General features: G+C 34.6%; 6 protein-coding genes and 1 pseudogene across 8 annotated transcripts; 6 read left to right on the top strand and 1 right to left on the bottom strand.

The window, feature by feature from the left end:
• Positions 1-330: 330 nt before the first annotated feature.
• Positions 331-1,919, top strand: LOC117912187 (D-galacturonate reductase-like). The gene is made up of 4 exons (XM_034826690.1): positions 331-686; positions 803-1,046; positions 1,143-1,322; positions 1,529-1,919. The coding sequence occupies exons 1-4, from the start codon at positions 373-375 to the stop codon at positions 1,739-1,741; spliced, it is 951 nt and encodes a 316-aa protein (XP_034682581.1). The 5' UTR covers positions 331-372; the 3' UTR covers positions 1,742-1,919.
• Positions 1,920-9,671: 7,752 nt separating this feature from the next.
• LOC117912197 lies at positions 9,672-11,365 on the top strand (annotated as a pseudogene).
• Positions 11,366-15,008: 3,643 nt separating this feature from the next.
• On the top strand, positions 15,009-16,226 carry LOC117914996 (D-galacturonate reductase-like; the record flags this gene model as incomplete). The annotated part of the gene is made up of 3 exons (XM_034830539.1): positions 15,009-15,304; positions 15,453-15,696; positions 16,056-16,226. Coding segments are annotated over exons 1-3 (711 nt in total), but the record flags the coding sequence as incomplete, so codon positions are not given.
• Positions 16,227-20,904: 4,678 nt separating this feature from the next.
• Positions 20,905-27,101, top strand: LOC117913277 (transmembrane 9 superfamily member 2). The gene is made up of 7 exons (XM_034828230.1): positions 20,905-21,109; positions 21,524-21,564; positions 22,085-22,670; positions 22,763-22,900; positions 23,002-23,158; positions 23,269-23,753; positions 26,545-27,101. Exons 1-7 carry the CDS (start codon positions 20,961-20,963, stop codon positions 26,762-26,764), a joined length of 1,776 nt encoding a protein of 591 aa, XP_034684121.1. The 5' UTR covers positions 20,905-20,960; the 3' UTR covers positions 26,765-27,101.
• Positions 27,102-29,001: 1,900 nt separating this feature from the next.
• On the top strand, positions 29,002-99,938 carry LOC117916165 (sodium/hydrogen exchanger 8). Of its 2 annotated transcripts, XM_034832063.1 has the most exons (23): positions 29,002-29,583; positions 33,579-33,629; positions 33,775-33,866; positions 36,477-36,554; positions 36,624-36,781; positions 36,952-37,053; positions 37,130-37,247; positions 38,266-38,318; positions 38,394-38,459; positions 39,180-39,224; positions 47,314-47,369; positions 57,535-57,719; positions 59,416-59,463; positions 59,580-59,687; positions 60,155-60,386; positions 79,831-80,133; positions 93,742-93,839; positions 94,068-94,199; positions 94,303-94,521; positions 94,642-94,848; positions 95,159-95,411; positions 98,762-99,069; positions 99,358-99,938. In XM_034832063.1, the coding sequence occupies exons 1-23, from the start codon at positions 29,382-29,384 to the stop codon at positions 99,667-99,669; spliced, it is 3,426 nt and encodes a 1,141-aa protein (XP_034687954.1). In that variant the 5' UTR covers positions 29,002-29,381; the 3' UTR covers positions 99,670-99,938. The 2 variants fall into 2 exon arrangements, with proteins under 2 accessions (XP_034687954.1, XP_034687961.1); XM_034832070.1 differs by lacking the exons at positions 29,002-29,583; positions 33,579-33,629; positions 33,775-33,866; positions 36,477-36,554 and having other exon boundaries at positions 36,701-36,781; positions 36,957-37,053.
• Positions 99,939-100,153: 215 nt separating this feature from the next.
• Positions 100,154-105,928, bottom strand: LOC117916178 (probable potassium transporter 17). 2 transcript variants are annotated; one of them, XM_034832078.1, is made up of 8 exons: positions 105,788-105,928; positions 105,248-105,470; positions 103,721-103,963; positions 103,585-103,635; positions 102,563-102,823; positions 102,006-102,058; positions 101,563-101,932; positions 100,154-101,243 (listed from the first exon to the last, which is right to left on the bottom strand). In XM_034832078.1, exons 1-8 carry the CDS (start codon positions 105,908-105,910, stop codon positions 100,408-100,410), a joined length of 2,160 nt encoding a protein of 719 aa, XP_034687969.1. In that variant the 5' UTR covers positions 105,911-105,928; the 3' UTR covers positions 100,154-100,407. The 2 variants fall into 2 exon arrangements, with proteins under 2 accessions (XP_034687969.1, XP_034687978.1); XM_034832087.1 differs by lacking the exon at positions 105,788-105,928 and adding an exon at positions 105,689-105,781.
• Positions 105,929-117,479: 11,551 nt separating this feature from the next.
• LOC117923471 (fasciclin-like arabinogalactan protein 21) lies at positions 117,480-119,142 on the top strand. The gene has a single exon (XM_034841773.1). It carries the CDS (start codon positions 117,592-117,594, stop codon positions 118,858-118,860), a length of 1,269 nt encoding a protein of 422 aa, XP_034697664.1. The 5' UTR covers positions 117,480-117,591; the 3' UTR covers positions 118,861-119,142.
• The last annotated feature ends 372 nt before the right edge of the window (positions 119,143-119,514 follow it).

Genomic DNA, 119,514 nt, shown 5'->3' on the forward strand with positions numbered 1-119,514 from the left:
AAAAGATCTTGACCGATCATATAACCCTGTTCAATAAGGAAAACCCTAGAATAAAAAATGGGCACAGATTTAAGTTAGTTGAGCAATGCGTTTAAACGGTTACCCTTAAAAAATATTTTGATCCCATCTAGAAGATCGAAGTATTTAAACGGTTGCGTTTAACCGTTACCCTTAAATCAATTCAAAATAATTTTCCACCTTTGGGTGTCCAAAAAAGTCAAACCCTGAGTGGGCCACAAAATTTGACCTTTGGTGTTAACGCCAACATCCTCCCAAAATGGGATTATTGTGTATGAAGTACAAGGAGGTGTTGGGGGAGGGAGAGAATTCTCAAGCGTAGAGACGAAATACCAACGGGTAGGAGTTAGGAAAATGGCAAAGGCACCTCAAGTGAGTCTTGGAGCTTGTGGACTCACCATGCCGGTACTTGGCATGGGAACTTCTTCCTGGCCTCCGGCCGACCCAGAAACGGCCAAGTTGGCAATTATCGAAGCCATCAAAGCAGGGTACCGCCACTTTGATACGGCATTCACCTATGGATCCGAGCAGCCTCTGGGCCAAGCCATAGCTGAAGCTCTGCGCCTCGGTCTCATCAAGTCCAGGGATGATCTGTTTATCACCTCTAAACTATGGAGCAGCTATACTGACCGTGATCAAGTTGTGCCTGCAATCAAGATGAGTCTTCGGTAATACATCCCCCCAGTAGTGCTTATAAAAACCCAAAATATACAAACGGGATTCCCTTCTAAATCTTTCATAAAAAATTTTTACTATCGTTGATTTTTATTGGTTGCATAATTAGGAACCTTCAATTGGACTACCTCGACATGTATCTGATACATTTGCCATTGAAACTGAGCCAAGAGATCCGTAAAACCCCAGTTCCAAAAGAGATATTAATGCCCTTGGACATCAAGTCAGTATGGGAAGGCATGGAAGAGTGTCAGAGACTGGGCCTCACTAAAGCCATTGGTGTCAGTAATTTCTCTCCTAGGATGCTCGAGGAGACACTGGCAATTGCCGAAATTCCTCCAGCAGTCAATCAAGTAAGTTTGATTCTCACAAACATAGTCTGATGCAATATATTTATTATAGATATAATATGATTCACATCCAATTTGATTATTATATGTAATGAAAAGGTGGAGATGAATCCGCTTTGGCAGCAGAAGAAGCTACGAGAGTACTGCAACGCAAAGGGCATCCATATTACTGCTTACTCTCCTTTGGGTGCGAATGGGACCAAATGGGGAGACAACAGAATTGTGGAGTGTGATGTCCTGGAAGATATCGCCAAGGCTAGGGGAAAAACAACTGCTCAGGTTCCCTTTCTTGCTTATAATTAAAACATTCTTAGGAAGATATTTTATAATTTAAAATTTGTATCTCGACGACCAACCCGTTAATTCTCCGAGCCACTAGGATCTGGCTCCACATGACAAATGCAACATATTTTTAAATCATTTATTTGTGACTTTTTTAAATTTATTGATTATAAAGGTCCAACTTGTGATGTATGAAACGGCAGGTGTCCATGAGATGGGTGTATGAACAAGGCGTGAGTATAGTAGCCAAGAGCTTCAACAAGGAGAGAATGAAACAGAACCTTGAGATATTCGATTGGTCATTGACGGAGGAAGAGTTGGAGAGGATCAGTCAGCTGCCTCAGCGCAAAGGATTTCTAATTTCTTCGATCCTTGGGGCCCATGATTTCACACTGCAGCTTGACGATGAGATTTGACTATAAAACGATATATCATATAACTAAGTTGAGTGCTTTATTTGAATAAAGCAATGCGCTACCCTTTCATCCACGTCTATGTATGTGTAATGGTCAGTCTTGGTGGCCCAACATGTTGTTTTCCCTATTAAATGTCATATTGTTTGAGTGGTCATTGGTTGCAATTGTCGTAGTGGGTCCCCCCCATCCCGCGGTGGGATTTTTGATAAAAGTACGGCGGTTTTTAAAAACAATGGCCATTGGTTGCAATTGTCGTAGTGGGTGGTTGGAAGTGGTAATTGCTTTCAAGTCGGTCAATGCGCACAATACAAATTCACATAATTCAGGGAAAAGAATTTTAAAATTACAAAAAAAAAAAAAAAAAAGACGATTTCCACACAAAAGTCACCACCCCACAAAAAGCAAAAATGAGAAACTCTCACTTAAAAGAAAAAAAAACAAAAACAAAACCTTTAAAAAAAATAAATTTCATTCTTTATTTTATTTATATAATAATACAATTATTATAAATATATATTATAAAATTAATTAATTTTATTTATTAAATTTAATTTATAAATAATATACTAAATTTAATATAAGATAAATAATATTTATATATTGTTTTTTTCTTTCACTCTAGAATTAAAAAAAAAAAAACTATTATCAATTTTATGTGAAAATTAAGTTTAAAAAAAATTCTTATTAATTTATTAAATAAAAAATAAAAATAAAAAACAAAAACGTGAGAAGCGATTTTAAAAAAACTTTAAAAATCCATTTTTCTATTCCATATTATACTTATACAATAATACAATTATTAAAAATATATATTATAAAATTATTCCATATTATACTTATATATTGTTTTTTATTTTTTATTTAATAAATTAATAACAATTTTTTTAAACTCAATTTTCACATAAAATTGATAATAGTTTTTTTTAAATTCCAAAGTGAAAGAATAAAACAATATATAAATATTATTTATCTTATATTAAATTTAGTATATTATTTATAAATTAAATTTAGTAAATAATTTTATAATATATATTTATAATAATTGTATTATTGTATAAATAGAATAAAGAATGAAAAAAATAATAAATGTTGTGTTTTTTGGTTTTTTTTTTTTTTAAAGTAAGAATTTCTCACTTTTGACTTTTTGTGGGGGGTGGTGACTTTTGTGTGGAAATCGTCTCTTTAAGAGACAATTTCCCACATGGTTTTTTTTTTTTTAATTTTAAAGTGAGAATTAAAAAACTTTTGTATGGAAATCATTTTTTTTTTTTAAAGTGAGAATTTAATTTTTTATTTTTATTTTTTTTGTAAAGAGACGATTTCTCACTTAATTCTCACTTTGTATTTTTTGAAATCTTCTCTTGAAGAGACGATTTCTTACTTCTTTCTCACTTCATTTTTTTTTTTTTTTGTGAAAATCGTCTCTTCAAGAAACGATTTCTCACTTACAATTTCTTTTCTCCCTTCTAGTTACACAAAACTACGATATATTTAAAATTATTTTTCCTACTACGGTAATTTAGGAATTATTTTTAAAAACTGTTATACTCTTATCAAAAATCCCATGGTGGTATTGAAGTCCAAGTGTACATAATAATTGGAAAAAGATATGCTCGATGTATTTTATGTTATATATCTTTGATCTCCATTATCACCAAAACATATGCAGGATATATTTATCAATTCATTTAGAACATGCATTTATTCACATGGAACATACCTGAATCCATTTCTGAATTTTGGTTGAAGATGTATAGATCTTTTAAGGCTGAGGAGGGAAACCACCGTCACTGAATTCTCTTTGGCAATGGGAAACGAGAGAGATTAGGGTTCTGTTATATTTAAAGATGTGATATTACAAAATAAATAGACCCTTGACCTTTTATACCCTCCTGCCTTAGGAACCATACCCATTGGGCTATTGGGCCTCACGAGTCTTAGGTCCATCATCTAAGGCTCGTGATGGTGTTTGGGCTCTACACATAGGTGGTTCATACTCTTGAACGAACAGAAAATAAATAGAAAGAGGTGAATAGCTTAGTCATGAATTATTATTAGATATGTGAGTCCATATCTTAATATTTTATAGATCATAGTATTTAAAAATCATATATTAATTTGAAAGAAAATAACTTCTTGTGGTTGAGATATTTCAATCTCTAAGGATCTTCGTTCTTAATGATATTTTTATATAAAATTGTAATTAATTAATTATATATTTAATTAAATAGCTAGAGTGAGGACTACTAAAACCCATAAAATAACTTACTCTCATATAATAATTTTATAAATATTCTATAATTAATCTTCACTAAATTAACAAATTAATTATACAATGAAGTAATTAGTCAATTGTATGTTTGTGTTATACTATATCACCAGATGATATTTCCTATAAACTGATATCCATAATTCAAATTATAATTTACTATCCATCCATTCAATTATATCTTTATTCATTGAGTTACACATCTACTTTATTTTTATCATCAATTGATATATCTCTGAGGACAAACATCAAATTTTAACTTAATGGAATTGTCAAAATCATGAATTAAACTTAATTATTAATCTTAAGATTTCTCAAGAAGATATAACTTTCTCAACTATCGAGATATCATAGTACTTCCATTAAAAAATTATTTTATTACATGTTCAATTAAATAATTACTCAAATTGATAAGGATATATGATCACTTCATAATCTTACTCATATATAAACTCTAGCAATTATTAATTCAACATTAATTCAATGATCTCTTAAGATTGAAAAGGCATGTAACATACTAGCTCCGAGGAAAAAGCATGTCCAATTGATATCATTTATTACATGATCTCTATAAATTTAATTCAATGTATAATATATATACATTAATACATTCACCTTAGAATCCAATTCTAATTAATGACTAAGACAACTCATTCCACTGTATGAAAGGTGATGTACTATGGTATTTATTGAATTGTCCAACTTGATGACGTGCACAACTTTTCAAAATTACAAGAATCCTTGTTTCTTTTATATCCTTGTATGCTTAAACCATGTTAAATGTATTTGATTATACATAATGTTTAATAGTAATTATTTATTCTAGAAATCTTGGTTTTTAGGATTAATTCCAACAAGTGGGTAACTATTCTCTTTTCCAAATTGCTTTTATGTCAGGGCCTAACATATGGTTTAAAGTCATTTTCCAAAATATTTTTATTTTTCATATTTTTATCGGTTTGTTAAATGTAAGGAATTTAAACAATGATGAAAGAAATAAAAAAAGTATATGGACGGTTATTCCTACATTAAATTTCATGATAAGTCAAAAGTTCAAAATCAACAAAGTATCTCAAACTCAAAGAAGATTTCTCAAAATCATGTCTATTGGCATTCAACCTATAGTATTAAATATCCAATATGACACTTATTTAGTCAACCCTCTCTATAAACAAATTCTATCAGATTGAAAACATAGTAACAAAGTCAATTATGAGTATTTAGAAAAATAATAATTTAATTAGTACCAAATAAAAAAAGGCATCTATTAATTCAATCTCCTAAACATCTAAACTCTAGGATCTAATCCTAAACCTAACTCCCTCTAATTTTGAGATCCTAGGTTTATAATAAAATCACCTAATCTAAAGGATAGATATCTAAATATTTTCTAAGGGTTTTAAACCTAAGAAATCTAATGGTTTTATGAACAAATCAATCAATTGATTTTCTATAGGGATTTATTCTAATGAATAATGAGATGATTTTATTTTCAACAAAATCCCTAATGAAATGATTGTATATGTCAGATCTCTAATGAAATGATTGCATATATCAATGTGCTTAGTTTGAGAATATAGGAAAGGATCTTTTGAGATGCCCATAGCACATGAATTATCATATAGGATGGTCATGGTGGCCTTCTCAAATCTATAATACAATAACATCTTCTTGAACCAAAACAACTACATGCAATAACAAACAATGGCAATATATTCATTCTTTGCTATAGAAGGAGATATAGAGTTTTATTTTTTTTCTCATCCTACAAAAAAACATGCACTAGAAGTAATCTTTCTATAATTTATATTTTTGGCCTAGTCAATGTTGGAATAGCCTATAATGGTAAGAGAGGTCTCAAAAGAATACCATAGAACATAATCCACAATATCAATGACATGTAGAATGATTCTCAATCTTTATTGTAGTAAGATGAAACTCTTTAAGATAGCTTGATATCAACCATACACCCTTACATTGAAAGAAATGTCAAGACAATTACCAATAAGGTATAACAAGCTTCCTATCATGCTCATGTGAAACATGTACTCAACATCTTTACGAGATGTATCCTTGCAAAGCTTTGTACTCATACTCATAGTTGCTTTGGAGTGCATAGTTGAGTCCAACCTAAATTTCTTAACCAGCTCCCTAGCATGCTTAGATTGGGATAGAAAATTTCCACTATCTAGTTGAGTAATCTAAAGTCCTAAGAAAAAGGTTAACTCTCCTACCATACTCATAGTTTTCTTCTTTTTCTTTTTTTTTTTTTCTTTTTTTAACTATTACATGTGCTTAGGAATCTTCAACAAGGATATTTTGATCTTTGCTCACGATCAACCACTAAGGCTAAGCCTAGAAATGCGTAAAGTTCCAATTCCAAGTGAGTCTGTGCTTCCAATTGATATCAAGTCAAAATGTGAAAGTGACCTTTAATCTTTGTTGTCCAAAACACTAAACATTTTCTACATAACAACTCTAGCTAAGAAAAATTAGAGAAAGTAGTACTTCAGGTGTCATCCTTAATGATTGACCTATGGAAATTGTTAAACTAGATCTAAACTTTTACTCCTTATCTAATTCTTTAAATTGAGATTGTGTGAAATTAGTTTAAATGAATTTGAATTAACTAAAATAAACATAATTAAATTATAAGAGAATTAGTGATTTCTCATTCAAATGATTTAAAATTACAAGTTCTACAATCTAATTTGGGTATAAGGCTTCAAATGGAATAAATGTATCAATTTTTGTTAGTCTTAGGATACTCACAATGTAAGGTCAAACGAGAGCAACCTGAGTTCCATTACTCAAGGTTGCATCCATATTTTTTTTAATGTTTTATTATGTTACTAAAATACCAAATAGATGAAGGAATTTGAATTTTAGGCTTAGGTCTAAGATTTAGGTCTTACCACTTTGTGTAGATTTGCCTTAGGGTAGATAATAATGACAAAACCTTATATAATTAATGATCTACCAAGAATAGTATCAAGAAATGGATAACTATATCATTCCTAATTCAAACTAATATTAGAGGAAATTTTAATTTTGATGTTAATGCCTTAAACCTTCATTTAATCCATTATTAGTTCTAATTACACTCATTGTTTCCCTTTGGCTCACCCTAAGTTTTCATGCTTCATACCCTAGGATGACTTTTTAACCTCTCATAGATGTGTTTTCATTCACATGAACTATAAAGAAAAGACAAAGAACCATTATTGACTCAAAAAATTGAAAATAATTAATTAAATTAATAAATTGAAGAAAACAAACCAAGAATCTATAATAACTTCTTATCTCCCAAAAACATTTAATAATATAAAAAACATAAAAATTGAGTTTTTATAAGTAAGTATGTTCCTATTGGCTACTTATTCCCAAAAACTAACTAAAAATTAATAAATTTGTAACTCCCAAACATCTAGAATCATGTCAAAATTCTCAAATATGGAAGAGTTTCAAATGATGTATGATTGGATAAAGCTCTTTTCCAAATTTTTTGACATGGAAAGTTGTAACATCTCATCAAAAGCATGCCAAGTTCAAAAAAATTTTAATACAAAATTTTTCAAATTCCCTATGATCGAAAATTTCATCAATATGCAGTCAAAATATTTTGACTTGGCCTCCTACTTTTGTACTACTTGTTACAACTTGCCACAACTTCTTCATTTCAACTCCGATCTATACATCATTTGAAGCTTTGAATTCCTACTTCTTTTTTATATTCGAATGGATATGTGGATTGCTCTAAAATGACCTTAGAAAGTGCTTCAAAATTCAGTTCAAAGCTAGAGTTGGCTTCATTGAATCTTCAACCATCTTGCAGCTTCTCTTTATTTTTGTTTAGTCTTGTTTATGTTTTATGCTTAGCTAGCATCTTATTGCTTAAGCAAGACCAGACTTCTAAGTACTGCAATAAAAAGAAACAAAATGGATGTTATGCAATTCTAATTATAGGCAACAATAATTTCTTGATTCAAAAGACATTTTGAATTGACTTCTTAGAAGATCTTATTTTTACTTTGTCTAGGTGACTTATACTTTAGAAGGGGGAGACAAACGTAAAGATTGGAGTAAAAAAAAATAAAAAATTAGCTTGCCTAGGGAGATCTTTTTTGCTTGATTTTAAATGCTTATAACTTGTTCTTTTGTCTCGGCTTGACTCTTATCAAATTTCTCAAGTCCTAAAGCATCTTATATGAATATTTTAGTCACTTTTTCACCTACGAGTGACATAATAGGACAGATTCACCAATCTAATACTTCTTCAAGCATGCAAGACTAATCTCATCATAAATCATTACAAATATTTAATTAAAAAAATTTACTACAACATCATTACATCATTATATATGAGTTGAATAAAGTTTTACAAACAATAAAAACTGTTTGATCCTTATAAGAGAGATAAATCCATATTTTGTTTTACTTTTACTTTATGGGCTTTTTCAGCAAGAGGCTGACCCATCCCCTCGTTCATGGTTTTTAAAAAATAATACAAAGGCGGAGGTTGAAATTGCGTGATCTCTAAAGAGGCAAATGCCACCAAGCCCAGTCACTCTTTTGTAATTTAAAATGTTTATAATAAATATATTAAATACTTAGATAAACATCAAAATAATAAAATATAAATCTAACAAAATTTTATTAAAATAAAATAATGATTATTTAATTATTTTTAAAAAAAAGATTGATATAGTTTTAATTTTTTATAAAATATGTTATGCTATCATCCAATATTTTCATAATCGAACCAATCATTGAATCAGAAAAGTATCGATTTATGATTCACTGATTCGACTAGTGGTCCAACCGGTGATATCATAAATATATAATATTAAAAATTTTAATAACATTTCATTTTTTTTATTTGATATGTTAATTAAATGATAAACATAAATATAAACGTGTTAATATATTAAATTTTAATTAAAAATAATATATATAATATTTAAATATAAAAAAATTATAACATTTAATTTTATCGATGTATTTGTGCATTTTATTATTTTAAAATTTTAAAAATTATTATATTAATTAATTCATATTATTTTTATATTTATTGTTAATAATTATTATAAAAATAAACTTGAATATAAATATTTATATTTGTTTCAATGTTTTATATTATAAAAAATTGGAAAGAACATTAACATAATATGTAACTACATATTAATTAAAAGGATTGTGTAGTATAATGGTTGATTCAAATCCTCATCATGCGAAAGTCACATAAATTACCTGCACTTACAGGTACAGGCAATAGGCTGGTTGGGTTGGGCAGTGGGCCTGTTAGCAGGGGAGTTTAGGCCCGAATGAGGAGAAAAGCCCATGGTGGTTTTGGTCAAAACCGCATGTGGTTGGTTCCCAGAGAACCGGACGGGTTCGTCCGGTTCGATGGTCTGATCGTAGCGGTTCAACCCCAGAACAGTTTGCTCCACCGAACCGGAGGCTGGTTGGACCAACCGGTTCGGTTTTCAAAACCATGCTACCATCAGGTTCATCATGATTCAAAAAAAATATTAAAATAAAATATTAACATAAATATAAAATTAGCTATTGACCATCATGTGGAAAGAAAGAAATGGCAACTGCCTCTACATATAGGCTTACAGACAAACATGGAACACAGAAGAGGAGAGCTGATAAGAAATGGGAGTCGTTCCAGAGTTGCCAGTGGGTTCCTGCAGTCGAGCCATGCCAGTAATTGGCGTGGGCACATCGGTTGATCCCCCAATTTCTGTGGAAGCCAAAAAATCAGCATTTCTCGAAGGAATCAGGAATGGTTACCGTCATTTTGATACAGCCTTCATCTATGCATCGGAGCAGCCTCTTGGCGAAGCAATTGCAGAAGCTTTACAGTTGGGTCTCATCAAATCCCGAGATGAGCTCTTCATCACTTCCAAGCTAGGTTTTGACTTCGCTGAAAGACACCTTGTTGTCCCTGCCATCAAGATGAGCCTCCAGCAATATATATCCTACTACACAGACAGATGTTATATTATTTGGTTCATGATAAATGCTTAATTTACTCATGGTTTTTTTCTTCTTTTTTCTTTTTTCTTTTTCATTCAATGATCGTAACCATGTGCATAGGAATCTTCAACTGGAATATCTTGACCTGTTTCTGATACATTGGCCATTGAGGCTGAGCCCAGGAGTATGGGAATTCCCAACTCCAAAGGAACACATACTTCCAATTGACATGAAGTCGGTGTGGGAAGGCATGGAAGAGTGTCAGAATCTGGGTCTCACCAAGGCCATTGGAGTCAGTAATTTCTCTCCTAAGAAACTTGAAGAGATCCTTTCCTTTGCCAAGATTCCGCCGGCGGTCAATCAGGTGACTCCGTTTGTGCCACCAATTAAATATTACATATATCTCCAACTTCTCATTGGTTTTTAATTTTTTTCTTCGTTGACTTCTTATGGGCTTACGCCTGGGTTGGTTTTGATATTTTCAACTTCCTTTCGAATCTTTTACATTACTATTATTAACGAATTGGTAAACTAATAAGATCAAGAGAACGACAGATCACTTCAGGTGAGCCGTGCCAGGCGGCCTCTAAAGTAATGAAATGTTTACAATATATATAGTTGCAAATTACAACTCCTTGCGTTTGGTTAACAAATTTGAATTTGGAAAGTTCAGGGCTTGACTTTTAGATTTTCTGAACTTGTTTAAAAGGTGGAGATGAATCCATTTTGGCAGCAGAAGGATCTGAGGGACTTTTGCAAAGCAAAAGCATTCAAATCACCGCTTACTCCCCTTTGGGTGGAGTAGGGACTCAATAGGGAGATGATCGGGTTATGGGGTGTGATGTGCTGAAAGACATTGCCAAGGCTAAAGGCAAAACCACTGCTCAGGTTGTGCTTTAATTCATGTTTGTTTTACAACTTTTTTGTAGAAATACAGAAAAGGTTTACTAGCAGCACGACATTAATTAAACTGCAGGTTTCGCTTAGATGGCTGTATGAGCAGGGTGTGAGTATGGTAGCAAAGAGCTTCAACAAGGACAGAATGAAGGAGAACCTCGAAATCTTCGATTGGTCATTGACTAACGAAGAGTTGAACAAGATTGATCAGCTTCCTCAGCGCAAAAGGGTCCTGCTTGCCCCTCTTCTGGGGCCTCACGATTTAGTTCTAGAGATTGATGCAGAGATATGATCATCAGCCTGTTCAGACAATAGCGTCCTGATCACCCTTCATTCATGATTGAGTGGGCCTATGAATAAATAAAGTTTGTACTTCATATCCTGAACTTGATACAATCACGTTTCCTTGTACTGTTGCTTAATTAACTTGGACTTCCATCAGAAAATGGAAGAAGGCTGTTTGGTTTACAAAACCTTTTCTATTTTCTATTATTTATTTTTTGGAAAAAACCTTTTATTAAGAAAAATTAAAACCGTCTTTAAGAAATAAAACATGTAAACTGTGTTTGATTTTGAATTTTTATTAAAAAAATTGAGAAAAAATATAATTAAAATTTTATTCAATGTACATGTCATATTATGAGATATATCGATGATATTATTTTTTTAATGATGTATATATTTTAATATTGCTATGTGTTATTATATACAATATATATTACATTACATATGCTTTATATGTAATTATTATTATCATGCTACATTTGTTTGTTATTCTTTTTAATTTTTTTATTATATATATTTTTTTAAATGGTGTAGTAAAATATTCTAATATATCTATATTTAAAATTAACAAAAAAAAATGTATTGTTTTTTAATATTGAAATTTATACATTAATAATAATTTATAATTTAATAAATAAACAAAATAACTTTACATGTTTGATAATCATGTTTTATTCAAACATGGTTTCACAATCCTGCCCTTCATGCGTTAGATTTCATGTATCTATTTAATTTTTTTTTTTTTAACATCAAGTTGAGAAAAGGAAAAGAATAAAGTTTGATAATTTGGCAATAGAAGTTATATTTTCTATTACTTTCTTTAGAACTTTATATAAAATATAGATGAAGTGTATATGGAAAAAAATAAACAATATTCCCATAAAATATCCTAAAATAAATAAAAGCAAAAAATTTTAATATTTGATTTCCAAATATTATGAAAATCAAATATTTTGCAGCGTGACCCAAGGTTGTGGGTAACATATGGGTTTAATTTTGGATGGCAGATGTAACCAAATATGCATAGTTTTTCTAAATTTGGTGGTGTGGACCTATAATTTTCACAGAAAATAAGATAAGAAATAAAACCTTAAAAAATTACTCTTTATTTGAAAAAATGTCAAAAAAAACCAAGTCTATAAATTCGAGGTCAAGTTACCTATTTGAAAAGTATTATGAGATTGTATCCTTCTAAACCCTAAATAACTGTCTCAATTAATTAAGTTGAGGTAATCATGACAATTGATTTGTAAACCAAGAACAAAAATAATGCAAATGTAATAATAACAAAAGTCTAGCAAAATAGTATTTACACAAGATATGCATATCAAGTGAAATGAAGTATATAAGAAAATGGAAGGAAGGTACCTTCATCGTAATCCAAAGCACTTCCATAAAACAATAGGATTAGTCAACAAGTATACGTATAACATAACAAATGTCTTATAATATACATAACATGTATTCCACTCAAATCAAAAATCAAGGAAGTGATGAAGACATAATAAGATGTAATCAGAAATAAGAATATATAAAAATAAGGTATACATGTTCATGGAATTAAGTAAATAAAGAATAGAGGAAACGTATCTTGATAGCATATAAAATGCTTACATAAAACCAAAAGAATTAGAATGAATAGTATAATGAATGCAATAATATGGGCAAAGTCTCATTTTACATACATTCAAATCCAATATAAAAAGTAAAGGAATGAAATAAGATAAAATAATCAAATTAAAATTTTGAGCATATATTCATTTAAATATTAATAACATGTCAAAAGAGGGATGGAGATGTAAAAGAGAATTCATCTAGCATGTATAATATATCAACGATGTACAACAAAAGTCAAAGCAGCCTAAAAGCATGTTTAAGAAAGCTATATTATCAACAACAAACAAAACTTTCAATAACATGACAAAATAGAGGTAGCCCAAATTATTTAATTAGGTGTCTATCAATACCAAATTAATTCACAATAAGGACATTATATAGAATAAGAGGCATACAATCATAATAGAGAGACTTGCAAAATAAATCTTAAAAAAAATTAGAGAAAATGAATTTCATCATAAAAAAAAAATAAAATTAGACAACATCTCCTATTCATCTAGATTATAGCCCAAAAGACCAAATTATTTAATTAGGTCTCAATCAATACTAGATTAGCTTACAATAAAGTTATTGTACAAAATAATCAACATACAACGAGAATAGAGAGACTTGTAAAATAAATTCTAAAAAAATATCTAAAAATGACTACTATTTATATGGAGATTGAAAACAAAAGGACTCTTATTTACATGAATTGTGACATCCTATAATTATACAAATTCAAATTTTCAACAATTTCATGATTTTGTAGGATTTTGCTCAATAATTTCAGTCCCTGGTTTGCAAACTATTTATCTTTATTATTAGTCAAATTTGGATGACTAACTAACTTGAACAGGATTGAGGGAAAATTTAGGATTAGCGTTAGTGAAATTAATTTTCTAGTTTGAGGTAGAAAGCATGTTTAACTTAATAATATAAATTAAAAATTTTTTAAAAAAATTATACCTCAATTTTTTTTTTAAAAAAATTGATTTTTAACATCATTACCTTTTTAATGTAATTTTCTATATAAAAAAAAAAAATTATTAGTGTCATTACTATTTTCACATTTTAAAAAAAAAAACATTAAGGCTATGTTTGATTCTAGGAAATTTTGAAGGAAAATGTGAGGGAAAGAAAATAGAGAGGAAAAATGGAAGGGAATAAAAAATAAATTCAAAATTAATAAATTATTTTTATATGTTTTTTCAAACTTATTTCACTTAATTTCCTCCATTATATAAAGATTAAATAATTTTAAATGTATAAATTTCTAATTAATTTTAATTATATTTAATTTTCTTTAAAAAAAAATTATAGTGAAACCAAATATGAGAAAATAATTTTCCTTTGTATTTTTTTTCTTTCCTTGGTATTTTTCGATAACCAAACATAACTTAAGTAATCCAAATGCATTATTAATGATGAATTTTAATTTAGAATTAGAAACAATTAACCTCTCAAGGAAAACATAGAATCAAAATAAGGAAAATAGACAATTATGAGAAGAAAATTTAAAAACTCTAATATATGTTTAGGTTCATCCATAATATGGAAAATAAATGGAATACCTAACAAGACATCTTCCCGAATCAAGAAATACAATATCACGCCTTTCATTTTAAGGTGACATGTGAATTGTGTCATTGTAGATTCTTTTCATGCTTTTCCCCAAAATCCTCATAAACCTTCATAAGGAAAATGGAGAACATATTAGCCGAAAAATTAAATAATTGTTATAAAATATGATATTTTATTGGATTATGAAATCTTGTAGATAATCATTCATTGACGTATATCTTTTTATGATCAACTCCTTGTAAAAAGGAGATATCTCTAATGAAAATTTATTTTGTTTTTTTTCTACATTTCATTCTACTTTTCTTTTAGGATTTCTATTTATCTCTCTTCTTTTCTTTTATCATTCTTTTATTTTACAACAATAATCAAATAATTAGAGTAAGGGTTTTTTAATTAGATAAATACAGACAAATTAATCTACAAAAATAAGTTAATGAATTGAACAATGACAATTATAGTAGAAAGGAGAATTTGAAAAGTTAATTCTTTGAGTTTAAATGATAAACTTATATGGAAAAAGTTTAAGTTTTTTTACCCAACTGGTCCAAAACAAATTCTCCTTGAAAGGAAAATTCGTAGGCCCTTTCGTGTATAAGAGAACTTGATGGTGGGATCTTTAATAGATTTTATAATTTTTAGTTGTAGCTTCAGATGGCTTTAATGGTGCCCAAGGTGTCCATCGGCGCCAATGGCCGAGCCATGCCCGTTATTGGGATGGGCACTGCATCATTGTCGCCAGAGGCCATGCTCGAAGCTATTAGAATTGGCTACCGCCATTTCGACACTGCTTTCGTGTACGGGTCGGAGCAGCCTCTTGGCGAAGCAATTGCCCAAGCCCTGCACCTAGGGCTCATCAAATCCAGGGACGAGCTATTCATCACTTCGAAGCTCTGGTGCACCTCTGCCGAGAAAGACCTTGTCGTGCCCGCCATCAAGAAAAGCCTCGGGTAAAATTTCTCCCAAAACACACACAAATACAGAAACCTCCAACTTTTGATGCCATATATGCCACTGGAATAGAGTGGAAATCAAGGAATGTTCTAACGGTTTCCTGATCATCATAAAACCTTTTTATCTGTGGGTGGTGTAATGTAGGAATCTTCAACTGGAATACCTTGATCTGTTTCTGATACACTGGCCGCTGAGGCTGAGCAAAGAAATGCGCCAAATACCAGTTCCAAAAGAAGATCTTCTTCCGATTGACATAAAGTCGTTGTGGGAAGGCATGGAAGAGTGCCAGAATATGGGGCTCACCAGAGCCATAGGCGTTAGTAATTTCTCCCGTAAGAAGCTTGAGGAGCTCATTTCCACTGCCAAGATCCTGCCGGCGGTCAATCAGGTGAGTCAGTTTGCCGTTTCAGACGTTACTACGCATTGTTTTTGTCATCAATCTTCAACACGTACACGTCCCCATGATGCCACCGCTTCTTGACTTCGCCAGTCATAGACACGTCATTACACATGCGCGTGATCTCATCCCCATCATCTCTCTCACTTTTTACAGAGGTCATAATAGAAAAAAGACAATTGATTTAGTGACATAGCAAAACTATTTGGCATGTTATTGACCATCACGTACGCCGGCAATGGAAATCTATTCTTTCTCCCGCCGTAAATTGTTAACAGAGATGTTAAAATGATTAGAGGATTACATGCGAAAAAGGATTTAATGACTAATTAATTTATGTTGGTTAAAAGGTGGAAATGCACCCAATGTGGCAGCAAAAGGAATTGGTTGATTTCTGCAAGACGAAGGGTATTCATGTCACTGCCTACTCTCCTTTAGGTGCAATAAGCACTTCAAAGAGAAACAACCAAACGGTGACATCTAGCCTCGTGGAAGAGATAGCCAAGGCCCATGGCAAAACTTTGAGAATTATTTTCAATTATATGAAAGTGATTCCAAATTTGTTATTTAGAAAAAGATAGTTTCAAAAACATTAAAACAGATTTTTATTCATATTTTTAAAGGAGAGATTTTCATCATTCTTTTTTAAGAACTTTATTTGTTTAAAAAAAAAATGAAATTTGCATTTTTACAATTTTATCTAAAAAGAAATAATTGTGATTTACTTTATTATTAAAGAAGAAGATTCTTACAAATTGTTTAGAAAAGAAATTTACCTAAAAAATGATTTTTCACAATTTAATGAAAGAAATAATTTTTCCTAACTTTTATTAAAAAAAAAAAAAAATCTTACAATTGTACTTGGAAAAAACATTACCTTTTGAAAACAAAAATATTTTTATAATTTTATTTTCAAAAAGATTTTGTCTTTTAAAAAAGATCTTTACAAGGAGATTTTGTTTATCTTTTATTAAAGCTATGTTTGGTTCCCATTTTTATTTACAAAAATCTCCAGGTATTAAAGGAGATTTATTTTATTTACAAAGGATTAATAAAAAAATTCTTATAATCTTGTGAGAAAAAAATACTTCAATAAAAAAAAACTTTGACTTTTGTATCGTTATAACAAGGTTTGAATTTTATTGTTAAAGAATAATTCCAATTTATGCATAATTCAAATTATCGAAAGAAATTAAATTTTGATTTCTAAAAATTTTAATTCTTGAATATAAAAAGAAGAAAATGATTTCTTATTTTTAAAAAAATTGATTTCACATTTATTAAAAAAAACCACTTTTTATGGAAGAAGTTTTTGAATTTGTAAAAATAAAAAGACCTTAGTTTATTTGATAAAAAATACTTGAATTTCATTAAAAAAAAATGGTTTCAATTTATTTATTAAAAAAATATTTTAGTTTTATAAAACTTGATTTCAATTTATTTATTTAAAAAAATACATATTTTAAGAAGATAACTATCGATTTATTTCAAAGAAAAAAAAAAGTTTTCTTTAGGAAAAGGAAAGAAGCTTCATATTTATTAAAAAGAGATTTTAGTTTATTTAAAAAAATTAAATCTTTATTTAAAGAACTGAATTTTAGATTTAATTTCAATAAAAAGATATTAAAGTTTATTAAAAAAAAGTTTTATAAAAAGAAGTATTTATAGTTTTTACTTTTTTTTGGAATGGTTTTTATTCTTTTTAAAGGAATGTTTCATTGATTTTTTTTTTTTCAAAAAAAAAAAGGCTTTTGGATTTATTTAAAAAAAAACACATTATTAAGGCATTAAAAGAAAGAAATTTCAAAATCTCAAGCTATGTAGGATATATGCAAGCAAATATAAAAAAACAATAAATAAATCATAAAATAAAATCAAAGAGAAAGAACAATTCAATAACTTAACAAATACAATATCTCAAAACCAATGAAACATAAATAATGAAATAATATTCACAAACCTATATTTACAAATTATATTTATAAAATGGAAACGATTATAAAATAATAAATAAAGTACGAAGTCCCAAATGGCTTCAAGGTGAAGCTCATATACCAGCAAATTGTCTCCATTTTTGCCATATTTTCAAGAAATTTCCTGGTCTTTTAAGCAATCCATTTTTGCCCTATCATCGTTGCGCAATGGGTTATTCGAAACTAGGCCAAAAGGCTTGGGTTGAACCATGGCTTCCAAGAGCTTAGATCTCATTTGTAAATATATGTTGAATTTAAATATCTTAAAGTTCATTATGAAAAAATAATAATTCTAATTATTTCATTTTAAATTTTATTTAATTGATTAATAAAAGTATAAAAACCAACATTATAATTTTCTTAACAAGTTTTTTTATATCATTTATATGATAATTAAATATAATAAATATAAATATTAAAAAAATCATATATACATCATCATATATTTTACATTATTGAATGCATACGAATTAAATAAATTATAATTTTAATATTAAATGTATTTTCATTTATCACATTAATCATATTTAAAAAAATTATTATCACTTCACTTTTAAATTTTTTATATTTATATTTTTAATTTTGAATGTCTTTATTTTAAAATATTAAAAATATAAATTTATTCAAAAAATACTAAAATATAAAAAATAATAATAATAAAGTTCTAATATTTAATAAATTAAAATTAATTTGATAAGATAAATAATAAATTATATATTAAAATTGATATATCTTTGCTTACTAATATTTTTCTCCTTTAACCATATATATATATATATATATATATGTTAATTACACTTATAAAATAACTTTAACATATATATATTTTTACTTATTTTATTATTTTTTTTAAGTTTTTCTAAATATGTCTATGAATTTTGAGTAATTTTTACTTTAACAATATTTTTGTCAAAATATCCACCAATATTTTCGATATATCCATGAAATTCAAGCACCAAACTATTGTGGGGCAACGTGGGTGAGATGAAAAGAAGAATGAGAAGGGTGGTGCCATCGCCGACAATCGACAATTGTGCAATGGCTAGCGGAAAGAAAGAAATGTTGTCAAAGAGGTCATATGGTTAGGATGCAACTTCAGGAAACATAAAAGTGCGATACTAAGAAAATAAGGAAAGATCGGATAGTTAGGGCATGACACTAAATGAAAGCATAAAAAGATTGGACACTTCGGGTGTAGGTTTAGGAAACACAAAGGACGTCAGACAATCAGGACACAATGTGAAAGAAACATAAAAATGTCAGATAATCGGAACATAACACAATACTAAGGAAACATAAAGAGATTAGACAATCAAGACATTTTAGATCCAAATATAGTTTATTAGGAATTAACAAATCATAAAAAGATCAGACAAAATTCCAGTAAGTCTCAATAAGTGAAGAAACAACCAAAATAACTATTTTTAGTTTATTAACCTATACTAATTTGAGTTATATGAATTATAGTAATATAATTAGTATTTTATTATTTTGTAAAAAAAAAAATTGAGAATATTTGTTATAGAAATTACCATAGAAATTTGAATAATTACCTTGGGTGGTCACATGATTAATAAATTTATTATACTCGATTAGGTGATGATGTGATTGAAAAAAAAAACTATTCACTAGTCTAATAAATATATTTGAACTTAGATGTCATTTTATTGAAGAAAGTTATCAGGTTGACTCCCAATTTATATAGGAGTAACCCTTAGGGCTTCTTATATACGAGTAACCCAAGGGCCTTTGATCGAAGTCATGTATCGGGTTCTGAATCACTTGGAATTGGGGGTGTGACAGAAGCCAAGGTGGAAAATGACTTAAATTGACCGGGGCCAACTTTTGTCCGTAACATCATGATTACGTTACCAAAGGAATATAAAGGAATATGGAGATTGTTTCACTTGGTGGTATGCAGCAACCACCTAGAAATTTGGTTGAACACCCTCTGCTAATAAAGGAAGGATCTAAACTTTACCGGCAACCACCTAGAAAATTGACATTTACAATAATATTCAAAATATGAGAGGATGTTGAAAGATCGTTAACGGCAGGCTTCATCAGAATGGCTCCATATATGGAATAACTCTCAAACATTATTCTCAATGGCTCTATAAAAATATAAATATTTATTTTGCTTCAATTTTCACACATTCATTTCAATTTTTTTTTTAAATAAATAAATAAAAATATTGGCGGGTGAAAATGAAAAGGGAGGGTCGAAAAACAGAACTCCTCCATGTTTTTAAACCTTTTTCATTTCCACGCCACGCCGGTTGACTTGATTGCTTCTCGTTAACTCTACCCTGCCTGTTTTTTAAAGTAAGATTTGATTGAGGTAATCGCAAGCGGCATGGACTCATTACTATATCCTATGCTGTTGTGAGCTTCCTTATATCTCACTTCATACCAAACGGTGAAGCATGTGGAGTGAATATTGGTTGCCGTTTTTTATTGCGATTTTTTTGGACCATACAATTTGAAAGATTTCAACACACATAGGATAGGACCTCGTCTTATATCCCGCATTATGGAGTCGTTAGTAACAATATCCACTATTTAAAAAAAAAAAATGATTTTTAAAAAAATAAAAAAATCACTTCAAATATTTGTTATATTTCAATCCCGGAATTTCAATATAAATTATTTGTAAACAATAATTTAAAAACATGTCAAAATCTAAGTTTTGTTTGGACTCAAAATTCCAAAAATGAATGAGGGGCTTCCATCCTTTGGATTTAAATTAGCATGCCAAGCACACAAAAGGCCAAACTATGTAATCATTTATAGGAATGAAAATTTTCAGAACATCTGTTCTCCCAGTGCATTGCATTGAATAGGGAGAGATAAATGCATGATTATGGAGCATTTAAAATTTGTCAATACGAAAAAATTGACAAGAATAATAAAGGAAAATAGAGAAACGTTGTGATGATTTCCAGCATTCCCATTTTTTATTTCCTTCACTTGTGTGCAGTCGTCTGTATGACAGGTGGCGCGTATCAACGACCGCCAGTAAGCGTTTGGGGCGAGGGCGGTACCAGCCGCATGATTAAAATTCATCCATTTGTCCAAGAATGATGAAATGACATTTGGGTCCTTCTCATGGAACGACCTCGTTTCGTCCAAAACGATGCGTTTTTTGAGATCTGAAAATAGATCTGGTTTCTCCTCTCCCAAACGCACCCCAAGGCATATAAAATAGAAAGAAATTAGCCTTCTGCGGTCGTTTCCCTATCATCTCTGTTCGGTTCAGTTGAAATCTGAAATCTCAAAGAAATGGAGAGGGCTATGGCGATTCTGGTGGTCGCCGTTCTGATCTTACTTTGTGGAAGCCAAGTGAGATCCGATGCTTCCAGTCATCGCTACAAAGCTGGAGAGGCCGTTCCGCTCTACGCCAACAAGGTCGGCCCCTTCCACAACCCCAGGTGATTCTGTCAAACAAACCTACCGATCTACTCTTAGGTTTTCTGTTTCTGATTTATAGGGTTTTGGATGTTCATTTGATTGCTGGATCTGGGATTTGGATCTGGAATATTTGTGGGGATCCAAATCTATGTATCGTTTTTAGCCTTTTGTGCTTTGTGGTTGCTGAGAAAATGTGGGATCAAATTTAGGGCTTGCAAAATTGTCGTCCTGATTGAGCCCAATGCAACTATTAGGCATAGTTGAGGTGATTGCGAGATAACATAGAAGTGCGTGGGTTTAGAACTTTTTATTCACTTTATTTTCATACATTTTCTCAGCAACCAAATGGAGCTTTTTTGTAACATTGGGATGAGGGTATTTGTGTATTATTTATCCTGGATATGCTGATTATTGTATGTGTTGTTTGATGCCAGCGAAACCTACCGGTATTTCGATCTTCCATTCTGCGTGCCAGGTTTTGATCTCCACTTGTTTTCTTATGTTTCATGGTTATTTTTTTTCTGTCTTAACTTGTGTTCGTCTTTATTTTTAGTTTCTCTAGGGTCCATTTGTTGTCAATTGAGCTACTTTGCAAAGTTTGTACAAGAAGAAGAGACGCGGCAAAAGTCTCTAAAGCTTCAAGATTTTTATCCTTGAACTGAAATATATGGGCTTTTATTAAAGTTTGTTTTTCCTGGAAAATTCTCCAGCAACTCTTTTCCAACATTCGGGAAATATTTTCAGGAGAACTTTTTGCCAGAAAATAAAATTAATAATAAATTTCTTCTGAGAATATCATCCCCCTCTCCCCCTCGGGAGGAGTTGAGGATGCATGGTAAATTTCTCTCAAGTTTCATGGTAAAATGTCCATTTAAACGGAGCAAAGACATTTTTTTTTACTAGGAGAAGTCTGGGTACCAATTTTATGCTGAAACAAACAGAATAGTAAGGATCCACAATTTTTTGTTTGATTTGTCGAATAAATCCAATGGCAGCTCATCTTAAAGAGAAGAAAGAAGCTCTTGGTGAGGTGTTGAATGGAGATCGTCTTGTCAGTGCTCCATACAAACTTGACTTCCTAAGAGAGAAAGACTCTGAAGTTGTTTGCAAAAAGAAGCTTAAAAAAGAAGAAGTTGCTCAGTTCCGAGCTGCAGTTGCTAAGGACTATTACTTCCAAATGTACTATGATGACTTGCCAATATGGGGTTTTATTGGAAAGGTTGACAAGGAGGGCAAAGCTGACCCAAGCGAGTACAAATATTTCTTGTACAAGCACATTCAATTTGATATTCGTTATAACAAGGATCGTGTGATTGAGATCAACGCCCGAACCGACCCTCATTCTATGGTTGACGTGACAGATGATAAGGATGTTGATGTGGAGTTCATGTACACTGTCAAATGGACAGAAACTGATGCTCCTTTTGAGAAGAGGATGGAGAAGTACTCTCAAACTTCTTCAATGCCACATCACTTGGAGATTCATTGGTTCTCAATTATAAACTCTTGCGTGACAGTACTCCTCTTAACTGGGTTTCTCGCGACGATTCTCATGCGAGTCCTTAAGAATGATTTTATTAAGTACGGAATTTTTTTAATTTTATTTCTGGAATGAATAAATATCTATGAATTTTCTTTTTTATTTTCATATGATGCTTATTTAATTTTTTTAAGTATGCTCATGATGAAGAATCAGCTGATGACCAAGAAGAAACTGGATGGAAGTACATTCATGGTGATGTATTCCGGTACCCAAAGTACAAATCCTTGTTTGCTGCTGCTCTTGGATCTGGCACCCAGTTGTTTACACTGTAAGTATCTCATCAAGCCATCTTGTATGGAGCTCGGTTCTACAAATTTCTTCAAATCTGCTGCTAATTAATGTAACCTTCTTTCTTCAATGCAATTCCAGTACGGTGTTCATTTTTATACTTGCATTAGTGGGTGTATTTTATCCATACAACCGAGGAGCACTTTTCACTGCACTGGTGGTCATCTATGCTCTTACATCTGGCATAGCAGGATACACAGCAACCTCTTTCTATTGTCAGCTAGAAGGAACCAACTGGGTACATGCCAATGGATTTTTATCTGCAATGATTTCTGGATTTTGAACTTATTCTGCTTAAAATATGCAATGGAGATAACTAATTAAGTTTTCTGGCTAATGGATTGATAGGTTAGGAATCTGCTGCTGACAGGATGCCTTTTCTGTGCTCCTCTGTTCCTTACATTCTGCTTCCTTAACACTGTTGCAATTATTTACAGTGCAACTGCAGCACTCCCCTTTGGCACAATTGTGGTAATTGTCCTTATATGGACATTAGTGACATCACCATTGCTTGTGTTGGGTGGGATTGCTGGGAAAAATAGCAAGGCTGAATTCCAAGCTCCTTGCCGCACTACAAAGTATCCGCGAGAGATTCCGGCACTGCCTTGGTACAGGAGCACTATTCCTCAGATGGCAATGGCAGGGTTTTTGCCTTTTAGTGCCATCTACATTGAGCTTTACTACATATTTGCTAGTGTATGGGGTCACAGGATCTACACCATATACAGCATCCTGTTTATCGTCTTCATTATTCTTCTGATAGTCACAGCTTTTATTACTGTGGCCCTGACGTACTTTCAACTTGCTGCTGAAGATCATGAATGGTGGTGGAGGTATGCATGCTTATAACTTATGTACTTAGCTTTCTGTTAATGAATTTTTGCCTCACACACAAATGAAGCTATAAATAATTAGCTTGTAAATAATGCAAGACTTAAAATAAGTAATTTTCCAAAAATAAAAAATCATGGGCTTTTTTTTCTGGGCCAAAAATGTTTCTTAGTGGGTGGGTACCCACAAATCCTTGCTTTAGGTCTCCAAATAGGGTCTTTCTTCTCTAACTAGGGTACCATTTCTTGAATTGCCTAACAACTAACGTTTTAAGGGAAGAGGAAATTGGTAATTGAAAGCACAGAATGCATCTTACCAGGTCCTAGAGAATTTCCTCTTGTTGTTCATCACTCTGTTTGGATCAATTATCGATACTTGCATAACCCATAAGGGAGACAGTGTTCCCTTATTATTGGCAATCATTGAAATCAGAAGTAAGGGTGCAATGCTTGATCAATTTTTCTGAACATTTGGTCCTCAGATGCATTCTTGGGTGGCTTTTACTTGTTTTTTAGATGCATGGTTTCTACTCAACTTTTGTTTTCCTCAAAAAGTGGTTGACTGGTTGTGTTCTCATGGGATGATTTGCTAAAATGCTAGACTATATTTGCTGAACATTTGGCCCTGTGATGCATTCTTGGGTGGCTTCTACTTCTTTTTTAGATCTTATGGATTCTGTTCAACTTGTGACATCCCTAAAAGTGGTTGACTGGTTGTATCACTCATGGGGTGATTTGTTGAACCATAATCAATCCTTTTTTCTTTCTTTTTGGATAAGCAAACAGAACATCTATTAATAAATGGCTGCCAAGAAAAGCGGGTGCAACCCATGTTTACAGGCAGTGTACACAAAGAAACAAAACAAAAAAATATTGACTGGTATCTACAGAAAAACAGACTTAGGAAACCAGTCTATCCACAGTTAAGGCTATCTAAGAATTCTATTATTGAAAATTTCCCATTTCCAATAAAACATAGGACGATTCCAAAGGGGGTTTAATGAAGTTCTCCTTTAATTTTTAATCTAGAAGCTCTTCTCCATTAAAAATTCTGTTGTTTTGCTCTTTCCATCTACACCATAATAGGCATAGAGGAGTCATTTGCCAAACAAGTCCCCTCTTCTATCCAATCCCTCAAACTTCCAATTGAGGAGGAGATTTTTCACTGGAGCTTGAAAAGTCTATTTTAGGCCAAAGACTGCTAAAAGAAATGTCCAAAACTCCCTTGTCCTAACACAATGATTTAAAATGTGATTAGCTTACTCTTCACTCTTTTTGCACAAGCTACATCCATTGACCATTGTCTACCCCCCCTATTCACTAACATGTTTACCATAAAGATTTTTGCCCATATTGATTCCCAAGTGAAAAAATGTGTTCGCAAGCAAGGTTGAAAATGTCACGAAATATTGGCGATATTTCGTTGAAATTTTGCACAAGCTACAACTCCCTTGTCCTAACACAATGATTTAAAATGTGATTAGCTTACTCTTCACTCTTTTTGCACAAGCTACATTTCCATTGACCATTGTCTACCCCCCTCCCCCTATTCACTAACATGTTTACCATAAAGATTTTCGCCCATATTGATTCCCAAGTGAAAAAATGTGTTCGCAAGCAAGGTTGAAAATGTCACGAAATATTGGCGATATTTCGTCGAAATTTTGCATGTTAGAAGGTGCTGACATAATAAGCGGTGGGGATATCTTGTTGCCCCTAGACTTCAGATTTTTTTTTGTTGATTTTTTGCTGGTTTTCTAATACTTCGCCACTCTTGCTGAAAAATTGCTGATTTTCTTGGCACCACTTTAATTCCGAGCCCTACTTTTCCTTTAAAATATTTCACTCATGCGCACTAATGGGCTTGAGATCCTAGGTAACTAAGCTTGAGACAGCCTTGGCTAGAAATCATGTGACAATGACTTCTTCCTTTGAGATTTTCGAAGTGGGATTACTTCTTAAAAAGATGAAAAAACATTAAGGCTATGTTTGGTTCTCAGAAAATTTGAGGGAAAATGCAAGGGAAAGAAAATACAAAGGAAAAATAGAAAGAAAACAAAAATGAAGGAAAATAAAAAATAGATTAAAAGTTGATAAGTTATTTTTATTTTTTACTTCAAACTCATTTTATTTATTTTAACTCATTAATATGAAGATTAAATAATTTTAAAATACATAAGTTTTTAATTAGTTTTAATTATATTTGATTTTCTTTTATATTTTTCATAGAACAACCAAACATTAAAAAATCATTTTTCTTTGCATTTTTTTTCTTTCCTTAGTATTTTCCAGGAACCAAACATAACCTAAAGTACAATAGCACAACCGGGAGGATTGAACCTAGTCCTTTGGTGTGAAATGAGATATTTTACCATTGGACCAAATCTACTACATTGATGCATAACAACCCATGAAATTTCTTACTTCATCTCAATAATTTCCAGTTTGATGTCCAGCTGGTGTCACATTGAAGGTGGCATAATTGTATTATTCTAATGTGATTTTTCATTTTTCATTATGTTTGTTTCCAAAATTGAACTTTTGATTCTTTTCATATCATGTGTCTCTGAGTAATATGGTTGATGAGGTTAATTTCCTGTAGGCAGTCCTTTGCATCTTTGTTTTCGAGTTGCCTTTATTATCATCTACTTTTCTTAGCATTGCCTACTAATCTTTTGCTTAAATAAACATGCTCCATCTGCATTTACATCAGGGGGTATCTCTTCTCATTCAAGTTAGGTAAACAGATTATGTCCCAGTTTTTAAAGCTAACCTTGTGCTTGATTTGCGACAGGTCTTTTCTTTGTGGTGGATCCACAGGCTTGTTTATCTATGGCTACTGCTTGTATTATTACTATGCACGGTCAGATATGTCAGGTTTCATGCAAACTTCGTTCTTCTTTGGGTATATGGCTTGCATCTGCTATGGCTTCTTCCTCATGCTTGGAACTGTAGGTTTTCGTGCATCATTGCTCTTTGTTCGTCATATATACAGGTCTATCAAGTGTGAGTAGTGGTAGGTGGTATTCCAGGCAAATTCTTCTGTCTTTATATTCTATATAAATTGTCGTAGAGAAAGGTCTATGATTTTTGTTATTAGAAGGTAGTTTGGAGAGTGCCTCAGATTTCAGAAGAAGCTAATGTGATAATGAAGAATACTTTCGCAAATGGGCCTCCTAAATCCATGTCCAAGTGTTTGCTTGGCTTCCTGAAAGCTGTTGCACAATAAAGGATCACTTGATGTTAGTGTGGTATCTGTAATCTGAGACAATTTTATTTGGGGTAGATGTTTGTATCATCATCACTTACACCTTCAAACTGCAAAATGAATTCTCCTTTTTTTTTTCTTTTTCTTTTTTCTTTTTCTCTGTTCTTGTTATATAAATTAAGTCTTACTGACGAAACTTGAATAGCTTGAATTCCTTCTCACTAAGACATATGATTGGTCAAATGGCTGGGTTTCATACACGCATGGATGTAACAATTGATTTGGCAGCTATAAAATATATGCACTGACACACACAGGTTGGCTTCTGGTGTATTAGTGGTAGCATGCAGTGAGGTTCTTTTTTGTCGCCATGATCTCCTATCAGTGGTAGGGATCATAATTGAAAGAAAGTTCCTTTAAAGCTATCAAAGAAAAAGACATAGGAGATTGGTGTGGCCTTAATCAACGGAGGGGCTGGAATGTGTCATGGCAATTGTGCTCATGGCGGGTAGCTTTGCCATGAACTGTTGTTTTTCAACGAGCAGTGTAGAACTTTTGTGAATGAAAGCAAACGTTGGTCGGGCATTATTTTTACCAGTGTTTGTCCTAGATTTACCACGACCTATCGGAAAGCAAGCAAATCTGTCATTTTCATCTCATTTCTCTTTTAAGAATAAGAAAGGGGCGGGTGTATGGATGCCCGAGCTTTTGGCCATTAAGGTCTTGAAGCCCGAGGAACAGAGGCCCGAACGCGTAGTAGAGCTATTGATTTGGTTAAAAGTGATTCTTTCTGTTTTCCAGTTTTCTCTAGCGTACATATTCAAATTATTCCATTATTCTCTCTATTGTTCTTTTTCTGGTGGGTTGATAGCTAAAGAGAATGTGCTTTCTTTTAATACCGATAGGTTTGAGACTGAGGCGTGAATATTAAATGTAGAGGAATAGAAAATTTCTGTTCTATGTGGATTTCCATTCGATTGACAAACAATAGTGATGGGGGATGAATATTTTATTATTATTATTATTATTTTAATTTTTGTTTATATTTTATTAGCCGTCGGTACGCAGTCTTTTTACACTCCTGAAAAGCTAGAGCTGCCAAAAAGAAAACTTCCAGAATCGGAACTGATGGGATGCCATTTAATATATTCCACTTTAGCGGGCTGGGTTGATTACCCTTTGCTTTTGTTCTCCGTTGAATAATTTGGATGGCAGAAAAACCCTTGAACCAAGGATTGAGAAAAGAAGAGATGTAGAATGTCCACTGCAGTGCTTATAAGAGGTCATCTTAAAGTATTTTAAAATTTTTGAACAATTATTTATAATAATGAAAAATCATTTACAGTTTTTTTAATAAACAATCCAAACAATTTTATTTGCATTTGCGTTTCATAGTATTTTTATTTGAAGTGTTTTTATTGAAAATATTTATTTTAAAAATATTTTTAGGAAAATCATTTATAAAGTATTTTTAATAAAAGTGTATTTAATAATAAATTTTAGAAGTGTTTTTAATATTTTTAATACTTAAAAATAAAAAATTTTAAATATTAAAAATATTTTTCAGAATAATTGTTAAATATATTTTAAAGTATGTTATTTTAAAATCTGTTTGATATTGATTATAAAAGCGTTTTAACCATTTTAACGTTTAAAATATAAAATAGTTTAAGTATTAAAAATGTTATAAATATTTTTTATAATCATTACTAAACACACACTTAGTACTTCATAAAATCATTATTAAATACGTATTTTTAGAGTGCGTTTGACAGTAATTTTAAAAAGTGTTTTTATCATTTTTTTTTATATTTGAAAATTTTTATTTTTCAAGTATTAAAAAACTTCTTAAAATCACTATAAAATCATTCTTAATCTTTTTAATATTGGAAAAACATATAAAAGAATTTTAATGCTAAGTGATTTTTTAGATTTTGAAAAATATTTTTTAAAATTTATTAAATACCTAATTTCCAGCATATAATTAGGCGTTTGGTATTTGACGGCTCTGGCTCGGAGGCAGTCAATGGCGGTTTAGTATTTCATTTTTATAAAGATTTTTATCGCCGCCCACAGCATCATCCATGATGACAGTATGATCTACTCACTTCCATCTTTTTTTTCCTTCACTTCAGCATCAACTGTGTATTCAGAAGCATTCAGTTCACAGAAGCGACAAATAGTCCAAAGAACTAGAGCCGAGATACTGAAACGGAATCAATGCAGTTCCGAAAGACGCCGCCTTGTAACTGCCAATTCCCACCTCACCAAGTCAAGACTCAAGATCACTGCTGCCAATTCCTCTTTTTCTCTCCCTAGACTCCTCTGCTAAAACTCGAGAATGAATTAAGCAGAAGGGCCAAATTACGGTGTGGTATTGGGGGATCCTCTCCTCGTTCAGTTCCTATAGGTGTTGTGTGGAAATGGGGTCAGTGTTGGAAGGGGTGTTTCCCTACAGAGCGTTGGGGGAGGAGAGTTCTTCTTCATCATCGAATCCAACGGACGCCGTCATTTTTGTTGCGATTTGTTTGGTTTTGGGCATAGCTTGTAGGCAATTACTTCGGGGGACCAGGGTCCCTTACACCGTCGCTTTGCTCATCCTTGGCATTGCTCTTGGATCTTTAGGTTCGTGCTTGATCTTGCTCTTTTTCTTAATTCCTTTCGTCCTGGGTCTGAATACGTGATTCCTTTTTATTTTTTCTATTTTAATTTGATACGCATTAATCATGGTTTTTAATTACTTTTTCTTTGATACAAACTGCTGTCTAGGGAGAGAGTTTGCTGCAGCTTTACATTTTTCACGACTTCTGTCTCGTGACAGTTAATTGAGTTGATTATTTCATGTTTCTTGGTGATCCTAAAAGCATATGCAGCTACAACGCAAGCACAAGACTAGAAGAAAAACTGGTTAAAAAGGGGCAAAAGATTAGAGAATGGGGTTCACCTTCTAGATCATCTGGCTTGGTGGATCTTTCTCCAAAATATTTGATTTGTTCTAATTCATTGATAGATTACTGGTTGGTGGTTTATATATACTATAATTGTCTGTGGCTTATCTAAACTTTTCACCCTATGCTACGAAAACAGTTAAATAGATGAAACCAATGTTTCAATTTTCTTTCCATACGGAGAACTTATTAGATAAAAATAAGTAAGCCAACCAAAGCATAAAAATAGAATACTAACAAAGAGAGAGATGTTTGACTCTTTCCTACTCGAAAAAGTCAGTTGATTGAACAACCTAGCTCAATTGAACAAAGCCTGTTAAACTACTCACAAGTTTTTAAGTATCATGGCCTTGAAAAGTTTGACATCATGTCCTATATTTATGAAGAGTTGGGGGCGGAACAATGTTGCATGGTGTGAAACTATGCCAAATGGCTACTTGGTTGAACAAGCCAATTCAGCTCAACAAAATCTTCTTAACTACTTTGGGTGGGCTTCACAAATCTTTTAAATTCCATGCCCTTTGGATGCTTGATATGGCATGCGTTATAATTTTTGTTTTTGGATAGTTAGGGTGGAGTTACAGTAAATTTCTACATCAGGCCTCTCACATAAAACAGAGTATATTTTGACATAAGATGCCAAAGATTTGTTATGATATTGTCATTGATGATCATGTGGTTGTTTTGGGAACTTTAAAAAGGGTAAGAAAGTTCTAAGAAAAAGGGTGGGGGGGATTCACTCTCCTTTTTCTAAATTTGTTAAATTATCAAACTAGACTAAAATGAGGCCCAATCATATCTGTGGGTTACTTTTAAGGTATATGCATTGAGAGATTTTTAAGAAGATGAAGGAAAACAATGAGACCTACAGAGAGGTATAGGACATATGAGTAGATATTTGGTCAAGTTAAAGGGGGTGATATGCCAGTGGTCTGCCTGTGACAGAAGAGGTCTCATCCACTACATAACAAAGCTTCAGTATTATATGGTGTGCTTCTTTGGACTCAGTGGATCGATTTTGATGATGGGCAAGATGTAAAATACATAAAACAAAATTCCAAAGTTTTTATCAGCCCTAGAACTTCCTGTGCAATAATTTACTTCAGTACTGATGAGATTGGTATTTAAGACAATGAACTTTAATGTGGAAAGTTTGTCTGCATATTTCCACAACGATAATGAAGGTGGTGAAAAGATCAATTGCTTCCCTTTTTGCCAAGAGATGAAGTATGCTTTGAAGACCAGGACGTGTCTGGTTTTGTGATGGATCATGGATTTATACTGGGTGTTCCTTACATCGATTGACATGGATTACATCCATGAACTTCTACAAAGAAACTTGGTGTTTTTCATTTTTGGTCTTCGATTTTCTATGTGTTCCACTACATGTTGTATAGATTCTGTGCCCTCAGGCTGCCTCTTTTGGTGTTCCTTAATTTTTTTCTTGTCTATCAAAGAAACAGATTAAAAATGTGAACTTTTACTAATTGTATCAAGCATGTAACTCAAAAAGGCTGAGTTCATTTGAATTTAAAGGAACCTATAGGGTTTAGCCTATTAAATTATTCTCAAAATATGAGAAAAGGAGAAAACCCATTGGCTATGCTACTAGACTGGCATGTTCTCTTATAAGTGCTAATGGATGGATTTACTTGATTGTAGCCTCTTGGATTTTCAGAAATATGAAAATTTCATTTTCAAGGGTTACTTTGTGATTTAACAACTTGAGTTATTTGGTGCATTGGTTTTCATATGTTTTAGGTGTTTGTTTGAGTCTTCTTAATTTTTATTTTTGTTGAGAGACCTGAGACTGTTTAGTTTATTTTAAGTTTAGAAAATTGTAGTGTGGACACTTCAAAGAGGAGTCAGGTCTGTGTTGGACACCATGTCAGACATGACACTATTGAATTTATTTTAGAATATGACTATTTTGATTTAAAAAATAATAATTTAGTTTACAAGAAGGTAAACATTAATGACATGCTACAGTTGAGAAAACCCTAAAAAGCCCTTAATCCTGATAATATGTAAGTTCTGTATGGAGCTGGAGCATGGAGAATCGGTAGATCTATTTATGCCTATCCTCACACCTAAGAAATTCTTTCTGGAGTGTGAGCTTGTATTTCACACAAACCTATTCATTTGATCAAAGTCTAATAGAGATTCATAATCACCAAAGTGGAGCTATGGCATGGGCTTGCATGTAAGGGTGCTGTTCGAGGATTTGATTGTGAGGCACTATCGATAAATCGACTGTTCCTGAGATCTAGGGAGGCTGAACCAGAGAAAGGTGAGCCTTCCCACCTAAAAATTCCGAATGGGTTTTCTGCGCTTCCTGAGAAAGTAAAGAAGTTGTGTTGGTATTGGATCCAATCAGTTTTTATCACATGTCTTGGAACAAAGAAATAAATAAAATCGAATTAACCTTTTGTTTAGATTGGCCAAGATGGACCGGGCTCCCCTGAGGAGTATTTATGACATGATGGCCATTTCATATAGGGAATTGGGACGTTCTAGGAGAGGCCTAGTATTGTGACAAATCGCTTGTATTGCTTTAATTTGGGTTATGTGATGCGAAAGAAATGTTAGGATTTTTTAGAACAAGACAAAGACTTCAAAGGTTCTTTGGGATATCATTCATTTCATTGCTTCTTTTTGGGCCTCTTGCACCACAAATTTTGAGGGCATTCTCCCTAATTTGGTTCAACTCGATTGGTTAGTGGTGTGTAGCTCCAAGGGTGTGGATTAGTAAGGAGAGGTTGCTTTTTGTATTTACAATATGGTTTATGGTATTCCTTTTGTTTAGCTTATGTTTGTGGTGGAATTCCTCATCCTTCTATTGTACTGCTTAATTCTTGATTCAATATATTACATTGTTGTTTCTCATAATTTTTTTTTTCTCTTCCCCCATGTTATTCAAGTTAATATATAAGCTTTGATAAATTGGTAGAACTTATAGATTTGTATATATGATATAATACTAAATAAAAACATGTATTAATATATTGTCATTCTCATCATGGTAGTGTCCTACTTAAGAATTTTTTTCAGGTCTTCATATATGTCGAGTCATATTTGTTTCCTAATGTCATTTTCTATGCTATATAGGGAAATCTTCTTATGTAGTAGAGGTTTCTTCATTTCTTCATTTCTATTTTTAAGATTTAGTAACTATGCTTGTAGAGGTTCTAGCCCTTCATATTTTCTTCTCTTTTTTTATTTCACTTCCCTTTCGCTCCTTGGTGTTCCTTTTATAATTTTTGTGTACTTTAGTTGCGCCCCTTTTAAGGTGTTTTTTGTTGAAAATTTTTGTCTATCAAAATAAAAAACAAAAGACAAACAAGTGCAAAGGCAATTTAACAAATTGATTAATGAAGACAATTCAACTTTGCTTCTAAATAGATTTTTGTGTCCCAATGTCAACATTGTTACTTGGCTATTTTAGTGGCCGACAAAGTGAGAGGCATCATAGACTTTCCTGTCTTCTCTCAATGGTCGAACTTTGTGCTCATTTTTGATATGCCACTCAATTTTTTTTTTTTTCACTTAAATTTGTTCTTTGGAGTTTGAATGTTGTTCCCTTAATTTCTCTACTTATATTAAAATTTAGTGCTTATTAGTGATTAATTCCAATATAATTGATTTTAATTCTTAATGTTGCCCTACTTGCAGAACATGGTACAAGTAATAAATTGGGAAAGATTGGTGATGGCATACGCCTTTGTAAGTGCAGTCTGTAATTTTGCACAGTAGTCCTGCAACAACTAACAGTCTTGAGTATAATTATGAAGATAGTTTCTGATGAAAAGTTATTTAACTTTACTTTTCAATTATCAGTTATTGAGTGAGGTTTGATGTTCATGTACAGGGGCAAATATTGATCCTAATCTTCTATTGGCTGTTTTTCTGCCTGCGCTTCTTTTTGAGAGTTCATTCTCAATGGAGGTGCACCAAATAAAGGTGTCTTTTCTCTACTTCCATGTACAACTTTAGTGCTTGAAAATCCTAGTCAGCTTAGACCTCACACACTTCGTCATGTATATTGATTGCAAATGATAAATCACTGTTCTAACTAATGTCAATTAGAAAAGTTCGTTTCAAATCTCTATTTTTTTTTTTTGTAGGAATTATTATTTTTTTTTTTACAAAATTTTCAATATCGGTGTCTTTTTTTTTCTTAATCTTTCATCAGAAACAAACATCTTCATTCATCAATCAATTGATAAATATGAGAAAGATGAGCAAATGAGCAATCCTTCAAAGATGTACAAAGGTTGGTTAAAAAGTAACCTACTAACCGGATCCATAAAAACTAGCCCAACCTCATGAGAACAAAACCAACAAACATAAAGGAGAGAAACATCAAACACACAAGGGGGAAGGAAATCTCCAACAAAGGAAGCCAAATGCTTTGCTACTTGTTTGGTTAATTAATTTGTGACTTGGTTAGTTGAATGAGGAATCCAAGAGAAGAAGCAACCTAATTCATTAGCAATATCTATGATTTTGCACATCCAATTGTCAAACTTTCACAAACCTCTTTTTCTTTTAGTCACCTAAGATATTATAGCAGTAGAATCTGTTTCTACAGTTAGATTAGATAGGCATAAAGCTTTGAACTGCAACAAACTCTCTAATAAGGCCAATATCTTGATTTTGATAGCTAATCCCTCTTTTGCATGCTAAGATTAAGCTCTTAATACTATTCTAGAGTGATCTTTAATCACTCCTTGAATATCTATCTGGCCATGGTTACCCAAAGAACATATGTCAAAGTTTTAACTTTTCCGAACCTACTGAAGAGGGTAACCAATCAATCATAACTTTCTTCTTTGACCTAATTGGGTAGCAAACACTCTTCCAATCTAGCATTAAAAGATACAAAGTAATATCTATAAAAGGCTTGGCGATTGAGGCCTATAGAGAGAAAAGTAAGTTGATTCTAACTTGGGGTGGAGGGTTGCTAATATAGGGGTCCTAGTTAGGGTTTTGGGTTGTAGAGTGTAGAGTGGGTACCCTTCACACAAACTATTTGAGTCTTCCACTAGGAGATCCTCTTAAGATATTCTCAATTTTGGGATGTAGTGGAGGAAAAATTTTAGAAACGACTTGCTATGTAGAAGAATCAGTAACTATCTAAAGGTGGAATATTAACTTTGATAAAAAATAAAATAAAAAAAACACCCATCTAGCTTATTGATTTACTAAATGTCATTATTTGTCATACCAATAAAGATAAGTCAAGGCTGAAAAAGATTGAAAAAGATATCTTTTGGAGTGGAGGAGCAGTTGAGAGAAAGCCACATCTGGTGTATTGGCCAACAATTTGCATGGAAAAGATGCATGTGGGCTTGAGCATTAGAAGTTTGTACCTTCTAAACAAGGTTCTTCTAGGTAAATAATTATAGAGATTTGTAATTGAGAATGAATCCCTTTGGAAGCAGGTGATTATGGGGAGGAAGAGGGGGGATGGCGCTTAAGAGGAGTGAGAGTATGGGGTGGGTTGTGAAAGGAAATCAGATGTGGATGGAAGGTGTATAATAGTAAGATAAATAGTCGAAGAGTGAAATTTTGGAAAGATAGGTGGTGCAGTGATAAACTATTGGGAAAAGCTTTTCTTGCATTGTTCTCAATAGATATTGCTAAAGATGCATCAATGGTCGAGGTGTAGGCGCATAATGGAGAAGGAGGTTATTGAAACCCTAATGTCAATAGATAGATTCATGATTGGGAGTTGGGAGAAAGGGAATTTTTTTTTTTTGAGATTTCAAACCTAGATAATTAATAGGGATATGGATAACATATTTTGGTGGATTTTGAGGAGTGACAAATTTATAGTTAAATCCCTATATTCCTTCTTTTCAAATTGAAGAATGGAGACATTCTCCTTATGCATTATTTGGAATCCATGTTTTTCTGCGAGGGTTGGTGTTTTTGTTGGGGAAATTACATGGGGAAGAATATTAATGCTAAATCAACTCAAAAGGAGGGGTTGGAGGATGTCAAATAGATGCTACCTATTATAAAGAAGAAGAAATGGCTAATCACATCCTCTTTCATTGTTCTAAAGCAATCATGTTATGAGTCTTATGACAATTAGTTTATGCTCTTTTGGAGTCTAGTGGGTGATGCTCTCCTTAGTCTGAGAGATTCTTCTTAGCTAGCATGAATCTTTTGTTAGGAAGATGAGAAAGAAAGCTTGGAGAGCAATTCCTTTATTCTTATTTTGGACCATATGAAAGAAGAGAAATAGGAGATCATTTGCAAATACTGAAAAAGTGGATCAAACATTCAAACAATCATTTCTGTACAATTTTTTGGAGTGGGTTAGAGTGGAAGGCAGGGATGTTGTTTTTTGTGAAGCTCTTAGTTGTGTTTGGCCTTTTGGAGTCATATATACACCATGTATGCTTTTGTGTGCCCCTTTGTTAGACGTCGTCAATATAATTGATCTTTGCCTATCAAAAAAAAAAAAAAATCTCCTGGAGTGTTGCTTTCTGCAATTCTCTAGGTGATGTTTTACATGTTATCAGATTTTGAATGAAAAAGTTGATCTTCTTTTCAATGCAGAGATGTATGGTACAAATGCTTATACTGGCTGGGCCAGGTGTTCTGGTTTCGACCTTCTGTCTTGGATCTGCTTTAAAGGTATTCTCAATTTTGTCGTTTAACTATAGCATTTGTGTTCATGATAATATCTGCAATAACATTCTGCAGTTCACTTTCCCTTATGACTGGAGCTGGAAAACTTCATTGTTGCTCGGGGGACTTCTTAGTGCCACGGATCCTGTGGCTGTTGTGGCTCTACTGAAAGAGCTTGGTGCAGGCAAAAAACTGAGCACAATAATTGAAGGGGAATCCTTGATGAATGATGGGTATCAAGATTCTATGTTCTGTTTTTCTTTTCTCGCAAACTGTCTATATAATTTGCTATTCTGAGTGGGTCACATGAAATATATAGATTTTGGATATAATGATTATTTGTCTTTATCACATTGTTTGATATTTTGGTTTTCTTTAAAGATGCATAATTTTTTGTTTCCAGGACAGCTATTGTGGTCTATCAGCTATTCTATCAAATGGTCCTTGGCAAGAGCTTTAACTTTGGTGCTGTAGTTAAATTTCTAACACAAGTGTCACTTGGAGCGTACGTAACACTTATTTTTGGGAAGCAATGGTGAGGGATTTGATTCTGGTTATAAGACCCTTTTTCCTTGGTCCAGTGTAGGCATTGGTCTTGCTTTTGGGCTAGCATCTGTCTTGTGGCTCGGGTTTATCTTTAATGATACAGTGATAGAGATTACATTGACTCTTGCTGTGAGCTACACTGCTTACTTCACTGTATGTTCCTTTCTGAACTTGGGAGCTTATTTTTGTGACTTTTTTATTCATCATTTCTGATTGTTTTAGTTCACATGTTATTACAATATATATATATCCCCATTGGGACTTGAACCTAGAACCTCCCACAAACCCACCTCATTTCTTTATTACTTGGGCCATGCCTTAAGGGCTTATATGCAACCAGTCAAGTAAGCTTAGTTAAAACTTTAAATGACAGAGAAAGTGGGTTGGAATTCTGGAGTGCTGGATCTAGATGGTTTGACTGAAGTTCACTGTATTCATTTTTTGCTCTGCTTGGTTTATAAGTTGCCTTTCCTTCCATCTATGTTTTTGTTACTTGGTCTTAAGACACGGTTAGGTTGCATTACCATTAAGAATGCCAATTTATCAATCTTTAGATGATCTCTTGAATCAGTTGCTATCTTGGTTCCAATGTATATACATTTGGAATTGGGTGTCAGCTAGCAACTAAAGATTGCTGAACAGTTCTTTTCTGGTTCTTCTAAGGAATCATGCTAGTTCTATTGTTTATGTAAATGTAACCTAACTATTTACCATGATAATTGCTTTACTTGTTGGATGAATGTGTATTTAACAAAATGTGCAGGTTGTTTTTTATTTTTAAATTTCTGGTGTTGCTCCTTAGAACTTATATATCATCCTAATCGAGCACATGCTTCTCAATGTCATCATCAGCATTGTTAAAAATATATGAATTCATTAGTCTGTGAGATTTCAGGTCCTTTCCTTCTATTTCTATCCATGTTTGTTTTGATTGTTCATTTCCCTTCCTAGCATTATATAATACGTTAGGAAAAAATTAGATTTGATCTTTTTATTTGAAACATAACGTATTCGTAATAGCATTCATTTTTTCAGTACAATTTGTTCTCAATCAAGATAAAAGCGAACTGGGAACAGCTAACCAGGATAGCACTGATCATGTGACTCTTTTGAGTGGTTCATTTTTATTTTCAATGCATGGATAATCTAAGAGGTATTTCTCATATGCTAGGCTCAAGAAGGGGCTGATGTTTCTGGTGTTTTGGCAGTAATGACTTTGGGGATGTAAGTTGAATTGGGTCTCAATGTTTTTGTGCAATATTCCAGAAGATTTTCTTCTGATATTATGATATTGGGTAGGTTTTATGCTGCAGTTGCTAAGACAGCTTTTAAGGGTGATGGTCAACAAAGCTTGCATCATTTTTGGTATATCTCACACCACCTTAATTTAAATTGAAGTAGCTGGTCTGATTAATGATTTCAATGGTCCAAGTGATGGACTTCTGCATGATACATTTGATTCGTTTGTTTGAACAACATTTAAAAAGATAAAGATATATTTGATTTGTTTTTTAATAAGTTCAAAAAAGAAAAAAGAAAAAAGAAATTGAAGCCATAATTGATTGCTAGCAGAGGACAATAAATTGATTCTATATGGCATCATTGCTCTTATATATTTATTTATTTGTCTTGAATATATGAACTGTTCATGGTTTATGAGATGACCTGAATTTGATTATCATGTAAATTACATGGACAAGAGTGAATCTTGGATTGTCCTTGAGGCTTCTGAAGTACCATATTCTTAATGGAATAAAGATTTCAATAACAAAACAGGAAAGAAGAAAGGAAGAGGCTCTTCTTCATTCACCTCTCCCACCATGTCGTCTTCTTTCAAATTGCTCCAATGACTCTGTATTTGATACCCTGGTTGCATTAGGTTTATCCAGGAATAGCTCAGTCAAGACTGGCCTTAGTTATTGGCTCCTAATTGAAAATCTTCTAGCTCTGCTTATATTCATTTTATTGCAAACAATGGATGCATCTTTAGTTAATGGATGCATAAGTGATACATGAATGCTAAAATATGCTTATTTTCATTTTATTACCTTCTTTTTATGAATTTTGCTATGGATCTTATTTCAGGGAGATGGTTGCTTATATTGCTAATACATTAATTTTCATCTTGAGGTAAGAGTTTAATTAGCATTCCTTTTAACCCTTTTCAGCATGGTGTACTTGAAATAAGCAAGCATGTACTTCTTTTAGTATTTTTTCTATAAATTTTACAATTTTTGTTTATCATTAACGAAAATGAAGTTTCAGAATAATTCGTTCACTCTAAATTAGAGGGATTACAAGGTAATATATAAACAAGCTGTACAAGAAACAAAATAGGAAACTAAATCAGGTCTGATCCTAGACATGTACAGTTCCTAGAATTACTCCAAGATCTAAGATTAGCTTAAAATGCAGAACACAATCAGATAAGAGAAAATAACGGAGAAATATAATTGGATCTGCAAAGTCAACCACATATTTTAACATTCCCCCTCAAGATGAGACATAGATATAATGCATTCCTAGCTTGCCAGCAACATAATTAAACATGATACTTGGGATTCCTTTTGTAAAAATATCTCCTAACTATTGTTTGGTAGTCACAAAAGGTGTAGAAATCATTCCACTTTCAATTTTCTCCTTTATGAAATGCCTATACACCTCAACATGTTCAGTTCAATCATGTTGAACTAGATTTTGTGCAATGCTGATGATTGCTTTATCATCACAATAAATCTTCACTGAGTCTTTAGGCTCCATATTCAATTCTTTAAGTAGGATCTTAATCCACATTACTTCACACTTCAATGCTTGATCTATCTAAAATAGACTGTTTTTTCACTCCTCCATGTCATAAGATTTTCTCCCATAAAAGTGCCATAACTTGATGTTGATCTTCGATCTTTGTTGGAACTTAACTAATCTACATTTGTGTATGCTTCAACAAGAAGACAATCATTTTTAGGGACTTTGTGAATATCTCAAACCATGCTCTAGGTGATTGCTTGAGCCCATACAAGGACTTCTTTAACTTACACGCCTTCTTATTGTTGGATAAGTCCTCAAACCTTGGTGGAAGGTCCATGTGTACTTCTTCCAAATTCCCATGCAAAAATGATTTTTTCACATTAAATTGTTGAAGATATTAGTCTAGATTAACAATTAGAGATAAAAGGATTCTAATGGAATTTGTTTTTGGCACATGACTGAATGTCTCTTGATAATCAATTCAAAGAGTTTGCATATACCCCTTTGCTACCAATTTAGTTCTATGTCTCTCTATTGAACCATGCCTATCAAAAAAAATAAAATGTCTCTCTATTGAACCATAGCTCTATGTCTCTCTATAATTTTCTCTCCTTTTTTTCTTGTCTCTTGTTTTTTTCTCTTCAGCTTTTAGGCATATAGAGTCAGACCTTAAGGCTGACTTGAGCTGTTGCTGCTGGGTCGGTCAGATTTGAGAAGAATCAGGTCATTTATGACTGGATATATAATGGAAGAGGGTTGACATAAGGAATAGGATAGGTCTTCAACTCCAGTTTTCTCCCCTTGAAGATTTGTCTTAGGATAGTATGAGATATCTTCAAAAAATTTAACATCCATAATCACAAAAATTTTCTTTGTTGGAGGATGGAAACATTTGCACTGTTTTTGTGTATAGGAGAGTAGCCTAAGAATATACATCTAAGAGCTTTATGATTAAGTTTAGACCTTTCTTGACTTTGAATATGGACAAATGCAACACATCCAAATATTTTAAGAGGAAGAGAATCAAAGAGATTTACATTAGGAAAATGACACTATAAGAACATCAACTGGAATTTCATCTCAATGGCTTTGGATGACATATGATTAATAAGATAGGCGGCAATTAACATAACATCAATGAACTAGATTTTGGGGATATTTTTTGTAAACATTAAAGCTGTAACTAACTCAAGTAAATGCCTATTTTTCCTCCCATCTGCTCCATTTTGCTGAGGTGTATCATTGCAAGATGAGTGATGTATGATCCCATTTTCAAGTAGATATCAATCTAGAATGGTATTGAAAATACTCTTGCCCATTATTAGTCCTTAACACTTTGATTTTGGTATGGAATTAGGTTTGGATCATCTTATGAAATGTTTTAGAGGAAGGTACAGCTTCTGATTTTTTCCTTAGAAGTTAGATCCATGTTATTCTAGTGTAATCATCAATAAAACTAACGGGACATTTATAACTTGAATAAGAAGTAACCTGAGATGGTCCCTATACGTCACTATGAATCACAGAGAAATGAATTTCAAATTTTCTATTGCTTAAAGGAAAATGAACATGATGACTCATAGACAACTTGTAAACTTGACATTGAAATTTGGAAAGTTCAAAATCAACAAATAATTCAAGAACTAGTAATTTAAGAGACAAAGTTTGGTTGACCAAATATATAATGTTGCAGCCAAATCTCCTTTTCTTCATTATCAACAATCTTTGAAAGATGAGCCTGTGTAGTTTTCTTCGCTTCGAGAGTTAGATTGTTGGGAATACCAGATTGCTTTGTTTCCTAGCCCTGGATCTAGTAGGGTGCATGATATCTACCCTAGGTTTCTCTAAATCCAAAAAAATGGAAGATATGACATCAAAAAACCATTATAGTAATTAGAAATAGAGAATAAAAGCAATATACCTTTGATCTGGATGTTCTCAGAACGTTTCCAAGCTGATAGAGTAGTCGAAGAAGAATCTAAAACTGTAAAAAGCACTGTGTGCTTTGTCTACCCGGTGTTCTTCCACTCGATCTCTTCTCACATAAAACTAGACATGAGGAAAGTGTGAGCTTTTCTCTCTATAGGGTGGCTAGGGCTTCTCTCTAGAGGATCTCTTTGGAAGAAGATAGACAAAAGTCTAGAACCTTAACCCCTAAGGGGGTATTTATAAGGCTTCCAATGGGCTTAGGGCACCTAATCCAACCCACTTGGGTCTTAATTAATTAATTAGCCTTATTTGACTCAATTAATTAATTAGCTCGGTCTATAAAGACAATTCATGAGATCTAGTGCAACCTTGCGCTTTTATCAAAATATCCTTATGCACACTTATGAACCTGAAATCCCTTAAAACAAGTGTGCCACCATGAATTGTGAGCTCGAGCAAGGACTACTAGTATCGGGACTCATAGAAAATACTAGCTCCCTTTAAAGAGAATCAACTACACTCCAGTATCCTATGTAATTACAACAAGGTGAAGCTTAGGTCTATGCCCTATTATCCATTGCATGCTGTCAAGGTAGTGTTATCACCTATCAAGATTACCTCTTCAATCCTTGAGTTACAAATCTACCTATTATGTGATCAATTGACATACTCTAGCCCCAAAGAGCATATGTCAAATTTTTGCTAAAGGAAATGTTATGGCCATTATGGAGAAAAATTGTATTTCTCATTCATATTTTAAAAGTATACAACCCTAGGAAAAGAAAGAATAAGGAAAGAATTAGAAAGTACTCTATTAAATATCCTTACAAATCAGATTATATACAGAAATATACACACAAAGCTATACACACACTCAATTATATGTTACAACTGTAATATACAGTTGTAGAGGATATATAGCTGTGCATATAGTTGTAATAATCTTTAACATGAGGATATACAACTGTGTGTACAATTATAATAATTTTCAACACTCCTCTTCAAGTTGGTCAATAAATATTATTCATTCTAACTTGATCATGATTTCTTGAAATTAGGCATTATTTAATCCTTTTGTTATGACATCAGCTAATTGACCTCCAAGGGACCCATATGGTGTACAAATTAAGTCACTATCCAACTTCTCCTTAATAAAATGTCTGTCTACTTCCACATGCTTGGTTTTGTCATGTTGTACCAAGTTATATGCAATGTTAATGACTGACTTATTGTCGCAATAAAGTCTCATTGGTGTTTCCCACTTAATCTTAAAGTCCTTCAAGATAATCTTGAGCCAAATCAACTCACAGCTTCCTTGAGTCATTGCACGAAACTCTACTTTAATACTAGATCTTGCAACAACATTCTATTTCTTACTCCTCCAAGTTACTAAGTTCCCTCCAAGAAAAGTGTAATAAGTTGTAGTAAACCTTCGATCAACAACTAATCTTGCATAATTTGTATCAGTATAGGCCTCTAATGATAGCTCAATGCTTTTCATAAACAAAATTCCTTTTCTTGGAGTTGCTCTTAGCTAGTGGAGGATTGTGTATCTAGTCTGTGGAAGAACTTCTTTCAAGTTATGCATAAATTGACTCACTAGACTGATTTCATAGGCTATGTCTGGTTGTGTATTGAGAGGTAGATCAGCCTACCGACCAATTTTTGGTACATACCCTTGTCTACAGCTGCATCCTCACTTGCTTCTCCAAGCTTATGATTCGGATCAATTGGTGTATCAGTCGGTGTACATCCTATTTTTCCTATCTCCTGCAATAAGTTAAGAACATACTTCTGTTGGGAGACAAAAATTCTCCTTTTTGAGTGAGCCACTTCAATTCCTAATAAATACTTTAGTTTTCTAAGCTCCTTTATTTCAAACACTTTTGCTAAACCTCTTCAATGCTTCTTTTTCTGTAAGATCATTTCCAATCATTATTATATCATCCACATAAACCAATAAGGCAGTTACTCCCCCTGAGGTCGAGTGTTTAACATGTAAGGTGTGGTCGCCGTGGTTTTGTTTATAGCCAACAATTATCATGACTTTAGCAAATCTTCCAAACCAAGTCCATGGAGATTGTTTTAGCCCATACAATGCTTTCTTCAATTTACATACATTTTTTTCCTTTCAAGTGCATGTTAAAACCAAGTGGCAGATCCATATAAATTTCTTCTTTGAGCTTTCCATGTAAGAATGCATTTTTCACATCAAACTATTGTAATTCCTAGTCAAATTGGGCAGCCAAAGAGAGTAAAACTCTCACAATGTTCATCTTAGCTACTGGTGCAAAAGTCTCTTGGTAATCTACTCCATACGTCTGAGTATAGCCTTTGGTAATGAGTCTGACCTTTTATCTCTCAAGAGAACCATCCACCTTGTACTCTATTGTGAACACCCACTTGCACTCTGCTGCAACTTACTAGACACAAAATACAACTTACTAAACATAATAAATAAAGTTTGGTCTTTGTTCTTCCATTGCACATGACTGCCACTTTGGTAGTGCATTGTACTCCAGGGCAAAAAGAACTTGCCCATGAGTTTGTATCTAATTCTCTATAACAGTCTGAAAAATCTTAAATATTAAAAGTAGGATGAGCTTGAATATTTGTAATTCAATTTTGGTTCTAAAGCATTTGAACTGGCGAATCTGACTCCTTGCACCTTGCCTTCTAAAGCACAGATGAGTGATGAGACTGGATATGCAGCATCCCATTTTAGACCTGTTATCTTTAGTAAAAGACAATTGATTAGATACACTGCTAGTCAAGGACCACTCTGCTACTTCAGACAAGGTTGATTTTGAGCAAAGTTTTATGATTAGGCCTAGCTTTAGCAGAACCTTTGATGGGTTTCCTCCTGCTGATAGTAAATTGAACTTTGCTGCAGTCATGTATGGATCAGCCATCAGAATCAATGCAATCCATCTCATAAAGCAACTGCAACCTTCTGGAAGGAAAAATCTTCAGACTTCCAAGCAAAACAATACGTATATTTCACTTGGAAAAATCCCCCTGATTGACTGCGCATAAGATCTCCTTTCACCACACAACTAGCTAGATTGATTATTACTAACTATTATTGTACAATCATTTCTTAATTCTCAGAGGGTTTTTCTTTCTTTCTTTCTTTCTTTTTTTTTTTTTAAAAAAAAAAAAAATCCATGGGGCCTTGCAATGCAGGCAAAAATTAGAGATGGGTACTCCTATTTTCAACTGACCATAATGGTACAGTTCCACAGCCATATGAGTCATGCTTATAGAATTCCATGAATACGCTATGTGCTAACTCCAGAAACACTGATGAAAGTAACTGAATTGTGAATGGCTGAACTGCTGTATATTTTGTTCCCAAAATCCTTGTCAAGATTCCAGTTAAAAAGACTACAGATAATAAACACTGTCTAGCTGAAAATGCCAAGGACTTGATAAACATCCTAAGCAAGCTCCAAGATTGTGAAAGCAATGTCCCATTTGCTTTCTTGAACTATGCAATTTGGTGAGGCTCATGGTAGGGCTCTTGGAACTTGATCTTGTTCATCATTTTTTGAGAAACAATTTTTTCACTAGGTCTGCTATCAGTAACAACTATGTACACTTTTCAGGGGGTTTGTAATGAGTTTTGAAGATATTGGAGTAAAACCAATCTTCATTATAATAAATTTCAAGAGTGGCAAGTGCCTTATGGGTCACCAAAATCTTTCCTTCTTTGACTTCAATCTCCTCTCATTTGAAATCATCTCCTCTCTCCAAATCTTTATTGTCCTCTTCATCATCAAAGGCCACATATGTGTCTAGTTGACTTTCTGGACACTCATTTTGACAATGACTCATTTTTCCACACTTGAAGTAATAGGGTCATTTGTATGGCTAGGTTGATTTCCAACACTATTTTGTAAGGACTAATTTTGCATAATTTTTGCTCACATTTCAAATCCACTACTGCCTCCACCATATGAAGATTCCCCTTTGGAAGATAGACCCTGAACATCCACTAATCTCCAAGTTAGCCTCCAGTTTCAAGGCTAGATGGTAGGCATCATTCACCCTCTATATCCTGTTCATTTCCACTTATTGAAGAATTGGTGCTTTCAATTACCATATCTTGTAGCAAGTTTTTCTTCAGTTTCTTGGATACCATTGTGTCATGACTTTATAAACATTATGGTCCAACCGAACACACTTTTAAATTCCTGGTGGAGGTTGGGAAATTTGGAAAAAAAATAGTTTGAGCAAAATCCAATGGAAGAAATTTCTTCTTAAGCCTAGACTTCACTTTTGCCCAAGAGGATATCTTAGGCCTTCTTTAGAGAACCTTATCTCTTGGACCTTGTTGAACCATGCCAAAGCATATCATTGAAGCCTTGTTTTTACCAGCTTCACTTTTTGATTTTTCAAGAGTTTTCTTATTATAGAAAAACTTCTTAATGAAACTAGGTGAACTCAAGAGGCTCTTTGGGGTGAGGATGACCACAGAACTCCAGTAAATCAGTCTTGATATACCATGATTAATTCCCCAACTGAATTTCCTCATGCTGGTTGAATGGGTTCCTATTGAATTCTTTACTACTATACCCACTGCTTGGGCATCATGCCTATTATGAGCTTATTGGAGTCTAAGTCACATGATAAGTTACTAGACTTGTGTTCCAAGTGCTTCAAGTTCATCTTCTCTTTTGTTTGTCAAATCTCTCATCATATGATTACAATGTCTTCCACTATTTCTTCTTGTCAACATGAAAAGAAGCAAGGCCAAGAGTTTGGCACTAGCTCTCATACCAACTAATATTGGGAAGGTGATGGTATGAGGAAGAAATTACACAAGGACACACAACTAAGAACAAAGAAGAAGAAAATGGAGCCTATACTGCCATAATCATAACATAATTGAAAACAACAAAGTTCAAAGTTTCCAGGTTACAACTTCTCTACACCATACTTTTCTTTTTCCTACACCTAATATTAGGTATATTTCAACTTCCAACTACACCACAAAATACCAGGTAGGTGATGTAAATTCCAACATGTGTTTTACTAGACAAAACACAACTTTCTAAACATATAAATCATGTCAATTCAGTTCTCTTCTATACAAACAATCTTCAATATATCTCTTTCTAACTAGGCCATCTGGTTTCCATATGGTGATGACATAATTGCCACTTTGTCACTGCATCAAAAGGTCCCAACAATGGAGTAAAGAAACCCTTCTAAATTCATTCAGTAGAGGAATAGTCCCACTAAAGCCATGGACAAGAGTATCCATTAACTTAGTAGCAGAAAGTTCATTGTTGGCATAGATTCTCCTTTCTTTTATATATAATGATTAATATGGAATTTTTAAAAATTTAATGCCTGCCAATTATATTATTTTGCAAAACTAAATACAAAGGACATAATATTTAATATTTCAGCAAAAAGCGTTTTTATTTTTATTGTTTAACTGGAGATAACCCTTTAGCAGTAACTTGCAGTATTGCATTTTTAATATTGTGATACATGTATTGAATTTCTTTGTTTTGCTCTTCTGCTTTCACAGTGGAGTTGTTATAGCAGAAGGTGTTCTGGGAAGCAATGATATTTTCAAAAACCATGGTAGTCCTCCTTGACTTCAAATATGCTGTTGTTGATCCCTGTTGGTGTGTGTGGGTGTGTTGTGTGGATAAGATGCTTTTTCTTCTATGCACCATTACTTTTGTAATGAAAACCACAAAATGAGATTAGTTGGGGTTTCAAATAAATGAAAATAATGCTTACATGAGGATAGGGTGCATAGGGTGTCAAAGTTTTATTTAACATGGAACAAATTACAGTATTGGCTGAGGTCAAAATGAGGCTGTAGAGTGACAATGGGGCCCTTTAGTGAGTAAAATGAAAATTCTGTGTTTCTTTGGCTGTCAGAATCCAACTTAGCTGTAGCATATGTTGGTTAATTGTTTCTCCTGACTAATGTATTTATGTTAAAAAAGTTCCGTGACATTTTCTCCAGAATTTCTTGATAGAGCTTTTCATTTTTTGATTGGATGTGATGTATTGAATGATTTTGTGAAGTTGTTAAACAGAGAATTAATAAGTTCTTGTTGACTTGGAAGAGGTTGCAAGGAGAATCCAATACACTTTGAATGCTGCATATCTGTGTAAATATGATGCTTGTTTATGGGACTGAAATCCTTCCTCACATATGGCCCCATAGCCACATGTGGGAGACAAATCAACTGCAACAGTGGATAGGCCCCATGGCCGCACATGATGGTATGGCAAATCAGTAGCAGCAGTTGATAAATAGATAGTATGTTCCACGTACCTGCTTGTGGGGAGACAAATCAATAGCAGCAGTAGATAGGCCCCAGACCCTGAGGTGATGGGGAGATCATATCATTGTAGTAATAGATAAATAGATAGGTAGGTGATGGTGAGACAAATCAATCGTGGTAGTAGATAAATAGATGAGGCCTATAGTTGTAGGAGAGACTCTAACTTGAGACTTGTAGTCCTGATACCATGTTAAGCTAACAACTTTCCTAGAAGTTTAAGCTGTTAGGTTATGAAACCACAGTACACATCATACTAATTGTTCCAAAAATGACAAGTACAGAATTTTATTGACCCCTTGGAAAACTCAGTCAATAAATTCCTTTCCTCTCCATTAATATTATGTGGAACCATATCAAAATATTAAAAGTTTGGATAATTATTGAATTGGATATTTTACTTGAATGGTTATATTCCCACAGCTGTTCAGTCTTTAAATAGTCAAATCTTGGATTTTTGATCTCTTCTCTAAATGATGGACATTTTTGGGGTTTCAATTTTGAATGCAATGGCAAAGAGAGTCTTTTTATTTTTTATTTTTCCTTTTTTAATTTTCTTATTTTTTAAAAAAATTCTTTTTCAAATGAGAGAATGCAAACAAACAGAGTTGGCCAATGCCTCCTTAAAAAGGCTGAAAAAATATTTATAGTTAAATTTTATTGAGTAATCCAAGGGTTTGGACTTTTTGTCGCAATGCTGTGTATTTTAGATATTCCTATTTAAGTTATATTTAGGATTTGAAAATATTTATTTCTAATGATTTCTTGTTGTGAGAAGGTTTTATTTATTTATTGTTATTTATAGGCAAAGTTTCTTTCTTCTTAATTTCTATTTTCAAAAATTTTGATCTTATGTTTTAATTTCATTGTTTAGAAGGTTCAAAAGTTCTAGAGAAAAGAAATAAGGTCTTAGGAGGCTACGAGTATGTTAGTTTTTTTCTTTTTAATGACTTTATTGAGTTTTTAAAGTTTTTATTTATTTTTATAGCCTATTAATGAAGCTAATTGATATAAAAGGAAAACAACATGAATGATGAGACCTTTTGCAAATTTTATTAGTGAAATTTCAATTATATTCTCTTTTATGTATGACACCTAGAAAGTCTTAGTGAAACTTAAGGTTTATTTCTCTTTCTTCTATTTAATTGTGAGATTCCATTATTGCTGCTTCTAGGTGATATAAATTAGAAGACATTGGTGAGATTATAAGGTTTTTCTTTCTTCTCTTTCTTCTTCTTGGATGTACTTTCTTGTGTCATAACCCTTTCACATTCTCTGCCACAAATCCTGATAGGGTAAAGGCCTAGTCCACCATAGTTTAATTGCAAGTGCTACCTTGGCATTGTCCTACATGATGTCACCTCCTTTTTTAGTCATTTCTCCTATGGATTCATTAATAGGCATGGCCAATGGCTTTGTAGAGTTATGCTTCTAATCTCTGTTCCTTTTATTTGGGAAGTAAGAAAGAGAATACTTGAAAATTATTTAGTGGAGTGAGAAATTTTTTTTAAAGAAAGGTACTTTAATGCCTCCTAGAAGAAATCACCCTTTGCATTTCATATCCATCCCTTGTATGGAGAGAAATAATTGAAGAGAAGTCGCATATGAAAGTGGAATCAGATATGTGAAGGGAAAAGTATTTTCAAGTGCTTTGATCATGGGAGACATGCCAAATTAAGGGAGACTTTATGAGATGGCTTTTATTTGATTTGTTGTTTAGGGTACAAAAGTTGAGTAGTCAAGCATCGATAAAGTTAGTGCAGCCAAATGGAATATTGAGATGCATTGTTGGAAAGATAAGAATGATTAGAAGAAGAGATTAATTTATTTACAAGAAGAGAAAGTTGTGGTGGAAAACGGCTTCCATGATCCTTAGTGCCTTTTCACAAAATGACATATTAATATATGTAATAATCGAAAGAAGTTAATAAAGTAAAAATTTTTATAATATTAACAAAATATGTATAAATGTGTAATAACAAAAAACAATACATTAAACAATGAGAACTATGTTAGTGTCAAATAATCTAATAATTTCCATTGTCAATGCTATCGTGCCTACATAATTAATTTAAATAATTTTTTAAAGTTAAAAAGATAAATAATGAAATAAGTTGAATTGAAAAATATATAAAAATAAAATATTTTTTGGAGGGTTCCCTCGCTATATGTATTATGGACATTATGAAAGGAGACGAACCAAATATATTTAAAAAATAGAGAAATGTCTGATTAATCATTAAAACTTACTTTTCTTTGTAATTTTTTGTTGTAGGTTAGGTTATATATTGATGGGGAGTCCCTAACTATCATAGATTTTTGTAGATTGATTCGGGTCCTCATGAAGGGGATTTTGTTTTTGTTGCCCTTTTTGTTTTTTGTTTTTTGTTTTTTTCATTCTAGCATCCGTTGTATACAACTTGTGTTCTTTGGTGTGCTTTTGCTCAATGTTGTTTTTTTCTTTTGATAGATTCTTTTGCTCAACGTTGTTAATATAATTTCTTTATTTTACCTATCAAAAAGATAAAAATAAAATATTGAAAGCATAAGAGAGGGATTAGGGTTAGGATTTATTGAGAAAGAAAAGAACCAGAAAAAGAAAAAAATGGTAGACTAAAATGTGAAAGATGGAAAATAAAAGATTGATATGAGTGTGAGAATGTGAAATGCATTTTGGCATTTGCAGTGAGGGACCAGATTCTTCTTTTGTTCTTGTTATTTTTTATTCAATGATTTGATATAAAAAACAAAGAAAAAAAAAAAAGAGGTGGGGGGAGATGTTGAAGGGATATCCTGAAATAAAAATGGATGAACGGAAGGTGAATGGAAAATACAAGGTGGATTTTGAGTTAGAGACTGATTTTTTTGTTATATTGGATGAATAAGGGAAGTTTTATTTATTTTATTATTATTGTTATTTTAATTTGATGTTTGAAATGAGCAGAGTTTATGATCAATTAATTTTTATCATAAAATAAAGTGATAATGTGGCTTAATAAGAGACCTTGAGGATCAGGAGGCTTTTTTCACTTGAGATGAGTCTGGCTATATAATCATATACAACATGTGGTGGTTTGCTAAGTGCTAATATGGTTTGTTCATGTGTTACAAAGACTAATAGGTAGATTAGTTCCAGGCTGTGAAAAAACAAATGAAAACAGCGTTAGGAACTGTTTAGTTGGAAACTATATGTATGTCTGCAGCAACTAAGTGGATCAAGCCCAGGAGGTTCAATTTGGTGGTGCATCATGTGACAACCACTTTTATGTTTGTTGCTCTATGGCTATTTGCCTAGTCTTGAGCCCATCATGGATTGATTCCTCTCATGGGAAGACTTGTGATGTTTTCATGAGCAGAGATGTAGCTACCCATGTATTTGTCTTGTGAGTATGTGATCTTGAAGGGGAGCAGCTCCACATAAGCTCAGTGTACTAAGTGAAGATCAATTGGAAATTATAGATCATCTATTTGTGTATGGTAATTTGTGGGAGATTGATCTTGAATTGTTTCTTGTGGCAAACCAGCTGTTGTTTTTTGATGAGTTGGTATTTTTTTCATCCCTTGAATTTGAGAGGACAAAGAAAACCTAGGTGCATTATATAATATGGTGCACTTAGAAGCACCTGGTTGATATCTGGTTATATTTGATGAGGGTAAAGGACAGATTGGAATCTGTTATAATATTTGAAATATCGATTTTCCTTCCCATTAATATCTTGTGCCCTTCAATTTTCTTTTTGGGTTAATAGAAATTGAATTCTCTTTTCCTATCTTGTGACATAAAGTCATTTTCTGTTTAAATTGAGTTTACTGCATAAATTTGGCACTTATGGAAATTTAGGGAATTTTGGAACCACATCAATATAAATGTTTTTTTTTTTTTTTAATTGACTTTGGATTAAAATTTGATTTTCCAGCCAGTGAAACTATTTCATAAAAGAGGTTTAATTGTATTTCAGATGTTCCCATGATTGTCTTTCAAAACTGACTTACATTGCTTTAAATTTCATTTAAAAATGTCAAAATATGATTGTAGATGAACTCTTTTTGTGTGGTGTAGTTAGGTTTAGTTAGGTTGTTCTTATCTAAGATCTAGGTTTTTGGTCAATAATTTCATTTTGTAATAATGATGCTACTTCCTATGTGTTAGATAGTGTATAATTATTTAGGTTATTTACTTTTCCTTTTCTTTCCTTATTGTATTGTGGGTCCCACTAACATGTATATATATACCCAAGTCAAATGTGTATTCTTTACAGTTTTTCAATAACAATAATTAGGGATTCTCCCTTTTCTCTCTCTCTCTTCACATGGTATCAGAGCCTAGGGAGAAAAAAAACCCTAATTATTTCCGGTTTATCCGTGAATCCATTCTGGGAAATCTTTCAGTGACCGTGTTTCATTCCGGTCACCCTTCCCATCTCCTAAAGCTTCCGATCAACCGTATCGCCGTCAGAAAACCCTCACCGAGGGCAACTTTTCCGGCAACCTTTTCTGACGAAGTCCTTTTCCGACACCGACCATACCATCAGGTGCGCAAGGAGGAGATCTTCAACTTTTCTCAAAGCACCGGAGGAAGAATCCCAGCCACGCGCCGGCCATGCGCGTCTCTTCTCACGCGCCGGCGCGTGAGGGCGCGTGGGGCACTTTCCAACCACGCGCTTCCACTTCCAGCCTCGCCTAACGCAGTTTAGCCACCCTCCATCTGCGCTTGTGTCATCTGAGCCTTAAAAGTGCATTTTTTTGGGTTTTTTGTCTCCGCCGGCCTTCTAAACCGCCTTTTCGACGACCTCCGGTGACTTCCTCTCCACCCCGAGCCCTGCACGTGTCTTAGGAAGTCCGCGATAAGCCGTATTAGGGCTCTCTTCGATCCAAACGTATTTCGTTCACCAGGTAAGTAGATATGACTACTAAAAGTTTCACTAATTCCTCTGTCATATCTGGATCTCCTATGATTACTTCGGAGAAATTGATTGGGAGTGAAAATTATTTGTCCTGATTTGCCTCTGTGGAGCTTTGGTTTATGGGTCAAGGTTATGAGGATCACCTTGTTACGCAAGATGCGGATATCCCTGAGGTTGACAGAATACAATGGAGGAAGATAGATGCACAGTTATGTAGTGTGTTATGGCAATCAGTTGATCCTAAGATTCTGCTTCATCTTCGGGCCTACAAAACATGCTTTAAATTTTGGAATCAGGCGAAAGGGCTATACACGAATGATATCCAACGTCTTTATAAGGTGGCTTCTTCTATTGTCAATGTCAGACAACAAGACATGGATTTATCTACTTATGTTGGCCAGATTGCCTCTCTTAAGGAGGAATTCTTGACCGTGATGCCTCTTACTACTGATGTTGGGGATCAACGAACACAGATTGACAAGTTCTTCATGGTTCTTACGCTTATTGGCCTCCGTCTAGATCTCGAGACCGTCCGCGATCAGATTCTTGGCAGTTCCTCCGTTCCATCCTTGGATGATGTGTTTGCTCGCCTCCTCCGTATCTCCTCCACTCAGACTTTGCCATCGGATAACACTTCAGATTCTTCTGTGTTAGTTTCTCAAACTAGCTCTCGAAGAGGACGCAGTGGTAACCGAGGTAGAGGCCAACGTCCTCATTGCACCTATTGCAATAAGTTTGGCCACACTCGTGATCGGTGTTATCAGTTACATGGGCGGCCTCCCCGCACTGCCCACGTGGCCCAGTCATCTGATCCTCAGTCGCCTCAGCCTCCCAATTCCTCCACATCTCAGTGTATTTCCCTCACTGACAGTGAGTATGATGACTATCTCCGCTATCAGGCCACCAAGTCAGCTTCTGTTGCTTCTGTTGCCCAGACTGGTAATGCTTCTGCTTTGTCTTATCCACACATCTTCTCTTGGACCTTGGATTCTAGATTCTAGCACTTCTGATCACATATTTGGTAATAAGGATCTTTTCTCTTCTATTACTACTACATCTACCTTACCTACTGTTACTTTAGCTAATGGTTCCCAAACTATGGCTAAAGGTTTTGGTTTCGCTCATCCTCTCCCTTCCTTACCTCTCCATTCTGTCCTTTATGCCCCTGAGTGTCCTTTTAATCTTATTTCCATCAGCAAAATAATTCGCACTCTTAAATGTTCTATCACTTTCTCTGATAAATTTGTGACCTTGCAGGACCGGAGTACGGGGAAGACGATTGGCATAGGACGTGAGTCTCAAGGCCTCCATCATCTCACCGCGCCTTCAACTCCTGCAGTTTGCATTTCCACTGATGCTCTCCTTCTCATCCACAGTCGCCTGGGCCACCCTGTCTATCCAAGTTCCATAAAATGGTCCCTAGTTTTTCATCTTTGTCGTCGCTTGCGTGTGAGTCCTGTCAGCTTGGAAAACATACTCGTGTCTTGTTCCCAAAGTGTTTGAATAATCGGGCAAAGTCTTCTTTTGAACTTGTCCACAATGATGTTTGGGGTCCTTGTCGGACCGCGTCTACTTTAGGATTTCAGTATTTTGTCACTTTCATTGATGACTATTCTCGATGTACTTGGTTATTTTTAATGAAAAATTGAGCTGAGTTATTCTCTATTTTTCATAAATTTTATGTTGAAATCCAAACCCAGTTCAATATTTCTATTCGTGTGTTGTGCAGTGACAATGCCAGGGAATATTTTTTCTACACCATTTACTTCATTTATGTCCCAACATGGGATCATTCATCAGTTTTCTTGTGCTCATACTCCTCAACAAAATGGGGTAGTTGAACGTAAGAATCGACATCTTGTTGAGACAACTCGTATTCTCCTTCTCCATAGTCATGTTCCTTTTCGTTTTTGGGGGGGACACTGTTTTTACAGCATGTTATTTGATTAATCGTATGCCATCATCTGTATTACACGATCAGATTCCTCATTCCCTTTTTTTCCCTGACCAACCACTTTATTTCCTTCCTCCTCGTGTTTTTGGTTGTACTTGCTTTGTTCATATTCTCACTCCCGAACAGGACAAACTTTCTGCCAGAGCCACAAAATGCATCTTCTTGGGATATTCCAGACTTCAAAAGGGTTATCATTGTTATTCCTCTGAGACTCATCGCTACTTTCTCTCCGCTGATGTCACTTTCTTTGAGGACTCACCATTCTTCTCCATCTCTGAGTCTCTTCATGTTTCTGAAGTCTTACCCCTTCCCATTATCTCCTTACCTGATGCAGTGCCTTCTCGCCCACTTCAAGTTTATCATTGCCGTCATCGTGTCGCTATTCCTCTTTCTTTAGCCGAGGTACCTGCTGACTCACTTCCTATCCCTTCGGCTTCTCCTGTCTCAACTCTGTCTCCTTCTGCTGACTTACCCATTGCTCTTTGGAAAGGTAATCGATCTACTCGTAATCCTCATCCCATTTACAATTTTTTGAGTTACCATCGATTATCTTCACCCTATTCTGCATTTGTTTCTGCTATATCTTTTGTTTCTCTTCTCAAGAGCACCCCTGAGGCTCTTTCCCATCCAGGCTGGCGACAGGCAATGGTAGATGAAATGGCTGCTTTACACTCCAATGGCACTTGGGATCTTGTTGTTTTACCCTCTGGTAAATCTACAGTTGGTTGTCGTTGGGTCTACACAGTTAAGGTTAGCCCTGATGGTCAGGTTGATCGCCTTAAGGCCCGCTTGGTTGCTAAAGGCTATATTCAGGTTTATGGTTCTGATTATGGTGACACTTTCTCTCCTGTTGCCAAGATAGCTTCTGTTCGTCTATTGCTCTCCATGGTTGCTATGCGTTCTTGGTCTCTTTATCAGTTAGATATTAAAAATGCTTTCCTTCATGGGGATCTTGCTGAGGAAGTTTATATAGAGAAACCACTTGGTTTTGTTGCTCAGGGGGAGTCTGGTTTAGTGTGCAGGTTACGCCGTTCTCTATATGGCTTGAAACAATCTCCTCGAGCATGGTTTAGTCGTTTTAGTTCTGTCGTTCAGGAGTTTGGCATGTTCTGCAGTACAACAGACCATTCCGTTTTCTATCATCATAACTTTTCGGGGCAATGTATTTATCTGGTAGTTTATGTGGACGACATCGTCATTGCAGGCAGTGATCAGAATGGTATTCAGAAACTAAAGCAACACCTTTTCACCCACTTTCAGACTAAAGACTTGGGGAAATTCAAGTATTTCTTAGGGATTGAGATAGCTTAATCCAGTTCCGGTGTGGTTCTTTCCCAAAGGAAGTATGCTTTAGACATCTTGGAAGAAACCGGTATGTTAGACTGTAAACCGGTAGACAGTCCTATGGATCCAAATGTCAAACTTATACCAGGACAGGGGGAGCCTTTAGGAGATCCTGGGAGATATCGGCGACTTGTAGGTAAACTGAACTACCTCACCATTACTCGTCCAGACATTTCTTTTCCTGTAAGTGTGGTTAGTCAATTCCTACAGTCACCATGTGATAGCCATTGGGATGCTGTAATCCGCATTCTTCGATATATCAAAAGCACACCAGGCCAAGGTGTGTTGTACGAGAACAAAGGTCATACCCAAGTTGTTGGTTACACAGATGCAGATTGGGCTGGCTCACCCACAGATAGACGTTCCACTTCCGGGTATTGTGTTTTTATTGGAGGTAACCTAATATCTTGGAAGAATAAGAAACAAGATGTAGTGGCCAGATCTAGTGCTGAAGCCAAGTATCGAGCTATGGCTCTGGCAACATGTGAACTCATATGGCTGAAACATCTTCTTCGGGAGTTGAGATTTGGAAAGGATGAACAGATGAAGCTCATCTGTGACAACCAAGCCGCTTTGCATATTGCATCAAATCCAGTCTTCCATGAAAGGACCAAACACATTGAAGTTGACTGTCACTTCATTAGAGATAAGATCGCATCAGGATGTGTGGCGACTAGTTTTGTCAATTCAAATGATCAACTAACAGATATTTTTACTAAATCTCTCAGAGGTCCTAGAATTAAATACATTTGTAACAAGGTTGGTGCTTATAACATATATGCTCCAGCTTGAGGGAGAGTGTTAGATAGTGTATAGTTATTTAGGTTATTTACTTTTCCTTTTCCTTTTCTTTCCTTATTGTATTGTGGGTCCCACTAACATGTATATATATACCCAAGTCCAATGTGTATTCTTTACAGTTTTTCAATAACAATAATTAGGGATTCTCCCTTTTCTCTCTCTCTCTTCACACTATGTTCTTCGGATAGAGTAAGAGTAAGTAACATTGTCTTTAAGCATGATCTAATGTTTCTTTTAAGATATTCTAGAGAGAGAAAAGTTTACCTAAAATTAACCTTTGATGTGTGTTATTCTCTAATATTTATTTCAGTTTTCTTATTGCTGAAAGCAAAGACAATTTTATTATACTAGTTCTTCCATGTTCTTTCCCTTATACAAACCAAGATCACTTATTTTGATTCTTCAAAATTTAATGGAATCCTGTGATCCTACTACTTCTGTTCCAGGAAATTCATGGGGCTACCTCGTTCTTCTTTATGTTTATGTCCAAGTCTCTCGGATTGTAGTTGTTGGAGTCTCATATCCCTTTCTGTGGTATTTTGGCTATGGCCTGGATTGGAAGGAAGCTATTATCCTCATATGGTCAGGTTTGCGAGGAGCTGTGGCATTGTCACTTTCACTGTCAGTTAAGGCAAGTTTTAATGGATTGGATTATCTATATTTTATAGTTTAGAAATTATGCTAATTAGGTTTCTCAATGTTCTATTCTGAATTTTTTAAATTTCTCAAATTGTGATTTACCTAATTCTTTTTCTCAAATTCTGGGAGACACTTTTTATTTAATAGAAATGAATTGAGGTTTGTGTCTGATCATAATTAATGGAATTTGCCTTTCTACTGGATTTTTGAAATAAAAACAGAGTTCTAATAATTATACTGCAATAATATTAGCATGTTTTTCTGTCTTCTTTCTTGGGAAGGGGTAGTAAATTTTTGTTCTTAAACATAGATGTTCTCTTTTGTATGCTAACCAGTAGTATTTAGTATTATGATATACTAAGCATTTTTTACAAAAATCAAAGATGGGAATCTCATTAAGATTTTAACAACATCTACACAAAAAGTTACAACTTTACACTGTCATTTTTTAGCTTGTAATTTTATTAAAGAAAACAATGGAAAGGGTGTAAGGCATCCCCTTGCACCACAGGAACCTACTTTTTTCTTTTGTGGATAAGATTTTGTTGCTTCCAATTGAAATTTAAGAACTTGAGAAGCTACTAGAAATGCAATGTGGGACTAGCTAAGAGTGATTGCTTTCAACAAAGATTGAAATGTTTTTTAAGATACTTCAACTTTTAGATTAATACACATCAATTATGATTAGACACAAAATTCAATTCATTACTTCAACTTTTAGCTTAATATAGACATTAACTATGATTAGACACAAAACTCAATTCATTCTATAAAATAAAAAGGTGCAGAAGGACAAGACATCCTTCCATAGTATATAGAATTTGATAAAAGCATTACACGCTACTCAAGGAAGGAAAAGAAAAAATCCTAATAACAAATCAAAGATATGGTAATTATTATTCATGGGGGGTTTTGGGGAGGGGGTAAAAAATTGCCTGCAAAAGACACCAAAAGTTTTACTCCTTCAGGTAAAAAAATTGTCATTTGGTTGGTTAAGTGATGAACGTGACAAAGAGAACGCCCCAACTCTATAGTGGTATCCAAAACTTGCCACATACACTCGTCAAACCTCTACGAGTCTAGTCTTTTCTTAGTTTTCCACTAGAAGATTAGAAGGGCCTTAAGCTAGATAGTGGCTTGATCTGCACTCCATATGTTCCAACAGAGGACTAGGCGGCAAACATTCTAACCAAAGGAATGGCTAGTTACTCTTTTTGGAAAACCACAAACAAGCAAGGGGGAGCGTTGACTGATTGTGATTGATTGATAGCTTGTTGACTGATGGTGATTTATTGAAATTTACAGCTTATACAAGCTGTAAATTAGGGCTGTAAATCAGTGATAAAATTAGGGCTATAAATTATGGATTTCTTCCTTGTTGGTGTCTACACCTGTTTAAATTCCCCCATCTTCAGATATGTTGATCAAACAGATAATGAATTTATGCACAGAATTCTATCAACACCTGTATTGTTGTCCAATTAGTTCTGCATCTTGCGAAGAACAATAAGTCTCAAAGGTGACATGTCGTACACATACATATAAAAAATAGTCAATTGTTTGTCTAATTAAATAGTGGATCCATAGCTATTGGTTTTCAATACAAGAAATTTGTTGTCTGATCATTGTAATGCATTTCTGGTGCCTAACTGCAATTGCTTCTAATCATCTACCTTCTTCTTTTCCAGCGTGCTAGTGACAGTTCATCATATCTCAGTTCAGAAACAGGAACACTGGTATGCTGTCAGACAATGCATCTTGAATACATGTTTATCCCAATAGTTTTAATAATGAGGCTGAATTAATATTGATATTTGTCAATATATTGAATTAAAATTTTCCGCTTTTACAGTTTGTTTTCTTCACTGGTGGAATTGTATTCCTGACACTTATTGTGAATGGCTCAACCACACAATTTATTTTACATCTTCTCAACATGGATAAGCTATCAGAAGTAAAGGTGAGGCTTCTTCTGATTTCCAGCACAAGCTGCAAGCACTTGACTTTGATTTAACCTTTTGAGGTTACTTCTCTCTCTGACATCAGGGCAACTGGTTCAATATTAAATGTTTTCAAAACATTGCATATTATCTAGAAAATCTCTCCTATGAGAATTTTGAGACTAATAAAAAGTATAAGATGTTATATTTAAATAAATAATAAACCTTTATTTGGTGAAACAAAGAACCAGTCCCATGGGGACAGTAGCCCCAGTAGGATGCAGTTATCTGTGTTTATCGGCCTAGTTGATGTACTTCTTGGAAATTTAACATGAAAATATCTCGTGTGCATACAAGTTTTAATCTTAAGTTTCAGTTTATAACTTTGATTTCTCTGGAAAGGAATAATGTTGTTTAATGTTTCCACTACACACTTCAGTCTTTAGATGTGTTTCTTTTTTTCTTCTGTGTTTGTATTTCATGACAGAGGCGCATATTGGACTATACAAAATATGAAATGTTGAACAAAGCATTGGAGGCCTTTGGTGATCTTGGAGATGATGAGGAACTAGGACCTGCTGACTGGCCCACAGTCAAAAGATATATTGCAAGCTTAAATGATGTAGAAGGGGGGCTTGTACACCCTCATACTGGATATGAAAGTGATAATAATCTGTACCCTACAAATTTGAAAGATATACGCATACGCCTTTTGAATGGTAAGTATATTTTTGCAGTTTCTTCTAGTCTTGGTATTCTATTTCTGATGATTGTTGCATCGGTCCTCTTTCCATTTCAAGTTACTTTGGCCAAAGCAATGATGCAGCATTAAGAAGCTCCCCTAGCTTCTTTAATTTTTCCTTTTTTTTTTTTTGTTTCTATTTATCAGGATACTCTCCAGGTTAAGTTTTTCCTATTTAAGGTGGGAAATTCAAAATTGAGGGCTTTGTCTCTTTTTTACTTTCATTGTTATTTCCATATGGCCTATAATGTTATGCTAACATTATGCTGTTTCTTACGTTTCCTTTTGTGCTTGCATGATTCTTGAAGTTTTTGCATGAGGAGTTCATTTAATATTTCATAAGTACAAATTCTTGAAGCTTTTCAATCATTTTTTTTCTTTGATTATTTGAAGCAGAAGCATGTCCCAATCTGTGCAATAGGGCATGAATAAAAGATAGGCCATTTTATTGCATGTGGTATGGACACTAGATGCAGACCATAAAGCAAATATGTCCTTTCATAGACATAGTGGAGGTTTAAAGCATTAGGAAGAATCACATATGATCAAGTGATGAATAAGGCAAGATGGTTGGTGCAAACATCAAATAGTTTCAATGCATAGGCATCTCACACCAACTGCATTTACTACTAATATAGTTTGCATATATTTAAATTTTCAAGGAAATCTAGGAACAATTATGCAAAGCAACATTGGAGATGGATCAAAAATGCAAAAAATTTTAGTGATCAACACTAGAAATAGTAGATTGGAGATTGGACAAAGTTGATGGGAGTTGGAAAGTTGGAAAGGGGCACACCTCATATGGTAAGAATGGAGGTACTTTTTAGTCTTTAGGTTCATGGTAAGCTTCTTCTAAGGACTCAAGTGGATGTTGTTGGGAATCCCTGGATCTCTCCATTCCCAATCCTAGATCGCTTAGGACTCTCTAGATCTAATCACAGAGGAAAAACATGACAATAAAACCATAAATAATATAGATATAGAGAGAATAGAGATCATACCTATGATTTGGATGTTTCCCATATCTTCCAATCCGATGAAGTCATGTAGAGTGAATCGCAAGCCTTGGCAACCAAGCAACCTTCCGTCCAATCACTCTCTCTCATGTATCTAGGCACTAGGGAAGGGTGGTCTTCGGTAGGGTTTCTCTTTGGAGTTTGAAAGACAAGAATGCAAAAAGTGAAGTCCTTGTGGGCTTAAGTGACTTAAGCCTAGTTTGAGCTCAAGTTACTTAATCTAGCTCACTTGGGTCCTAATTAATTAATTAATCCTATTGGATTCCAATTAATTAATTAGCCTAGTTCAGAAAGCTAATGTCATGATTCACCATAGTTCCATTCCAATGTGTAAACGATACACAATAGTGCACTCACCATAGGAAACTCATCCTAATGACCAAGACCAATCATCCCTCCAATTAGGAAGTAGTGCACTATAGCCTCAAATAGATTGCCCAAGTCTATTAACCAACTGTGAACAAATCATCTACTTGCGAAGAACTCATGACTTAGATCTTTCGTGTAACTTTTAATTCACTTAAGTCATATACAATGCAAGAGATGTCAAACTTGAATGCTTAACATATATAATGCATAAATGAGATAAAAAAAGGAGAACTAGAATCATAATATAAATATTAATGAATTCCATTTATCCTTATATCATATCATACTTTTAAAGGCTCCATCCCAACTAATGCAAACTAACCCCACGCTTAATTTCACTTCTCAAACCATTTACAAACCTATTAACAATGACTCAATAGTCCTTGTGAATGCCACAACATAACATTGGTTCCTTAAATTGGCCATATACTTAGTAATAGAGGAAGTAGCTTGTCTGAGGTTTAATAATTGATCTAACAAGTGATTTCTATGATTGGCTACTAAATACTTTTTTGTTAGTCTTAACTTCATCTCTTCCCACAATATAATAGGGTCTTGACTTAGATAGTTGATGTCATGCAAGACTGATTGCCAATAACACTTAGTAGATCCTATGAATTTTATCTTAGCACAACAAACTCGTTGAGTGTCAATCATGCTATACCAATCAAAGTAATCTTCTAATTGGCTAACTAATTCAAAAACACATCTAGCTCTAACTTACCATCAAACTATAACACCTTTATGTTGAATCTCATAGTGTTTTCATCTACCTCCTTGTGGATATACCTCGATTAGTCATAATGGTTTAGTGGAGATAAAGGTTTTTTTTTGTCAACAATGGTATCTATCCTAGGGTGATGCCTAAAGGTATTCCTAACACCCTCATTTACAAATTGTGGCATAGATTCTCCTATCACCGAGAATAGACATTAGGGGACTAAAAGCTTCATCCTCATCTACATCATCATCCTCGTTTCTATGTTTGCTTTTGGGTGACTTTCCCTAAGGTGTAGGTAGCAAACTCACTTGAGAATCTCTTAGTCCTTTATGATTTAGGGATTGACTAGAGTTTTGTCCTATAGTAGACTCATCTATTGTTTCTCCCTTGTGGAACTTTCCAGTATCTTTCAATAAATGATCCAAGTCTACAAGAAGTTTGATGACTCTATCTTTTACTTCTTTCATATGGACTTGTATGACTGTCACAATGGTTGTGAGGTGTTGTGCATCCCCTTGAAGAGTCAAATGAGATTGTTCTAATTTTATGACCTTCATGTTTGGTGAAAACAAAGATTAGGCAAAAAAAGGAAACCAAGAAAAATGACGAAAAAAGGGATAATGTAGAGACAAACTTGAATTATTTTAATTAATATCAAATCACTTCTAGATTGGATGAATGAAATGAATAATGACTCAAACGACGGACCATACAATGACTCAAAAGAAAGTTAAAAAGTACAAAACAAGTAAGAAATAAGCTAAGGTAAAAAAAAAAAAAAAAAGGTGAAATAAATGGTTCACGTTTTTTTAGTAAGGTAATAGCAAAAAGAAATAAGAAAATGAAGGCAAGAATACTTACACATTACTTGTTAAATCAAAGAACTAAACTAATAGCATATATTTCCAAGTAGTAAAAAAAAAAAAAAAAAATACCTCATGAGACTTGATGGAGGAATTGAGCCCTTAGATTGATAAGAAGATTCCAATGATACAAAACACATCTAAAAATCAACCTTGGCTGTAGTTTAGCGCCTGTAGTTTAGTAGTGAACATTCCATATTGCAAAACACATCCAAAAATCAAGCTTGGCTATGTTTTAGTGCTTGTAGTTTAGCAGTGAGAATTGCACATTGCAAAACACGTCTAGAAATTGACCTTCCTCTGATATTTATTGATGTAGGACAGTAGAGGAAAAACAATATAGAGGAATAAAATAGAAGTAGGAGAGAGAAATTATAAAGGATCTTGGTCCTTTGATATATTTTCTAAGCATGGAGGCGGCACATTCTAGCAAAGGTATTGCAATCTTATATAGAAAGTACACATTTGATTTGTTAAAAGAAATGGGCATACTAGGATTAAAATCTCGTGATGTTCCCATTGATGCCAATCACAAAATTAGACTATCTGAGAAAGGTAAAGCAATTGATAGAGAACGTTACCAAAGGTTATTTGGTAAGTTAATCTATTTGTCACACGGTAGGCCAAATACAGCTTTTTGAGTTGGTGTTGTGAGCCAATATATGCAATTATCTAGTGAAAACACATGGAAGTAGTATACAAGATCCTAAAGTACTTAAAGAGGACACTGAGGAGGGGGTTTTTATTCAAAAGAAGTGAACAATTACTACTAAAAGCCTTCACGAACACTAACTGTGCAGTTTCTATCATGGCAGGAGATCAACTTCAAGTTTTTGCACATTTGTTAAGGGAAACCTTGTAACTTGGAGAAGTAAGAAGCAAGTGATCTTTGCTATAATAGTGCAGAAGAAGCTGAGTTTAGAGTTGTGGCACATGGGATGTGTGAACTTCATTGGCTAAAAATTTCTTAGAAAAGTTGAAGTCATGGATAGAGGCTGCTATGAGATTGTATTGTGTCAACATGGCAGTAATAAAAATAGCTCAGAATCCAGTACAACACTACTAGACAAAACATGTTGAGATTGATCAACACTTCATAAAGGAAAAGCTAGAAAATAGACTAAATTACATGCCTTTTGACACAAAATATGGGATGAAAAATAATAAGTTCTCTCTCTCTTAAATTGACTATACACACGGTTTATATAGGAGACTACAAGAGAAGAAATAGGAAACAAGAGACATAATAGGAAACTAACTTATTTCTAAATCATAAAACTATCTATTTACAGAAATAGGAAACTAATAAACCTATTTATTTACAGAAATAGGAAACTAACATAATAGGAAAAAAAAAATTCTCCTATTCTATTTATAACTCAACACTCCCCCTCAAGCTGAGGAATAGATGTCTTCCATTCCCAGCTTGAATACAAGATCGTGAAACATTGAACTGTTCGGCTAATTGATTTTCTGATGGAACATAGGATATACACACTACTCCTTCCTCCAATTTTTCTTTGATGAAATGTTTATCAATCTCAATATGTTTTGTTCTATCGTGTTGTATAGGGTTATGAACAATATTGATAGCTGACTTGTTGTCACAATAAAGCTTCATAGGACCATCCCACTTGATTCTCAAATCATCTAGAATAATCTTCAGCCAAAGTAGTTCACACAACCCTTGAGCAATGCCCCTAAACTCTGATTCTGCAGACGACCTTGTTACCACATTCTGCTTTTTACTTCTCCATGTTACCAGATTTCCTCCAAGAAAAGTACAATACCCTGTGGTTGATCTTCGATCCACTAGGGAACCTGCATAGTTAGCATCGGTGTATGCTTCTAGAGCAAGAGTATTGTTCTTCTTGAACAAAATTCCTTTCCCGGGGTTGCCTTTCAAGTAATGTAGCACCCTATAAGCAGCTTGAAGATGAGGTTCTCTTGGATCATGCATGAATTGACTAATCACGCTCACCGAGTAGGCGATGTCTGGCCGAGTGTGAGCAAGGTATATGAGTCTACCAACCAGCCTCTGGTACATTCTTTTATCCACCATTGGTTCCTCTTTAGCTTCTCCCAACTTGTGATTTGGATCCATTGGGGTAGAAACTGGTTTACACCCAATCTTCCCTATTTCTGCCAATAAATCTGTCACATACTTTTGTTGAGAGATGAAGATCCCTTGTGTGGAATATGCCACCTCAATACCGAGGAAGTACTTCAGTTTCCTTAGTTCCTTTATCTCAAGCTCTGTTGCTAATCTCTACTTCACTTCATGCTTTTCTCTCTCATCATTTCCAATCACTATGATGTCGTCAACATAGACTAGAAGAGCAGTTACTCCCCTTGTAGCCGAGTGCTTAATGAAGAGAGTGTGGTCACCTTGGCTTTGTTTGTACCCAGACTCTTTCATGACTTTTGCGCCCTAGGAGATTGTTTTAGCCCATACAAGGCCTTTTTCAGCTTGCACACCTTGTTACCTGTGTTTTCCTCAAATCCTAGTGGGATGTTCATGTAAATCTCTTCATCTAAATCACCATGAAGAAATGCATTCTTAACATCATACTATAGGAGTTGCCAATTGTAGTGGGCAGCCAGTGACAACAGGATTCTTACAGTATTCATTTTTGCAACTGGAGCAAAAGTCTCCTGATAATCAACTCCATAAGTTTGAGTGTACCCTTTGGCTACCAATCTTACTTTATGTCTCTCTAGAGATCCATGAGCCTTATATTTCAGTGTGAAAATCCACTTGCAATCAACAATGTTTTTCTCTTTCCATCGTTCAACAATCTCCCATGTTTTATTCTTTTCTAATGCATTCATCTCCTCTCTCATAGCATCCTTTCATTTCTTTTTTGTCAATGCCTTAGAAACAGTGTTAGGAATGATAGTGGTGTTTAGACTCACAATAAAATTCTTGTGGGTTGGTGATAGGTGCTTAAGAGACACATAGTGTGATAGTGGATAAAGTGGTCGGTTAGTGCATTCTCTGGTGCCTTTTCTGACAGCAATGGGAAGGTCTAGGTCTAGGTTGTCTGTTGAGTCAGTGGAAGTTTCACCAGGTTGTGTATGTAAAAGTGGGTTTGATCTTACCGTGATTTCATTCCCAAGGTCTGAGTTGGATTCTTGGACCTGCTTTTGTTCTGGAATGACCTTTTCCCTTGAATACACCTTAGGAAACTGTGGAAAATTGTGAGTGACACTGGCTGGAACAGAGGATGACACAGGTTCTTCATCACCATGGGTTGAGACATGAGGAAGATCAAGAGGTTCAAAGGACTTATAAGGACTATCTTCCATCATTGAATTCTCCCCCTGAAGAGAGGACTTGTGGAAAAAAGGTTTATTTTCTGTGAAGGTGACATCTGCAGAGATGTAAAATTTTCTAACTGAGGGATTGTAACACTTGTATCCTTTTTGAGTGGATGAGTAACCAAGGAAGACACATTTTATGGCTCGGGGGTCTAGCTTGTCTCTATGTTGGCTGTAACAAATGCAGTGCACCCAAATACCCTAGGAGTGAGCCCATTTGAGGTTCTGAAGTGTGGATAGAAACTCTTAAGTATCTCGACGGGGCTTTTGTTGTCTAATACTCGTGAGGGAATTCTATTTATCATGTATGTGGCAGTAAAGTCTCTCTCTGATCGCTCCAAAAAGCAGAATGGTAGTAAGAACAGCTTCCCCTCAATAGGACTTAGAAACATTCCCTTGAAAGAGTAAGGCTCGGGTTGTGTTGAGTAAATGCCCATTTTTCCTCTCGGCTACCCCATTTTGTTGGAGTGTGTTAACACATGATGAGTCATGGAGAATGCCATGTGATTGAAAATAGGGTGACAAAATCTGGTTAAAGTAATCTCTAACATTGTCTGTCCTAAAGCTTTTTATTTTAACCCCAAATTGGTTTTGAACCATTGAGTGGAAATTAGGTATAACAATGCTAACATCAAATTTTTGTTTAAGAAGAAAGATCCATGTAACCCGAGTGCAGTCATCAATTAAGGATACAAACCAACGAGCCCTAGAAACATTAGGTACAGTCGAAGGACCCCATATGTCACTATGAATCAAATGAAAAGGATGAGAACTTCTTTTATTGCTAATAGGAAAAAATACACGAGTATGTTTTGCCAATTCACAAGTTTCGCAATGAAACTCAGAAATATCTAATCCTTGGAACAAATGAGGAAACATGACCTTTAAAACCTTAAAAGATGGATGACCTAAACGTAGGTGATACAACCAAATGGTATCTTTATTTGAGGAACTGAGAAGAGACAACGACAAATTATTACTAGTTTTCTGAGATGATTCAAGGTGGTAAAGACCGCTCATTTTCTTAGCAAGTCTAATCCTCCTCCCCGAGCCTTGTTCTTGAAGAACACAATAAGAAGGGAAAAAAATAGCATAACATTTAAGATCATGGGTAAGCTTTTGAATGGAAACAAGGTTGACTGACAATTTTGGTACATGGAGGACATTTTTAAGAATAAGGGTAGGTGTGATGTATATGTTTCCGAACCTGCAACGGTAACTAAAGAGCCATTGGTCACTACAATTTTCTTGTTACTTGGGCTTGGGGTATAGGTATTGAAAAGTTGAGATTTGGAGGTCATATGGTCTATGGCATCGGAGTCTATTATCCAAGAGTCATCATAAACTCTATGTGAGACATTTATGCAAAAAGAGAATGAAGGTGTACCTGAATTTTCCAACATCTTCCAAGAAAAAAACCTGATCTCTTGGAATTAAGGCAGATCGCGAAACAAAAAAATCAACAGCAATGAAAGCTGGTAAAAGAACACGTGAAAAAAAAATCCAGCTATGAAGGCCAGAAAAATGGCGATGAAGGCCAGAATGATGCCTAGGTCTTAAAAACCTATAGCTCTGATACCATGACACAAAATATGGGATGAAAAATAATAAGTTCTCTCTCTCTTAGATTGACTATACACACTGTTTATGTAGGAGATTACAAAAGAAGAAATAGGAAACTAACTTATTTCTAAATCATAAAACTATTTATTTACAGAAATAAGAAACTAATAAACCTATCTATTTATAAAAATAGGAAACTAACATAATAGGAAAAAAAAAATTCTCTTATTCTATTTATAGCTCAACACCTTTAATTCTAACAGAGGAACAACTGACTGACATGTTCACCAAAGAACTGCCTAAACCAAAATTTAAGTCTTTAACACACATGTTGGGTTTGATTGATATCTTAGAACCAACTTGATAGGAAGTGTAAAAATGTTTGATTGTTTTAGGAGTTATTTTCTAGGAGAAATAGTTGCAATACGTTTGGTTGGTAAGGGTACAAATCAAGGATAATTATCTCCTATATTCAAATTAGGATAACTATAATAACAAATCTTAGTCTTATATGTAGTTATATATATATATAACTGTGGAAGTCTATACGATTTGGAAAAAGAGGAATAGACTAGCTTTTCAGAGGGGTGGGGGGTGTTAGCAATTCAGAAGTTAAAAACTTCTTTTGTGTGTAATTTATGGGGTTGGGCTAAATTGTATATTGGAGAGGAGTCGCTCTCCCTTAAAGGCTTCTTGGAGTGGTTAGCCTCCATTTAGGGGTGGGTGATTTTTGTTCTTTTTTGGTTGGAAGGCCTTAGTCGCCTCGTATACTCCTTGTATGCTTTGCGGCTCTTTTGCCTTCTATTAATATATTCTGCGTTTACTTATCAAAAATATATATATATATATAATCATTTTAAAAAGTTTTATATAAGTGTGATAAATGGTAATATTCGAAAAAAAATTTCAATATTCTTAAATTTTTTAAGCAAAAATGACAATTATATGATATTGATTAATAATAATCAAATAACAATGAAAATAAATAATATTAATAATTTGATACAGATTCTAGGTATAAAAAAATGCATATTAACAACCTTGATGTAGTTTCTGTTAAGTACAAAAAATGTTGATTTTTTTTTGTCTTCATCACTTTTAGTTATAAATAACAATAATTACATAGTTTTTAACTATGTCTAATTTTGTTGGAATATTTGGATTAATTCATTCCAAGCCCAAGATCGTGATATATATATACTCTGTATTAGTTATAAGTTAAGTTTTTCCCAATCTATTAGAACCCAACGTTGAGGTTGTCCCAATATGGGTCTTAATAGTTTCGCAAAATAGAAAGAAAACAACATTCTTATCCCATGTCCACATCCAAAATGGCTTGTCATGCAAGTTGAATTGTTAATCACAATTTTTATGTTTCAATTAGGGTTAGAGTAGTGAAAATTGTGGTTCTAACTACCCAACTAGAGTTCATAGTAACCTATATATAGGTAATTGAGAATTCAAGTGGAATAAGATATAAAAACTGAATAGAAACTCCACCAAATCTCTCCTTTCTACTTACTTCTTCATCATTCTCTTAACTTATCCATCAAAGAAGATGCTTTGAAGGCAACTCTAATCATCTTGGTTGTAAGTATTGCTAGGAAATCACCTCAATAGTATTGTTCACTAAAAGGTGGTTGTTGGAATCCACCAACAGCAATGTCCAAAAGGAAATTTGCAACTTGATACTTAGATAGAAGAGACATTAGCGCATGATAATAATAATAAAGGGAATGATGCCTCCAACAATATTGGGTTCCCAAATGTTGATTTTTAAGAAGCAGTTGAGGATTATTTTTGTTTTTTTTTTTTCACTTGTCAATCATATGCTAGTTGCACAAGAGCAATAAAGTGAAAAGTGAAAGTGAATTTCTATATTCCAAACCATGTCATGTTGTAGGAATGAAGCTCATAAATTAATTACTAAAGGAGGTAACCCATATGAATATAGCATTTGAAGCTACCACTATAAAGTTGAAGTTGCCAATTGATTGACTCCTCAACCACAAAAGGTAGCATGGATCAATAAGTCTTATATTTCAGTAACAAAATTGTGAAAAGAGAGAAAAGGGAGAATCCCTAATTATTGTTATTGAAAAACTGTAAAGAATACACATTGGACTTGGGTATATATATACATGTTAGTGGGACCCACAATATAATAAGGAAATAAAAGGAAAAGGAAAAGTAAATAACCTAAATAACTATACACTATCTAACACTCGCCCTTAAGCTAGAGCATATATGTTATATGTACCAAGCTTGTTACAAATGTATTTAATTCTAGGACCTCTGAGAGATTTAGTAAAAATATCTGCTAGTTGATCATTTGAATTGACAAAACTAGTCGCCACACATCCTGATGCGATCTTCTCTCTAATGAAGTGACAGTCAACTTCAATGTGTTTGGTCCTTTCATGGAAGATTGGATTGGATGCAATATGCAAAGCGGTTTGGTTGTCACAGATGAGCTTCATCTGTTCATCCTTTCCGAATCTTAACTCCCGAAGAAGATGTTTCAGCCATATGAGTTCACATGTTGCCAGAGCTATAGCTCGATACTCGACTTCAGCACTAGATCTGGCCACTACATCTTATTTCTTACTCTTCCAGGATATTAGGTTACCTCCAATAAAAACACAATACCCGGAAGTGGAACGTCTATCTGTGGGTGAGCCAGCCCAATCTGCATCTGTGTAACCAACAACCTGGGTATGACCTCTATTCTCGTACAACACACCTTGGCCTGGTGTGCTTTTGATATATCGAAGAATGCGGATAACAGCATCCCAATGGCTATCACATGGTGACTGTAGGAATTGACTAATAACACTTACAGAAAAAGAAATGTCCGGACGAGTAATGGTAAGGTAGTTCAGTTTACCTACAAGTCGCCGATATCTCCCAGGATCTCCTAAAGGCCCCTCCTGTTCTGGTATAAGTTTGACATTTGGATTCATAGGAGTGTCTACCGGTTTACAGTCTAACATACCGGTTTCTTCCAAGATGTCTAAAGCATACTTCCTTTGGGAAAGAACCACACCGGAACTGGATTGAGCTATCTCAATCCCTAAGAAATACTTGAGTTTCCCCAAGTCTTTAGTCTGAAAGTGGGTGAAAAGGTGTTGCTTTAGTTTCTGAATACCATTCTGATCACTGTCTGTAATGACGATGTCGTCCACATAAACTACCAGATAAATTCATTGCCCCGAAGAGTTATGATGATAGAAAACGGAATGGTCTGTTGTACTGCGAAATATGCCAAACTCCTGCACAACAGAACTAAAACGACTAAACTATGCTTGAAGAGATTGTTTCAAGCCATATAAAGAACGGCGTAACTTGCACACTAAACCAGACTCCCCCTGAGCAACAAAACCAAGTGGTTGCTCCATATAAACTTCCTCAGCAAGATCCCCATGAAGGAAAGCATTTTTAATATCTAACTGATAAAGAGACCAAAAACGCATAGCAACCATGGAGAGTAATAGACGAACAGAAGCTATCTTGGCAACAGGAGAGAAAGTGTCACCATAATCAGAACCATAAACCTGAATATAGGCTTTAGCAGCTAAGCGGGCCTTAAGGCGATCAACCTGACCATCAGGGCCAACCTTAACTGTGTAGACCCAACGACAACCAACGGTAGATTTACCAAGGGTTAAAACAACAAGATCCTAAGTGCCATTGGAGTGTAAAACAGCCATTTCATTTGCCATTGTCTGTCGCCAGCCTAATGGGAAAGAACCTCAAGGGTGCTCTTGGGAAGAGAAACAGAAGATATAGCAGAAACAAATGCAGAATAAGGTGAAGATAATCGATGGTAATTCAAAAAATTGTAAATGGGATGAGGATTATGAGTAAATCGATTACCTTTCCGAAGAACAATGGGTAAGTCAGCAGAAGAAGGCAGAGTCGGGGCAGGAAAAGCTGAAGGGATAGGAAGTGAGTTAGCAGGTACCTCAGCCAAAGAAGGAGGAACAACGACACGATGACGGTGATGATAAACCTGAAGTGGGTGAGAAGGCACTGCATCAGGTGGGGAGATAATGGGAAGGGGTAAGACTTTAGAAATAGGAAGAGACTCAGAGGTGGAGAAAAACGGTGAGTCCTCAAAGAAAGTGACATTAGCGGAGAGAAAGTAGCGATGAGTCTCAGAGGAATAACAACGATAACCCTTTTGAAGTCTGGAATATCCCAAGAAAATGCATTTTGTGGCTCTGGCAGAAAGTTTGTCTTGTCCAGAAGTGAGAATATGAACAAAGCAAGTACAACAAAAAACACGAGGAGGAAGGAAATAAAGTGGTTGGTCAGGGAAAAGAAGGGAATGAGGAATCTGATCGTGTAATACAGATGAGGGCATACGATTAATCAAATAACATGCTGTAAGAACAACGTCTTCCCAAAAACGAAAAGGAACATGATTATGGAGGAGAGTACAAGTTGTCTCAACAAGATGTCGATTCTTACGTTCAGCTACCCCATTTTGTTGAGGAGTATGAGGACAAGGAGACTGATGAATGATCCCATGTTAGGAATAAATGAAGTAAATGGTGCAGAAAAATATTCCCTGGCATTGTCACTGCGCAACACACAAATAGAAATATTGAACTGGGTTTGGATTTCAGCATAAAATTTCTAGAAAATAGAGAATAACTCAGCTCGATTTTTCATTAAAAATAACCAAGTACATCGAGAATAGTCATCAATGAAAGTGACAAAATATTGAAATCCTAAAGTAGACGCAGTCCGATAAGGACCCCAAACATCAGTGTGGACAAGTTCAAAAGGAGACTTTGCCCGATTATTCAAACGCTTTAGGAACGAGACACGAGTATGTTTCTCAAATTGACAGGACTCACACGCAAGCGACGACAAAGATGAAAAACTAGGGATCATTTTCTGGAACTTGGATAGACTAGGGTGGCCCAGGCGACTGTGGATGAGGAGGGGAGCATTAGTGGAAACGCAAACTGCAGGAGTTGAAGGTGAGGTGAGGTGATAAAGGCCTTGAGACTCACGTCCTATGCCAATCGTCTTTCCCGTACTCCGGTCCTGCAAGGTCACAAATTTATCAGAGAAAGTGATAGAACAGTTAAGGGTGCGAGTTATTTTGTTGATGGAAATAAGATTAAAAGGACACTCAGGGGCATAAAGGACAAAATGGAGAGGTAGGGAAGGGAGAGGATGAGCGAAACCAAAACCTTTAGCCATAGTTTGGGAACCATTAGCTAAAGTAATAGTAGGAAAGACAGAGGTAATAGTAATAGAAGAGAAAAAATCCTTATTACCAGATATGTGATCAAAAGCGCCAGAATCTAAAATCCAAGGTCCAAGAGAAGATGTGTGGGTAAGACAAGCAGAAGCATTACCAGTCTGGGCAACAGAAGCAACAGAAGCTGACTTGGTGGCCTGATAGCGGAGATAGTCATCATACTCACTGTTAGTAAGGGAAATACCCTGAGATGTGGAGGAACTGGGAGGCTGAGGCAACTGAGGATCAGATGACTGGGCCACGTGGGCAGTGCGGGGAGGCCTCCCATGTAACTAATAACACCAATCACGAGTGTGGCTAAGCTTATTGCAATAGGTGCAATGAGGACGTTGACCTCTACCTCGGTTACCACTGCGTCCTTCTCGAGAATTAGTTTGAGAAACTAACACAGAAGAATTTGAAGTGTTATCAGATGGCAAAGTCTGAGTGGAGGAGATATGGAGGAGGCGAGCAAACACATCATCCAAGGATGGAACGGAGGAACTGCCAAGAATCTGATCACGGACGGTCTCGAGATCTGGACGGAGGCCAATAAGCGTAAGAACCATGAAGAACTTGTCAATCTGTGTTCGTTGATCCCCAACATCAGTAGTAAGAGGCATCACAGTCAAGAATTTCTCCTTAAGAGAGGCAATCTGGCCAATATAAGTATATAAATCCATATCTTGTTGTCTGACATTGACAATAGAAGAAGCCAGCTTATAAAGACGTTGGATATCATTCGTGTATAGCCCTTTCGCCTGATTCCAAAATTTAAAGCATGTTTTGTAGGCCCGGATATGAAGTAGAATCTTAGGATCAACTGATTGCCATAACACACTACATAACTGTGCATCTATCTTCCTCCATTGTACTCTGTCAACCTCAGGGATATCCGCTTCCTGCGTAACAAGGTGATCCTCATAACCTTGACCCATAAACCAAAGCTCCACAGAGGCAGACCAAGACAAATAATTTTCACTGCCAGCCAATTTCTCCGAAGTAATCATAGGAGATCCAGATATGACAGAGGAAAAAGTGGAACTTTTAGTAGCCATATCTACTTATCTGGAGAACAAAATATGTTTGGATCGAAGAGAGCCCTAATACGGCTTCAAATCGCAGTTGAAGGAAGAAAAAACGAGGATCCACGGTTGTGAGAGACCAAATTGTAAAGAAAAACAAATGTGGCACTACTGGAAGGGTAGAAGAACACTTCCTAAGACACGTGCAGGGCTCGGGGTGGAGAGGAAGTCACTGGAGGTCGCCAGAAAGGTTGTTTAGAGGGGTTGGCGGAGACAAAAAACCCAAAAAAATGCATTTTCAGGGTTCAGATGACACAAGCAAAGATGGAGAGTGGCTAGACAGCATCAGGCGAGGTTGGAGGTGGAAGCGCTTGGCCAGAAAGTGCCCCACTCGCCCTTACTCGCCGGCGAGTGAGATTCAGGCCACCGGAGAAGAAACGCGCGTGACTAAGATTCTTCCTCCAGTGCTGAGAAAACTTGAAGATCTTCTCCTTGCGCACCTGATGGTTTGGTCGGTGTCGGAAAAGGATGTCGCCGAAAAAAGGTCGCCAGAAAAGTCGTTGGCGGTGAGGGTTTTCTGATGGCGATACGGTTGATCGGAAAACTTTCGGAGATGGGAAGGGTGATTGGAATGAAACACGGTCACTGAAAGATTTCCCAAAATGGATTCACAAATAAACCAGAAATAATTAGGGTTTTTTTTTCTTCCTAGTGTCATGGACTTAGTCGTTCACTAAGCTCGTGTGGCACTTAGGTAAGTCAAGACGCTTGATTTTGCTAAGTCAGCTTTGTTCCCGATGCTTAGCTTGTTAGGCTAACACGCTCACGACTCAAAAACTTAAGAAGCTTAGTAGACAACTCTTTAAAGAATGGAAGCTCTTATTAACTCAAGGAAGCCTTTACAAGTGCTTGGAAGCTCACTTGCTTGGTTAGGAAGTGATTTGGGTGGTGCCTTGGCCAAATGAGGCCCTCACCTATTTATAGGCTCCAATGGAACTCTTTGAAACCTTTGAGAGTTCCTTACAAATCAAGAATATTCTAGAACTCCCTACACTTATCTATGTACAACCTTATGTACAAGAATATACAAGAGATCTTTAGAATCTTCTAGAAGGCCTTGGACTCCTCTCATACCTTCCACCATAGTGTAGAGATGTGTGGACATCTCTAGGCATCTCTAGAACCTTCCACACTCTTCCCACCAATGGCTTAGTGTAGATGACTACAAGAGTCTCTAGAAGCTTTCTTCTTCCTATATAAGCCCATGGGGAGGGTCATTTGAAGCATCTTGTGACACTAGGCTCTGATACCATATGAAAAGAGAGAAAAGAGAGAATCCCTAATTATTGTTATTGAAAAACTGTAAAGAATACACATTGGACTTGGGTATATATATACATGTTAGTGGGACCCACAATACAATAAAGAAAGAAAAGGAAAAGGAAAAGTAAATAACCTAAATAACTGTACACTATCTAATAAAAATGATATTTGGTTTCTTTTTTTCGTCATTATTATAATGATTATACTTGGTGTAATGTTTTCTTGTGAAAGTCCAATCATGGAAAAACTAATAGATATTCTTTGATATTCAATAAAGATAACATTGTTTTTAAAATGTATTGTGAAGCTACCAATTGAACTAAAAGTTTAAGTTGTTAGATAATAGGCCAGCAAAGAATATCAAGCTACTTTGGACTAAAGTCCTAACAATCAACCTCACTAGCCTTCTGGACTTATGAGTAGGCTCAATAAAAAAGCATGTGCAAGGAGAGGAACAAACAAGTTGTAAGGTTCAAATTCGTTACATACGAACAACCAAAGCTCTAATACCATATTAAACTTCCAATTTGAAAAAAAAACTTAAGTGTTAGTTGATAGACAAACAATGAATCTCAAGTTAATTTGGCCTTAAGCCCTAACACCCATTGATTCATGAAAGTACATTTTTTCAAATTAATGTAAAATTTTTCAGCCGTAAGAGTGCGCATTACTTGCTTCAAGTGTTCCTCATGATGTTCACAAGATCGACTATAGATAAGAATATCATCAAAATGGACAACAACAAACCATCCAATAAAAGGTTTTAATACCTACATCATAACCCGCATGAAGGTACTTGGAGCATTGGTTAGTCCAAACGGCATGACTAACCACTCATACAATCCATCCTTAGTTTTGAAAGATGTCTTCCATTCATCCCTTGGTCTAATACGTATTTGATGATATCCACTTCTTAGATCACTCTTTGAGAAGATTACTGATCCAACCATCATATCTAGCATGTCATCAAGTCTTGGAATTGGAAATCGATACTTGATTGTAATTTTGTTGATTGCACAACTATCTACACGCATCCACCATGATCCATCCTTTTTTGGTGTTAGTAGGGAAGGAACTCCACAAGGACTTAGGCTTTCACGCATAAAGTCTTTAGTAAGTAATTCATCAACTTGCCTTTTCAATTCAGCATGCTCTGTTGGATTCATTTTGTAGGCTGGTAAATTTGGTAATGATGCACCAAGAATCAAATCAATGGCATGTTGTATGTCACACATAGAAGGGAGTTGATTAGGTAACTCTGCAGGCCACACGTCAAAAAAGTCATCAAGAATTTTACGTACGCTTGCTGGATATTCCTTATCTTGTTCTTTAAATTCTTCCACTTTCCAAGCCATTAAAGCAAAAATAACTTTAGTTTCCTTGCTCTCATTTTCAAATTGACACATTGTAAGTACCTTTTTTGGTTGTGCCTCATCCTCTAACTTCTTAATTGGAGGGACTTCTTTCATTGGACGAAGGATCTTCTTATGTCTGTTGTGTATGAGAGCATATGTATTTTCATAACCGTCGTGTTGAACTCTTCTATCAAAGAGTTAAGGTCTTCCAAGTAAAATATGACTTACTTTTATGGGTAAGACCTCACACCATACAGACTCTTCAAAGTCCTTACCAAAAAAGAATGTTACTAAGCAGTGAAAACTTACCGGGATAGAGGTGTCAATAACTCGTGCTACTCTGAATGGATTTGGATGTCTCTCTATTTTAAGGTTTACCTTCTCAACAAGTTCTTGCGAAGCTATGTTCAAACTGCTACCTCCATCAATGATCATGGTGCATAATCTCCCTTGGCAAAATATACATGTTTGGAAAATGCTAGTACGTCGCTAATCTTCTTCTTCTTTTACCTTTGGGATAGCTAATAAAGGTTGTACTACAAGACTATGCCCTTCTGTCATACCATCATAGTAGTCACATTCTTCACTAACTTCATCTTCATTGTAAGTCTCTTCTTCCTTTGGGTAACTCTCCAATTCAGATTCTGGCTCTTCAACACAAAAGTGTAAACCTTTGGTTGGGCATACAACAACATAATGACCATGCCCACCACACTTAAAGCATAAAGGAGTCACGTCTACTTTTCTATCTCCAATACTCATTGAAGTTTTACCCCTTATTACCATTCTTATGAGCCACATTCGAAGTTTGTTGAGTGTTGCCCCCATTATTCACATGATTAGAAGTTTTGAAGTTTGATGTGCTTAAAGGTTTGTTTGTTGTCTTGTTGGAGAAAGTGCTCCCAATTTGTGAACTTGGACGCCTGGAAACCCAAATTTGAGGTCTTTTTCTATTTTGAGGGTTAGTTGATAAACATCATCTACGGTATAAGTGTGTGCAACTATTATCTCAAGTTGAATCTCCATTCGAAGTCTAGCTTTGTAGCGGGCTGCAAGTTGAACATCACTTTCCCGCACTTGATTTCGAATGCTCAATTCATGGAATTCTTTTGTATATTCTTCAACGGACTTGGTTCCTTATTTAAGGGAAAACAATTTTATATACATAAGTTGTTCATAATCAGTTGGGAGAAAGTGTTCCTTCATCTTCAACTTCATCTCGTCCCATGTGTCAATAGGTGGTTGGCCAATTCTATGAACTTGATTCTCAATATTATGCCACCATAGACGTGCTGTTCCTTTCAACTTTGCCTTCACAAAACGAACTTTTCTATTTTCGGGCATTGCATACCAATCAAAGTAATCTTCCATTGACATAATCTAATCAAGAAAAGTTGTTGGATTTAGTTTTCCATAAAATTCAGCAACTTCAAGACGTACCTTTTTAGTCACATCATCATCTAGCTCAAAAAGTCTGGCCCTTCTTTGAGTCTCTATCATAAAATGGTCTTGTTCTTCGCGTGATCGACTTGGCGATTGTCTAAATTGATGACTTGCAATCTCCTCTTCAATTGGTCGTTTTTCTTGACTCTTTTCTAATAACTTCATGATCTCATCAAGTTTGCTATTTAGTTGTATTATAGCATCTTGATGGGATTGTTGTGTGGCTGAAATTTCCTCCAAGCGTATTGTAGCGGCATCTTGATTGCTAGAAGTTTTTTTGGAACTCATGCTAGCATAAGTTGCTCCGCTCCTTAATTGCATATGCCTTCAAGCCAAGAACTTTGGCTCTGATACCAAAATTGATGTAGAACAACCCTAGGATGGTTGCCTACACTTAAGGGTAGGTGGACTAGGTTTTATTTTTTAGGGTGTAGGGTGAGGAACAAAGAATAAATTTTATGGTAGATAAAATTATAAGATAAGAAATAGAGAGAAAGAAGAAACAATGAAGAAAAGATGGAAAACCTTAGAGTTTTACTAAGACCTTTTAGGAGTCTCACTTAGAAGAAAATCAATGGAATCTCACCATTGAGGGTTGCAACCTTGCAATGAAAAAAAATATAATATTATTCATATCAATTCATCTCTTTGATTTACATTGATTAGCCTATTTATAGGCTTCTGTAAGAAATTCAAAGTCTACTCAGACTCTAATAACCTATTATGATTCTAATTATAATTATAACATCCAAAATCTACTAGAACTCTAATAACCTATCATGACTCAAATTCTAATCATATTATAACTCAACTAGTTAATCTTAATTATAACAAATACCAATCTCAATTCAATTCTAAATAATATTAATCGTATTTATAGTTTACTTAGGTCTTTCTTTTCTTCCTTGAATAAACTTTAAAAGGCTTTCCCCCATCACCCATGAAGATGGAATATATGACCAACATGTTTTATAAAACGTCTTTCATATAAAACATCCATGTTTTATATTATAGGGTCTTATTATTTTTATTAAACATGGTTCTAAACTAACATGACCAGCTCTAAAAGCATTTTTATTTCAAGACAGAAACTCCTACATTCAAAATCGATTTTTTTTTTTTTTTTAATTTCACTAATTTGAGCTAAAAATTTTTATACCAGGTGTTCAAGCTGCATACTGGAGGATGCTTGATGAGGGGAGGATAACACAAACTACTGCAAATCTTTTGATGCAATCAGTGGATGAAGCACTCGACTTGGTTTCTGATGAACCTTTATGTGACTGGAAAGGTTTAAAAGCTAATGTTAATTTCCCAAATTATTACAGATTCCTTCAAACAAGCATCTGTCCACAAAAGCTTATTACATATTTCACGGTGGAAAGGTTGGAATCTGCATGTTACATCTGTGCTGCATTTTTACGTGCCCACAGAATTGCACGACGTCAACTACTTGACTTCATTGGTAAGAATTATTTTGGTGATCCTGCATGTTGCATGCTAATGGCTTCATTTTTATTTTAACAGAATTCTTGTTTGTACTTCTGATTAAAAAGGAAAAAAGAAAAGAAAAAAATTGTTGTTTGATTCCAGAACTTTTTCCTGTTTTCATAATATCAAATTTATTTCGTATGTTTTCGTGTATAAATCTTGTAAACATTAAAATAGTTTTTTTTGGTTAAATTATACACTTGAAGGAGATTTTTGCTCCCATGTTAGAAACTACTGAAATCTATAGCAAATACCCAGCAATTTATCATGTTGCAAGTAATAGGTGATTTCTAGCAGATGGGAAATCATACACTAAAACAAGGTTTTGAGTCTGGGAAAATGTCCTTTGTTTTGTATTCTACTTCAGTTTTAGACAGTTCTTTTGTTTGGCACTGTTCCAACAAAATAACAGAATCCTAGTAATTGCACTCTGACCTTGAGTATCACCAAAGTACACCAAAAAGCTGCAATTTCCAATCTTGGTCCAAAGTGTAAACCATATCTCTCCAACCATCAGCCTAAATACAAAATCTTTCTTACAATATGATGTTGAGCTAACATCTGCTAAGAAACAACACAAATCCTAAAGTTGGGAAAACAGAAAAGCAAGGAAGATTAAAGGAAAGATCAGTTCAATGAGTAAGAAATAAGAGATGGGGCTTCATTATGATACAATATTAAGATGGGAGAGAAAGACCAGTTAGTGCACTGGTAAGGAGTAATTTGACTGATGATGAATGCATCAAAAAGCTGAAGGCTGAATAGAATGTTGCTTAGGCAGTAAGAAGCTATGATATCTGGACTCACTAACTTGACCCAATGTACCGTGTTGACACAATATGATGGGATCCTTGTTGGATGTGATTTTTTGCTTTGGGTGTAATTGTTTGATTTTGATTGATTTAATTTTTTATTTTCAAATTTATTAGCACATTATTACATTGAAAATGAGAGAATTTAAGAATATTTAGGAATAAAGAAAAAATGAAAACGGGTTAGGGAAAAACTTAATTTTTATTGATAAGAATAAATGAATACAACTAATACAAAATGTATAGACTTTACAGACATACAGAACTAGGATTTATTACAATATTTATTCTAATCTGAATAGGAAACTAATTTAAAATGGAAGATAACTATCCTTGATTTGTAGGCCTACCAACCAAACGTATGACAACTAATTCTCCTAGAGTGTAGCTCCTAAAAAAGTCGAACATTTTTACAGTCCCCCTCAAGTTTGTTCAAAGATATCAATCAAATCCAGCTTGTTAGTTAAAGACTCAAATGCTAGTTTAGGTAGTTCTTTGGTGCAGGTCAATTAGCTGCTTCTTTATTAGAATGAAAGGCATGCAAATTAGTCCATTTTCCAACTTTTCCTTAAGTGTCAATTGATCTCTAGATGTTATGTTCTGTTGTGTTGTACTGGATTATAAGCTATGTTTATTGCTGTCTTGTTGTCACAATACAGTCTCATAGGAGCTGTTGTCTGTACCTTTAACTCTTTCAGGAGTTTTTTTAGCCAAAGAAATCCACACGTCTTGTGTGCCATAACACTTTAATTTTTGTACTACTTCTAGCAACAAATGCTTGCTTCTTACTTTTTCAAGTTACAACCTAAGGTCAATCCATTGTTACTGATGGAACCTGCCCAGTCAACATTTGTGAATGCTTTCTACTTGTAACTGTTTACTTCTTCCTCTCCCTAGTGTCCTTTTTAAGTACTTTAGGATCTTCTATACTACCTCCACATGTTCACTTGGTGAGTGCATATACTGGTTTACAATACCAACTGAAAAAGCTATCTCTGGCCTACTGTGTGACAAATCGATTAACTTACCAACTAACCTGTGGTTGTTTTTTTGTTTCTCTTTTATGGATTTTCCATTTTGCGCCTGTTGTATATAACTTGTGTACTCTGGTATACATGCATGCATACATACATACATATATACATATATACATACATATATACATATACATATATATATATATACATATACATATATATATATATATGGTTAAAGATCAAGTGATGCAGAATAAGCAATCTTAGCATACCTTTGCTTAGAAATGAAAGAAAAGTTATCGCATTGGCAAACAAACTTCCAAAGAGTAGGGAAGGGAATGTCTTTGTTGAAGATTAATTGGAAAGCAGAAAATACAGGGACAAAACAACTGTTGGAAAACTGGAATTTCAATAAGTATTGATACAAACCTTAGAGGTAGGCTTTGATGCCTTTTTGATATATGTCTTAATCGACATAAAATAAGTAAGAAAGCAGCCAATCCGAAAGTGCCAGCCAGTTAGATCTAATTGGAGAGGCAGAAGAAAAAAGGAACTCCAATAAAAACAACTTCAATTCCTTTCCCTTTATTGGTAACTAATTTTGTGATTGGCATCACTGTGAACATAACCAGGTTTACATCCTAGCATGCCCACTTCTTTTTTCAAATCAAATGTGTACTTTCTTCATGAGACTGCAATACCTTTGCTAGACTGAGCTACCTCCATGCCTAGAAAATATCTTGAAGGACTAAGATCCTTTATTTCAAATTCCTTAGCGAGTACTTTATGGAGTTCTCTGGTTTCCACTTCATTTTTCCAATCAAGTTAATGTGATCCACATATACAATAAGGATAGTGATCTTACCCTCAATTAAGTGCTCAAAGAACAAAGTGTCATCAACTTAGCTTTATGAATATCCTGCCTGAATTTTGAATAGACTATGAAAATCTATCAAACCACGCCCTAGGTGATTGTTTTAGGCCAATAAAATATCCTAAGTTTGCACACTTTTTTTCTTCCACAAAGCTCTTCAAAACCTAGTGGTAAATACATGTGCACCTTTTCTTCTAGTTCCCTATTGAGGAATGCATTCTTGACATCTAGGTGATGGAGCGATCATACTAGGTTGGTTGTTAGTGAAAGTAGTTCTTTAATTGTACATCTTGGTTACTTGAGCAAAAGTTTCTTGGTCGTCAATCCCATATTGCAACAAGTCTTGTTGTGTATCTATCTACTGTCCCATTAGTCTGGCATTTGACAGTAAATACCCACTTGCATCCCATGAAAGTCTTCCTTTTCAGTAGTTCCATTAATTTCCAAGTGCTATTTTTTTCAAGTTCCTTCATCTCCTCTAGGACTGCCTCTCTCCAAACTGGAATCTTTAGAGCTTCTGTTGAAATTTGGCATTCAAAGTTAGGGTTTTTTTAATTTAGGAAAGTATTTTAGGAATAAAGAAGGAGAGATCATTTAGGATGATTCAGTTTCCTAATTTTAGGAGAGAATCAAGCTAGATTGATTTTTTCTTATTCAGTCAGTTGTGTATATATATGTGTATGGTGTGTACCTAAAGAATCAATAAAAGGAATTCAGAAATTCTTCATGGTATCAGAGCCAGTTTTCTGAAACCCTAATCCCTTCTGGCCACCTCGTATTCAGGCCATCATTCATTCCGGCCAAATCTCTCTGGCCATCTCTCAATCCGACCATCTCTCATTCCGGTCATCAGTCCCTGTTCTCAGAGCCAAGGGGGAAAACGCTTTCCGGTCGGTCGAATCGTCGTCAGAAAAACATTCACCGCCGGCGAACTTTTCCGGCGAACTTTTCCGGCGAACTTTTCCGGCGAACTTTTCCGGCGAACTTTTCCGGCGAACTTTCCGGCGAACTTTCCGGCGACGGTTTTTTTCACACCGCAAGGAGCGTCTGGAAGAGATCTACAACTTTTCCAAAAACACCGGAGCCAAAAAACCATCCACGCGCCTCCCACGCGCGTTTTTCCGGCCGGCGACTGCATCTCACGCGCCGGCGCGTGAGGGCGCGTGAGCCACTTTCCGGCGACGCGCTTCCTACTCCAAGCTCGCCTGACGCCGACCAGCCACCCTACGTACCTGTTTCTGCCATCCAAGCCCTGCACGTGCCTCTTTTGGGGTCTTTTTGCCTCCGCGAGCCCTCCGATCAGCTTTTCCGACGTCCTCCGGCTATTTTTCCTCAACTCCAATCCCTGCACGTGCCTTGGGAAGTGTTCTTCTACCTTTCCGGTCCATGACGAAATACGGAATGGCATCATCACAAGTATCCAGCGTCACGTCACCAGAATTAGGAGGCAGATCTGAAATTCCAAACCTTGGTGGTAGTGATTCCTCTCCTATTCTCATCACAGGACACAAATTAAATGGCCATAACTACTTACAGTGGTCACAATCTGTGTTGCTGTTCATTTGCGGTAAAGGAAAGGATGAGTACCTCACTGGAGAAGCAGTCATGCCAGAAACTACAGAACCGGGTTTCAGGAAGTGGAAGATTGAAAATAGCATGATCATGTCATGGCTTATCAATTCCATGAATAATGACATAGGTGAAAATTTCTTGTTGTTTAGGACTGCAAAGGACATATGGGATGCAGCCAAAGAAACTTACTCAAGTTCTGAAAATATTTCAGAACTTTTTCAGGTTGAATCAGCCCTACATGACTTCCGCCAAGGAGAGCAGACAGTTACTCAGTATTACAACACACTCACAAGGTATTGGCAGCACCTTGACTTATTCGAGACTCACTCATGGAAATGTCCTGATGATGCAGCAACATACAGGAAAATTGTGGAACAAAAGAGACTGTTCAAGTTTTTCCTAGGACTAAACAGGGAATTGGATGATGTTAGAGGCCGAATCATGGGCATTAAACCCCTGCCAAGTCTCAGGGAGGCTTTTTCAGAGGTTAGGCGTGAAGAAAGTAGAAAGAAAGTGATGATGGGATCCAAAGAGCAACCTGCCCCAACATTGGATGCCTCTGCCCTTGCGACTCGGTCATTTAATAGTAGTGGTGGAGATCGTCAGAAACGGGATAGGCCTTGGTGTGATTATTGTAAGAAACCAGGCCATTATAAGGAGACTTGCTGGAAGCTTCATGGCAAACCGGCTGATTGGAAACCAAAGCCACGGTCTGACAGAGATGGCAGAGCACACGTGGCTGCCAACTCTGAGAGCACCTCTGTTCCTGAGCCGAGTCCATTCAACAAAGAGCAGATGGAGATGCTACAGAAACTATTAAGCCAAGTTGGCAGTGGCAGTACTACCGGTGTAGCCTTCACTGCTAATCGAGGAGGAATGAAGTCGTGGATAGTGGACACAGGTGCTTCTGATCACATGACAGGAGATGCTACCATTCTTCAAAATTACAAGCCAAGTAATGGTCATTCATCCGTCCATATTGCTGATGGTTCAAAGTCAAAAATTGCCGGGACAGGTTCTATAAAACTTACTAAAGACTTATATCTTGACTCTGTTCTCCATGTTCCAAACTTGGATTGTAATCTTTTGTCCATTAGCAAATTGGCCCGTGATCTCCAATGTGTTACTAAATTTTATCCAAACTTGTGTGTTTTTCAGGACTTGAAATCGGGGAAGATGATTGGCAGTGCTGAACTGTGTTCCGGGCTCTACCTCCTCTCATGTGGCCAATTCTCAAACCAAGTCTCTCAAGCAAGTTGCGTACAGTCTCAGAGTATGTTAGAGTCTTTCAATTCTGTGTCAAATTCTAAGGTCAATAAAGATAGTGAGATTATAATGTTACACTATCGCCTTGGTCATCCTAGCTTTGTTTACCTTGCAAAATTGTTTCCCAAATTATTTATCAATAAAAATCCAGCATCTTATCACTGTGAAATTTGTCAGTTTGCAAAGCATACTCGAACAGTCTATCCTCAAATCCCATACAAACCTTCGACTGTTTTCTCTCTAGTACATAGTGATGTGTGGGGTCCCTCCCGGATAAAAAATATTTCTGGCACTCGATGGTTTGTGACATTCGTTGATGATCATACACGGGTAACATGGGTTTTCCTTATGAAAGAAAAGTCAGAGGTCGGGCACATTTTTCAAACCTTCCATCTTATGGTTCAAAATCAATTCAATTCCAAAATTCAAGTCCTCAAGTCAGATAATGCAAAGGAATACTTTACTAGTAGTCTCAGTACTTATCTTCAAAATCACGGCATTATCCACATAAGTTCTTGCGTTGACACCCCACAACAAAATGGGGTGGCTGAACGCAAGAATAGACATCTCTTGGAGGTTGCCCGGTGCCTTATGTTTTCCTCTAATGTTCCAAACTATTTCTGGGGGGAAGCTATTCTCACAGCTACTTATTTGATTAACCGTATGCCATCCAGGGTGCTTACCTTTCAATTCCCACGTCAACTTTTCTTAAAACAATTTCCTCACACCCGTGCAGCCTCTTCTGATTTACCACTCAAAGTATTTGGTTGCACGACATTCGTTCATGTGTATCCTCAAAATCGTAGCAAATTTGCTCCTCGAGCGAATAAGTGCATTTTCCTAGGGTATTCTCCAACCCAAAAAGGGTACAAATGCTATTCTCCAACCAACAAAAGATTTTACACCACCATGGACGTCTCTTTCTTTGAACATGTCTTCTTCTATCCCAAATCTCATGTTCAGGGGGAGAGCATGAATGAACATCAAGTTTGGGAGTCTCTTCTTGAGGGTGTACCTTCTTTTCACTCAGAGTCACCAAATCATCTTCAATTCGTGCCCACTGAGTTGTCCACACCCATACCGTCATCAGTCCAGCCATCTCCTGTGACCATCCAGTCTCCCTTGCCTATTCAACCTATAGCCCCACAACTTGCTAATGAGAACTTACAAGTTTACATCAGGAGGAGGAAAAGACAGGAATTAGAGCACGGATCACAGTCAACATGTGGCCAATATATTGACTCCAATTCAAGTCTTCCTGAAGAGAACATAGGTGAGGATAGGGCTGGAGAGGTGTTAATTCCCAGCATTGATGATTCTACTCTGCCGATTGCATTGAGGAAGGGTGTTAGGAGATGTACAGATCACCCAATTGGGAATTATGTTACATATGAAGGGCTATCACCATCTTACAGAGCATTTGCTACTTCTCTTGATGATACTCAGGTTCCCAACACAATACAAGAGGCATTAAAAATTTCAGAATGGAAGAAGGCAGTACAAGATGAGATTGATGCACTTGAGAAGAATGGGACGTGGACTATCACAGATTTGCCGGTTGGGAAGAGGCCCGTGGGGTGCAAGTGGATTTTCACCATAAAATACAAAGCAGATGGATCAGTCGAGAGATTCAAGGCTCGTTTGGTAGCTAGAGGGTTTACGCAATCCTATGGGATAGACTATCAGGAGACTTTTGCTCCTGTTGCAAAACTGAACACTATCAGGATTCTTCTCTCATTGGCTGTCAATCAAGATTGGTGCTTGCAACAACTGGACATAAAAAATGCGTTTCTAAATGGTGACCTAGAAGAGGAAGTCTACATGGAAATACCACCTGGTTTCGAAGGAAGTATGGCAAAGAATCAGGTTTGCAAACTCCAAAAATCCTTGTACGGCCTTAAACAATCTCCCCGAGCCTGGTTTGATAGATTCACAAAAGCAGTCCTGAAGCTGGGCTATAAACAAGGTCAGGCTGATCATACTCTATTTGTCAAGAAGTCTCATGCCGGGAAAATGGCCATATTGATAGTCTATGTTGATGATATTATTCTATCTGGGAATGATATGGAGGAATTACAGAATTTGAAGAAGTATTTGTCAGAGGAGTTTGAAGTTAAAGACCTTGGAAATTTGAAATATTTCCTTGGTATGGAAGTGGCTAGATCAAGGAAGGGAATTGTAGTCTCTCAAAGAAAATACATACTCGATCTTCTTAAGGAGACCGGTATGCTTGGATGCAAACCAATTGATACTCCTATGGATAGTCAGAAGAAACTTGGTATCGAGAAAGAAAGTACACCGGTAGATAGGGGGAGATATCAGCGGCTCGTCGGGCGCTTGATTTATCTCTCACACACTCGGCCAGATATTGGCTTTGCAGTGAGTGCTGTAAGTCAATTCATGCACAGCCCCACTGAGGAACACATGGAAGCAGTCTACAGGATTCTTAGATATTTAAAAATGACACCAGGGAAAGGTCTATTCTTCAGAAAGACAGAGAACCGTGACACTGAAGTATACTCAGATGCGGATTGGGCAGGAAACATCATTGACAGGCGGTCTACTTCTGGATATTGTTCTTTTGTCTGGGGAAATCTTGTTACCTGGAGGAGTAAGAAGCAATCAGTTGTAGCCAGAAGTAGTGCAGAAGCTGAGTACAGAGCTCTTGCACAGGGAATCTGTGAAGGGATTTGGATAAAAAGGGTTCTTAGTGAACTGGGGCAAACGGGTTCATCTCCAATTCTGATGATGTGTGATAATCAGGCAGCTATAAGCATAGCAAAGAACCCCGTGCATCATGACAGGACCAAGCACATTGAGATTGACAGACACTTCATCACAGAGAAGGTGACTAGTGAGACGGTTAGATTGAACTATGTTCCTACCAAGCACCAAACCGCAGACATCCTCACCAAAGCTTTACCTAGGCCTAACTTTGAAGACTTAACTTGCAAGCTGGGATTATATGATATATATTCTCCAGCTTGAGGGGGAGTGTTGAAATTTGGCATTCAAAGTTAGGGTTTTTTTAATTTAGGAAAGTATTTTAGGAATAAAGAAGGAGAGATCATTTAGGATGATTCAGTTTCCTAATTTTAGGAGAGAATCAAGCTAGATTGATTTTTTCTTATTCAGTCAGTTGTGTATATATATGTGTATGGTGTGTACCTAAAGAATCAATAAAAGGAATTCAGAAATTCTTCAGCTTCCTATACAAATTTAGGAATTTCTATGCTAGAACAGTTAGAAGTAAAGGCTCACTAAGAAGATAGCAAGTTGTGTTAAGACACCAACTTTAAAATATGATGACGAGTACATGACCTAGTTCCGTTTCTACAAGCAATAGGCATGTCAAGGTCATTTATTTTTCAGGATACACTATTATGGACAGGCACCTGTAACTTCCATTTCTGAAGCATTCATATCTGAATCATGACTTTGCACTCATGGAGAATGAGCATGTTGTGTCATTTTTAATACTAAGCCGCCAAGAATAGGCACAAAGAGCAGGGTGTTAGACTTCATCTAGAACCTATCTTTCAATCACAATTAGTGGCACCAAAGAATTGGGAGATGAAGGTGACAACTTATATTGGACACTCGAGGTTTGAACAATAGGCATAGGAAGAATTTCCCAAAACTAATCTTTCATAGAATTCCTCTTGAAGAGAAGTTTAGGAAGGGAAAGACTTGTTTTCAAAGAATGTGACATCAAAGGTGACAAAACAACTTTTAAGATGTAGGATCATAGCATTTATACCCTTTTTGAGTGGGTGAATATCCTAGGAAATACATTTAACAACCCATGGGTCCAATTTGCTTCTAAGGTGATTATGCAAATGAATAAAGGTCAAACAGCTAAGGACTTTAAGTGGGAGAGAGGTGAACAGTTTAGTTTGAGGATAAATTTGTGTGAATGCACTCAAAGGAGTTTGAAAATTTAGAATTCATGTAGGCATTATCAAATAGGAAGTTGTGAGAACTGTTTTCCCCCAAAAGTGTATTGGTACCCTAGTGGCGAACATTGATAAGTGTGCAACTTCAAAAACTTGTTGATTTTTTTCTCTCGAAAATACCATTTTGTTGGATGTATGGACACATGATGATTGGTGAACAATCACATTTTTTGAAAAAAAAAAAAATCCCTCAAGGTATTTGAAAAATATTATTTGCTATTATTGGTTCTTAGAACCTAAATTTGTGTTCCAAATTGTTCTCCTTTTTTTTTTTTTTGCCATGACATGGAAATTCTAAAGCTTCTTTTAGCCTCAAGTTTTCCCTTAATCAAACCCAACAAAGACGTGTGTGATTATCAATAAAAGTAATAAACTATCTAGCAGTGTTATCAAAGGCAATAGCCTAGGTTGCCTAGGCAACAAGGCCAAGTGGCGTAGATAAAAATCACCTCTTAAAGACTTAGGTAAGGTAGCTTAGCTTCAAAGAGGCAATACTTAGGCGATCGCCTTGGGATAAGGCTCAAGATATAGAGGCAAGCCCGCCTTTGACCATGGGTTAAGATTAAACATATTTAAATTATGATTTAATTCAATCTAACATTAAATTAAACAGAGTATAAGATGAAATATCATACAACTAATCATAGTGATAATGAGATAGAGGGCTATCAATCTAATCTTGATGCAAGTGATGACAATTTTAATTTCAATAATGATTATGATGATGAAACCTGAATCTTCTCTAGGATGTTCATTCTCTCATTTTGTTTTTTATTCTGGTTTTTAGATGTTTGGAAAATTAAAATATGCATTGGGACAAGATGAATTTCTCTAAACAATATAATGTTTCTTAAGATTTGGGGTATAATATTAAACACTTTGAATAATTATTACTATTTTATTAATTTTACAAGACACCATGAGGAATAAAAAATTATAGTGTTGATTGTTGAAGACAATGCTTATATTGGTTAAATATCGAATCGGTAAATATATGTTTCTTTTTTATTGCCTTACTATTGTCAAGTTATTGCCTTGTTTTTCACCTTTTGCCTTAGGTTAAAAGGTATCCTATCGCCTTGACATTGCCTTTTGCTTTTGACAACACTGCTATCTAGTTCCCAAAATGTTAGTCTCACATGAAGGGCCCTACATATGACCATGCACAAGAGTAAATGGTGCTGATTTTTCGCTAGACTGTAATGGAAAATGAGCTCTTTGAAGTTTTGATAATTCACAAATTTAGCATCGACACAAAGGACTTTTTTTTTTTATTAACAAAGGAAACAGTTTTTGCAAATAAGGAAAACTAGGGTGCCCTAATCTATGTTGCCATAACATGATTTCATCCTCACTAGATTGAGAAGAAGTCCTATTCACCACTTGAGCTTGTCTTATAACCCATTCACCTTCCTAGCACTACCAATCTTCTTCCTTGAATCCAGTCTTGGAATTAGGGCTAGTAGGAAAAATATTTTCTGCGCAATGATAATCTTTGGTAAACTTGCTGATGGAAAAAAGATTGCAAGAGATCTTAGGGACATGAAGAATCAAACTCAGCATTAGATTTTTTGAAATAGGGAGAGAAACTTTCTTGTGACGAAGGGCAAAGAACCATCGACAATTCTTACTTTTTTATTATCAGAACATGGAATATGAAGAGAATAAATTTGAAAGACTGGTCATATGATATGTCGCCCCTGAATTAAATTTCCATAATGAACACTGAGGGCTGTCAAGAAGTTACCATGTTGGGCTAGAGGTCAAGAGGGTGTGGGATTTGTGTTGTTTTTGAATTGTTCATAAATCTGTGCAGTAGCTTTAGTCGTTCTTGCATGAAAGGCTGAGAATCTAGTCCTCCAAAGTTTGTTGGTTGTTGTCCATTACCTGTTGCCTGGAAAGCACAATTATTCTTGTCAAGAAACTTCATTTCTTCCAATTTACAAGCTTGCCATGAAGCTTCCAGTATGTCTCTCTAGTATGCCCTGGCTTGTTGCAATAGTTGTACCAAACTATGTTGCTCCTCTCTTCTCCTTTCTTGAAAGTTTTCTGTCCACTCATCAACTCATTCTCAGGCACTACAAAAATGTAAGCAGAGTTTTCCATTGATTGGATGATTTGTCCTCCCATCATCACATTCTTCCTACTCTCTTCCCTTCTAATATAGATAAACACTTAATGGTTAGAAGGAAAAGTTTCCTTGCCAATAACTCTTCTCTTGGCTTCATCTGATTTTGAGTCAAGGCTGGTGTGGAACTTAAAAACCCTCTCTTTTTCAAGCATCTTGTTGTATCAAGCACTATCATTGGGATACTCCCATTCAGCATCACACTACCTATCTAGTTTCTGTCACTGACCTCTAGCGTGCTGTAATATTCGGTTACGCTTTGGCTCCCCTGTTTCATCTCACAAATTCGATTTCTAATCTCAAATATCTTAGTCGAGTTTCCCACATCTCTTTTGCAGTTAATAAGAAAAGGCATGTTTGGCCAATATCAGGTTCGATTAAGTTGACCAGTCATGCCATAACCATGGAGTTCTCTGCTTCCCATATGTAGAATGCCATCTCATCCTCCTATTTGGGTGGCTTTGTGGAACCAGCGAGATATCCAACTTCCCTTCGCCACAAACAAACATTTTCACAGATTGGGACCAACATAAACAATTCTGCTCATTCATTTTGTTGGTTGTGATATGAAGTGATGGGGGTTAGAGAGTAGATGCAAAAAAAAAAGAAAAAACAAATGATAGACATCTAGGATCAAAGGCGGCTCTAATACCATGAAAACAGATTGAGAAAATTTTAATTTTTAATGATACAAATAAATGAATATAGCTTATACAGGGTATATATAGATTTTGTAGACATATAGGACTAGGATTTGTTACAATAGTTATCCTAATTTGAATAGGAAACTAATTTAAAATAGGAGATAACTATGCCATGGACCTATCCAGGTCATACCATCATTTACCAAAAAACCTATCCCCTCATTTGTAGGCCTACCAACTATCATATATAATTCTCCTAAAAAATAGCTCCTAAATAATTGAAAAGTTTTACAAGAAACAAAGATAAAAAATAAAAATAAGAATAAAAAAAGTTCTTATTAAAGATATCTTTACTTTTAATTGAGTTTTAATTGATTTTTCCTTTTTCCCTTTTAGAGATGTCATATCCCCATATTTTGAATCCCTTTAATTAGTTCCACCTATTCCAAATTTTGGAGTTGAAGAATATGACTCCTAAATATGTACCTGCACCCAAGTCCAAGCAACATATGTAAGAAGGGATGTGGGGGTGCATGATTTAAGAGTCTTAGCATTGCAGACAACAATTTTATGATCATCACATCACAGTCCATTCCTGCCACTGATTTTTCTTAAACTGTGGTACTTATCAAATTTCATGGTGGAGAATTGGTTTTGATGCCTTCTATAGCAATTTACTGTGCCACTAGGTTTTTCCATGGTTTAATAGAAGGGATGGCATTTGATAAAGCATTTAGCCATTGATTGGGACCCATCTTAATTGCACTATGTAAGTGGTTTAGCTATCTGATACATATGTCCTCAAAACATTCTTGAAACATTTCCTCTTGTCAATGAATTAGCACAAGAACGAAAAAACTAAAACTAGCCATTCTAATTCTTTAAATTAGCAAGCTACATTTGAGAGTGAATATTATGTTATTTGAATAGAAAGGTCAGGCCATATATGTAACTTTATATCAGACTGCCTATTGTTTATATCCCCTTAAAAATGAAGAAAAACCCTTGAGCCCCATCCTTTACTAGCAATGCCATGTATTCAATCATCTAAAGTTGCAACAACAATCTCTCCACATTCCTCAAATAGTGAAAATCTTTCTTGGTATTGTGAAAGTGGATAATAGTCAAACTCAACAACTCCTTTTCTAAACTCATATGGATTCATTTAAATCTTTACTGAATTTGAAATAAAAATAATCATATGCATATCGCACCTGCAAAATATGAACTTAATTTTTAACTTGGGTTATCATTCCCCTAAAATATGTTGAACTTTGCTCTTAATATACGTTTCTAGGGTAATCCTGTTTTTGGAAATACTCTTTATCACTAATGCATGGATACGCTCATTAGGTGATAGTGAAATTGCATCTACTGTCATTAATGAAAGTGAAGCAGAAGGAGAAGAAGCAAGAAAGTTCCTGGAAGATGTCCGTGTTACATTTCCTCAGGTTTGTAGGTTCATACACCCTGCTGATGTGTTTTATTAATTAGTTGTGCTGGATGCTACTTGGAATTTGTTAGCCAAGGTTCGTTTGAATTATATCATTTTTATGGTAATAAATTTATTATCTTCTCTTCATTCCTGCTTAGAGAGGGTATCTTAAAATGAGTATGTGTTTAAAATGCATTAATTGGAGAGGCATTCTTATAAATCCTTGTATTGGAAACATTTTCAGGTTTTGCGTGTTGTGAAAACCAGGCAAGTAACTCATTCAGTGCTGCAACATTTAATTGATTATGTGCAAAATCTTGAGAAAATTGGATTGTTGGAAGAAAAGGAGATGTTCCATCTTCATGATGCTGTCCAGGTATCGTTGGACTATGTTCTTTCATTTATACTTTTAACGGTCTTCAGTGTATACATCATTAGTTGTCTTTCATGCTGAAAATGTTGTTTCAACTTTGATGCAGACTGACTTAAAAAAGCTTTTAAGAAATCCTCCTTTGGTAAAGATTCCAAGAATGCGTGATATGATTACAACCCATCCTTTGTTGGGGGCCCTTCCTTCTGCAGTCCGTGAACCACTTGAAAGTTCTACCAAGGAAATAATGAAAGTACGTGGTGTGGTACTTTACAGAGAGGGTTCAAAGCCAAGTGGTATCTGGCTCATATCTAGTGGAGTGGTCAAGGTACTTAAAATTTTATAGGAGGAAGTAGGAGTTTCAGAAAGAAACATGTGTTCTGTACAAATCTATGACTTCCAAATTTTGATTGGAAACATATCACATACAAGAATTTTTGTTTTGCAGTGGGCGAGTAAGAGCATAAGAAACAAGCACTCATTGCATCCAACATTTACGCATGGGAGTACTTTGGGACTATATGAAGTGCTAATTGGAAAGCCTTATATATGTGACATGATAACAGATTCAGTGGTACTATGTTTTTTTGTTGAGACTGATAAAATAATGTCAATGCTCAGGTCAGATCCTGCAGTAGAAGATTTCCTGTGGCAGGTATATCAAGTTAGCATTATTGTTGTTGCTTCTGTCATAGTTTTCATAGCTCCATTCTTTGGTCATCAACATGGAGAACTATAAAGTGAACTAGAATATATAGGTATAACTCTTCTGATGTGGAACATAGTCATGTTACCAAATTTACTTGTGCAATTCTTTAATATGCAAGAGGTAAATGATATGATGGTTCTTGGTTGATTTGTTGTGTTTGACATTTTAATATCCGGTGGCCATGGGGAAATGATTACTGATTTGGATATATGGCATGCCTATTGATTTTGTGTTCAATTTATCTTTGGTTTTGCAGGAAAGTGCTATAGTTCTTGCAAAACTCTTGCTTCCTCAAATATTTGAGAAAATGGCAATGCAAGATTTGAGAGCCCTTGTTGCAGAAAAGTCAATAATGACCATATATATAAGTGGAGAAACTATAGAAGTACCTCACCATTCCATTGGTTTTTTATTAGACGGATTCATAAAAGGCCAAGAAGAACTGATTACATATCCCGCTGCACTGATGCCTTCCCATAATCTCAGTTTCCGAAGTCTAGATACATCAGGTAATTCATAGTTTTCTCATGAAAATGTTGTCCTCTGCAACTTCATCTTTCTTTCCTTTCATTTTCTTCTTTTTTTGATGTACTGTTTTCATAATTAATCATTTTATTTACATTATGACATCTGGAAGGCTACAATTGATTCAAAGCATCTTAAGAAGAAAGGAAAAAATGGTGTCACTTTCAACTTTCTTTGTACTGGAATTATCATAGTTAAGATGGGGGTACATTCAGCTAGTTTATTTAGTAGCCCTAAATTAGGTAATCAAGGCCAGTTATTGCCTGGTAAGAGAGATTTTAGCAAGGAGTAATTTAGCAAGTTGCTGTATCAAGTTATTGTAGCAGGTATCGTTCATGCTACCATAACAGATTACTCTTCATGATTCGATAGTAGTGAATTAAAAAGGGTTTTTTGGTTTGTGTTGAATTGCTTGCTTTAGTGTTTTGATTAATAATTAGGGTTGGATTGATTTGAGGGCAAAAATTAACTTTGATCAGGGTTTCAAGCCTATTAAAAGAGTTGTGGACATCATTTTGAGTTAGCAAACATTGAAGTCAGAACTTTCAGTGCTAAGACCTTGTTTAAAGGATATATGCCAAGATCTCTATTGATTCCTTTGCCTCTAGATTTTTCTTGTTTTTGTTCTTTTCTTCTTTTCTCTTAATTTCATTTTGATTCTCTGTTGTATGCTATTGTACGAAGAATATATTAGAACATGAACACAAGCCCTAAAACCCTAAATTTCACACATAATTCATGTTTGAGCAGCTTGCTGATCACCCTTAAAAGTTAAATCAACCAACCTGACCCTAATTCTGAATTATAGTGTTTCTCAAACAAATCCTGTACCATAGTCTGTCAGCAGATACATATTGAGTCATTTCAGAGTTGATGTTATCTTACTGGTTTTGGAACAAATAATGGTTATTTGTTATGTTATGTTCTGTTTACATCAGAGAAAAAAGAATGACAGTCCAAATGTTAGAAGTAGAAAAAGAACAAAATCCTAAAAAGTTTTGTTTAACATAAAATGACTTTCAAAAAATGAGTAATAGGAGTAATTAGGATGCTGATATGGATAACTCGCAAGAAAAGAAAGTACCAAGTTAAGTGTGAATGTTTTTGCAAAAATGAGGAGGTAGTAACAGTCGGTGACAAAGAAGAGAGAATCAGTTGATATTGTTTGGACATGTAGCAAAAGATCAAATGGATGCATTAGTAGGGGGGGAGGAATGCTGGAGTCAGAAGGGACTCCCTCCCCAGACAAGGGGAAAGCTAAAAAGGGACGATGAGAAAAAACATGTTTGCTGTTTTTGTTTTTCTTCCTTTTTCTTCCTTTTTCATTTCATTTCTATTTCTAGATTTTACTCGTCTCCATAATTGAATTTATATAGTTTTTCTTTGCCAAATTATTGATGTAACTAGAGAGTTGGGATGCTCCTTCTTGGTCGCTGTGCGTGTAACTGAGTGTTGCTACTTATCTCTTGGACTTGTTTTTGATAAGGTTTTGTATTTTGTAAGGACTTATCTCACCTATAGTTGGAACTTCAATTACTAACAACCCTTTAAAAGCTTAGGCCGCATGTCCAAAATTGTCCATGCAAGAAAGTAATTTAATTAGAATGTTAGACAAGCAGCACACAGTTCAAACTTCTCTCATTCCTTGTTACAGAAACATAGCCTTCATGCTATCAGTTATCATCATTAGATTTCAGCACACAATGGGAGAAACCTGAAGAAGATCCTTCAAAATCCAAGGAAAACCTTTTCTAGTAAATATCAGATCTGGAAGAAGATGGGTGTTAAAATGATCAGCTATATATGTTCAACTCCTAGTTAAGGAGATTCATAAAATCATCTAGTGATCAGAATTTTCAAGATGTTTCTTAGTTGCACCACCCTTTTTCCATGGTTGTACCACAAATATTTTCTCCTACGTCCTACTTTGTTCTAATCCACTATTGCAATTCTCTCTCTCTCTCTCTCTCTGCTCTAATAGATACCATTTTCTTTCTCCCTACCTAAAACCAAACTTGGATTTGCTACTTAGAGTCAGGCCTCAAGGACTGATCTAGTACAGAAATGGAGCACGTGCAAGCCATATGAACTCATAAAATCCTACATCTTGAGATGGGTACCTCATTGTCCTGTAAAGTGTCTGTGTCCTGTGCACATAAATACTCTCTTCAAGCCCATAGTTTGTTATCTCTGCTTTCTCCTAGTTAAACTCTTTACAATCTGAAAAAACTAGCATCACAATAAATTTTATTGAATATCAAAAAACTGATGCATGAAGAATCAAGTAGTAGGTGTTAGAGTGCATAATATTTATTGTGGCCCCAAATCCTACATGTTTACACTTTTAGAAATATTGGTTGTTCTACATGGCATCAAAACCTTGTTTGGCAGGCATGTATTCAAACCTTACTGCATGTTTATTTCTTCAATTTATTAATTTGAAAAAGATATTAGATTACATGATATACATTGTGAGCTCAAATTTTACAACTTTAAGCTTTTAGAAAAATCAGCATATTTGTTTCCTCAATTTATTAAAATCCAAAAAAAGGTTAGACCACATGATATATATATATATATATTTATATATTATAGGCTCAAATCCTACAAGTTTAAGCTTCTAAAAAAATTCATATATTTATTTCCTCAATTTATTAAGCTTTAAACAAAATTGTACTGCATGATATACATGGTGGGTTCAAATCCTACAAATTTAAGCTTTTAAATTATGTTTGGTTAAGAGGTTAGACTAAATAATACACATTGTGGGCTCAAATATTAAGGGAAAATGGTAGGGAAAGAAAATAGAAAGAAAAAGTATAAGAAAAATAAAAAATAGATTTAAAATCAATAAATTATTTTTATATGCTATTTAAAACTTATTTCACTTATTTAACTCTTCTATACAAAGAGTAAATAATTTAAGTTTCTACTTAATTTTAATAACATGTTATTTTCTTTAATATATTTATAATATAACAAAACAACAGAGAATAATTTAACAATTTTATAAAAATAAAAAAATAAAAATTCTTAGTGCATTGAACCACCATAAACTCTTCCAGTTGTGGCAATTTTTCTAATAAGAACAAAGATCTTTTATTTTTCCACTGACCCTTTCTGTTTCCCTTTTTTTTTTCTTTTTTTTTTTTAAACTGTTTAGCAAATCTTTATTCCATGTGTCGTTGCATAAACAATCCTCTCTTCTCCAAACATAGTTGTATTGAGGAATCCAATTGAAAGCTTTAGCAAAGTAAAGTGATGAAATAAATGAACTGAAACTAGGCTCAAGACATTGAGTTTTACCATTAATCCTTTGGTTATTGACCAACAGGAGGTGCCAAGGTAGCTGGTTCTTCTCATCAAGGATCTCCGTATCAAGTTCAGACGAGAGCAAGAGTAATCATTTTCGACATTTCAGCATTTGAAGCAGACCGTGGTCTTCAAAGAAGGTCATCCTCATTGGTTCCTCATTCAGCCGATCAACCTTCAAGATCTCTTAGTAGAGAACATGGTGATCTTATGAGTTGGCCTGAACATTTCTACAAGCTAAGGCAAGACAATCAGAGCACTGAAGGGGACCGTTGGAAATCGAACAGCTTGTCTTATAAGGCAATGCAACTAAGCATTTTTGGCAGCATGGTATGTTCGGTTGTTTTAATTGACTTTGTGCAAGAACTACTCAAGTCTCAAGAAAAATTCTTGAAACTGGCTTCAGGTGTTTTGTAATTTAAGCAGTCTAAAAAATGATAAATGTGAGTTATTTTAGAGGCTTGAAATTATTCAGTTGGAGCTACCCAATGTTCTGACTTCTGATTTATGTTCATGTCCCCCTTTCCTTCCCTGTGATCATTCTTAATTGCCATAAAAAATCATTCGCCTCCATGGCTGTGCGGTAGGACTTAATGCCCTCTTTGTTTGATTGACCAGGTTGGAACACATCAGCACATTCGAAGTTTTCAAAGCAGTCGAGTTAAGCCATCACACAGCCTGTCATACCCAAGAGTGCCAACAACTCATGCCCCCCCACTTGTATCTGTCAGATCAGAAGGGCCTGCTACTGCGAGGAGAGGCATTGATACGGGAAAGTTAACAGGACAAAATCTGAAGCCCCCACTCCAAGGCACACACACAAAAGAGACTCATGAAGTAGATGATTCGAGTGAGGAGTCAGGAGTTGAGGATGAACTCCTTGTGAGAATTGATTCACCGAGCAAGCTTTCTTTTCATCAGGCTCCTTGAAGGTCTGTTTACATTCTACAGCATTATGATTGTACCCATCGACCTTTTGTTTTATTTAAGGTGTTTGCCTGTTAATCTCCACGTAAAAGGAGAAAAAAATGTACAAATGTTTAAATAGGAAAGTGCCTGAGTCTTTGGTAACGGAAAACAATGTTGCCACAAGCTTATGGGGGCTTTTTATAGGAGGCTAAATACTTGGCATTTATTACCTGTCCTAAATCAGCTAGGTTGAATCTATGAAAAAATGGAGAATGTTTGCTATCTGGAGATTTTTTTGTCTTTCCATGAATGATAAGGAGAACAAAAAGAGTTCTGATCAAGGCATTTGAGCCTGTAAATTAATCAGACCCAATTCAAAGCTTGGTCAGACTAGAACAGCTTTTTAAATGGGCTATCTGAAAATATCAACCAGATTTATAGAATGTTTCACTTGATCTCAGGACATCAAATCCTGTTTATAGGTCAATAATTTTCTACCTGCATAAGAAGATGGAATATTCATCTGTATCTTATTCCTTTTCAAATATTAATGTTCTTTCAATTGCATCTTTCCTTAAAAAAGTAAGATCCTAGAAAAATAGCATCCCATCTCACAGGGAAGTGCCAAATGTAGAGTACAAATTTAAATAGTTGCTGATTTTTCTGTATAAAACAAGTTATTTTGTTTCTTTGCGAGATATAACCTGTGAGGAGATTTTACCTGTGGGTAAGGCATACAAATGAATTCTATTGCCATTTTCAAGCCTCGTAAAGCATTCCAACTTCAATGCGCTGAGGCAGAGGAACCCCCAAAGCAGGCAGTGCAGTCCTACAATTACTGTGCAGAACTTCATAAAATGCGAGCATGATTCTATCAAACCATCTACAACTCTTGCCTGTATAAAACCTCGCCTTGCCTCGAATATGAACCACTCCAGACCGCCTTGCCTCTTCCAAGTCTAAAATCTCTTCTTCAATCTCCGGATCAGTGTTTTTCTGTATATAAGCCTGCAAGCTATTGGTCACCAGACTTACAAAATCATCTCCTTCAAGATTAAGAGAATCTGCATAGCCATATTGAATCACACACCCATACACCCCTTTGAGGCCCAGTTTGTCGACAACAATCCTCTCATGTTGAGCAACCTTTGGAACCAACAAGTAACTCAGGGTAGTGAAAATGGTGACCTTGTGAAGGGATTTCATGTTCTTTATGTAATGTCCCAGAACTGGAGTCAGACCATCTTGAATATTGGTGTAAAAGAAGCACAATCCAGGAACCCTCTGGACACCTGGGTCAGATAAGAGCTGTTCAAGTCTGTCCAAGCTTATCTTGTGGGTCAACTCGTATTCTATTTTTCTCTGCCTCCCATAGAACCACCCAAACATTATGAAGGCAAGTATCAAGGAAATGGCAAAAGGAATCCACCCTCCCTCTAGAAATTTTGTGAAGACAGCACTCACATAAACACCTTCCATCACAAAAAATACGATGAAGTAGAGGGCAACCAGGACTGGTGGAGTTCTCCATATCATGATCATGACCAATGTGAGTAATATAGTGGTGATCAGCATCACTAAACTAACAACAACACCTGCAAACGAGATGTTATCGATTAGAAGATTGCATGAATTGTTTAGAGAAAATCAATGTATAACAGGGGTTTGAACAGCAGCATAGAAGGTGAGTGATAACACTAATAATGAAATGGCAAAGACAAAAATAATTCAACTTGCTGAAGCAGCTATTTTCTAGAATCATATTCTTTTGCAATTTTATTGTCCTAGGATGTCACATGATTCAGAAATGCAAAATAGCAGTTATTTCAAGCCATGTTTAGAGAGAATTAAGATCTATAAAACTAATAATGAATTTTGCAATGCAATCTGAAGCAGAATGTAGGGCTTACATACCAAAAGCATTTCCGATATCTTTTCCATCCCCAAAAATTAGTATCACAAGAACACAAAGAATCATCAGGATATAGTTTATTTCTGGGGAGTAAACCTCGCCTTCTTTGCTAGGGGAGGTGTGCACCACTTTCACCCGGGGAAAATAATCCAGTACTACAGATTGCTTGATAATAGAAAAGGTAGCTGATATTAGGGACTGGCTTGCAACAATAGCAGCCGATGTGGCTATGATGAAAATTGGCCAGTAGATTGGAGTTGGTATAAACTTGTAAAATCCATCATCATGATCATTGGGGTTCTTGATCAGGTATGCTGTTTGCCCGGCATATGTCAAAACCAGAGATGGATATATGGTGAGAAAAAAGGCAATCTGTTGGGAGGAAAAGTGTGAGAGGGCCAATTATGGAAACCAAAGAAATAGCATGGTAAATGCAAACATTCACCTGAATTGAGGGCCTGCTGAAATGTCCGAGATCCGCAAACAACGCTTCAGAGCCTAAATAAAACATATGATGAGAAAGGTGAAAAAATGTCTGCATTTGATTTTACTTTTTCCATCAAAATAAGAAACGTAAAAACAATCAAACCTCGTCCAAGTAGGAGGCATTCCCAGCAAAATAATGTGAACAAATGATTCTAACCTTTGTGTGGACACCTCATTTTTCAACTATCAATTTAATAGTCCAACCAAGAAAATAGCACTGAATGGTTAGGATGGTCTCAAGAAGAATCCACTGTTCATAGCCATCTTCACATTTACCAAGTAAGGAGCATAATAGAAATTAAGAAAGCTTCTTCTCAATGACATGATGGCAAAGTATTTTCCCCCATCTTAAGAGGAAGAACTTTTGGTATTCATAAATTCTTTTTAGATTAGCATCCATAAACAACACTTGGTTTTTCTACTGCTATAGTTGACGTCCATCCAAGGAACTTAAACCATTGCAGTAATATCATATTTCTAAATTATCACAGGCCACAGGATAAAAGCAAGATTTACCAGTGATGCAAAGGACAGTACCACCAAGCAACAGCCAGCCATCTTTTCCTCTTCTCCAAAAGAAATGGAAGATGTAATGCGGTGACAAAGCCTTGAATATGCTTGGGTAATGTTGTACAATGCTATAAATTCCTACAAGTGGAATCGTGATGGTCCATGCACCCATGATGGGGGAAAAAAGGAAGCTCACTCGTGAGGTTCCAAACTTTTGCATCAGGAACAGAAGAATTAGGACTGCTGCAGAAAGAGCTTCCACCAAAGCTGCAATGAACCAGAAATTTAAATACCTGAGGGACTGGATAACATGAGAAAGCTGATAATCCTATACACCTCATAAACATGACACTTCAATTTCAGGAGCCAAAGGTTGACCTCCTGGATCAAAGCCTGAACACCTGATCTTGTATATATTTTTAACTCTCATTTATTTTGCATAAATTTCTCCATCATCTGTTAAGGAGGAAAAAATGTCTTCGTCTTCACATGCTTATATTTATGAATCATACTGGATGCCCAATGAAAATGGAATTTATCCATTGCGTTTATAGTAACATGTGTATCGGTTTATTGGTTTGTTTTGCACTTGGGCATTTTTAGAACTCCAATACCTCATCCCATTTTATTATAGTGATTAGTGTAATCTCCCAATATTGAGATACCAACTTTCAGCTTTAAATCTGATGCAACACAAAACATGGTAATTCAAATGCCACTGGAAGTCCAAACACTTTTTTAATCTATGATGAGAAAAATGAGGATGATAATCATTGACACTATACTCCAGTAAATATTGGTCATCCAAAACATGCAATGTCAAGGATATCACTCATATAAGTGCCATTCATTGACTTCTCCCTGCTATTGGCATGCCAAAGGCTAAAATGACATGCTTTTTTATTGATAAATATCATAAATCATCTTCCTTTTATTATAAAATTTATCTTAATATTATAATAACACTAGTGGGAACAGGCTCTCAAGTTCAAGTCTAAGTTCCAGCAATCAGCAGAAATAATACTTACATTTACTGACAGAAGGGAAAGGTGCACGTATCCCATCCATTGCTGACAAGACTGAACAAATTCAAACTAATGAGAGCAAAGACAACACATAAATTCTGAATCATACTGCGCCAATTCTGGGGACATGGTCACAAACCTGAGATTGCAGGAGTAAGTATGCCATCACCAATTAGCATGCACGTGCCTAACATAGCTATAAAAAGTAACACCCTTCTGGCAATTATACTTTTTTCAAAAAATTTCCCAAGCCTACTATGATCCTTCGCACCCTCATGCCCGCTGGAATGAGAGACCTTTGAGTTTGAATCCATGCACTTGGAAGGTAGAATTCCAATATTCAAATTCCTACAGAGTAACGAATACAAGGCAAAGGTTCCTCCTACAATAATAAAACTCTGTAGATGTCAGCATTCAGGCAGAGGAAGCTCTTGCAGACAGCTTGACATTATAAAGTTGTACATAACAGCAGCAAGAGATTTGGGCTTCTGAAACCATTCTAGGTATCATTCAGAAAAATAAGATCTGGAAAAGATGGTAAATTAAGGACTTCAGAAAAACAAAGAGCAGGTCATATTAAGCCCATAAACAGCCTAACTGTTAGAAAATAAGAGTATTTCAAATCACTCCTGCAGAATGGTAAGAAAACACTTTCATCAAAATCCTCAGAAGCATTGCTAAATATGATTTCATAGCATTTTCTTCTTCCAAACTGAAGTTTTAAAACCTTGTATTAAGTGGCACACTGGTTTCAAGATAGTCGACTTCCAGAAACTAATTTGATTTCCATAATGACAGAAGTTTAGTCCAGAGTTGTAGTTTTAGGTCCAAATGCATAGGAAATGAAGCATCAGTCTAGCTCAGACACCTCTGTTGCTGCTGCCAATAACAACATTGAGACCAGCCATCATCCCTATTGCAAATCCCTCCTCTCAGACCGAGGCTAGTACTGCCACGCCACTACAACTCCACTTCCAACTTTCCATTCAAAAGGTAAAGAAAATGCAATTACAGTTACTCCTCCAAAGAGCTGCAACTCAATTTCATTATTCAAAATAATTTCAATTATATGATTTTTTTCAATTTTTAGAATTGGGAACTCAAGCATTCCAAAACATACCCTGAGTGGAATTTAACAAAATCACAACTTTACCAACCGAATTTACTTGTAACAAGAAGATGTGATGAACGCCAGGTAGAAAATGTTACTTGAAAATCTTATTCAACACAATTTGAGAACACTAACAAAATTATTTAGAAAATAAAATAAAAATACATTATTTGCCAATGTGAATACTGCAACTATATCATCATTTTTTACACCCCTTACAACTACGTCCATATTTAGAATCCTTCTTCTCTATTTAATTGGTTGTTAAGACAAGGCATCAACATATGCAAAACCAGAACCAGAAAGCCTCATCCTAAGCATTTCAGATCAGCCTTATGGGTGAAAGAACCATTTTTAAGGTTCAGATTTGGTCAAAACTCATTGAATTGGTGCCAAATTCCTGGGAGACCAGTTGACACACTTTTTACATTTTAGACACCAAAACAACATAAAACATAATATTCAAAATTTCATTTCATTTCCGTTCCTTTTTCCTTGATTTTCACAACATCCAAACCGACAGGAAGCAGAATAGTGAGGCGGGTTGACGGATACCTTCACCCTGATCGTCAGCTTTGAGAGCAATAGAGGCATACTTGACAACCCCAATAAGAGTAAGGGTCCAGAACATGATGCTGTAGATACCCAAGTAGTCATCTTCTGTCGGAGATTTCAAGTGCATGGAAGGGTAAACATACAACGGGGAAGTAACAAGTCCTCCGAACACAACTCCTAATGTCCTGTATGCCAGTAACAAATTATTGCCTCCATTGTTCCCCTGTTTCCAATATGCATTCATAATTATTTTTTTTTTTAAAAAAAAAAAAAAACTTATTTACAGCCAAAAAAGAAAGCAAGAAAACCAACAATTCAAATCCATCAGAAGAAATAATAAAAATAATGATAATATAACGGTACAAGTAATAATCCAAACCAAATTTAGAAAGAAGCATGAAACAAATCATTAAAGAAAAATAAAAATAAAATTCTCCAAACTCAAAGTTGCTTGACACAAATTGCTCAGAGCGAAGAGTGAGTGGCGAAGCGGAGATGGAGAAATGAGGTGAAATCGTTGGCCTGCGAGAAGAAAAATACCATGTGGTGGTGTGTGGATGCAAGTAGAGCGTTGGTAGAGTAAGGAGGGATCAGAAGATTGGCATTAGGGATCGAGTGAACCGTCGGTCCGTGAGGTGTCCCGAATTGACGACCCGTGGGCATTCTTCTAAAACACTTCTCCAGTCCCCCATTAGTCCCCTACAAGCCTACTAGTCAAGGCTTTTGCGTGGCAAAGTTGCTTCCTCTTTTAGTCTTTTGGATTTATCACATGCTCCTTTTCAACAATGTCCCCTCCATTTTAGGGCCACTTGTTTAAAAAAAGACACATCATGATCCGCATAATTCAACCATCATGACTTACTAAAAAGAGACCTACATAAAATTGTCCTGCCTATTTTATTTTTATATTGGACTTGTCCTTTGGAAAATCGATTTATTTTCACAACCGAGTGTCATCTAATATCTAATTTAACAAACAATACAATAAAAAATATATCATTCGAATTTTAAGACAGACTTTCCAAGCACCATCCTTGTTTTCAAACACTTTTGAAGCACTTAAATATTATTTTAATTTATGGAGGAAAATAGGAAGTAGAGAGGGCATGCCTAACGACTCCTCACGCACATGATGCTCACTTTTCAAAAGAATCTTAACCTTATTTGAATGGGAATGCAGTGTCGTTACTCCAACAGGACCAGTGAGCATCCTCTCCGTTTGTTTCTATATATATATATATATATTTTTTAAATGGGTTTCTTCTTGTACTTTTTTTCCATTTTTGGTCAAAATTGGTTTAAAAAACGTTTTTTTTTTAAATATTAAGATTGTATTTCACATATTAAAAAAATTAAAAAAAATGTTATAAACACCTTTTAGAATCGTTACCAAACACATTTTAAGAATACGTTTGAAAATAATTCTAAAAAACGTTTCTAACATTTCTAATACTTAAATAATAAAAAGTTGTAAGTATTAAAAAGATTAAAAGTGTTTCCTATAATTATTATTAAACGGGTTTTAAGAATTTAATAGTGATTTTAGAAAGCATTTTTAATATTTTTAATATATAAAAATTTTTATCTTTCAAATATTAAAAAAGTTAAAAACGCTTTTTAAAATACTATTGAACTGACACTAAGTGTTTGACAAGTTTTAAGAACAATTTAAAAAAATATATGTTTATTAAAAACACTTCAAATAAAAACACAATAAAATATACTTTAAACCCGTGTTCAAAACAATCAAGTTATATGACATAAAAAATAAAAATAAAATATTTATACAAAGGAAGATTTATAGGACTCTTTGGAAAACCGCTCTTGTTAAGGAAATATTATGAGAAAGAAATAAAGATGTCCAGGAAAACTGAAGTAAAAAAAGGCATTGCCTCAGAGGAAAACAGAAGACAACATTGTGTGAAAGCATGAATCGGTACTATTTCCCATTTGGATGGATATTTAGAACTATTGCCATTATTCTGAGTTCATCACTAACTCTTTCTTTCACACCGGGAGCCTCTAAAATGAAACATCAATTCTCAACTTTCTCAAAATATTTTTTTATATATTTAGTATATAATATAATTTAATATATGTTGGTTAACAACGTAATCTGATTTTTCTTTTTATATAAAATTTTAAATATTATGATCATAAATATTATTAATAAAAAAATAAAAAATTAGATATTAAAATATAAATCACGAAAAAACTTCCAAATGATAGAATAAATGCAATTTTAATAAATACAACATAAATCATGCATAAGATTAAAACATGCAAGAATATGATCATTTTATTTGATCTAAAATTTTCATAAGTGATGAATCTTCATCTAAATCTTGAGCTAATAACTATACTAATTTCATCAAAATGATTTTTCTTTAAATGGTCATAATTCAAAGCATTATCAATTTTGTCTTATAAAAAATTTCAATTCAATAAGAAGACAAAACAAATATGCACATCTAAGTTAAGAACAAAAAGTCTTTACCCCACTTGTGGAATTTCCGATAATATTGTCTATTTGATAGTGATTTACATTATCTTTATTCTTTTGAAAGATACTTTATTGACTTGCTTTTTTAATTGTGGAGCCTCCATCTTTCTTTCTTGTTAGCCAAGTTTCATCAATATGTTTCTTCTAATTTCTAACTCATTATTGTCTTTCATAAATTTTCAACCAATAGTGTTAAATTGATCAAATATCATAAATGTCTAGACAAATTGTAAAAATCATTTTAAACTAGTAATTCAAGGTTGAAAGACTATATAATATAATAGCTTAATGCAAAAGTCATGACTACTCAATAGCTTAATGTCATGACTACTCAATAGTCTGATGTCATAACTGCTTAATAGCCTAATGTCATGACTCACTATAATTTTTGTCTAATGTTTAATTATACACACTACTGCACTCACCATGAAAAAGCTATCCTAATAACCAAGATTAGTCAACCCTCTAATTAGAATGTAGTACACTACATATTCAAATGGATTGTTGAAATCTATGAACTAGTGGTAAACTAGTAATTTATTTGTAAAAAACTCATGACTTAATCTTTTGTGCAACTAATAATACTCTCAAGTTATGTACAATGTAAAAAATATCATACCAAAATGTTCATAAGATATAATGCATAGAATATGATAGATAAAAGTAGAACTAAATTCTTATTAAATAAATAGTAAATCAAAATTTGTTACTTTTAGTGCATTAAGTTATGTAGTTTAAAATTGACAATTTTGTTATATTCATTTTGGCATTGAATTTTTTTTGACACTTCACAAACCACTCCCACACACTCGCTTTGTTTCTCTCACGTTCAAAATCAAACACTCCACCAAAACTCCATCTTGCGGGGCATAATAAAGGAAGTTAATATATTTTCTTCCGATCACTAATTTGAGGGAAATGTTTGGCTTTTAGAAAATTTGAGGGAAAATATGAGAAAAAGAAAATTAGAAGGAAAATAAAAGTAAAGGAAAATAAAAAATAGATTCAAAATCAATAAATTATTTTTATTATCATTTTAAACTCATTTCACTTATTTTTCCTAAAGATTAAATCATTTAAAAAATATAAATTCATAAATAATTTTAATTATATTTAATTTTTTTAGTATTGTTTATGATAAAACCAAATATGATAAAATCATTTTTCTTAACTTTTTTTTTTAGTACTTTCCCATAATCAAAGGCTAGTGATATGTAATTGATTTTTATATTTATGGGCTCCAAAGGTGTCACCTCATATTTTTTTTTCAAATTATACTATTTTTTACCATTTATAATTAATAAATAAAAACTTTTAGTACACAAATAACTACTATTTAATATTAAAAAGTTATTTCTACTAATATTAAATTGTGTCTTAAAAATTGATTACGTCAATTAATTATAAAATAAGAAATTAATTAATTTATATATTTTTTTTATTCTTTTTAGTAAGAAAGGGTTTTCAAAGCATGATTAAAACGGTTAATTATAAATTAAAAATAAATATTTTTAAAATTTGAAGCTTATCTAATAAAATTAATTTAATATTAAAACAAAATAAAATTATTAATTTTTTAAAAAATTTAATGCACTCAAATAAAATAAAATCTATAATATTTTTTTTTTCACAACTGGAATAAAATAAAATTGATAATGGTTTCAATTTTTTTAAGTTCTTAAGATTTTCTCTAAAAAGTTAAATACAATATAATTTAATTTGGAAAAAAAATTAATATGGTGTTTTCTCATACTTATAATTATGTGATATGTTATCACTATATAAAAAATTGAAAATTTATTGATCTTCAAGTTTTTAAATCAAGTGAAAGTAGTTATGAACTTATGACCCAATTAAAAACATTATATAGAAAAGATATTAGGAAGCAATGTCAAAGTGAAATGAGCAAACAAAAAAAAAAAAGTACTAAATAAATTTTAAACTAAAATTAGTTAATTTTATAATACATATCTTTTAAATAGTTTTATTATTAGTTGAAAATATTATTAAAAATAAGAAGAATATTTTGATAGAAATTGTTATTTTAAGAAATTATAAAATGATTTGAGTAAATCTTTTATGAACGTTTTTTTAATAAGAAAATTGGTTGAATCAAATTATTTTAGTTTCTAAAATTTAGTTTAAAAAATTGAAGAAAAACCGGTCAAAAGGCTTTTCAAACTGAGATCTAGTGTGCAACTCTCCACTGGATCATATCATGCCGGACCCATGAGTAATGGCCACATGCTTAAAGACGGAGCTTTTGGGTGCTGATGATGATGACGTGGCGAGGAAAAGATGTTTGTCAAATTCTACAGAAGTGAGGGGCGTGCACAGCCGATGCGGATTTAGTATCGTTAAAAGCATTGGCGGGGTTCGGTATGTAAGTTAGAAGCGTGTCCTGAATCCAAGACCCGTTCAATGGGATCGCGTGAGGTGAGACTCCCGATTGGTGACTGGCGCTGGGGTAGAGAGAAAAAATGAAATGAAAAAGGGCGCGAGGGCTGGGGTTGAGTTGAGAACTAGTCTCTTATTTGTATCGAAGACCCGACGACACGCTCAGGGACACGGTTACGCGTTGTCCACACTTGATATAAATAAACACGCGTCGGTCTCCCGATCTTCCAAGTTGGTTCCTCTTCTCTAACTCCCCGCCTTCACTTGAGCAGCAATGGAAGCTCCCAGGCAAGCGCCGCCTCCGACTACCGCCACTGCCCCTCGTTGGATCCCTAAACGAGGCCAAGTTCTCAAGAACATTCTCAAAATGGCGTTTTCCTGCTCCTGTTTCCCCAATCAGAGACGCCGTCCCCGAACCTCTGCTTCCATGATCCATCCTTCTTCCCTGTGATGATTCCTCCATTTTTGTTAGACCCTTTTGATCTCGCCTTCTTTTGCCTTAGGTGTTTTTTTTTCCTTGCTGATTTTGATGTCACGCCACCGATGGGTTTTTGTTAGCTCTTGAAGGGAAGCAAAGAATTTCTCCTTCCTCTGTTTGTTTCTCTTTTGGAGAATCATTTGCCTCAGATGCTGTGGTCTGTGGGGTGTGACGGTGCTTGAGGAGCAGGGTTTCGTTGATGTCCATTTTACATCTTAAATTTTGAATTGTGTACTTCTGTCGTCCTTTTTTTCTTTTTCTTTTTAAATTGGGTTCAACGTGATCAGGTTGGAACTGGGTCCCTCTCCTCAAATGTTGTAAACAGGGGTCTAAATCAAATAACCTTCTAATGAACACGAAAATGCCTCTATTTCTGGATATGACTCAACCAAAACGGACTAATTTCAATGTGGCTCAGCTGGGGACTGTTTGTTGTTGTAATTTGTTGCACAACGCAAAGCATTGGATGTCCTGTTCTCAGAATCCATCCTTGTCCTTGAAATTACTTGCTAAATTACATTTTTCATTTATATATTTTTTGAAAATAAATAAAGAACGCTTGTCACCCTAGCGTTTTTCCATAGAATTGACCATGAAAGTGGAATTATTCTAATCCAAAAGTGATGATGATTAAGACGGCTTTGTGTCATGTGGTCAAATATGTTGGGAGACTAATTAGACTTTACGGTCAAAATAATGTTTTTTATTTTAAATAATGAAAATAGGTCTCCTCCCAAAATATTTATCAATTTAGTTTTTATAATCAAATATTCATTCACCACTTTTTTTTTTTTTTTTTAAGTGTAAAAAATCATAATTAATAAATATGATTTTAGTTTTAAATTTAAAATCATAATTACCTGTTGTGATTTTAAATTTAAAACTAAAACCATAATTAATAATCGTGGCTTTAAAATGAAAAAATAAAAAAATAATAAAAATGAACTTGATAGTGTAACGTACTAGTTTGACAAAAATTTTTAATATAGGTTTAAATTGAATTTCTTTTAAAAAAAAAATTTGGTTACTTTGACCTGAAGCCTAATAATTAAGAGTGTATAAAAGGTTTGCCGAGTGACCATCCACAACTCGCATTCACATATTTCAATGTTGATTCAATTATGCATATGTACATATTCTAAAAAGTCAATGAAATGAAAAATAAAATCTCTTTTTTAAAAGGTCCAAGGTTTCTCCATCTTTTGAGATTTTTCTTTGTAAATATTTAAATAGCATATGACATCATCAAACCAAATAAAATTTGGAAGTACGAACAATTTTTGATTGAATAAAGAAATTAAAATGTGATCATTATTAAATTTTTGAAGGTAGAAGTAACACATCAAAAAGTGCTTCTTCATACTTAAAATTGATTGCGTACATAAATATCTTTGACAAATATGTCTGTATCAATTTCTAAAATAATCATTTCAAATAATTCTTGAGCAATCACTTAATAAATATTTTTTTAAAGAATATAATATAATATAAAAAATAATATTAAAATATTTTTTATTTATATCCAAATAATTCTCATGATTAAATTTTGAAAGATGTTAAAGAGAAATATATATAGTTTTATTTTATTATATTTATTTAGGTCATTTTAATGATAATGAAGAGCTAAGTAAATGGATCAAGTAAGATTTTGATTATGATATATAATATCTACACAAGATATATGAGTATTTTGAGTGATCTTATAATTCATTAGGATATTTGTATCAAATGTTTACAGAGATTGAAAGGGATATCTTGTGATATGAAACATGACCAATAGTAAAGGTAAAGGCTTAAGAGACAAAGATTACATGAGTTTATTGTATGAAAAAAAAAAAGGAAGCATAGACACAATTGAAGCAATAAGGCATAGATAGAGCAAACAGTGGTAAAGTAACAAAGATATTGTATTCACGTGAAGTAATTTGATTATGATATCTTATATTAAATAAGGAAGAAGTTTTTGTCTTTATATGGATAAATGGTTTTTCTTAATTGAGTGAATATATATTTCTATTACAAGTTGATTCTAATATCTTGGTGTGAGACTTTGAATTAGTGTTATAAGTGGTTTTTCGATCTATGACACTAATGTGGTGTTTGTTTTATTAATTTAATGTTTAATATAATTTGCTTTTAGATTTTTAATTTTGTTTTTAATTGTTTTTGTTTTTACCTATTACTTATTTTTTAATAAAAATTTTATTGATTAAAAAAGCAAAAAAAACTTAATTAATGTAAATAAATACAACATTATCAAAAACTTAATTTTATTCAAAATATATATATATATATATATATATATATATATATATATATATATATATATCTTAAAGGGAAAAAAAATAACTAAAGATATTAGGTAGATTTTTGGTGTTAAATTGATGGGTGGAAGCTATTGGAGTCGTCAATAATTTTTTTTAAGAAAAAATTATTACTCCAATGAATATCTAAAAAATGGAATCTAAATAAAAAATAAATAAAATAATATAAACTTTGAAAAGAGTAAAGTTGCTGCGTGTGAAATGTGTGTAAAATATACGTACAGATAGTGAGTGCTGTGAATCACCGGTCATCACCGAGGGAAGAAGTGTAGAATAGGGCACTTTGATGGCTTCAACGTTCAAAAGCGATGAGGCCAGGGTGGGTGTGGAAGTTTGAGCCACGACCTGGACACGGTTTTTGTACACGTGGGTTTTAAAATTTTTGGGGTCTTGGGTGTGTATGAAGTATATACTCTAAAGAGCGAGAGAGAGGATCTGTGTGTGCTTGTGGTTGGAGAGGAAGCGGTCTCTTAAACTACGTGAAAGCTGAATCAACGCTCACACTCACACACGCTGTCTACACGTTTAACGCGGAACCCACCCCACATCCCCATTATTAACTGTATAAGTTGGTGGGTCTGAGCTGGTTTCCAAATTGCCTCCGTAAAAAGATATGAAAAGATGTAAGTAATCAACATTATTTTTTTTATATTATCATTTTATTTTTTTCTATTTCCTCTATAAGTAAATCTAAAACTTTACTTCACCATTATTAGTAAAAAAAACATATATTTCACTGTTGGCTTTTAAAAAAAAAGTTTAGAAAAATGAAAAAGGGAAAAGTTAATCCAAAAAAAAGTTGAAAAACTTTTTTCATATCACAAGGGATTCAAATAACAAAATAATTCATAATAGAGATTCATAATATTATGAATATAAAAGATAATCTCATTTTTATTTACACCATGATTGAGTTGTATTTATAAAAGACTTAACTATAGTTAAGTTCACCATCACAATTTTTACTTGAAATTACCTATGGTTAGGTTACATTTATAAAAAACTTAACTATGGTTAAATTTACAATCGTAATTTTTATTTGAATTTAACTGTGATTGAGTTATATTAACAAAGAACTTAATTAGAACTAAGTTCATAGTCATAATTTTCATATGAATTTAACTATAATTAAGTTATATTAACAAAGAACTTAACTAGAGTTAAGTTCATAATTATAATTTTCATTTGAACTTAATTATGATTAAGATGCATCAATTGAGTGTTTAACGTTGCATAAGTTTCTATTGTGCTTATAAAATTTAAGTTAATAATATATATTATGCTCTTTAACATGCTTTCTTATATGTGGTCTCATATTGCATGATTGCACATGAAAAGATTTAGGTTTGTAGATAAACAACTATAAATTGGTAACCTACCAACAAACAAAACTCTAATATCATATTAAACTAATAATTTTCCTAAAAAATTAAACTTATAAGATTTAAATTCACAATATAACTTTAAATTTCCATTATGTTTCATCATTTATCTTAGTATAACAATTGAGGATGATGTGATCCTGAGATTCATTCTATAAATAGGCACATGATGATATAATCCGATTTGAATTATATGAAGTGATTCATAGGGGACCTTGTGAGAGCCTCTGTAGGAAGTTCTTGTTATATCAAGAATACGATAAGGATGCAGGTAACATATAGACAAAGACACACCTAGGGATGACAGTGCCCCATTAGAGAAAAATTAAGAAAATGTTATCTAGTCAAATTTATTAATTTATGATACAATCGATATTAAAGGCATTTTACTTAATAACATTGCCTAGCTTGATGTTTAATTATAATATTTATTTTATAATTTTGATTTTAATTGTACAATTATTTCATCATCAGATTATGTCATTTTTATGTAAAATGGATACTTTGATCTTTTGCAAAATTAAGAACCACACACTATAAATGAAGACTAAGGAAATCTTTAGCAAACAACCCCATCAATGAGGATTTCAAGAATTTGTTATTATGAAAGAGTAACATGTCACATTCTTAAAAACTAATTTGAATATGAGGAGTGTCATTGTATTTTTTTTCTAATATATAATAAAATAATATGAGATAATTGCATTATTAAATAATTTTCATAAAATTATTTAAATTTCAAAGTAGCTTTTTGGATTGAAAATATTAATTGTTCAGGATCTATGCTCATTCTTATGAATAGGGGCTCGATTCTCATGCTTCCTCTCGCAAGTTCATTTGTTATATGCACGCTAGTAAAGCAAGTGGATTGAATTTCCATCGATGAGGAGTTGTCACACCTCAACCCTTAGGTGATGACAAAAGAGTCATGGTGCATGGTCCAAATTCATCAAAGGTTATTCTAAAAAAAACGTATGTTGTGTAAACGAAAGCTTTAATGCAAACATGTTAGTTAAAAAACATAAAGATAAAATAAATACACAAATAGTATATGAGATTTTTATATTGTTTAGTCGATCATACTTACATTCACAAATGAAAGAGAATTTTTTTTACTATTAAAGATAAAATCAGATATAATTATTGAGTTCTTAAAACATTTTATGTTTTTTCTCTTTTTGTATTCACACCCTAAACTATAAACCCTTTAACCCCATTCGGTATCTCTGATTTTTTTCTCACATCTTTATCCACTTTGTATAGTCTTTACAAACACATTTTTATTTCTTTACATTTTTCTCTCATGACTTAATTATTTTTATAAAGATGTGTCTAACGACTTTTCTTATTTTATAAGAAAATATAATATTATAATAATATATGAAATTAGGGAATATTTTATATAATATTCTTTAAAAAAAGGGAAATGGACAATGATTAGGAATTTTGTACACCTTGCGACCGGATTAGGCATGCTAGCAAGATGTAGTGGGTCTTTGACTCGTATTAAAGACTTTGGTGCTCATGGACGTCTGTCGCTTTGGAGTCCATAAACTTTGCCTTATGGATCTCTTTTGTGCTACTAGTTAATCGAATCCAATGACCCTCGGTTCTTTGCCAACAAGTCTTGTTGGGAAAATCCATCATTATCACTTTTTTTTTTCTATGAACTCCTATAGTAATAGTCCTTTTTAAAGAGATTTTCTACCAATTTCTTTAGGTTTCCGCAATCACCATCTATCTAGTGACTCTTTTCCTCATGTCATTCAGTATTGGTTTAAATCCCAACACCTAGCATCCATAAAGGGTGGAGTTGGTTTTATATGGCTTATTGCCTAAACCTCTTCTAAGTTTCTCTTGTAAGGCACATTTAGTGGGGTGTATTCAATCATTTGGTCCTTAAGGTGTTCTGCCTCTACTTCTGGTCATTTTCTTGATTGTTCGCTCGTTTAATTTCATGCTCTATCCCGGTACCCTCTCACTCGTTTCCTTTTTGTCCAATGAGTCATTATTCCTCCCCCTAGTAATTCTAAAAGTAGTTGTTCCAATGATGACGATAGGTTTAGGAGCAGCAGTGACTCTTTAGGTCCTTTAGCACAACATAATCCCTGGTCCTAGTAAATAGTCCACCTGAACACCATTGTTAATGGTACAATATAAGCTAGACAAGAAGGGAAACTTATTTCAAGGTTGAACCTTCGGATTTAGCTCCTCAAAGATTCATTCAAGGTCGATGTCCAAGCTCTTTTTATGTTGATCCAAACGCATATACTAAGAAGCAAACAACACCCTTGTAGGACTTGGACATGGGTGCGGCCGACATCCAGTAATGGCCCCGATAACCAACTCAACCCTCACAGATCTTGTCGGTCACATTCTTGGCAAAATTGCCAGTGAACCACATTTTGTCCGGTCTACTCAGAAAAGAATAGCTTCTTCCTTTGGCCTAACTTGATCATCAGAGAGGGCTTCCGAGACCTCATTGGACATTCTCTGTTTTGCGGATGTTCTTTGACCAAAGAGTGGGTGTTCTTGCCCAACCGAAGCCACACAACATCAGTTTGCAACATTATCCATCTTTTATGCTCCAACAACCCCAGGCTTTCAAAGTCCCTCATTGATTCCCGAGGTAGTTGGTGAAACATGGACAATGTCGATCTTTACAAGCTAGACAAAAATACTTTACACTTTAGTCAATCATTGCCTTGCTCAAGTACCAATACCACACATCATCTGCTTAAAATGCATGAGATGGTCTAGAGGATTGACGGTTCGTCTACTTGAACAGATTGCAATAGGGCATTTCAAACACATGATGTGGTGCTTCCTGCTTTAGAATATGTCACGGGGAATGGTGTAGTGGTCATGGGGATGGTGCACTTTCCACTGGGGTCAGAGGTCGAACCCTCTTTGGTTTCTTGGGATTGCAATCCATACATTTTAAAATATATATGGAAGAATAATTGAGGAAACTCAGAAATGCAAATATTGGAGTCCATGGGTCATTAATAAGATATTTAGGATTGGGTTGAACTTGGAAGATAAAAATTTGGAAGTACTCCAAAGGGCCCTAATCAAAATATGTGGGTGGCGAGATGGCGAAAAAGCATCATAACAGATTTCTGTAACTAACCGAAACGGTGAAGCCTCCCTTCTTTTCAGTTATAAAACAGAACCATCCTCACTTCAAGACTTGCATTCACATCAATTGATCCTTTTCCTCCCCCTGATCTCTGTCACTCTGCATCAAACCCTAATAAATGGCGACTCTCCTGCAACTCCCCATCCTCATTCTCATGTTCTCCTTCTTAATGTCTACTGCCATAGCCAACATTCTCTTTGAAGAAGCCTCAGCCTCAGCATCAACTTCAACTTCAACTTCAACTTCAACTTCAGCTCCGCAACATTCTCAACCTTCGCGACTGTTTCAAGCAAACAAAGATGACCAATTCTATGGAGCATCTGTCTTCGGTCCCGTCTTGCACAGCCTTGGTTTCCAAGAACTCGCCATGGCTGTTCATTCTCTCTCCGCCTCATCTTCTTTCAACACTTGGACCGGTCCTTCCACCGTCTTCGCTCCCACCGACGCTTCAATCCGTAGCTGTTCTTCATGTTCGGTTACCAGACTTCTCCAGGAGCATACCGTGCCAGGTATTTTCTCTCTTCACTACCTGCAAACTCTGGCATTCGGAACCAAGATCGAGACGATGGTGCCTGGCCGGTGCCTCACGGTCACTTCCGCCGTCAACAACACTAAGATCTTCATCGGCGGGGTTGAAATTACTCATCCGGACCTCTTCGACAATGGCCTTATCGTAGTTCATGGCCTCGATGGCTTCGTTTCTCACCTTTCGCCATTCTCTTGCAACATTGAAAGAGTAAACTCTGTCTCCTTTCCTTTTCAGCCGTCCGATCGTTCCCACTCAGTTCCGTCCTTTGCTATTATGCGCCTCATGCTAAGGGACGCCATGGTCCGACTGCGCATGAACGGATTCAGCATACTCGCTCTCGCGCTCCGGCTTAAGTACCCTGAACTTGTAAGTCTCCAGAACATGACGGTATTCACTCTTGACGACGCCTCGATTTTCACTGGCGGCCAAGCGTACGTTAGCAACGTAAGGTTCCACATCGTGCCGAACCGCCTGTTGTTGGCTGCCGATCTGCAGAAACTGCCGGTGGCAACGTTGTTGCCTACGCTGGAACCTGACCAGAAGTTGAAAGTAACCACGGCTGGAGGCGGAGCAATGCCTATAAGGATCAATTACGTTCGGATCAAGAAACCGGATGTAATGCACAATCTTAAGATCGTGGTTCATGATTTGTACATGCCGTTCCCGCACCTTCATCAGGCAGAGGCCGTAGTAGACGGCATCGGACCATTGGGATTAGACGGGGCTGAAATGGAGATTCCGGTGAACAAATCTTGTTCGGTTGCAGGAACCGATGGAAGTGGTAGCTGTGCGGTGGTCCCCAATTCTGAGATAAAACCAACGGCTGAATTGGGAATGGAAGACCATCATGGCTTGTGATGTGCCACTTCAAAAGCGCCTGGTTGCTGTAATGTGAGAAGTAGCGTTACAGAACCTTACAAGGTGACTGTACTGTTGCGATCTTTAGCGCAAGTAATCATCAACTAGCGACTAACGAGAACTGAGCGTACTGTGTCGGATATCGCTAGTCATATTTGTCCAACCGAATTAATGAGGTATACATGGCCTTTCATCAGTTCTGCCTTTTATTTCTTTGCATGCTTTGTCTGCAAAAGTTTATGCAATCTTGGCCTCTTTTCCCAATTAACAGCAATAAGTGAAAATGAATTTAATTTCACCCGTAACTGATTATTTCTCTTCAATTTCTGGCCTCAAGGGTTACAAATAAAATATTTCAAGCCTGCCCCAAACCCACTCATCAAGAATTAATTTGTTGGGGTTTGGAACAGACTGGCCCATTTGTGATTTCTGAGAAAAAGTAGAGACAAATTTAGATGCAACGAATTTGGCTAATTTTCTTAATGCTATGTTTAGTTTCTGAAAAATACCAAGAAAAAAAAAATAGTTTTTTTTATAAATTAAATATAATTATAAATTTATATATTTTAAAATTATTTAATAGGATATTAAGTGAAATGAATCTGTAAAAATATATTAAAATAATTTATTAATTTTAAACCTATTTTTTTTTTC

Source organism: Vitis riparia, chromosome 1 (assembly GCF_004353265.1).
Source record: "Vitis riparia cultivar Riparia Gloire de Montpellier isolate 1030 chromosome 1, EGFV_Vit.rip_1.0, whole genome shotgun sequence".
Classification (NCBI taxonomy): Eukaryota; Viridiplantae; Streptophyta; class Magnoliopsida; order Vitales; family Vitaceae; genus Vitis; species Vitis riparia.

What these genes read in the sequence shown, in the direction of transcription:
- LOC117912187 (XM_034826690.1), top strand. Translation starts at nt 373, where the DNA reads ATGGCAAAGGCACCTCAAGTGAGTCTTGGAGCTTGTGGACTCACCATG. An exon ending in GCAATCAAGATGAGTCTTCG is followed by an intron (nt 687 to 802) that starts GTAATACATCCC and finishes TTGCATAATTAG; the next exon opens with GAACCTTCAATTGGACTACC. An exon ending in GGGGAAAAACAACTGCTCAG is followed by an intron (nt 1,323 to 1,528) that starts GTTCCCTTTCTT and finishes ATGAAACGGCAG; the next exon opens with GTGTCCATGAGATGGGTGTA.
- LOC117913277 (XM_034828230.1), top strand. Translation starts at nt 20,961, where the DNA reads ATGGAGAGGGCTATGGCGATTCTGGTGGTCGCCGTTCTGATCTTACTT. An exon ending in GGCACCCAGTTGTTTACACT is followed by an intron (nt 22,901 to 23,001) that starts GTAAGTATCTCA and finishes ATGCAATTCCAG; the next exon opens with TACGGTGTTCATTTTTATAC. An exon ending in AGCTAGAAGGAACCAACTGG is followed by an intron (nt 23,159 to 23,268) that starts GTACATGCCAAT and finishes ATGGATTGATAG; the next exon opens with GTTAGGAATCTGCTGCTGAC.
- LOC117916165 (XM_034832063.1), top strand. Translation starts at nt 29,382, where the DNA reads ATGGGGTCAGTGTTGGAAGGGGTGTTTCCCTACAGAGCGTTGGGGGAG. An exon ending in GTCTTGGATCTGCTTTAAAG is followed by an intron (nt 36,555 to 36,623) that starts GTATTCTCAATT and finishes AACATTCTGCAG; the next exon opens with TTCACTTTCCCTTATGACTG. An exon ending in TAGAAGATTTCCTGTGGCAG is followed by an intron (nt 94,849 to 95,158) that starts GTATATCAAGTT and finishes TTGGTTTTGCAG; the next exon opens with GAAAGTGCTATAGTTCTTGC.
- LOC117916178 (XM_034832078.1), bottom strand. Translation starts at nt 105,910, where the DNA reads ATGCCCACGGGTCGTCAATTCGGGACACCTCACGGACCGACGGTTCAC. An exon ending in CATCCACACACCACCACATG is followed by an intron (nt 105,471 to 105,787) that starts GTATTTTTCTTC and finishes TATTGGAAACAG; the next exon opens with GGGAACAATGGAGGCAATAA. An exon ending in ACTTACTCCTGCAATCTCAG is followed by an intron (nt 103,636 to 103,720) that starts GTTTGTGACCAT and finishes GAATTTGTTCAG; the next exon opens with TCTTGTCAGCAATGGATGGG.
- LOC117923471 (XM_034841773.1), top strand. Translation starts at nt 117,592, where the DNA reads ATGGCGACTCTCCTGCAACTCCCCATCCTCATTCTCATGTTCTCCTTC.